The sequence below is a fragment of the Oryx dammah genome, unplaced genomic scaffold (assembly GCF_014754425.2).
Source record: "Oryx dammah isolate SB20612 unplaced genomic scaffold, SCBI_Odam_1.1 HiC_scaffold_18, whole genome shotgun sequence".
Lineage (NCBI taxonomy): Eukaryota > Metazoa > Chordata > Mammalia > Artiodactyla > Bovidae > Oryx > Oryx dammah.
This window is the reverse complement of record NW_024070202.1, coordinates 77,079,468-77,220,625: the sequence shown is the minus strand read 5'-3', so window position 1 is coordinate 77,220,625 and position 141,158 is coordinate 77,079,468. Positions and strand designations below refer to the sequence as shown.

Here is a 141,158-nt window from a genome sequence, read left to right as displayed (position 1 = left end):
GGGTTGACATCAGGCCCTGCAGAGCAACAGACACAGAGCAACACAGTCAGGGAGGCGACATGCTGGGTGCAGGATGCAGGCGTGTGTTGGAGCCTCAAATGGAAGTTCCAGAGAGGGAGGGCTAAGTCCTAAGCCCCCACCTCCCATCACTGCCCTTCACCCCAGCCCTCACTTCACCATACCCCCAAAAAACTGGTAACCGTCAATTGCCACCCATGCCCACCCTCTGGTCCCCCCTGCCTTCCAGTGCAGGTCCCTGCCATCCAGGGGTCTAGCAGGGGAAGCCCCAAGCCACCCATAGCCAGTGACTCCCTCCCCCTCCTCTCTTCCTTGGACACGCTGTGCAAGCATTCCTTGCTGAGAGAAACCATTCCTCACTGTCATCAGGCTCAGGTCAGAGAGGGGACCCGGATCCCTGCGCCTGCCACTCGCCTCTCTGTCAGGATCCCAGCCACTCTGCAGGGGGCGGGCCACTCAGAATCTCCAAGGGGTGGCCATGACCTGTGGGACCTGTGGCTCCCCAGCCAGGTAGCCTCTGGGGAGGTCCCCAACAACCACACTCTCCTCTTCCAAAGGGGGTCAGGAAGTTTCTACAAGACTGGGGTGCTGTGCGTAGGGGTGCCAGTGCTGTGTGGCCTCCAAACACACTGCATGTGACCAGCTCTATTACTGGGGTGGAGGGGTCTCGGGTTCCTCATCTGTGAAATGGGGATGAAAACATCACCTACCTCCAGGGATGATAAGAGGATTAATATATATTTATTAGCACACAAACACACTCTTCTATTAATATAAATGTTCCATCTAAAATTACCATTATTATTATTCCTGGTGTCAGGGAACAGTGCAAAATTGAACTCTCAGCTTGCCCGCCCTATGGGGGAACGCTTCATCCAGGGGTCCCGTTTAAATCTCTGTGGAGGCATGGGGTGTGTAAACAACTGTGCTCAGAAGGGACTTTTCCAGTGGTCCACTAGTTGGGAGTCAGCCTGCTCATGCTGGGGACACAGGTTTGACCTGGTCTAGGAACTAAGATCCCACATGTCTTGGGGTAACTAAGCTCATGCAGCACAACCACTGAAGCCCATGTGCTCCAGAGCCTGTGCTCCGCAACAAGAGAAGACCATGCACCACAACTAGAGAGTAATCCCTGCTCACTGCACCCAGAGAAAGCCCACAGCAACAAAGACCCAGAGCAGCCAATAAATAAACAATTCTTTTAAAAAGAATAACTGAAAAAATAAATAAAAAAGAATAACTGTGCTCTACAGTAAGCTCCGGGAGTTGGTGATGGACAGGGAAGCCTGGCATACTGCAGACCATGGGGTCGCAAAGCATCAGACATGACTGAGCAACTAAACTGATCTGATCTGAATGCTCTACAGTGAGGAAACAGAAATGTACATGTTGCTAGTAGGAGTTTAAATGGTAAAACTTCTTGGAGGGTGTTATCAGTTGGAATGAACAATCAGTATTCATGGACTGAACTTCCTCTAGGATATATTGGAGAATGAGGTCAAAGATTCAGCCACAAAGGATAGTCATTGCAGCACTGGCAATAACATGCAAAGTCAGAAATAGTCTAGTTCTAGTTCGGTCGCTCAGTAGTGTCCAACTCTTTGCGACCCCATGGACTGCAGCACACCAGGCTTCCCTGTCCGTCACTAACTCCCAGAGCTTGCTCAAAGTCATGTCCGTCAAGTCGGTGATGCCAAAAAGAGTCTAATGTCCAGCAACTGGGAGCTGGCTAAATGGACTGTGGCCAATCCATACAAAAGGATATGTTTTTCAACTGCAAGTTGTCACCCATGAGTGAGTCATGAAATCAATTTCTCAGATAACATCGGAATTTTTTTAAAAATCAATGATAGAATAGAACAGAAAATACCTGAAGCTTCTTAGGCAGTGTTATTTTGAGAAAGGCCTGTTCTACTCTGCATGTCCATGTCCATACCTGTACATATCACCTCTCAATGTGAAAATCTATTTTTTGCTCAAGGTCATGATCAAAAGTTCAGAGGCATGCAGCAGAGAACCATATGGCCACTGAATGTGTTTGAAACGCACATCTGACCCAAAAAAGATGTTTTCATATGCTAAATGAAAAACTGTAGCTTCTAAACCAGGAGGAACTGTGTGCCTACAATTTGGGGCAGTACCTGTCCCAGGTGAGGGGGGGCTGTGAGTGTTCCTGCCATTTTGCCTGTGGCTTGGAGTCTTGTGGGAGGGGCCTGGCACTCACCCAGGTAGCTGAGGATGACAGGCAGGAAGACCAGGCCATGCAGCAGGCCCAGCAGGGTGATGAGGAGGTTGAGACGGAAGAAGAAGATCTGGATGAGCTGCGCCTTGGCCAGGCCCAGGACAAGGATGCCAGGCAGGTTGGTCATGGCCACTCCTGCAAACACCTGGGGGTCACAAGCAGGTGTCAGACTGGGCACGGGGTGGCTGGCCAAGGACCACGCAAGGCAGCCCATCTACTCACCGCACTGCCCATGGAGATGGTGGCCTCCTTAGCCCTCTCCAGCCGGGTAGGTTTGGTGCTGATGGCAAAGGAGCGGGTGATGTGGGACACAAACTCCACAGAGATGCCCACCGCCTGAGGGAAGAAAGGGGGCTTCAGCTACCCAAGGGCAGGGGCAGGGGTCTCCACCCAGGCCAGCAGGCAGCACCTAGACTCTAGAAAGAACTGGGAGCCTCGTTTCCCACACTAAAGCCCTGACACTCTGGCCGGCTGGTTACCGTGACCAGGTTGATGAGGGACACGGCATTGTAGCTGATGTCCCAGAGCGCCATGAAGCCCACAGTGTCCACCAGGATCATGATGATGGAGAAGAGGTTGAGGAGGCCGGAGCGGACGTCCATGCCCAGCAGGAAGCAGCAGACAACAAAGGTGGGCACCAGGCAGATGGTGAGCATAAAGAGCCCCTCGGGGACTATGGTCAGGTACTGCTCATAGAACACGTTGGTGACCCTGTGGAGCGCAGAGCACAGTCACTGCTCCGCAGCTTCCTGTGCCCACTTCAGGATGAACACTGGGCCCAGGTGCAGCAGAAGCCTCCATGCTGGAGCCCACCCCCACCTTGCGGCCACCCTCACCAACCCAGCACCCTCACCCCCACCCCCCTCTGGAGCACATGCACTCACGAGTAAGGGAAGACCTCAAAATCTGGATCGGTGCCTGGCACCTTCCGCAGGTCAGCGGTGATGTTGGCTGCCAGTGCCCGAGTTGCCCGCAGAGCCTCTGTGAAATCCTGCGAGTTCTTCAGTGGCTTGTTGTAGGCCATGAACCGCGAGGCTGTGAAAGCCAGAGCCTGTGTCAGATATCCTCAGAACCCCCAAGAGGCAGTGCCCAGCTAAGTTCAGGGCTCTGCTGCCACCATTTGGGAACTCTTACTGCATGTTGAGCAAAGGGCCCTGCATTTCGGTTTTCCCCCAGCCCTGCAAGCTCTGTAGCTGGTCCTACCGCTGTGCCAGACTCAAGTCCTGGCCCTGCCTCTGATGGATGGAACTTAAAGAGTTCTCCTGAGGGACTTCACTGGTGGTCCGGTGGCTAAGACTCCAGGCTCCCAATGCAGGGGGCCTGGGTTCGATTCCCAGTTGGGGAACTAGATCCCACATGCCACAACTAAGAGCTCACATGCCATAACTAAGACCCAATGCAGCCAAATAAATAAATACATTTTTTAAAGAAAGAGAGAGATCTCTTGGATGAACCCAAACACTGCTCTGTATGGTTTCAAAACATGCACTGGGTTCTTAACATTAATTTCATTATTTTTCCAATGCATGTTTTCCTGTAAGAAAGGACCAGAAAGGGAGACAAAAAATACAACAGTTGACTTAACAGAGCTGTGGGTTGGGGGACCCCCTGGGTAAGTAGAATAGTCATTCATTGAACCAGCTGCCCACTGCCCACATCTGGGTGTGACTTGCACCTGAGAAAAGAGGGAGTAGGTGGCTCCCAAGTGCAGCATCAGCCACTGAGAATTCCATAAATTTCACACTGACTATGAATTGAGGGAATGGGGAGATGGAAACAGGCAGACACGGGGTAGAGTCCAAGGACGTGGAACTGGGTGACATGACTTCTGAGGACAGGACCAGGGCAGTTAGAAGCCCCCAAGAAGGAAGAAGGAGGGAAGGTTCAAGATGGAGAATCTGTCTCCTGGGACTTGTGGGGCCCCCGGGGCAGCTGACTCTGGTCTTCCCCTCCAGTCGAGGGCAGGCTTACCTAAAATCTGGCCATCTGAGTTCATATTCACTGAGGTGCTGTATGCTGCCAGGCCACTGCATGAGGAGGACCAGAACAGGTTAGCCAAGGATCCGTCCCCTCTGTGAGCTTGGCCTATGGCTACCCGCAGAGGCCGCACACTGCCTCCTACCCACTGTGACCCTGCCATGGGCACCCACACAGCTGTCCTCCTCAGTGGCACCCCCCAACCACCACCCACCGCCTACCCTTTCGGACATTTGATGTTGGGCTCGTCACTCAGAAACCAGGGAAGATATTTGTGGAACTGCTCCACTGATGGCCGGGCAGAGCCTGTTGTGGGACTCACACAGGTCTTCAAGCAGGCCAGGGAGTCTACAAAGAGAGTGGGGGGCTCTGTTCAGCAGCACCCCCCAAGGCCAGGCAGACGATGCCCTGCCCACCTTGTGCTCCTTTCCCATCAGGATCCCCATGCACTCCCACTGTTGTAACAAGCGTGGTTACTCTGGAGGGATATGTGTTTGCCTCTACAGATGGGAGGAGTGCCCCTCTCATATACGGAAAGTGCTGGTACCTTCAAGCAGGGGAGGAAGCAAAGTTCGGGGCAGAGAAACAGCCTCCACGGGGACTCCCCACGCCACCTACAAGTGCAGCTGCTGAGGCAGGATCATGCAGCAACCTCAGCTCTCACTCCACTCCTGTGGCGCTTGAGCACCAGCCTGCTCAGTGGGTATGGGCACAACTCAGCAGGGCCAGGAGGGTGCGATTGCCTGGCAATCCAGCTGGACGTCTACATACATAGGTGTAGCACCCCAACCTGTGCTCCTAGGCAGGGCCCCCGCCCCAAACTGACCCTGGAGGAGGGCAGGAAGGGTTAAGAGATCTTCCACTGGTCCTGTCCTCTCTCTAGTCTCAGTTTTCCCAAGCTATGGTGGGCCCTGAACTCCCAGAGGCCCCATACTCACTGACAGTCGAGGGGCAGAACTCATCTTTATTGGGACCATAGATATAAAGGCGGCAGCAGGAAGATGAAGTCAGCCAGTCAATGAAGTCGTCCACCCAGGAGGAGGCAGGGATGGCCAGGTAAGACCTGAATGTCAGGAAATGTCAGGGGACAGGACCGGATAGGCAGGCTGTGGTGGGTCCTTCCTACAGTCCAGCCTCCATGCTGGCTCCCCTCAGGCGCATGGCAGCAAGTGGGCAGCAGGGCAGGAGGAAGAGAGACACACAGAGGTGGGCTGGGACACTCACACATCAGGGAAGTCGGTGGCGTACTGGATCTTCTGGGTTAAGGAGAAGTTGTTGCAGCCTGCACTGGAGCAGATAGCATCCATTCCTTTCTCACTGGAGAAGTTGTAGCCCCCAGTGGTGACAAAATAGACCGGGGCCCCCACCTCAAAGTAGCGGTTCATAAAGAGGAAATAGTCGATCAGGTATGAGTCCTGCAGTGGAAGAGAGTCAGTGAGCCCATGGCCAGATGCACTTCCAGCATATGCTCAAGAGATACACACACAGTGATATACACAGAGGTACAGGCTCACAGAGTCATGTGTACAGTTCCACTACAAAGGTACATGGTCATAAGTATACCCACAGAGGCACACACACACTCCAAGGTACACATATCTAGGTATAATCACAGGAACCTACACAGAACACACTCAATGGAGGTACAAGTACAGGGCATCACATACCCCCTGCGTGAACATGCTCTCTGACACACACATACAAACACATATGCGTAATTTTACCCCTTCCTATATCATCCCCGGTTTGGCACAGCCACAGTCTAGCAAGTTAGCCTATGACCACAGCCCACATGGATGCACACATATAAACACCCTCGTGCACACCCTCAAGGCTGTATGCTAGGCATCTTCATGGCTCACTCCCTTCTCCTGCAACACAAAACTTCAAAGTGACATCAGGAATGATGGTGGAGTAGGAAGTACCAGGATTCCGCCTCCCCATCTAGACAATAACTGCATAACTGCGCTGGCAGAATCTGACTGATGTAACTATTTTGGTACTCTGGGGTCTATTGAGGGCTTCAAGTTTCCAGAGAAAGGCCTGGATGGTAGATTGTGGTTAATTTGATCTACTTCAGCTCTTAGTATGGTACTAGCTAGTCATCGTTTATCCTCCCGGACCTGTGGCAGGCAGCCAGGAATGCATTCCAGGAACAGTCTGCACACAGCTTGCATACCCACCTCTTAAATATCAAGGATCTGTGTTCTCATCACTCATTGCTGCTTCTAATCTCAGTAGAGCAGAAACAAAGTCAGGTGCCATTAGAACCTTCACCTCAAACTGAAGTGACTGCCAAGATATTTAAAGATTATCTTTACTTGCCCAAGATATTAAAGGGCAAGTGCTAAATTTGTCTTCCCCCTTCATATTTCCCTTTTTCTCCTTTTGAGAGCCAGACATTTAAGAAACATGACACTCAAAAGCAACCACAAATACAGGGAAAAGTAGATGGTCACTGCACATGCCCAGGGAAAAGCGGAGACTCAGAAAAGATCTGTAAAGATTTTACATCTCAAGCTGATCTCCAGGACAGAGACATCTGCAACAATTAACTTTTTAAAATAAATGAATAGATAAGCAAATTCTGGGGAAGGGAGAGAATCTGATTTCTGGAGTTATTTCAGACTCAAATGTTCATTTTCCAAAAATAACAACAAAATCATAAAACATGCAATGACTCAGAAAGATATGGCCCATACCTGGGGACAAAAATTAATCAACACTATCCTTGAGAAAGACCAGCCAATGGATATATTAGAGACTTTAAAACGACTATCTTAGAGATGCTCAAAGAGCCAAAATAACATTGTTTTCTGGACATAGTCAAGAAAACAACGCGCGAACAAAATGGAGGGACTTCCCTGGTGATCTAGTGGTTAAGAATCTGCCTTCCAATGCAGGGGACACAGGTTCAGCCCCTGGTCAGGGAAGTAAGATTCCACATGCCTTGGGGCAACTAAGCCTGTGCACCACAATGAAGACCCAGCACAGCCAAAGCACTTAACACACACACAATGGAATCAATGAAGAGAAAATATAAACCAGAACCAAAAAAGACGTTCTGGAGCTGAAATGTACAAGAAATAAAGAAATAACTAGAGGGATTCAAAGACATATTTGAGCAGTCAGAAGAAGAATGGCCACACATGAAGACAGGACAATTGAAATTATCAAATGAAGAACAGAAAGAAAAAAGAAAAAGGAAAATGAACAGAGACTAAGGGATTGTGCAGCATCATCAAGCAGAACAACACACACATCATAAGAATCCCAGAAAGAAAAGAGAGAGAGGAAAAGAGATCATTTGAAGAAACAATGGTCAACATTTCATAAATTTGATAAAAGATATGAGTATAAAAATCCATAGAACTTTAGCAAACTCTTAGTAGGAAAACTCAAAGAGACCCAGAACCAAGGCACATTACAATTCAAGTGTTGAACGATAAAGACAAAAAGAGAATTCTGAAAGCAACGAGAAAGAAGAGGCTTATTATATATAAAGATTATAAGCATAGTTCCTATCAGAAAACTTGGAGGCCAGAAGGCAGTGGATTTGTATATTTAAAGAACTTAAGTGCAAAAAAACTCTCAACCAGGAGTCCTATTTTTGGCAAAACTGTCCTTCAAAAATGAGGGAAAAAATTAAAGCATTCCCATATGAATAACTACAGAAGAAGTCTGTTGCCACAGGACCTGTCCTGCAAAAGGCTTCAAGTTGAAGTGAAATGATGCTAAAGTATACCTCAAAGTCATGTAATTAAATAAAGATCACCAGTAAAAGTAAATACATGGGAAATTATAAAAGCTAGTTTTATTACAACTTTGGTTTGTAATTCCATTTTTTTATTTCTACATATCTTAAGAGATTAACACATAAAAAAGTATTATTCTATGTTTTTGAATACACGATGTATAAAGATGTGATTTTATGATAGCAATAACTGAAAGGAAATGGAAAGGAGCAATATAGGAATAGATTTTTTTGTATGCAATCCATGTTAACCTAGGATAAATTCAACACATTGTAAGATATTTAATGTAATTTCCCTGGTAGCCACAAAGGAAATAGTCATATAACATACCCAAAAGGAAATGAAAAAAGAATTTAAACATTTCACTATCAACTAAACACAAAAGAAGATGGCAATGCAGGAAATGAGAAACAAAAAAGCTATAAAGTACACAGAAAACAAATAGCACAATAACAATTCTCTCCTCATCAGTAATTGCTTTACATGTAAATAGACTACTCTCTCTAATAAGAAGTCAGAAGTTGACCGAATGGGTTAGAGAAATAGGATCCAACAATATGATGTCTATAAGAGTCAGCTGAGATTCAGAGACACCCACAGGTTGAAAGTGAAAGTATAGAAAAAGATATTCCATGCAAATAGTACACAGTTTGCAAAGATTGCAAAGATATTCCATGCAATAGGAGGCTATCCCACTGCCAGGTAAAATAGGCTTTAAATCAAAAAAGTTTACAAAGGACAAAGAAGAACATTATATATTATTAAAAGATTCAGTACAGCAAAGGTAAGTGTGTATAAACAGTTCCACATCTAATGAATGACCATCAAAATCTATGAAGCGAAACTTGACAGAACTGAAGGGAGAAATAGGAAGTTCTACAATGAGTTCAATACTCCACTGTCAGTAACGGGTAGGACACCCAGACAGAAGACAAGTAAGGAAATGGAGGACTTGAACCACACTAAACCAACTGAATCCAGCAAGCTTATACAGAAACTCTGCCCAACAACAACAACATGCATATTCCTCTCAAATACACATGGAACATTCGGCAAGATAAACTGGGTGTTTGGCCACATATTAAATCTCAACATTTAAAAAGATAGATGTCATATTATGTATATACCCTGACCATGACTGCATGGTTAGAAATCACTAACAGAAGGAGAATTGAAAAATTCACAAAGTCGTAGAAATTATACATCCCAGCAATGATTTATCTTGACTATGACACCAAAGGCACAGTTAACAACAACAACAAAAATAGACAAATTAGACCTAATGAAGATTAAAAACTTAAGTACATCAAAAGATACTACCAGAAGAGTAAAAAAAGCAACCAACAGAAATGAAGAAAATATTTACAAATCACATATTTGATGTCTGATATTAATTAATCAGATATTAAGCCCACATATCTGATAAGGGATTAATTATCCAAGATATCTAAAGAACTCTTTAAACTTAGCAACAATAAAATCCAGCCCAGTTCAAAAATAGACATTTCTCCAAACGAAATATACAAATGGCCAATAAGTAAATGCTTAACATCACTAATTATTAGGGAAACACAAATCAAAACCACAGTGAGATACCATCTCATATCTATTATGATGGCTGTTGTCAAAAAACAAACAAACAAAACCCAAAAAATAAGGGTTGGTGAAGATATGGAGAAATTGGAACCCTGTGCACTCTTGGTAGGAATGTCAAATGGTACAGCTATATAGAAATCAGTATGAAGGCTCCTCAAAAAATTAAAAATAGAATTGCCATATGATTTAACAATTCCACTTCTGGGTATATACCCAAAATAATTGAAAGCAGGGTTTCAAAGAGATATTTGTAAACCCATGTGCATAGCAGGATTATTTCACAATAGCCAAAACATGGAAGCAACCCATATCCATCAACAGAAAAATGGTTAAGCAAAATGTGATATATATGCATTCATACATACAGGAATATCATTCAGCCATAAAAGGAAGGAATTCTGATACATGTTACAACATGACCAAACCTTGAGGACATCGTGCTAAATGAAATAAGCCCATCACTAAAGGACAAATGTATGATTCCACATGTGTAAGGGACCTGGAATAGACAAATGTAGAGACACAAAGGAGAATGGGGCGGTGGGGAGCGCCAGGGACTTGGGGGGAGGAATGGGGAGTTAGTGTTTAATAGGGACAGAGTCCCAGCTTTGCAGGATGAAAGAGCTATGGAGATAGGTGGTGGTGAGGATTGTACAACGTCCTTAATGCCACTTAAAAAATGGTTAAAATGGCAAATTTTATGTTATATTTTACGAGAAAAAAATTGAAAAAAATACATTTCATATAGTCATAAGAAACAAATCTCCCTCAAAGAAAAATAAACAAAGAGCATAAACAAAACCTCAGCTGGGGGACTTCCCTAGTGGTCCAGTGGCTGACTCCCCACTCCCAGTACACGAGGCCTGGGTTTGATCACTGGTCAGGGAACTAGATCCCACACGCCACAACTAAAGATTTCACATGCTATGACCAAAGGTTCCGAGTGCCCCAACTAAGAGCCAACACAACCCCCCAGAAAAATCCCTCAGCTGGTCTTACAGCCCAGTACCACCTTCCTTCTCACTGGTCTGGCCTACCAGGCCACTTATACCCATGCTGGGGCACTGGGGACCCTGTTCTCTTCAGCCGTGTGAGCAGTCCCCAGGGCCACCATGAGTGGCAGAGTCATTCTGGACCCTTGCTGGCTTTGCAGCCTCTTCTTGCTCCCTATGGTAGCTCGAAGGTGCCGTCCTGCCTGTCTGCTCTGCTCCCGCCTCATCTTGCTTCCAAGACCAGCACCACCAGCAGATGACTACCAGGCCACTGGAACCAAGATTCCTGCCCATGCCCAGACCCCCGTCGCCACCTCTACAGTGCCCTTGGATGTCCAAGCCATCATGATGCTCTCTCTCCCATAGAGCCCAGGTATGCAGACTTGCTTCCCCCAGCCACCAGCCCACCTCTGGTTGCATGTCCAGACAAACCTCAGGTCCCTGGCCTCTTCGATGTGTGATTCCTGTCAACTTCATATGCTTGCTGGTCCTGGTCAGCACATTTTCTCACCCCCTCACCTGCAGCGCCTCCAGCTCTCGGCCTTACTGCCTCTCCCCCACACACCTACAGTCACCCCTGCACACAGTAAATGAGCCTTGGTGCGCCCAAACTCCCATGGGTCAGTGCTGTGACCCTTGCCTCCTTCCTCTGCAAATCCCACTCATGCTCAGACACCCCTCAAGCCTCTCCTCCATCCAGAGCCCTCAACACCATCGAGGTCTTTTCTTCCCCAGAGCCCCCAACCCTCCCTGTCTCTCTGAGGACAGTCCAGGGACATTTCCTGCTACAGAACCCAGGCCTGAGGACACAGAGTGCTTGGCACTAGGCAGGCATTCACTGAGGTGTTGGTCATTCTGCCCGGATGGTCGGCTCCCACGGCCAGTCCCTCGGCTGCCTGGTCGTCTCCTTCTGGTGGCCTGGGGTTGGAGCCGAACTCAGGCACTTTCCATGCAGAATGTGGCTTCTCTTCCCAACTCCACATGATGCATGGTCCCCCACCCCTACCACACCCCAGGTTCAGGCCAACCCATCCACTCTGCGCTGCTGATTGCCCTCACAGCCTTGGGGACCGAGAAGAGGGGAGGGAGGCACCGACCTTGGGCAGAGCCAGCTGCTGGTCCAGCCCCACATTAATGTAGCACATGAAATAGAGACTTGCTCCGAACAGGGCCAGGAACAGCAGCACCTGGGAAGGGAAGCGTCACGTGAAGGCCTCCCGCCCAGCAGCTCCCCAGTCTGGGTCTGGACGGGGTCTTTTAGGAAACCTTCTGGAGTTGGGCCAACTTGAATCTCAGCAACCCCTCCCCGCCCCAGCTTCAGCCCCTGGACCGGGGCAAGCTCCAGACCCCTCTGATGACCACGGGCAAGGATCAAGGCTAAGCAGACCCTCCCGCCCCAGACACTGCCAGGCACCCCCAACCCTGGGTGGCATGAGGTCCCCCTGCTGCCCCTCTCGCCCGCTCACCACGACCACGCGGGTGAGCCAGTGCAACAGGAATGGGACGTAGAGCTTGCGGAAAAATCGGAGCAGGAGCCCCTCATCCTGGCTTGGCGGGGGCAGCTTCCGGGCTGTCTTGCAACAGCAGATGTCCATCCGGGAGGCCTAGAAGGAGGAAGGCACTCAAGACGACCCCAAAACAGACCCTGGGGACCACTTCTGTCCCGTGGAGTGGGAGAGTCACCTTCCACGGGTGGACTGTGCCAGCACCACATGGTGGGGACATACCAGTGTGCTCTTTTCTTTATCTTCATTTTCTGCTTTGATAAAATACCTTTGAACTTTGCACCATTACCGAAACAAGAGCTCCCTCCCTGTCAGTCTCTCGCTTATATTTTATTTCACGACTCAAGGTACTTTTAGCAGGTTTGATCATATTCCCCCAAATGACCAAAACAAAGTTAATTTTCCATGGGACATCAGGGACTTCGTGGCCTAAACATTCCAGCACGCTGTTCCCACACTCAGTCCCCATGCTCTGAGCCTTCTGTGCAAAGTGAAGCCACTCCATCCCTGGCCAAGATGGGGACCAAGGGTGAGTCCCTGGGCCTTGCCTCCACCCTTACCTCTTGCCTCCTGCTGTCGAGGGAGAGCAAGGCCACGAAGGCTGACATCTGTAGCAGGAAGTCAAGAAGCACTGCAAAGCCGGAGGTCAGGGCAAAGGTCCGTACAGCTGGCATGGGGGTCAGGGCTCCTGGGGGATGGGGAGGGGGGTCAAGAGTGAATCTCAGGGCCTGGCACCTGCTCAGATGGGAAAGACTTCATGAACTCCCAGTGCCTCGTGGGGAGGGGTTGCTCAGGCTCACCTAAGAAGAAGCAGATGGCCTCAGAGAGGCTGCAGAGAAGCATGCTGGGGGCCACTCTGCCCAGGGCTCGGCCAATGTGGGCCTCCCGTTCTTCCTCAGGCCTCCGAGGCAGCCTCTGCGTGGGGACAGCAGGGACAGGGTCAAGATCTGACCAAGGGCTCTGTCCCTCACAGGCCAGCTGGGAGCTGCCACATGCCCTCACTCCCCAAGGCATGGGCATTGCCTGGAGATGCAGCCAGGCCCAAGGAACTGCCCCCACCTTCCCCAGTGGGGAGAGTGGGGCAGTGACACTCTGCCCTGCTACATCTTCCACTTCTCAGGGTCTGGCCCAGAGAAACACATGGTGTATTTTGGGATGTCCATAGCATCCTTCCTCTGACTCATCACTGGAACCCTAAATGTTCACTAACAAGAGAGGCCAAAGACTCTACTTGTCTTTCCGTGGAGTGCAATCTAGCACTAAAAAGACAGAAGTGGCTCTATGTAGAACAGAGATGAACAAACATGACTCCATATTGGACCTCTAACCTTTGTGCTCTGTTGCCTGTGCTTAGTCTTATTGTCTCTGGATCTTTTGTAAAAGGATGTTGCCCAGAGCCTGGAATATACATGACAGCCCATTGCCAAGACTCTGACCTTTAAAGGTATAACACTTTTCCATTCACATAGAGATTAAGAGGTTGCAGAACAAAATCTAACATTTGCCTTGTTGGAGGGGTTTGGGACCTACCTTGACAGCTGCAAGAACAAAAGATTCTGGCACCAAAAGGTTTGCAACACCCAGCCACACCACTTCCCCTTTTAGTATAAAAGAAGTCTAAATTCTAACTCAGGTGAGGTGGTTCTTTGGGACACGAGTCCACCATCTTCTCAGTCTGCTGACTTTTCAAATAAAGTCACTATTCCTTTCCCCAGCACCTCATCTCTCAATTTATTGGACTGCCATGCAGTAAGCAGTATGAGTTTGGGCTCAGTAACATATGTGCTGTGTGACACTCTTACCAGACAATGTGGGGCTAACTGAGAGCAAGTTCAGGAGACATGTGATGTATGAATGCATTCATGTGGAAGACAAACACAGAGCCCTGTTTTCTACAGGAATTGTACACATGGACATCGGTGCTTAGGAAGAGGCTGAAATAAACCCAGCAAACCCACGGGGCCATGCCTGGGTGAGTAGGGGCAGTTGAGGGTGTGCAGAACTCCTGTCCTCTTACCTGGTACTCAAGAACGAAGATGAAGATGTTGTCGGCCCCCACGGCAAGCACCAGGAAGGGCACCACTTGAAGTATCACCAGTGAGGAAGGGACACCCAGGTAGGAGAAGAAGCCCATGGAGGCCAAGACTGCTCCCAGCACCACGGCCACCCCGCCCAGGCCCAGAGTGGCCTTGGAGTCCACCTGCAATGGGACCAGGCTCAGCCTCCTGGCTGCAGGGCTGCCCAATGTGCCCCCAACCCCAGTTAGAGGAGAGCTGCATGCTCTGAGCTTCTGCACTTTGTCCACTCTGCAGCGCCGTCCTCCCAAGAGCAGGCCCTGTGAGCCTGACCACTTCTTCCTCGAGCGTGCATTGTAAGACAATGTAAATATCAACTTTGCATTTGCACAAGTCAAGGGAGAGTTGTCATGAGCAGAGTGAAAACTTGCATGGCCTTTCGAAACAGGACACACTTCAAGAAGCATCACTCCTTGGAGGAGCCACCCTGGGTATGTCCACTTTGCTGTTTTGAAGTGCTCTAGAAAGTAGGTTGGGAAGGTTCTAGGCACCCTGATGGTGGGCCAGCTCACCCTCACAGCTCCCCTCTCACTTCTCACCGGTACCCGACGCCAGCTGGAGTAGCTGCCCAGGGCTAGGGAGATGTACAGGAAGATGACAAGGTAGCTAACAGCAAAGATGGGCAGGTCCTCGGCCGTGGTGCTGTTGATCTCATCCTCCAGGGAACGCTGTGGACACACACCCGACCAGACCCACTGACCCAAGAGCTCAGCCAGAGGGCACCGTGTATGGAGCCCGTGTGAGCTCTGACACGGCTGCAAGAACAGCTGTATCATCACCCCATCCTCCTGGGCAGGCACCAGTCAGTTCAGGGTCACTCGGGAGGGGTGAAGGCAGGATGGGGATACAGGACCCCACCAAAACCACCTGAACTGTCTGCCCCAGAGCCAGGGACCCTGCAGCCCCTACCTCCGCCATGAATGTGACCTGGAACACACCCGCCGTCCGACGCTGAAAGGCTCGCATCTCCTCCAAGAAGGCTCCCTCCCAGAGCTTAGCCTGGGCCAGCTTGGGGTCCCCAGGAGGGTAATTGTTGAGGGAGAAGGTCATGATCAGGGCCTCTGCCTCAGAATAGTCCTTTCCTGGAAGGAGAAATGCTCAGCTACCTCCAACCACATCTCTGCTTTCCTCCGCCTACTCCAGCCTCACCCCTACTTCCCCTCCCCCAACTGCAGCCACACTCCTGCCTCTCCTCCCCCACCCTCCTCATCCAAGTCATTGTGTAATTCTACATCCTACTTCCCTCTCTCAGTCAAAGGCAAAACCTGTGGTTCCAAGCACAGAGCCAGAGGACCTGAGCAGGGTTGGCGGAAGATGCAGTAAGTGACAGAGAAAGGATGAAGGATGGGCAGGTCTGCCGTCCCCATGAGCCCTCCACCGACCCGGCCACTCCCAGACAGCGGGAAGCCCCCATGGCCACCCCCATCCTTCTGTCCATGACTCCTGCCCCATCTGTCCACTCACTGGCCTCCTGGGAAGGTCAGAGCTTACCTTTGTAGCCCCCCACGGCGAGGAAGGGGAAGATGGGCGCCCCATAGTCAGCCATGCAGCTCAGGGCCAGGGCCGTGCCATCTTTGTAGGTGAGGGGGGCACTGGTGGGAGAGGAAAGGACCTTTCCTGACTCCACTCCAACCACCGTGGCCCCTGTGCCTCACTGCAGACCCCCAGCACCATCACCTGACCCCCGATCAGAACATTTCTTGGTCCAATCCAGACTGAACTAGAGCTCCCTGAGCAGGACCTCTAGTTCTCTCTCCCTTCACACCAGCCTCATGCTCCTGGCTCCACCATCATCTCCTTCCAGATTGGCAGGGGGATGCGCATCACACACACTCCCCTGGAGTGGCGGCTGGATTCTGGTACAAGCCCCTCCCTGAGTCCTAAGCACCAACAGAGACACACAGGCCTCACACTGCCCTCAGCGGTCTCCTCCCACCAGCCCAGAACCCTCCAGGCCCTGAGGTGGGAACTCCTTCTTTCCTCATTCAATGTTCCGGCCCTGTAACTGTGGTCAGGTCTCCATGCCCTCCACTGAGGCCTTTCTGTAAATGGGTCACAGGTGCCTGGACAAAGCACTCATTTTGAGTGTGTCTGTGAGTCACCAGCTGGCGGGGAGTGCCAGTTGCTGTGTGACCTTGAGCAGTTGACTATACCCTTCTGAGCCTCAGTTTCCCTGTCTCTGAAATGGGGATAATCAGGCCACCCAAGAGTTGTGAACATCCAAAATCAAAATAAAGGCAACTCAAGGACTGAAATGGATGAGATGGTTGGACGGCATCATCAACTCAATGGACATGAGTTTGAGCAACTCCGGGAGATATTGATGGACAGGAAAGCCTGGCGTGCTGCAGTCCATCAGGTCTCAAAGAGCCAGACACGACTGAGTGACTGAACAACAACAAAGGACTGGAAACCCGGAGCCAGAGCTTCTTCCCCTGACCTGCCAGTTCCGAGGGCCAGCCCTGGGGCTGAGGCACAGACTCTGGGAAGCAGCCCACACTTGGTTCGCCCGACGGTTGGGAGCCCTGACTCTAATCCAGAGGTATTCAGGGTGACCCAGGGTCTCAGGAGCCCTAGAGACCCTTTCAAGGTCTACAAAGTCAAAACTATTTCCATAATAACACTAAGATGCCATTCTGTTTTCACCCTTCTTTGATCTCAAGTCTGTGGCCTACAGACAGTTCACTGACATGACTTTCGTTTCATATTGCAGCTAACATTTAAGAAAGCATCACTTGCTGAGTTTGATGAAGTAGTAAAGAAAACCCACAATTCTCTGGAAAGGCTTTGACAACACACCTCCCTCTTCTAGCTACATGGATGGGTGTGCGGCCAAGCATTCTCACTGTGCTTCAACCAACAGGCCAAATGCAGAACCAGATGCCAGAATCCATCATCTTCTGCTAAGCCAAACCCCAGAGAGATTTGCAAAGATGTAAAACAATGTTACTGTGATCACTCCTGATATTTTCAGTACAGAAAATACAATTGTTTTAATAAAAATGTGTTATGGGACTTCCCTGGTGGTCCAGTGGTTGAGAGTATGCCTACTGGTGTGAGGGATGTGGGTTCGGTCCCTGGTCCATGAGGATCCAACATGCTGTAGAACGGCTGGACCCGTGCGTGCACCACAACTACTGAGTCCATGAACCACAGCTACTGAAGCCTGCATGCCTTTGAGCTGTGCTCCACAAGACAAACGACTGCAATGAGAAGCTTCAGCACCCAACAAAGAGCCTGTGTGCCGCAACAAGGACCCAGCACAGAAAAAAAAAAAAAAATTAATAATTTCCTTTAAAAATATAAATAAATAAAAAATGTTATTTGTGTCAGCATATAATGGGCCTATTATAGCTATTGTTACAGAATTAATTAACTATTTTGTCATTTCTCAGTTTTACTTTCTCACGTGGTGTCAGTGAATATAACCTTTACCCACACCCCAGCTCTCTGGGGTGCTTGGTCTTTCGTCAAGAGTGAAGGGACCCTGAGACCAAGCATTTGAAGACCTCTGCCCACTCCAACCCCAGGGGCCTCAGTGCTGCTAGCCAGCCTACTCCCTTCCAGGCTTGATAGCTCTCAAACCTCCACTCTTGGTCCCAAGACCCATAAGCTTCACTGGCTTCCTGCTTGCACCACGGCCAAGTGGATGCAGCTGGGGACCAACCCCCAAACAGCTTGAAGGAGTGTGGCTGCAACCTGCACAGGGCACCTAGCCCAGGCCCAGGCCCCTGCCCAGGCCTGGGGCACCTCATGGGCTGCCCATGGCCCTGCTGGCCTGCACCCAGGCCCAGCACAGATGCAAAGAAGGGAAACTACAAAGCACACCAGTGAGCAGGGCCTTCAGATTGCTCTGTGACCCTTAAACCAAGAACGTGCAAGGACGAGTCCAGCTACATCAGGAGTGCTACAGAAAGACCGCGTGGAGGCCAGGACAGTCAAGTGTGAATCAGCTATGGCGAGCGTGCACTGAGGATGGGGAGCCCAAGAAGGAAGTTGGAGAGACACGGCACATCACACCCCATGTGACCGAGATGCAGAGCACCTCGACCATATAAGATGTGTACCCTGCCTGGGCCCCACGAGGCCCACGTTGACTCCAGAACCTGGTCCCACGAGGACTCACTTGACACAGTAGAGGAAGTGGTCTCTCCAGTCCACCTGGGCGGTCTGCCCTGACAGCGTCTGGTTGGCTGTGAGCAGCAGCTGAGTGCGGTTGTTCTGGAAGTACTGCAGGAGGCTGTTGACGCAGCAGTCGGACAGACTGGCGTTATGTGGGTTGAGGGGGGCGTAGCAGGTGTCCCGCAGGGAGACGTTCCGCTGCTCCTCTGGCGACCACACCTGCAGATGCCGCAGCCTCTCCTGCAATTCCAGCACCTCCAGCAGCAGATCCAAGGACAGGATCCCGCTGAAGTTCTTGGGCCCCAGCAGCAGGGAGTCATACCTATAGCTGGGCTGGTGAGGTGCCGTCATGAACACCTGGCTAGTTCGGAAGAAGGGGCCGAAATACTTGTCGTGGAATGCCTTCTCGCGTCGGGCTAGGCTGTTGGGGGCTGACCACAGCTCCACGGGGTCCGTGGTCAGTTCTATAAAAGCCAGGCCCCCTGCCATGGCCACGACCACAACCACAGATACTGCCAGGATGGTTAGTGGCCACGAGGCCACCCAAGTGCCCCAGCACTGGAAGCAGCGGCTGAGGAGGGTGTGGGTGGAGAGGCTAAGCCTGTGGGCCAGGCTGATGCTTGCCTTGGGTTTGGGCGTCTTGCGCTTGCCCCTACACCACTCGGCCAGGCGGGATCGCAGGAGGAAGGCCGTGAGCAAGACAAAGAGAGAGCAGAGGATGATAATGAGGACCAGGCTCCCTTCCATCCGGCCCAGGCGGAAGGTGGGGTCCAGGGCCCGGGGCTGGGCAATCACAGGGCAGGAGGCGGCACAGTCCTGGCAGGAACAGGCCGCTGCACCATCCCCCTGGGACTGGTTGCAGGGCACGACCTCATCATTTAGAGGCTGTATCACGCTCCCCTCGGCCTGGCTAGGCTCCCACAGGTGGAAGGTGATGTCCAGGGGTGCCAGGCCATTGCTCGTGTCCCCCTGGAAATTGAGCCAGCGCTGAGCATTGCAGAGGGCAGAGCCATAGACGCCACACATGGAGCCCACGGCCAGTGTGGCAGCTGCGGGGATGCGCACGCGGCTGCAGGAGTTGTAGGTCTGCTCAGCGAAACTGCGCTGGTAGAAGGCCTCGTAGGCCACCACGGCCTGGGCCTGGCTGTCCCCCTGTGTGACCACTCGGGTCACGTTGATGAAGAGGCTCTGGTTGGCGCTGCAGGTGTTGTGGCAATGCAGGCTCACGAAGTTGTCCGAGCAGGCGGGACAGCGGGTGAGGAGGGCCTTGGTGACCCGCAGGCTCATGTCCAGGGCCACCAGCTGCTTGGAGGAGCAGCAGGCGAAGGTGGTGTTGGCACCAGTGTAGAGACGGGGACAGATGCTTTGTAGGAGGGCCAGGTGGTCACCTGTGATGTGGCGAGCAGGCGAGTTATCCAGGCAGGACACATTGGACAGCGAAGCCAGGCTTCCCGACAGCTCCGGGTTCTTCCCGCACTCATCATAGAAGGCGCAGTAGCCAGGCTGGTGTATGGGTGTGTACACCTCACTCTGGGCCTGTGGGACAAGGCAGTATCACCACGGGCCCCAGTGCTGGCTAGCTCCTCTGAGTAGCTGATGGAACAGTGGGCAGCCAGGGACGGCGTGGGGAATGATGCCAAACACGGCAGGTGAGGGGTGGACATTGGGCAGCTCCAGGATGCCAGGGGATCCAGGGGAGCACTGGGGGAGATGAGGTGCCCAAGTAGCACACTGGACTCTCGGCGGTGTCTAAGGATGGTGAGCGGATGGGTGAAGGCCTGGCTGACCCTGAGTGACAGGATCACTAAAGAAAGAGGTGACCTGACATATCTGGGAGAGAACAGGTCACCTAGGAGACCCCCTGGACCCCTGTGTGGTCCTCCTGAGAAACAGTGGCCCCTGGACAAGGCGAGGGGCTGACTCCCAGGGGCCATGTGGATGCAGGCCCTGTGTGCCTCAGGCATCTTTGCCACAGCAGTCAGCCACCACCATGCCCAAACTGCGGACCACACCCAGAGGCCGGGGTCCCTCTTAGAGATTCTGAGCAGAGCTTCCCCTGCCTTCACCTGCTAGGGGCTGAAAACTTTCACCCACCTCAGACATGGAAATGAACAGGAAACTTGAGAGGTAAGAACCTCGGACCTCCTCCCTGGATGCCAAATCCTCCTGGGTGATTCTCCCCTTGAATCCACCTCATCAGCACCCCAGAACTAGATCTTCCTTTAACCTCCCACCAGCCGCCTTAGGCCAGGACACCCACAGCGGACCAGGGGAAGAAGAACTTGGTCACACCCAAGCCAGCTGTCCCATTCCCCATGCTTGTGTCCATCTGATCCCATGATCTGGAGACTTGAGCAGCCCAAGACCCCCGATCTGCACACCTTCTCTGGGGAGCCTGGCATCCCTCATCTATGTAGAAATTGCCCCCGTCTGCAGACCCCTGGCCCTCTCTCACAGTTGCCAAGCAGCCCTTGCCCAGAGTGGACACAGGGACTCACCGAGTGCAGGAGCAGGGCCCAGAGCAACCAGCCCTTCAGGCCAGTCTCCACCATCCTGGCTCTGGGCAGGGGTCAGAGGGTAAGTGAGGCCAGGCCTTGGGGACAGCCAAGGGCCGGCTCCTGACAATGCCAGAGCCCACTTCAGCCGTACATATACTGAAACTGGGGACGGACTACAGGGCAGCTTCCCTACCAGGGACAGTATCACCTGACTGGCTTGGGGACCAATGGGGCTGAGCCCTGTGCCTCCCAGGGCTCTCAGCTAGTTAATGATCGATGGATCACTTGTCCCTCCCACCTTTAGTCCCACCTTCTCAGATGATCCTCTCAGGGTCTCCCCTTTACCCACTTCCCAAAGTGACCAAAGCCGGAGGGCTGGGCCAGCCAGCGGCCTGCTGAGAGTTTCCCACACGGCCTTGGCTGCAGGACCTACCAGGCCCAGGAGAAGAGGGAGACTCAGGTGGGTCTGGACACCGGCCCTCCGAAACTCTACCGCCCTTACCTGCCACCCCCAGATCCCAAGCCTCAGACCCCTACTCTCCCCAGTGCCCTCTTGGGTCCAGGCCAGCTCTGGCTGGGGCACACCCTTGCACTGTCATCCTTAGCAACTGTTGTTAATTAATATTAACAATCCGATAACAGAGGGGCCAGTGGGGAGTGGAGTGACTCAGGGACAATAGTCTCCTCCTGCGGGTAGAAGGGACGGCCCAGCTCGCTGGCGTCTGACGGCGCACAGAGACTCCTGGGCTGAGAGCCACAGCCTCGCTCTTCAGCCCTGGCCTCCTCCCTTATGTCCCTTGCCTGGGTCTGTCCCCACCCACCATGGAGGGGGCTGAGTGTTGCTGGGAGACTCAGACGAGCAGCCCCACCCACCATGGGCCCAGGTACTCTGCACTCACCCCTGCTCCCTCCAGATAGGGATCTCTGAAGCCTTCCTTGGGCTCACTATCACCAGAATGGGCCAGACCTTGGCCCCCATGCCAAGGCTGAGCTGATAAGGGCAGCCTGTGGAGACTATCTCCCCTGTGGCCACCTGCCAGAGGCAGTTGCAGGAAGGAACCTGCTATCTCCCTGGTCTTGTGTTTGTTTCATGGACGCTGGCCTGACTCAGAGGGAGCTACCCAACACATACAGGGGAAGACAGACGCCAAGAGGAAGGGAACCAGACGCCAAGGGGGGATGCCGGGGCAGGAGCAGACAGATCCCTAAACCTGGAATCAGCCACAGGGGAGAGGAGAGTCAATGGCCCAGGGCTTGCCTGTGTGCAGTGACTTCCCTCCAGCATCTCCCTGGCCCTGCCCCAACACACCCTGACCGGCAGATGCTGAGGACTCCAGCCCACAGCTATGGGCTCTGTTCTCTTTCCTAGATGTCTTCCCTGAGAAGCAGATGCTGAGACAGGGATTCCAGTGTGAATAGTTGATTTGGAAGGTGATCCCAGAGGGCAGTACCAGATAGCAGGGATGAGCCAGGACATGGAAAGGATCGACCAGGGTGCATTGAAGAGTGGGCTCTTGAGACTTCCCTGGTGGTCCAGTGGTTAAGACTCTGCACGTCCATTGCAGGGGGCATAGGTTCAATCCCTAATCAGGGAATTAAGATCCTACAGTCAAAAAAAAAGAGTAGGCTCCCATGTGGGCATCTGTATGCCCACAGAGATCCACCCGGAAATGGTGGGGAGCCTGCCCCAGAGGGTGTGGGCTTGTCCATCATTTCCTTTGGTTGCTGGTTGAGGATGCTCCCTGCAGATTCAGTCTCAGGCCCCCCTGCCATGTGTGGAGCCCCCAGGCACACCCCCTTGATCTAGTGTGTGCCCAGGGGAGGCCCATAGCGATGGAGCCCAGATGTATGGTATCTGCGGTCTTCTCTGAGACACACACAGGGTGAGAGCAGAACCACCCAGTTCTGAGTTACAGAGGAAAACGCTCAGCCACAGATGTACCACCTGGCTGCCTGTGCATGTAGGGTCTCTGAGGTCACGCCCGAGGGCACAGACTTCAGCTGTGATACTGTACAGGAGTGTACAGAAACTGTACACTCGTGTGTCCTGCTTTATCTCCTGACTTTGAACACAGACTCAACGCTCCCTTTACTCTCTGACTAGCACATGTGTCACTGGGTTGTGTCCCACAAAGTGATGGGTCGTCTGCTTTCCTCTTGCCAAAGGTCAGGCTGCTTCCAATAAACAAGTTTTTGGTGACTATCTTCTTGCCTAAATCTGTTTCCTCTATTTCATGTTTACCTTTCTCAATCCGGGATTCTAGAGATGAGATTAGAGTGTTAAAGAGTACGAGGTTGACAACCCTAAGTGCGCACAGTTCATCAGCTCTCTCCTTGGGCTAATCTAATCTAGGATATATTGAGTAATTATCTTGATAATTACTGATCGGTGCTGATTGGTTCTGGTTGGTGTCTGGTGATGGTAGACACCCATGAATATCCCAAGGTCTGTGATTCTTCTCACTGACACCAGCAAAAATAAAAAATGCCAAATCACTACCTTCATCTTCACGGTGTGTTCGATCTGTTATCAAGATTTACAAATTTAAGAACTGTAAAATGATGCCTCATTTTCAATTTTCCTTTATTACTAATGGGATTGAATATGTCCGAGCAGTAGCAGAGAGAGAACTGGAACTGAACACCATCCCTAAGTTCAGAAGGTGGCAAGGAGGGCCCTCCTGCGGTCAGGGATGCCTGGCAGACTCAGCTCCCTGCCTGGCCGCTGTGCACCCCAGGAGCCTGCAGAGGGTCTGCAGTCTGGGCTGAGAGGTCAGGGTGTGACTGCAATGCTCTGCTGGTTACTGGTCCAGGCCGTGGCGCCTGGCTAGGTACGTGCGCTATGCTCTGACTAGCAGGGATGTGAACAGCCTCTGGTAATTTCTGACTCCTGTAGGGTAACCAGCCTGCAGATTAAGATTTCAAGCCTGGTCATCAAGTGGAGCTTTCATCTTTGCCATCAGATCCTGATTCTATGTGGTGAAGGGCTGTGTTTACAGTCAAGGTGAAAGATGCTCTTCCCTGCTCTCCCAGCCTCCTTTGCAACCAGCAGTGGTCCCGTGATCCTATTCCCCAACATGAAGACTTCTTAAAAAAAATAATAATGATTTTTGAGCAGTCTTATGTTTACAGAAAAACTGAGCAAACACAGCTTTGTAAATCTTTTAATTAAAAAAATGTATTTAACTGAGCAGAAGGTATCAGTTCCCAGATGCCCCTTTATCCCTTCAAAAATTTCATCTATTATCAACATCCGGCATTAATGTATGGCACATTTGTTGCGATCAATGAGCTAATATTGACATTATTATTCACTGAAGTCCATAGTTCACATTCTATGTGAATGTGAACATCCCTCTTGGTGTTGCACATTCTATGGGATTTGACAAATGTATAATGACATGTATCCACCATCATAATATTATACAGAATAGTGTCTTGGCCTAAAAATCCCCTTGGTGTGCTCCACCTATTCATCCTTCCCCCTCCCCAAATCCAAACTGCTGAAAACCACAGCTCTTTGTGCATACATTTTTCTTACTGAAGTATAGTTGATTTGCAATGTTGTGACAATCTCTGCTGTATAGCAAAGTGACTCAGTTATACACACACACACATATATATATTCTTTTCCATTATGGCTCATCACAGGAGGTTAGATATAGTTCCCTGCGCTATACATTAGAACCTTGTTCATCCATTCTAAATGTCATAGTTTGCATCTGCTAACCCCGAACTCCCAGTCCAGCCCTCCGCCTCTCCCCCTTGGCAACCACAAGTCTGTTCTCTGTTCTCTGTGAATCTGTTTCTATTTTGTACATGGGTTCATGTGTGCCATCATTTCAGATTCCACATTTAAGTAATATCATATGATATTTGTCTTTCTGACTTCACTTAGTGTGATAATCTCTAGTTGCATCCATGTTGCTGCAAATGGCATGATTTCCTTCTTTTTCACGGCCAAGTAGTGTGTATACCTTTTTTATGTTCATAAAACACACATAACAAAATTTACCATCAAATCATTTTTAAGTGTACAGTTCGGAGGTATTAAATACATTAAATATAAATACGTGCTACCATCAACATCATTTATCCTCTTAACTCATTTCACCCTGTAAAATTGAACTTTGATATCATGAAACATTGGCTCCCAATCTTCCCCTCCTCCCAAGCCTCTGACAACCACCATTCTTTCTGCCTCTATAAATCTATCTACTCTAACTGCCTTATATAAGTAGAATCATACAGTGGTTGTCTGTTACTGGTCTATTTTACTTAACATAGTGTCCTCAAGATTTACCTATCTTATAACATATTGCAAAATTTCCTTCTTTATTAAGACTGAATAATAGTCCTTGTATGTATAAACCCATATTTTGCTTATCCATCCATCAAAGGACACTTGCTTCCACTTTTGGACGATTGTGAATAATGCTACTATGAACACGGATATACAAAATCTCTTCCAGACTCTGCTTCAATTCTTTGGAGAATATACCTAGACATGGAATTATGGGACCATATGGCAGTTCTATTTTTAATTTTTTGAGGAACTACCATATCTTTTTCCACAGCAGCTATACCATTTTATGTTACTACCAATAGTACACAAGTGTTCTAATTTCTCCATTTCTTTGCCAACACATGTGATTTTCTGGTGTTTTGATGGTACCCATCCTAATGGGTGTGAGGTGGTATCCCATTATAGTTTTGATTTTCAGTTCCCTAATAAGCATCTTTTCATATGCTAATTAGTCCTTCATATATTCTCTTTGGAGAAACGTCTATTCAAGTCCTTCACCAATTTTTTAAATAGGTTGGTTTTTTGTTTCATTTTTTGATGTTGAGTTTTAAGAGCTCTTTCTATATTCTGCATATCAATCTTTTGTCAGATATACCATTTGCAAATGTTTTCTCCCATCCTGTGGGTTGTATTTTTACTATGTTGACAGTGACTTTTGATGAAAAAGGTAATTTTCATGAAGTCAACTTTGTTTCCTTTTCCTTTTGCGAAGTGTGCTGCTAGTGTCACACCCAAGGAGTCACTGCCAAGTCCAATGTTATAAAACCTTTGTCCTATATTTTACCTAAGAGTTTTGTAGTTTTTCAGCTCTTAAGTTTAGGTCTTTGGTCTCTTGCGTATATGGTATTAGTATGGGTCTGACGTCTTTCTTTTGTAAGGGGATATCTAATTTTCCCAGCCTGTGTTGAAAAGACTGCCCATTCCCCCATTGAATGGTCTTGGTATTCTTATCAAAAAATCATTTGACATACATGCAGGTGTTTATTTCTGAGCTTTCTTATTCTATTCTCTGGCTTTATGCCAATACTATGTTGTTTTGCTTACATAGTTTTGTGATAATTCTTTAAATCAGGAAATGTGAGTGCTCTGTCTTTGTTCTTTGTCAAAATTGTTTTAGCTATTGAGGTTCCAACATAAATTTCAGGGTGTATTTTTCTCTTTCCGTGAAAGCTATCATTGGGCTTTTGATACAAAGTGCACTGGATCTGCACACTGCTCTGGATAGCATCGACATCTTAACAACACTGTCTTCCAACCCATGAACACTGGAAGGTTTCCAATTTATTTACATCATCTTCAGTTTCTTTCAGTGATCTTTTGTTGTTTTTGGTGTATGAGTCTTTCACCTCCTTTTTACTAAGGAAGGTAATTCCTTGGTATTGCATTCTTTTTGATGCCATTATAGATGGCATTGTTTTCTGAATTGTGTGTACAGAACTGTGTCATGTATGAAGATGATGGGTTGACTTTGTATACTGCAACTTCACTGAATTCATCTCTTAAGTTCTAACAAGTATTTTTGTGGAATCTTTAGGGTTTTCTACATGTAAGATCATATTATCTGCAAACAGTGATCATTTTACTTCTTCCTTTCCAATTTGGATGCCTTTTATTTCTTTTTCTTGCCTAATTACTTTGACTAGAACTGCCAGAACTATGTTGAAAAGAAGTGATTAAAGTGGGTATCTTTGCCATGTTTCTGATCTTAGAGAAAAAGCTTTCAGTCTTTCATCACTGAGTACACTGTTGGCTGTGGGTTTTTCCATATATGACCTTTATTGTGATGAAGTATTCCTTCTAGTCCTCATTTACTGAGTGTTTTCTTTTTAAATCATGAAAACATATTGGATTTTTTTGTGAAATTCTTTTCTGCATCAATTGAGATGATACAACGGGTTTATTTCCCTTCATTTTGTTGATGTGGCATGTTAAATTGATTGATTTTAGTATGTTGTATCATTTTTCCATTTAACAAATAACTCTCATTTGGTCGTGCTATATAATTTTTTTAACATGCTGCTGAATTCTGTTTGCTCATATTTTGTTGATGATTTTTGCATCAGTTTTCATGAGGGATATTGTTCTGTAGTTTTATCTTGTACCTTGGTCTGGCTTTGATGTCAGGGCAATGCTGTTCTCATAGAATGAGTTGGAGTGTTCCTTCCTCTGATTTTTTGCAAGAATTTGGGGAATATTAGTGTTCATTCTTAAAATGCCTGGTAGAACTCACCAGTGAATCTGTCAGGCCCAGAACTTTTCCTTATTGGGAGATATTTTATTCTGTTTCAATCTGCTTACTAGTTTTAGGTCTATTCAGATTAACTGTTTCTTTATAATTTATTCTTGGTAAATTTTGTGTTTCTAGGAATTTGTTCATTTTATATTTATCTAATTTGTTGGCATGCAATTGTTCATTGTACTCTCTTACACTTTATTTCTGTAGAATTTGCAGTAATGTCCCCACTTCCATTTTTTAAATTTTATAATTGCAGCCTTCCCTCTTCCTTTTCTTGATTCTAACTAAGGTTTGTCAATTTTGTTGATGCTTTAAAAGAACCAATTTCTGATTTCATTAATTTTCTATACAGTTTTTCTATTCTTCATTTCATTTATCTCTGCTCTAATCTTCATTATTTCCTCCCTCGTGCTAGCTTTGGGTTTAGTTTGTTCCTCTTTCTCTAATTCTTTATGTTGTAAAGTTAGACTATCAATTTACAATCTTTCTTGTTTTTTAATGTTGTGTTTACAACTATAAATACCTTCTTAACACCACTTTCACTGCATCACATGGGTTTTAGTATATTGTATTTTCATTTTATTCATCTCTAATTATTTCCTAATTTCTCTTGTGATTTGTTTTCTGAGTGATTGATTGTTTAAGAGTTTAAAAATTAATGTATAGTTTCCACAAGTTTACAAATTTTCCAGTTTTCCTTCTATGATTGATTTCTTAATTCGTTCAGTTTTGATCAGAGGACATACATCACATCATATCTATCTTTTCAAATGTTGAGACTTTGTGACCTAATTCCATTATATTTGAAAAAAGCTGTGCATTTTCAAGCATGTGTACTGTGTTATTGTTGGGCAGAGTCTGCTGTATTTGTCTGCTGGATCTAGTTGTTTTAGTGTGGTGCTCAAGTCCTCTATTTCCTTGCTATTGAGAGTGAGGTATTGACCTCTCCTGCTATTAGTGTAGAGCTTTCTGTTTCTCACTTCAACTCTGTCAAGTTCTGCTTCATAGATTTTGAAGGTCTACCATCAGGTGCACAAATGTTTATATACAATTATTTTTCTTGTATTGAATCTTTTATTAATATACAAGGTTCTTCTTTGTCTCTTGTAAACTTTTTTATTTAAAGTCTATTTTGGGGAACTCCCTGGTAAACCTGTAGTTAAAACTCCATGCTCCCAATGCAGACAGCCTGGGTTCGATCTCTGGTCAAGAAACTAGGTCCCACATGTCATAACTAAGAATTCAAATGGTGCAACTAAACATTTTACATGCTGCAATAAAGATCAAAGGTCCTGCATCCTACAATTAAGATCCAGTGCAGCCAAATAATTAAATATTTTTAAACATTTAGCTTCTTAAAAAAATATACTCAAGAAGGCAATGGGGGACTGCTGGTGAAGGTACAAAGAACTAAAGGAAATTAGGAAAAAGTGTATTAACAAAATTACAATATCAACAGAGAGAAAATCTAAAAAGAAACCAAAAGGAAATTCTGGAGCTCGAAGTATAATAGCTGAAATGAAAAATCCATTCGAAGGATTCAACAGCAGATGTGAGTAGGCAGAAGAAATAACCAGTGAACTTGAATATAGAGCAGAAATAAAAAAGCATGAAACAAAAATGACGAGACTATGAGACTTTAGGACACTATCAAGCAAAGCAACATATACATTATGCGAGTCCAAGGAAGAGTAGAGACAGAAAAGGGAAGAAAGATTATTTGAAGAAATAATGGCCAAAACTTCCCAGATTTTCAAAAAGATATAAATCGTTGCTTCAAGTAGAATAAACACAAAGAGATCCACACCAGGGCACATTATATATAATCAACTGTCAAAGGCCAAAGACAAAGAGATAACCTTGAAAGCAGCAAGAGAGCAGTGACGCATCATGTATAAATTTGCTTCAGTAAGATTATAAAGTGATTTCTCATCAGAAACTTTGGAAGCCAGAGGCAGTAGGTATTACTTGTTTAAAGTCCTGAAAGAAAGTAACATCAATAATACTATATATATCATAATTACCCTTCAATAATAAGGAAGAAATTAAGAAATTCCTAAATAAACGAAAGCTCAGAGAGTTCATTACCACTAGATCTGCCCTACATGAAATACTAAAGGGAGTTCTTCAGGTTGAAATGAAAGGACACAGGATAGAAGTCAAAGATACTGAAAGAAATGTAGGTCTCTGGTAAAGTAAATATATGTGCAAATATAAAAGCCAGTATTATTGCAACTTTGGTTTGTAACTGTATTTTTAAATTTGCTACGTGATTTAAAAGACAAATTCATGAAAATTATAATTTGATTTTATTGGTGAAACAGTGTAAGAAGATGTTATTTGTGACATCAGTAATATAAAGTGAAGATAAAGTTGTATAGGAATAGAGTTTTATGTTCTTTGACATTGCTATCATCAATTCAGATTAGATAGTTGTATTTTAGGATTTATATGTAATGTCCATGGTATCTACCAAAAAAAACACAACTATACACTATAAACAAGAGAAAACAAGAACAGAATCAATATGTGTCATTACAAAAAAATCAACTCGAAAAGAATTTAAAGCAGGATAGTTGTACACCAATGTTCATTGCTGCACAACAGCCCAAAGGGGGAACAACCCAAGCGCCCATCAACAGATGAATGGATAAAATGTGGCATATACAGGCTTGGAATATTATTCAGCCACAAAAAAAGAATGAAATTCTGATACATGCTACTACATGGATGAAACTCAAAGATATTAAGCTAAATGAAATAAGCCAGACACAAAAGGACAAATACTGTATGATTCCACTTATATGAGAACCCTAGAGTAGTCAAACTCCTAGAGACAAAAAAAAAAAATGGTGGTTGCCAGGGGGTCCTAGAGTAGGTTGGAAGTTATCATTTAATGGGTATAGGGTTTCAGTTTGGGGAGGTGAAAAAGTTCTGGAGATGGATAGTAGTGAATCCACAACAATGTGAATTTACTTCATATACTTCACCTTTCAGCAATGTGGGTCATATACTTGAAATGATTAAAATGATCAAGTTTATGTTATGTATCCTTTACCACAATTTACAAAAAAGAAAAAAAGATGGCAGGGCAAGAAGATGGAAGAATCTGGATCCCTAATGATACTGCAGTGACGTTGCTCCAACCAAGTCCGCAGTCATGCAGTTATTCTGACCCCTATTCATTCATATCCTTATCATGGAGTTTCTCTTACTGCAGCTATATGCACTCCTGAGTAACCTGCCTGGAAGCCCCTGCTCTCTCCCACCTGGTTCTCAGCATGCCCTCCCCTATTGTTGCTTGTAGGACTCCACTGACGTTTTTAGCCTGATAACTCTTCAATGTGGGAGCTGCCCTGGGCACTGTAGGATTTAGCAGCATCCCTAGCTTCAACCCCCTAGATGCCAGGAGCATCCACCACTCCCACATGTGATGATTTAAACTGTCTCCACTCCTTGCCAGAGGCTCCGTTGGGGCAAATCACCCCAGCTGAGAACTACGGCCCTAAGCAGCCTTTGCTAAGTCAGCTAACCTGCTCACTGCTCTGCAAAGGTGCTGTGGGTCCCTTTCCCCCAGCTCAGCTGTGATGCTGCAAAACCCCCTCCAAGTCCTCCCCAAACCTGCCTGTCCTTCACAGCTCGCGTGGAATTCTCCATCACGGTGGGAACTTTGCCCACTACCCCCAGCCCATGCAAGCTGGCCATGCTCCAGCCATCACATTTGGCTTCTCTGTTGCCTTATGTCTGTGTTTTGCTCTTGGAAGCTGAGTTCCTGGTTCCTGGAAGATATTGCACATATAAAGGTCCAATCTATGCATTTCAGTAAACGTATGAGACTTTCTTTCCCTGGGACTCAGTCGCGGTCTGGATGCACTGGTGAGTCCTACAAGCAACAATAGGGGAGGGCATGCTGAGAACCAGGTGGGAGAGAGCAGGGGCTTCCAGGCAGGTTACTCAGGAGTGCATATAGCTGCAGTAAGAGAAACTCCACGATAAGGATATGAATGAACAGGGGTCAGAATAACTGCATGACTGCGGACTTGGTTGGAGCAACGTCACTGCAGTATCATTAGGGATCCAGCTCAAAGCTGTCTGGTCCTTTGTCCCCATCCCCTGTGGGGAAGCTATCAGCATCTTGGGAGCCTGCTCCCACAGCCCACTGCTGAGGCAGGGAAGGCCTGCAGGTTCACTCAAAGGATGGCCCAGGCCCACAGCCCAGTCACCACCTTGAGTCACAGAGGTGACTCGAAGGGAGTGTCCAGCCCTTCGGGTCGGGGAGCAGAGTCCAGCCTGCTTGGCACATCCTTCTTTTCACTTTTAAACGGAAATAGTGCTCAAGAGCCTCAGTTGGAGAGGAGAGAGGGTTATGAAAATGAATGACCCCTAGGGGACCAGGGACACTCTCAGGGGGAAAGCAGCTTTTATCAACAACTGTGAATCCCAGTTCCTCAGCCCAGGAACCCACTGACAACTCAGCATGGTGCCTGCCTCCAAGACCTCCCAGGCCAGGGTGGAGACAAGGGGTCGGAGACAAGGGGTCAGAAACAAGCCTAATGAGGTCAAGGGAAGTATTAGAGACATACTGAGAAAAAAATGCCCAGCCCAGGCCAGAAGTCAGTCTTCCTGGAGGAGGCTATGTCCAGGCCAGAAAGGTTTCACACTCCAGGGCTATTAAATTTAGTAAATATGGAGGAAGACACTCAGGGAGATTTTTTTTTTTTCCCCTTTGACCAGGCCACACAGCATGTGGGATCTTGGTTCCCCAACCAGGGATAGAACCCAAGCCCCCTGCATCCCTGCATTGGAAGCATGGGGTCTTAATAGCTGGACCCCCAGGGAAGTCCTGGCCAGTGAGATTTAAATTTCAAAGAGGCAGCTAATAATGTTTTAGTATGTCATAAACATTGCATGGGATATACTTAGGTTAGAAAGTTATAGGTTTCATCACTGCACCTCAGAGATCAAGGTCAGACTCGGAGAAGGGAGAGGGCAGGGCTGAGCCTTGGGTTCCAGAGTAGAGCCCACTGACCTGAGTACCCTCCTACTCTGCCACTTAACTGGGCAGCCCTAGGCTGCCTACTTATTCTCTCTGAACCTGTTTTCCAATCTGTAAAATGGGATGGGTGTGTCGACATTAAAGCTTGCCTCTTAAGGGCTGGTCTGGGATCCCACTGCATCAGGCTCCCTCAAGAGGGAGATTGTTAGAAATACAGAATCTCTGGCCCTGCCCCAAGCCGGCTGGATGAAACCTGCCTTCTAAGACTCTGTGATCCAGGTGTGCATTTGAGGGTGCTGTGGGCAGAGCCCCCCCACGGGACCCAGGGGCTGACACAAAGCCAGGCGCAGTGGTGTGGGGAGGGCTCCTAGGCTGCCTGGCCTCCTTGGCACATCTCACATACACAGACACTCAGAGCGGGTACTTTTTACCTGCACTTACAGCTGAGACTCCAGAAGAGGCCAAGAAAGGCGAGATGCCTCCCTGGAGGTCAGGCTGGCCCAGCTCAGGTGCCACAAAGGCAGTTCTTAGGGTTGAAAGCCTTCAGTGTGCCCACGCTTTCCAGCTCAGCCATGCCATGTTAATCTCGCTGCTTCTCAGTGGCCTTGTGAATGGACTCATGGACGGTTGCTCAAGCTCTGAAGAAGTTCTGAGGTTCAGTGAGGTTAAGTCTGCCCAGTGAGGTGCCTGGCACACCATGGGAGGCTGGGCAGAGGCACCTTTCTTGCCCAGAAGGATCACTTCCTTTTCCACATAAAAATCACTGTGGCAAACAAACAAGAAGCAGCTCCCAGCCCCACTGGCAGCCAGGACACCCCAAGGCTTTTGTCTGAGGGAAAGAGGATGGCATTTGGCAGGGGTACCTCCTGGTACAAATTCAACTTAATTGGCATTGCCTCCAGGAGAAACTGCCCCTACAGACCAAAGTCCCGAGACCAACTAACTCCCCAAATGCTGAGTCACTGATCCTCAACAGATGGGGAAGAGAATTAGCTGAAATAGGAAATGCACTTGAATTGGCTTGTGCTCTGGGTCCAGAGGTTTCTAGGGACACTCTGTTGTCCATGCGTTATCACCATGGCTACTCAGCTATCTGATCAGGGTGCTCCCCTGCTTCAAATCTAACAGCACCTTTTGAATGCTTAATATGTAGCTGTATTGTTCTTTAAAAATAATTCAGGAACTTTCCTAGTGGTCTAGTGATTAAGACTCCACACTTTCAATGCAAGCGATGTGGGTTCGATTCCTGGCCAGGAAACTAAGATCCCATGTGCTGCGTGGCACAGCCAAAACATAAAAAAATCTTAAATAGAAGATATAAGTTTAGTTTTTCAGTTTTTCCCCGTTTCAGTGATGATCTCTTTTTTTTTTTTAATCCTCAAATGTGCCCAGGCACCCTCCCCCCTGGAGCACTTTCATTCTGTCCCCAACCCCCCTTCCAGTCTCACCTGACTCCTCCAATAGAGTGAGGCCCCAGGTAACCCTTCTGGCACCTGGGCATCCCAGAAAGGAGATGATCTAGCCACCAGTGCACCCAGTCGGAGGGTACTACCCGATCCCTCCCGCCTCCAGCCCAGCGCCTACACCTGGCAGCCCCAAGTGATGGGGGAGCAGACAGATGCTTCGTGGAGTCTGCAGCTTGCGGAAGTTGGGATGCACTGAAAGTTTGGTTTTCAACCCCTCTAAAGCTCCTCGCATGCAGGGACTGAGCTCTGTCCATCTCCCCTAGGTCCGAGCACAGAGCCAGAAACACAAGGGCACCCATTCAAGCCTATGCGTGGGTGGGATGGTGCCAGCCAGAGGTGTGGACTTTCCCTGTACTCAGCTGACCCCTTTGCCATGAGCCCTGTACGTCAGCCAGCCTGGAACCTGCTGGAAACCTGCCGAGCTTATCTGTTGTTCAGTGACCTTTCCTTCCAAACTCAGCTCACTTATCACGTGCCTGCCCATGTCCCAGGGCCTGTTCCGTTCTATTTTGGACACACTTATAAAGGGCAGAGGTTTTGGTATCAGATAGACAAGTTCAACCCGAGAGCCCATCTCCCTGTAAGTGGAGAGCAGAGCCTCCACCCAGGGCTGTGTGATTGTATGAGATGTCTACACATCTTCCCTCTGCAGTTCCAGGCCACAGGAACACACCACTCTCTTGACCCCGCCCAATTCAGATTCCACCAAGTGCCAGGGCCTGTTCCAGCCAAGTGTGGGTTATACAAGCACAGCGCAGGGTTATGTAAAGTGCCTAGGATGGCACCTGCTCCCAAGCTCGTGAGAGCAGGCTACTCCTTCATGGGGGTGGACAGTGGGCCAGCCTGGGACACAAGAGCAGGCCTGTGCTGATGTCCAAATCCTGTCCTCTTCACCCATTCTGTGACCTGTTGCCAGGTGAGTTCTAAGCCTCAGCCCCCCACCCGGAACTTGGGAGTAGCCCCGATTTGGCAGAACGCTCAGCGCAGGTCTCAGCACACAGCTTGCATTCCCAGACAGGAATGCGCCCCGCCAGCAGAGGCCCCTCTGAAAAGAAACATCACTGGAGAAACTCAAGGCGCCCACTCTCCTGCGTCTGCGCAGACTCAACGTTAAGTTCATTGGCTGGGAAGCCTGGAGGTGGCAGGCTCAGAGGAACAAGGTTGGTACACCATTTGAGCAGACCGCTGCCTCAATGTCCCAGGCTCTTTGGGTCCCCAGGGCTAGGCCTGCCTCACACAGCAGGTGGGGAGGTCTGCAGCCAGCAGCCAGGCAGGGGTACAGGAAGCTCTCCAAGCTTGGCCCCTTCAACAAGGCAGTGACACCCATGAGGCTCTTGGTGCAGTTCTGGGACCCCACAAATGCTAAGTTGCAATCTTTGTTCAGCTCCATTAGCTATCTCCTTAAGGTGCCCGAGCCATGGCAGGCCTCAGGAACCTGGTGGCAATGTACCGGCTGCTGTTTCACTCACTGATAATCCCACCTGAGCAGCAATCCCCACCACATGCACCTTGACTCCCTAGAAATCCTCAGAATGGCAGAAACGTGGAGACCCTAAACCTGAGGGCCCACCATCCCCTAACAGCAGCCAGAGACCCAGGCTTCCCTCACTGTGCAGACCAGCTTGTGCTGGTACCACTACCTGGTTCTGTCAGAATGAAATACTCAAGCACTTTCAACTTTCTTCCCAATTTTTTCCTAGCTCCCCTGCCAACCCTGCTGACCCTCTTCCACCAAGTATTCTCACCAGCTGGGCCTTGTGAGGCCTGGTAAGTGGGTGATGGTGACACTGTGATAAGCGGGAACAATAAAGGGCACAGGCATCAGCAGCATCCCCCTCCTCCAGACAGCAGCTGGGAGGCCCAGATAAGAGCTGGGACCCTCCCCTGTCAGAACCTTGCAGGTGGACTGAAAGCAAACAGACAGGGCATGTGCGTGTCACACTGTCACTCATACACTTAAAACACACCCAGGTGGGACTTTTCTGGTGGTCCAGTGGCTAAGACTCCACGCTCCCAATGCAGGGGGTCCAGGTTTGATGCCTGGTCAGGAAGAACTAGGTCTCACATGCCACAGTGAAAAAAGATCACACGTGCCGCAACTAAGACTCACTGCAGCCAAATTAATTAATTAATTAAACACACACACAGAGACAAGTGGGCCAAACAGAGCAGAGCAGTTCAGGAGCAGAGACAGCTGTCCCTGGCTGCCTGAGGGAGTAGAAGGCTGAATTTACAATATGCCCTGGAGAAAGAGGTGTCATCAGCCAGGCCCATCTTTCCAGGAGGCAAAAAGTCGTTCCCAAGCTTCAGAGAAAGGAGGCGTCAGCCTGATCCCAGAGAGAAAGGCCACAGGAGCAGCTTGTAAGGCCAGAGAGCCAGATGCCGGCTCTCCGGGCCTGAGGGCTCCAGGCTGCAGCAATGCAAGGCTGGCCTCTTCTGGCCAAGGAGGCATTGCGCACAGCAGGCAAAGAGCCAGGTGCTACTTCCTGGAAGTGGTTTCTGATTCCCAAGGTTTCGATGGCTCCTTCCTACAGGCAGGAGGCACAAACTAGGGCAGCTAGAATCTTTATTCTGTTGTTATGGGCAAAGCACCATCCTGGCCATCCATCTGGAGGGCCACAGTTCTGCCTGCCCCGAATCCAGTCCATCCAGTCTGAGAATCAAGCTTCCTCCAGCAGGGAGGCCTGCTCCACACTCCAGCCCCGGGAGAGGCTGGGAAGGCAGCCAAGGCTGCCTGAACAACCTCAGGAGGGTGCTGCTGTGGGTCTGGGTTTCTCTCCTCTGTGCTTGAAGCTTCGCAGTGGGTTCTGTGTCTTTGCCTTCTGCGGGGGCAAAGTTACCGATTAACTGTGGGGAGCAGACGTCTGTCTGCACATGAGACAGACTCAAGAGAAGTGGGTGGTACTGCTACTTGGCAGGCCTTGCAGGCCACGAGCCAAGGACAGGAGCTGCTTCCGGCACCGCAGGCGCCCACCTTCCTCCTCCTGCAGCATGGAGGATGAGGAGGGCGGTGGGGACGGGACAGCAGGTCCTCCTTTGCTCTGGAAGCTGCTCGTGGTGGCCAAGGGAAAGCCCCGGCCCCCACAACTCTGGCCAGCGGCCGGGGGTCTGGGGCTGGTTCTCTTTCCTCCCTCCTGAGGACAAGGGGCAAGCACACCCTGGTGACAAGGGAACCAGATTGGGGAGGGGGGAGCCCTGCAGCTGTCACCAAGGCCCCAGGGGACATACCTTGGCCTTCTTAAAGGTGGGGGGCTTCTTCCGCTTCTTGTGAGGGTGGACGAGGCCGCGCAGAGCAGGAGGAACTGGAAGAGACGGCCGGCTCAGCGGCTGCCCCCGCCACCCTGTGTGCCTACTCCCACCACCTCCCCGCCGGCTCCACCTCCAGTGGCTCCCAGCGCGCTCTCCCCTGCTGACCCAGGGCCTGGCACTCCAATCCTCACTGCAATCCTAAGGACACACGACTATCTAGGTTCACACTGCTGTCCCCAGGGATGGCCACTAAAACATGTGGTACAGTCTGTGCCACAGTAAGTGTGAAACAAAAGGAGAAAAATTAAGAAAGAAAATGCTGCTAAAATAGAAAAGTAGCCTTCACGTAATTCCTTCCTCCGTGGCCCTTCCTCCCACACCCTTCCTCACCTATCAGGTGCCCCCCCCCACTGCTCGGGGCCTGCTACATGAGCCCTGGCCTCTGTCCTCTCACGGACCAAGGGCACAGCTCAGGGTCCCCTCCGGCCAGGCCACACAGGTCCTGACAGGCCTCTGAGCGCCACACCACCACACCCTCCCACGTCACCCTGACCCCTAAAGGCCAAAGGTTTTGGGCAATGACTCTGCTCCTGTGTGACACAGAGGATGGGATTCCCTTCTGAGGCAGGAGACAGATGGGCCCCAGGTTAAACATTTACAACTAGCTTCCTGTTTACACTTTGAAAATAAAAGTAAGAGGAACAGTCTAAGTAGCTGGACTTTGTCTCCAGTGGACACTTCAAGATAATGGGAACAGCAGTACCAGAAAGGAGCCAAGTAAGCCCTACCTAGGTGAAAAATTAAGGAGACCATGTATTCTTCATTCATGGGGTCAAGGAGGCCTCCCAGACTATGCAAGCACAAAAAGGTTCCTCACGGGAGGGGGCACTAGACCTTAAGGTCTGCCAACCTCCAAAAAGCCTGGCACTGGAATTCATCTTGTCTAAAAGATGCGCTTGCGCATCCAGGAGGGCCCTGAGTCAGACCTGATACAGACTTGGGGCCACATAATGCAAGGTGACTGGCCAGATGAAAATCAGAAAACTGCCTCCATATGAAGTGGTCTAAACCATCCCAAAAGCGACTTCCCTGGTGGTCCAGTGGTTAAGAATCCACCCGCCAATACAGGGGACACAGGTTCGATCCCTGGTTCTGAAAGAGCCCATGGACCATGAGGCAACTAAGTCCACGTGCCAAAACTAAGTCCATGGTGCTCCGCAACAAGAGAAGCCATGGCAACGAGAAGCCACAGGCTGAAACGAAGAGTCGGCCCCACTCGCCGCAACTAGAGAAGCCCAAGAAAACGCAGTGAGGACTCAGAGCAACCAAGAATGAAGTAATTCAAAAAAAAAGCTCACGGCTATTTCTTTCTCAGTCTACCCATCCCTTCTCCACATCTCTCTTCTCTCCTAATAAACACTTCACTTGCTTTTTTGTTTGTTTGTTTAACTTTTTCCCAAATTCTTTCTTCAAACCAGACAAGAGCCAGGACCCTGCTCCCAGCCACAAGTCTCTGGGTAGTCTAATACGGTTAGGATACAGCACCCTCACCGCTGTGGTCTAAGTTCAATTCCCACTCAGGGAACTGGGATCCCGCTTCAAGCTGCCACACAGACCACCCAAAAGCCACCCAAGGTCACACCCACTCCCCCTCTCCCCCTCCTCACTCCTCAGACCACGACCTTGGTTGGTATCCCTTACAGCTCACTTCCTGGGGAACCTGGCCCCATCTCTCTGGCATTTTCCCATCTCTCCTGCTTCCCATCCACTTGCTTGGGGTTCTCCTTGCCATATCCACCAGCTTACGCTAATCCACAGGGGTACCAGGAAAACGGGTCTGCACTCACCTCTCTGCTTCCTTAATCCACTAAACATCTTCAGCACAGAAGCCACACATACCCGTTACCAAACACACAAGGAGTATCATTACCAGGTGCAAAGGGAGCAAGGCTCCTGAACACAGCAGCTGGGTTTTGGCCTCATATACACCATAGAAACCACTCTGGGGATCCATTCTTTTCTTGACTGTACCATGCAGCATGTGGGATGTAGGATCTTAGTTCCCTGGCTAGTGATTAAACATCAAACCCATGTTCCCTGTGCAGAGTCTTAACCACTAGACCACCAGGGAAGTCCCTCTTAGGGTCCATCCTTGACCTCATAACTGTGATCCCAATATCCCTCATCCCCACAAGGCTCAGGCAGGTCTGTTCTCTATTTCCCACCCCTGCATCCCCGGTCAAATGTTCTGGACTCAGACACCCAAGCCCAGCTTGGCCTGGTCACTAACCCCAAGTCTCCTCCAGCACAAGTAGCACTGTCTCCTACCCGCGACTCCCACACCACACCTGGTCATTCCCTTCTACACACAGGAGGCTGCTTGGCCAGGTACTGACTCGCTCTTTTATAGGACCGGGCTCTAGATGTGAGACCCCTGGCCTTGAAGGCAGAGTGCCGCCCTGGTTTCCTGTCTCCCCGACAGAGAGAGCAACGCCTACCCAGGGGGACTGTGCAGAGTTATGTCTGTGTACATGCTCGCTGCCCAGATCCCATGGTTGTGTCACCCAGTGCACAGCAGCCCAGGGATGAATGTGCAGCCTGCCCCCAGACCTGCTCACCCAGGTAGTCAGGAACGTTGCCCAGGTGAGGCTTCACCACAGCAGGGTGTAAGGGCAGGTCATGCCGCAGCAACTGGAGGTCCCTGGGATTGTCTTCAAAGTATGTCTGGCACAGGAGAAAAACAGACACTGCATGGTCAGTCCTCCTTTTGTAATTTCATGTTTTTTTTTTTTTTTAAACAAGGGAGTTTTTGAACAGGCAGTCCGTGTTCCAATTGTTAAGACTGAGATTTCCCACTGCCTTGTCACTGGGGCCCCCTCCCAGAGGTAGCTCAGGGATGCGTCCCTGTTCTCACTCCCTATTCGGTGGGGGCAGTTAGGAGCATGCCACATCCTCCTCACCGGGAAGCACTCCATGGCCATGCACCTTCTAAGTGACACATAAACAGCTGCCTCCTCCTTTTCTGTGTAATGCACATTGCGTGAATGCACCTGACTTGGTTTACTGCATCCCCAGGGTGGACTCCCTGGTGTTTCCACCTTGGGAATCATAACAGAATGCACCTACCCATACAGTTGTGAGCTCACACAACTCTTAACTATTGTGTCAAGAGAATAAACCTCAGAAGCTGTGCTTCTGATGGAAACAGCCACTGTCCACCTCAGAAACTCGGCCGATTCACCTCCCAGCAGGACAGCTGACATCCTTACTCACTCTTGGCCTGTTTCGTCCGCGTGACCTGCTAAAGGCACGGTCTGCTGCCCAGTTCACTGACTCTCACACTCACAGCTTTGCCGCTGGCCTCCAGAAGCCTCCCCTTTGCCCCTACCCGCCCCACAGCCCCTTACTTTGAGCTTCTCTGAGTGCAGGAGCTCCTCTTTGATCTCCTTCAGCCTTGCCTCGCGGATGGCTTGTTTAGTCACTGAGCGCATGGCATCCTGGGGGCAGATATCAGGGGACAGACATCAAACGTCAACATGGTAGGGCTGCCTGAGCCTGCTCTCCTGCCAGGGTGCTGAGCAACAAGGGCCTGACTCTGGGTCCTAGAGGAGCCCCAAGTACCCACATCCCCACAGGGCCCCACTCACCCTGCAGCGGTAGCGGAAGCCCTCGATCTCCTCCATGTGGAACTGGTAAGGAAGCAGGACAGGGGCCCCACTGTCTGCGGATAAGACTGCAGTGAGGGTCCTGCAGACTGAAGGCTTGGGCAGGGTCTATGCAGGCCTTCTGCTCAGAAGCTCCCACGTCCGCTCTCTGGGGTAAGGCAGCTGGGGATCCAGCCCACTCTTTCCCCACACGCAAACGTGCAGCAAAAACCCTGGGTCTCATGGACAGTTCACGACAGGGGATCCACCCTGCTGCAGCCAGGGAAGTTTCCTGTCCCCACGTCCCGGGTCCTGTCACATCTCTCAGCCTTAGGACCTGCCCACTCGCCCACTCTCCTACTCTGAGGCCACTCTAGCCACTAATGACGTATGTGCAATGACAGCCACGGAGCACTAAGGAGCACCAGATCTTGAAGTTTAAAGTGTCACCACAGAAGCCTGGCCCTTTCTCAGGTCAATGAGGACGGGGCTCTTACCTCCAGTGAGAAGCTCCTCGATCTTGCCCAGCTGAGACTGCTCTGTGGGCAGCACGAAGGTCAAGACTATGCCGGGGTTGTTGGCACGTGCCGTCCTGCAAGGAGAGACAACCCAGCCCGTGTCTCTGGCTGTGTGTCCCACAGTGTGCCCAGAGTCCAGGTGCCAGTCGGCTACGCCTCAGTTCTCCTACCTGCCGGCCCTATGTATATAGGCCTCGGGGGTCGGGGGGAGATCAAAGTTGAGCACAGCACATACGTGGTGGAAGTCTATGCCCCGGGCCACACCTGCCTCTGGATCAGAAGCCCTGTAAGAAAACATGGCAACATCAAACTGAGCCCTCCTCTCCTCGGAGGCCATGTTCTCAAACTTATTTAATCAGCATGATCACTAAACAAAGCCTGGTATGGAATTACATGACACTGCTATGAGTAAGATTCTTAAACATCATAACTGGAGCTAGGGTAGTACGGGCAGCCACACCTTGGAACTCATTGCCCAGAGGGCAACCCGAGAACCACTCCAAGCCAGCCCACCCAAGAGGCAGACAGAGACTGGTGGCTCCCTTTCCCCCGAAGAAAGATCCTTCCTGCAAGTCACAGATAGTGGAGGCTGAGCCACCTTCCTCACGGGATGACAGTGTGCCATGGAGCATAGGCCTGTGTGCCCTGCACTCCCTGGCCCACATGCTAGTTTCCCAGTCTCCTGAAGTTGGGTCTCCCTGGCAAGGGCTGAGAGGAGACAAACGTGGACTCACTTGTCCCGCTTGGGTCCTTTGCCCCGATGCTTGCCCTTGACTGCAGGCCCCAGGACTTCAGCATCTGTTGCTATGACGCAGTCGTAGAAGCCTTGGTTGAACTGCGAGATGATGTGGCACCTGTGGCCCAAGAGCAGACGAAAGTCAGACCTAAGAGCACCGGAGGCCTCTCCTCCGCCCTCTGCCTCGTCATGACGGTCATCCTTTCTGACTCTTCCCCTTCTTCAGTTCTTCCCCAACTTAATCTTTGTGCCTCAACCTCGTCAAGTGAAGATGGAATTATAGTTGGTATTGCAGAATTGTGAGAGATAATCATTGAAGATCAGTCAAGCCCGGAGCCCTCAATCCACTAAGCACTTAAGAAACAGGAAGAGCGACTGTGTCTCCCCTTTTCCATCCTCATCTTCAACCTAGACATGGGAGTCGGCACACCTGGAGCGTAGTGGAAGCTCTCCATTGAGCACACAGGCGGGGATGCTGAATTGCTCCAGGAATAGGCGCAGCCGGTAACTCCGCTCCAGCGTGTTGACAAAGAGCAGAGACTTTCCCCGAATCAACGACAGCTTGAGCAGGGCATACAGCAACAGAAATTTGTCTTCCTCAGTCTCACAGACCACCTGAAACTGCTGTAACTGGTCTGGCCCTGGTAGCTGGGACTCCTGTAACTTGAGGGTAACCTAGGGGAGGACAGGCCTGTGGTCAGGAAAAAAAAGAAGACAGAAATGCTACTGCAAGCCGCTGGCTCGCCAACCACAGCGCTGATGTGTTAGTGGAGGGTGCCCTGGGTACCCTTCCAACTGTGTAATGTCAGAATTCAAAGTATACTAACTACTGCAGTTTACAAAGGACATAAAATTACACACAATTTGGGGCACAAATCAAAGTGAAACCCACTATAAATGACTATAGTGAGAAGAAAACCCCTACAATAGCAACTGTTCTGCCCTTTGGGGGTCCCTGATCAGGCCTTTAGGCAGAGCATGGTTTGAAGCCAGCAGATACCTGGGACTACATAGTGACTTTAGGTTGGAGGATACAGGAGTGCCTAACAACATCGGACTTCTAGTGCCTCAGAACCAGGAACGCTAAATGAGGAATTTCCGACCCCAAATAACAAAGGGTTCCTTTGAGAAGACAGGAGCAAGTCCTCTGAGTCTCCCGATGCTCCCACAGGGCCCTTACCGGGTTATGTAGTACCAGCTCCTTAAGTGCTTGCACATCCTCATTAAAAGTAGCTGACATCAGAAAAGCCTGGTAAATCCGGGGCAAGTGACTAAAATGAAACAGAGCCCCATCAGACTCCAATTCTAAGGCCTCTAACGGGGGCAGCTGAACTGGCCCCCTCGCTCCAGGCCCTACTGTGTATTCACACCCCCTCTCCTTACCAGAGAAGACTCTTAAGTTCCTCCTCAAAGCCAAAGGAGAAAAGAAGATCAGCCTCATCAACCACCAGCAGCTCCATGGAGTCTCGAAGCTTCAAGTTGTCTTGCTGCAAGTGGTTTAATATGCGGGATGGGGTCCCCACCACCACATCGGGCTTCTCCATCAGCACAGCTCTGTAGACAGGCGACACCTCAATATTAAGTAGAAGATAGCAGCTGGGACCTCACCCCAAATCAGCCCTCGTTTTTGCTGCACACAAACCCCATCCCACATCCCAGTGTAGATTCATTCCGTCATAGCCCTACTGTTCTAACCCACCTCTGAGAGGCTAAGTCTTCAGCGGCTGAGACGTTGGCCACCCGGATGTCTCGAGCACAGTAGGCAGCCAGTTGCTGAATCATGGATTGGGCCTGCCTCGCCAGCTCCTTTGTCGGCACAAGGACAAGGGCTCTCACAGCCTGCTCCACCACGGGGCCTGTCTGCAAGACACGAATTAAAGACTTCAGCCAGTCAGTTATCATCATGGCCACTGGATGCTTTTCTCTACCTCTTCCAGGCAATCTGATCACGTACTATGACTTCAACACAACAATCCAGTTGTGTTTTGATCACCTCTTCACTTACTTTACCCACCTCTAAATGTAGATCAGAAGGCCCTTTCCCCAGGCACTGAACTCAAAAAGGATAACTTACTTTATTGTTACAAAGTTACTTAAAATGTGCCAGTTACTGGTGAACCACTAGTTACTTCTCTGGTGGTCCAGTAGCTAAGACTCTGTGCTCCCTGGTCAGGGAACTAGATGCTGCCTGCCACAACTAAGAGTTTATATGGCACTACTAAAGATTCCCACATGCCATAAGGAAGAAAGAAGATGCCTCAACTAGGATCTGGAACAGCCAGACAGGAGATCAAACTAGTCAATCCTAAAGGAAATCAGTCCTGAATGTTCACTGGAAGGACTGATGCTGAAGCTGAAACTCCAATACTTCGGCCACCTGATGTGAAGAACTGACTCACTGGAAAAGACCCTAATGTCAGGAAAGATTGAAGGTGTGAGAAGGGGATGACAGAGGATGAGATGGTTGAATGGTATCACCGACTCCATGGACATCTGTTTGAATAAGCTCCGGGAGTTGGTGATGGACAGGGAAGCCTGCCTTGCTGCAGTCCAGGTGTCGCAGAGTCAGACACGACTGAACGACTGAACTGAACTGAGTACAAAGAATAACGGTCCCAAGTAACCTGAATCCCAGCCCAGAGCGTTTACCAGAAAATAATCAGATTCTCTTAGACCAGCCTTCATATGTAAGAGATCCAAAGAAAACCCGGTTCTTGGAAAAGACGGGTGCGTGAGGATGGCCGGCACAGCTTTCCGAGAGGGCACAACGGAACTCAAACGCCTGCATCTCCCTTTCTCGGCCTTTGGGGCCCCTCCCCCGACTCACCGCCTTTCTGTGGAGCAGCAGCTGTAGCATAGGAATGGCATAAGCGGCGGTCTTCCCGGAACCCGTGCGGGCGCGAGCCAGGAGGTCCTTTCCCTCCAGCGCCAGCGGGATGGCCTTCTCCTGGATCAACGTGGGTCGCGACCAGCCCAGATCGGTGACGGCCTAGGAGAGACAAGGGACGGCTCAGACGGCGTGCTGCTCTGCCACCGCTCCCATCCACCGTCGGTTCGGCTCCTCAGCCCTCCCCTGTACCTGTAGGAGCCGGTGGTCCAGGCCCATGTGTTCGAAGCCCAACGATTCTGGATCCTCCATGCTGCTGCTCTGTAGTAAGAGCGCGCAGGCGCGACAGGAAGAGCACGACACGACGCGTGAGCCGGTCAAAGCAGCAGCCAATCAGTTTCAAAGGAGTTGGCCATGGCTTCCGGTGTTCCGGCTGGGCTCTGCGGCTGCTGCTGCGCTCTAGCTGTGGGGTCTTGGGAGAGGTGGCGGGCGGCGGAGAGCTCACGGGTCCTTGCCCGTCCCCCGACACTACCTCTAGATGGCGTTTTGGGTTAGGGTTACCTGCGGCAGAGGAGGGGCTCCGTGGAGGTGGGTGAGGTCCCCTCCGTGCCCCCCTCCGCCCACCGACACCGGCCACACAATCCTCCAGTTTCTCCACCAGGTTGCATGTTTATGGCTTTACTTTCATCTAGCCCTTGATTTTTAACAGCCTCGCCCTAGCAATTATGCCAGTATTAGTTGTAGTTACATTGGCAAATACATCAATGTTTAGAATGCTCGCCTGTGTACTACGTAAGAAAAGGGATGCCGCGGGTGGTACCTTACCACGTTTGGGAAATACTGGTGAGTCCTGCGCCCTTTCCTGCCATTATGCATCTGGGGGATCTCTGTCAGGTTTATGTGCAAGCATTAATTGCTCTGCCACCGACTATGCTTAGGAAAAGTGCACCAGCATATGTGTTCCAGGGTTGTTTGCCTGTAGCAGTGGTGGGATTCTGAAACGCGGCAATGGCTTTCAGAGTAAAAAGCAAGTGACACTGGGTGTACCAGCATGTAATAGAGTCCACCGGGGCTGGGCTAAGGTTTAGGATCACAGGCAGAACAAGGACAGGCTATAACAATTAAAACTGTCCAAGAATGAAGTTTGGAAGAATGAGTAACATAAGAAAAGAGGAAGGTAGGTTGCTCTGGGGTTCCCAAAGGTAGCAACCTGTGTTGCCTGCACAGCTTGGTTAAAAATAATAATTCTTAGGCGTTCCCTGCAGGTCTGGTGGTTAGGATTCCAGGCTTTTCACTGCTGTGGCCTGGATTCATTTCCTTTTCAGGAACTGAGATTCCCCAAGCAATAAGACTCAGCCAAAAAAAAGGGGGGGGGGGGCGGATTTTTGGTCCCCACTTATATCCGTTTGCTACTGCTCGGGTAACAAATCATCATAAATTTGGTGGCTTAACACAGACTTACTATTTTACAGTTCTGTAGGTCATAAGTGTGACAAAGCCTCTCTAAGTTTAAATCAGGTTGGTGGGGCTCCACTCCCTTCTGGAGATTCTAAAGGAATCTTTTTTTTACCTTTCGCAGCTTCACTTGTGGCCCCGTTGGTCTATTTTCAAAGCTGTTAATGGAGGGTTGAGTCCTTGGGTCACATCATTACAACCTTCTTTTGCTTCCCTCTTGCATTTTTCAAGAACCTTTGTTATGACATTGGGCCCTCCCAGATAATCCAAGATAATCTCCCTATTTTAAAAGCAGATGATAGCAACCTTAATTTCTCTTTGCCACATTTGGTAACATATTCACAAGTTTCAGGAATTAGTACATCTAGCTGGACATTATCGGGAAGTTATTAGTCTGCCTACCATGTATGTTAACAGGGATGCAGGATGTCCATCTCTTCGTGACCACATGGACTGTAGCCTGCCAGGCTCCTCTGTCCATGGAATTCTCCAGGCAAGAATACTGGCGTGGGTTGCCATTCCCCTCTCCAGGGGATCTTCCCGACCCAGGGATTGAACCTGGTTCTCCTGCATTGCTGGCAGATTCTTTACCGTCTGAGCCACCAGGGATGCCCATTCTGCCTACCACACCACACCAAACATAGTCAGACTGGACGTAAATGTTGCTCAGGAATCTATATGGCTGAGTTTCCCAGGTGACCCTATGCATCTATTCTGACATGGGCACAGCATGAGATCCAGAAGTCAGGCTCTGGGTGTTATTAGGGTGAGAACTGAGAGCACCACAGGTAAAGTGAGGCTCCAAAACATGGAGATGGGGACTGGGCCAGGGATAATGGGGTGAGTAGAAAGACTCCTGTGCCCCCACAGCCTGTTTATGTAAGGATAGAAGGCTGTTTGGTAAGGATGTTTTATAACCTAAGAAAGCAAGAACTTCAGAATGGAATCAGGGTAGTATTGGGGGAAAAGGTCCCCAGAATTCCTTGGATGTAGTTTGAATTCTTTTTTAAAAAATTTCCTAGGCTCTATGGTGTCTGTGAATACCACACACCAATGTGGAAACTCTTTTCCTCACATCTACCACCAATTAGCCTATTCTCTGGCAATCAAGATTCCAACTTCCCCATCAGTGTAAAGGTGTGATATACTCCCACCTCTGTCTTCACTCCATTCCCCTATCAAAAATTCGCAAGAGGAGAAACCGAGTACGTACTGACCCATCAGCATAATTGAGATGCACAGATGGACAGACTACTTCCTGTATTCCTACAGCCTAGACACCAGTGTGCTTTGCTGGGTAGATTCCTAGTAACAGGCACAAAGCAGACGTGTGTTCCCTTCCTGACATGTCCCATGCTCCTAAAGAGCCTCAGGCCAGAGGTCTACACATGAACTAGTTTGGCCACCTCATTTTCTATTAATTCTAACATGAAGAATATTATGGTAAGTATACAAATAATTTTGGGTGAGTCATTTATGGTGTTTCACCACACTGAACCATTAACATAGTCACCCCAAATTGGAATTTCTTAAATATCTACAAAAATATTAAGTGAAAAGGTCTAGAAAACTAAATTGCTTATACTTTTGTAAGGAAAAATAGATACACATGTAGAATAGTATGGAAGATAAAAACAAGAAGGGAAGAATTTAGTTTTGTATGTCAGATAAATAATGTATTTTAAATAAATAAAACCATGAAAATGTCAAGAATGGGCAACTAATGGTATTGAAGTTTTATATGGCAGAAAGGCATGAGGGAAGTATGCTAAGATGTGTTTACACTTATGATTCCAGGGAGCTAAGAAACAGACACTTAATCTCTTCACAGGATTCCTTGCTGACAGGCATCCGTGGCTGCCCTCTGTGCATGGCTGAGCCACCACTGTCTGCTCCCGCACCCTAGTCTCACAAGCCCACATGCAGAGGCCCACTCCCGGTCAGCTGCAGAAGCACCCAGACCAAAAGCTTTTCTTCCATCTCCTTTTGTGCCTCCCCTCTGCCCACGGCCTCTTTATTTCATTTCAAACACAGCTACTACAACACGTTTTATTTCACTGGAAAAATCTGTATAAAGAACCAAATCCGGTTCCCGCGACGAAAACATTTACCACAGCTTAAATAAAAGTTAAGGAAAACGGGAGGGTAAGAGTGTTCTGCCTTGTGTGAGCGGTCACTGCCTCACTCTTGAATTCAGGCCCTGTGTGATGGAAACCACAGGTGTCCTGGAGAATTCCCTGCCTGGCCCTCTGATTAGGCCTTGGGAGCAGCTGTGACATCTGCTCTCTGGCCCTGAGAGCTGAAGTCCTGGGAGCTGCCATGGCAGTTAGTTATCAAGGTTGTGTGCATAAACAATGCAGAAGGGACTGCACTGGTGTCTCAGCTAGTCACACAAAGGCAGTAACACTTCAACTAGGAAGGAAAATATATAATTTTATCAAAAAATAGTTCTAATATATAGAAAAACTTTTCAATCCTCTGGGGCCGTTGCCCCTATTTACATTCACAAAGCTGCTGAGTGAACCCAGGACTGACAGCGGAGCAGTGAGGCAGGCCTCCTCGGTGGAGCATTTTGGTTGCCTACTTTGTAAGTAGACGAAAGGTTAAGGGAGTAGGAGGGTTTTTCATTTGCTCATTTTATGAGAAAGAGGGGAATCACTGGAGGCAAAAGAAGCAAGACTTAGTCCTGGGTCAGTTCCAACTCTGCACAAACCCTAAGACAGATCTTTGAAAGCCTGGACCAGTGTCCTGTGTCCTTGAAAACCAGTGTTAACAAGTGGCTGATCTGAATGCTTTGTTGCTATGGAACCAACGTGGCTTATATTCTTTTTTCACTTTTTTTCCCTCAGAATCCAGGTGGATAAGATATTGGGTTGGGAAAGTACCAAATAACTGAGGCGACAGCAAAGGGGCATGTGGTGAGGACACTACACCAGCTTCTTGGCCTCAAAGAAGCTCTTGAGGTGACGCATCTGCCAGATGCCCGTGAGGATGAGGATGACGGTCTGCGCGATGGACCACCACAGGACCCTCTGGTTGGTGCTCTCACTGATCAGACGGAAGCGCTCTTCACGATACTGCATGGGACAATGGACCCAGGATTAAATGTGCAGGAGAGACAGTCTCAGCTGTTGTGAGGTCCTTCCCTCCCATGCCACTGCTCAACTATGGGACCAAACACCTTTTGAAATACTGCCTCTGATTCCCCTGGGAGTGCCCCAAGGAAGTAACATGCTGCCCCTCCATGAGCTTCTCTGCTAGGACAGAAATCACACTCTTAAACCATTTCAAGCAAGAACCCAAAATAAGGAGGCAGGCAACGGCTATTGCTAGAGTATGAACTGTCCTCTCTACATTTTATTTACAGAGCTGAAAAATGGCTATCTGCACTGATACCCTCCATTCCAGTCTTTGAACAGCATACTTCCCAAGTAGGGAAAGCCCCAAGAAAAAACTTCCAGGAGGTCTAATGGGTATAAAGGTCAACTGCCATGGCCAAGTACAGTGACATGCCCTTACCCTTTGGTAATCCTGCTCCTTCTGGATCTGCTCCACTTGATCAAGCAGCTGGCGGGCTCGGAGCTGCAGCTCCGTCAGCTTATCCTTGGCAGCAATCTCGGGGTAGTTGTTGGCATGCTCCCCAACCTGGATATCTAGGTGCACACGCTAGGAGGAAATAAGGTTGGACCCCAAAGTCAGAGCCATTGTGAGGTTATGATGTCTAAGTGATGCAACCTCTGATGATCTGTTGCAGGCTATGGAACATACTCTTGTCCCTGTGGGACAGAAGGGCAACGTCTATTTCTTACTTGTAACTGTGCCACAAAGAGTATAAATGATGTGCACGCTTGCTAAGTCGCTTCAGTTATGTCCCACTCTTTGTGACCTTATGGACCGCAGCCAGCTGGGCTCCTCTGTCCATGGGTTCTCCAGGCAAGAATACTGGAGTGGGTTGCCCTGCCCTTCTCCAGAGGATCTTCCCGATTCAGGGATGGAACCTGCATCTCATGGTCTCGTGCATTGGCAGGCAGGTTCTTTAATAAATCAAAACTTTGGAACCAAGTGACAGATTCTGAGCTATGGCCAAGAGAAAACTGTTACCAGTCTGCCGCCAGCAAAGAGAGCCATCCTGGTAGAGTTGGAGTGCAGGCAGATCTGATGGTCACCAGGAGTGTGGGAAGTGAAGGTGAAGCGGCCCTCTGAGCCGTACTGCCGGGAGAGCACCACCTGCAACAGAGTAGTCAGTGAAAGCCCACACCTTTAACCTCGCCAAGTGCAAGCTCGTGTCTTATGAGCTCTGTCCACCCCAAGAGCTCTAGTGAAGATGGCCCTACCTTGCCTTCAGGGTCCTTCACCTCCACATGCATGCCCAGGCCGGGGGTCGAGGGCAGGAAGACCTCCTTCTGCTTATCCCACATCTGGGTGCGGTAGTTCCCTGCGGAACAGACAGAGCAGTCACAACCCGCCTAGTCCGTCCAGCTCCCACACTCCGCGGCTCCCGGGACGTCAGACGAGGGCACTGCTCGCCCGGTCACCGTCCGGCGTCCTCAGAGTGCCGCTGCGAGCGGAGAGCCCGACGACGTCTTGGGGACAACTCAGGGCCCGATCCACCCTCGCCCCGCCTGACCGATGACCATGGTCTCGTCGGGGATTTCTTCGATGAAGCAGCGCTTTTCGGTCTCGCCGATGTGGAAATAAAGCCCCCGGGCGCTTGCCGCGCACAGCGCAAGGAGCAGCAACGCCGGCAACCCCATTGCCCGCCGACGCCCAGCCCAGACACCTGCCAACGCGCGCCCTCTGCCCACTGCGCATGCGCGCACCTGCGCCCCGCTCCCTGACGACGCAGAAACACCAGGCGCAGGACGCGCTTGCGCGGTGACTCCCGTTCTGCGTCCGCTCCGCCCCGCCCCTCCCGCGTCTTTTAGGGCAAGTTACAGGGCCGAGGGGAGGGTGCGCACACGCAGGCTGGCTGGTCCCTCCCGCTCTCTGGAGGCTCAGTGGGCTCCGTCAACTGCCAAGAGGCTTCTGCTCGGTGCGCATGCGCGCACCTGCGCCCTGCTCCCAGCAAACGCGGCGTGGCAGAGCAAGAGTACGGAAACGTTGACACCTCCTTCGCCCGTGCTGCTTACCCGTCAGCCTGCGCCGAGGCTTGGGTCCCGTATCCGGAAGACTGGGTTGACGTAGGCTTCCGAACTGGAGGTCCACCGAGGAAAGGAAAGTCGGAGTCCGGGGACCCACAGACCATTCCCAAGACCCCGACTAGGTGGATACCGGTGTGAGAAATCGTGTAGGAGCCTCAGGCGTCACCTAGCCTCTGGAAGCCATGACCCCAGGGTGGAAACCTCACCTGGGTGGGGCTCCAAACAGACCTACGGGAAACGGTTTTCCAAGCCCTGGGGCGCCAACAGGTTTAGGTGTTCCAGATTTTAGGAGTTTATCGGTTTTGTTGCTTGAAATGACGGTGTGGCAATGATTATTTTCTGAGACTCCTCTGCTAGGGTATACACCGAAGTGCTCACAGATTGTCACCCGGGGGTGCGTACCAGGAAGAGAAAGTGGAGATTGGGCTAAAGGTGAGAAATGTGTGGGAGGAGGGACGAATAGAGACGGTCCAGTGGTCACTAGACTGCACCCAAAGGGCGAGGTTTGGCGGCGCCTCCGCCTGTGTTTCCAGCCCTTATTGTTCTCTTTTAACTTGTCCAACTGCTCATTGTCTTCTAGGTGAAGATTTAGAACATACAGTCCCTTGGGGTGTGGGTCTGCTCCACTGTTTCACAGTGGTTTAGGGCTCAGAGTGGAGAGAGAGGTGAAGCAGAACAAAATCCAGCCTCGTGGGTCTGATGGGCCCGTGACAAGTACAGGTGGGGGCCCAGAGCTTGTTCTGCTGCTTCCCATCCTTCCTAAATACAAACTCTGTAAAAATCATTCTTATCGTGCTTAGTGTTGTGGTGGTTTAGTCACTAAGTCGTGCCCGGCTCTTGCGACCTCACGGACTGTAGCCTGCCAGCCTCTGTCCATGGGATTCTCCAGGCAAGAATACTGGAGTGAATTGCCATTTCCTTCTCCAGGGGTCTTCCCCACCCAGGAATCTGCATAGTGTTGGATATGTTCCTATTTATCTCTTAAAAAGTAGGATTGAACCAAGACAATTAAAGAAGTTTTACAAGGAAACCTTTCCTGAGCAGCAGCAGTTGTGCGGTGAGGATGGAAAATAAGATCTTTTTTTAGAAGCTGGAAATTTGAGTTTAAGTATGAAATCTGATTTTTAAATATTAGCATATGGCTCAGCTTTAATGAAATGGACAAGTCACAGTCTGGCCACAATCAACAGTCAGTCATGCGGACAACTTCTGGTCTCATCCAAATTCAGTAGGGGACAGTCTTGTTTAAGTGACGACCTCTGTGCAGGTTCCTCCCTTTTCCAAGGTTCTGTGCCCTTCGCTTTCTTTTCTTTGAACAAACTGGTGCAACTTGAGAATGAGTGTCTCGGCTAAGAAAATTGAGGGAAAGTCTTGAGGAAAACTTGGAATGAGGAGGTCTATGAGGCATGTTTACATCTCCTAATGAGAGCATTCCTCTTGTGGGACAGAGGAAGGCAAAAAAGAAGCCAGAAAGGTCCTTACTGGGTGTGGAATTAGAGCAAAGGAAGGTTGAAAATTTGTCTTAAAATTTTTATTAAGAGAATACAATGAGCTTTCATATACTAGCAACCAGTTTCAACAGCAATCAAAATTTTGCCTTATTTATCCATTTCTGCATTTTTTTCCTGAAGTGTGTTAAAGATTCCCTGGACATCATATAATTTTACCTATAAATATTTCAGTGTATTTCTAGCCAATAAGGACTGTTAAAAATAACATTATCACACCCAAAACAAAAATAATTCTTTAATAATTCTAGTACTTAGTGTATTTTCAGTTCCCCCCAACCCCATCTCAATAAACTTTGGATTGTTAAAAAGGTCTATTTACTTCATTCTTTTAAACCTTTTTTGATATATAATAGTCACACCTTATCTAAGGGGATATGGTCCAGGACTTCCAGTGACTGCCTGAAACCACAGATAGTGCCAAAATCTCTCTCTCTCTCTCTCTCTCTCTCCCCCCCTCCCCACCATGTGTTTTATTCTATACATACCCATGGTAATGTTTGTAAGTTAGGCACAGTGAGAAATTAACAATAACTAATAGCAAAATAGAACATTATACTGTAATAAGAGTTATGTGAATATGGTATCAGAATGTTTTGTTGTACAAATTTAATGCCTTTTCCATCTTAACTAAGCAGGAATCATGTTGTGGTTGTAACTTGCAGTTTGAGGTTCAACAGCAAAACCAGCAAGAATTTTTCTTTCTTTACAGTTTCACAGATTCACCCTTTAACATAGATCTTAACAACTCCAGCATAAGATTTTTTTTTCCTTAGTAAATTGAGAATTTTCACCTTTTCACTTAAAGGAAGCACTTTGCAGCTTCTCTCTGGCTTACCTGAATTGCCAACATCACTACTCTTGCACTTTGGGCTCATTGTTAATTAAACCTAAGCACTGTGATAGTGGTGCAGCCAGTCTGATAACTAAGAGGGCCGCTATAAACAGGCAGGATACGCCTGAACAAAGAGATGATTCTTGTCCCAGGCAGGACAGAGCAAGATTTACCATACTACTCAGAACAGTGAGCAATTTAAAATTTATGAGTTATTTCTGGAATTTTCTATTTAATATTTTCAGACTGCTGTGGACCACAGGAAGCCAAATCTGTGGATAAGCAATTCCCCTTCCCTTTCCATTGTTGATGATGGTGATGCCATCTACTTATTGAAGCAACTTGATCATTTGACCCGTAGAATTTTCCACATTCTGAATTTGGTTGTTTCTTCGTGTGATATTTAACATGTTTCTCTGCCCTTGGTATATATCCTTCAAACAAATCTAGAGCCAGTGAGGATTTACAGTGTGTTTCAGTGCATTAAACCCATTACCCTTTTTAATGCTCAAATTCTCCAATAAAACATTGTTTTGCTATACCCTTTTGACAGAATTGTAGTAGTCTTTAGGGTCTTCCTTGTTTTCTATTTTGTACATTTCCTGCCGTAGGCATAAAGTCAGCCATTTATCCAAGGAATTCTTAATCACTTTAGCAAAAAATGGTATCTGTATTTCTTTTATTCCTTAAAAAGAACCCTGGAATTTGTCCTAATTGATGGGTAATATTATTATTGGGACTTTCCCGGTGATCCAGTGTTTAAGACTCTGTGCTCCTGCTGTAGGGGGATTAGAGATCAATCACTAGTCGGGGAATTAAAATCCTGCATGGCACAGCCAACAAAAAAAAGATTGCATTCCCCACAGGAAGAAACCTGTTTTAGTAATCTAATTCCCCTGGTCCCAGACCTTTACCCTTCAAAGGTGGGAGGAAGAAATTCCTGCAAGCCTTGACCTAGGCTAGCTAGCCATTCATTCAACCAGTATCTGCTGAGTAGCCATTTGCACCAGACACTTTTAAACCCTGGGAACACAATGGTGAACAAAACAAAAATCCTTGTCCTTGCAGATTTATTTTGATTATTGTCTATCAATAAACAAGATAAATGAGTAAATATACAGGATGTCAGATGGTGGAAAGTATCAGGGAGGAGAATAAAGGGAGTATAATGAGTTGAATGGTGGTCCCCCAAAGACATGTCAATGTTTGAGTCCCCAGAACCTGTGAATGTCACCTTACTTGGAGAAAGGATCTTGCAAATATAATTAAGGATCTTGATGAGATAATCCTGGATTATCTATGTGGGCCCTAAGTCCAATGACAAGTGTCTTTATGAGAGACACAGATTAGGAAGACTACTATTAACAAATAATAACAAGGCTTCCCTAGTGGTTCAGTGGTAAAAAATCTGCCTGCCAATGCAGGAAACACAGGTTTGATCCCTAGTCTGGGAAGATCCCACATGGCACAGAGCAACTAAGCCTGTGTGCCACAACCACTGAGCCTGTGTTCTTCAACAAGAGAAGCCATCAAAATGAGAAGCCTGTACACTGCCATGAAGAGTAGCCCCTGCTTGCCACAACTAGAGAAAAGCCCACGCAGCAACAAAGACCCAGCACAGCCAAAAATAATAACAGAAAATAACAAGTGTTGATAATGTGGAGAAGCTGGAACCTTTGTGAACTATTGGTGGAAACATAAAATGGCTCAACCACTATGGAAAGTCGTATTGAGGTTCCTCAGAAAAATAAAATTAAATGCATGTATGCTCAGTCGCTTCAGTCATGTCCCACTGTTTGCAACCCTATGGACTGTAGCCCACCAGGCTCCTCTGTCTATGGGATACTACAGGCAAGAATACTGGAGTGGATTACCATTCCCTCCTCCAGGAGATCTTCCCAACCCAGGGATCAAACCCAAGCCTCCCACATTGCAGGCAGATTGTTCAGCGCTGAGCCACTGAGGAAGCCCCAAATTACCATATATCCCAGCAATGCCATTTCTGGATAGATCTGTAAAAGAACTGAAAGCAGGATTTTGGGAAGACATTTGTACATCCATATTCATAGCACTATTTACAATACCCAAGAGGTAGAAGCAACTCAAATGTTCATCAGTGGGTGGATAAAGGATAAACAAAATGTGATATATACATACTATGGAATAATATCCAGCCTTAGAAAGAAAATTCTGCAATATAACAATATGGATGAACCTTGAGAATATGTTAAGTGAAATAAGCCAAAGGACAAATATATATGACTCCATTTATATGAGGTATCTAGAGTAGTAAATTCAGAGACAGAATGGTCGTTACAAGCAGGGATGGGGAGAATGGGGAGTTGCCTATTGGGTGGTTCAGTTCAGTCACTTCCTGGGTCAGGAAGATCCCCTGGAGGAGGGCATGGCAACCCACTCCAGTATTCTTGACTGGAGAATCCCATGGGGACAGAGGAGCCTGGCAGGTTACAGTTCATAGGGTCTCAAAGAGTTGGACACGACTGAAGCAACTGAGCACAGCACAGCATACCATGTGGTAGAATGTCTACAAAGACCTTACCCAAACAATCCCTCTGATTCCCATGTCCACATGCACTTCCCACTGAGGGCTGGCATATATTTCCTCTCCCCTGGAATCTGGTTCTGGTCCCGTGACTTGCACTGACCCATTCAATACAATGGAAAAAAAGCTGTATGGCTCTGGTACCTGGGCCTTAAAAAGCCTTGTAGCTTCCCTTTTCACTTTCTGGAATCCAGCTGATAAAAGGTCCAGCCTGAGGCTCCAATTAATAGAATGAGGCCATTCAGTTCCAGAAGAACTGCCCCGGCCAATACAACATGGGACAAAGATGAACTATCAAATAACTGGAAAAAATGAACACAGTCTTTATGGACTGATATATAAACATTTCCAGGATACTTTGCTAAAGTTAAAAAAGCAAGGTACAGAAGAGAGTACCTAATATGCTATCTTTAGCATCTGTATTTGCATGTAAAATGCTAGAAGACTATATAAGACTGTCAGTGGTTATAGGTAACATGAATATTCAGCAAATATACACCAGCATGGTTGTGCCAATTAAAATATAGAAATACCCCTGTCCTAGTTGGTAAATGGCCACTCTCCAAGCCCCTGAATTCCCTCCACCTCTGCTCTCATCCTGGAATACTTGATTGCTCCATCATTCAACAAATAAAGAGTTACTTCTGGCAGGAATGGGGTTTGAGAGGCCAGCAGACTATGACATGGATGGTAACAGACGTGCAAGGGAGACTCTGCAAACTAGACCTTTTAATATTGTTCTGATTTCTGAACCAAGTGAATATGTTACCTATTTAATAAAATATATTTCAAAAACAAAAGCAATGCAACTGCCATTCTCTATCATAGTACCTTGTTTTACAGATTTCAAATTAATTGCTACCTTGCTGGTTTACCATAAAATGTTAGCACTATGATATTTTAGATATTGCCTGTGTTGTGTTCACTTCTATATTCCCAGCACCTAGAACCAACCCAGTAGAAATATTTGTTGAATGAATGCAGAATACGTATTTTGGTGAAAAAACATACTGAACAAAAGACATTGGCTATAGTGAAGACAGTGCTGAGAAGAAATATGCCAAAGCCTTTGACTGTGTGGATCACAATAAACTGTGGAAAATTCTGAAAGAGATGGGAATACCAGACCACCGAACCTGCCTCTTGAGAAATCTGTATGCAGGTCAGGAAGCAACAGTTAGAACTGGACATGGAACAACAGACTGGTTCCAAATAGGAAAAGGAGTATGTCAAGGCTGTATATTGTCACCCTGCTTATTTAACTTCTATGCAAAGTACATCATGAGAAACGCTGGACTGGAAGAAACAAACTGGAATCAAGATTGCCGGGAAAAATATCAACAACCTCAGATATGCAGATGGCACCACCCTTATGGCAGAAAGTGAAGAGGAGCTAAAAAGCCTCTTGATGAAAGTGAAAGAGGAGAGTGAAAAATTTGGCTTAAAGCTCAACATTCAGAAGATGAAGATCATGGCATCTGGTCCCATCACTTTACGGGAAATAGATGGGGAAACAGTAGAAACAGTGTCAGACTTTATTTTTTTAGGCTCCAAAATCACTGCAGATGGTGACTGCAGCCATGAAATTAAAAGACGCTTACTCCTTGGAAGAAAAATTATGACCAACCTAGATAGTATATTCAAAAGCAGAGACATTACTTTGCCGACTAAGTTCTGTCTAGTCAAGGCTATGGTTTTTCCTGTGGTCATGTATGGATGTGAGAGTTAGACTGTGAAGAAGGCTGAGCACCGAAAAACTGAGGCTTTTGAACTGTGGTGTTGGAGAAGACTCTTGACGGTCCCTTGGACCGCAAGGAGATCCAACCAGTCCATTCTGAAGGAGATCAGCCCTGGGATTTCTTTGGAAGGACTGATGCTAAAGCTGAAACTCCAGTACTTTGGCCACCTCATGGGAAGAGTTGACTCATTGGAAAAGACTCTGATGCTGGGAGGGATTGGGGGCAGGAGGAGAAGGGGACGACCCAGGATGAGATGGCTGGATGGCATCACGGACTCGATGGACGTGAGTCTGAGTGAACTCCGGGAGTTGGTGATGGACAGGGAGGCCTGGCATGCTGCGATTCATGGGGTCGCAAAGAGTCGGACACGACTGAGTGACTGAACTGAACTGAACTGAAAAGTGTGCATTAAACAAGAAGAAACGGAATTCCCTGGTTTAGTAGTTTAGACTCTGTGCTTCCAATGAAGGGGGCATGAATTTAATTACTGGTGAAGATCTTACATGCCATGTGGCAAAAACAAACAAACAATAATCAATAACCTAACTTTACACTTTAATGAACTAAAAAAGAGAGAGAAAGAAAAAAGAGCAAACTAAACCCAAAGCTAGCAGAAGAAAGGAAATAATATAGATTAGAGGCAACAGGGGAATTCCCTGGTGGGTCCAGTGGTTAGGATTCCATGTTTTCACTGGCAAGAGTATGGGTTCAATCTCTCCCTGGTCAGTCAGTTCAGCTGCTCAGTCATGTCTGACTCTTTGACTCTTTGAGACTCCATGGACTGCAGCACGCCAGGCCTCCCTGTCCCTCAAACTCACGTCCATTGAGTCGGTGATGCCATCCAACCATCTCATCCTCTGTCATCCCCTTCTCCTCCCGCCTTCAATCTTTCCCAGCATCAGGGTCTTTTGCAGTGAGTCAGTTCTTCACATCAGGTGGCCAAAGTATTGGATCTTAGTTTTATGAATGTTGAGCTTTAAGCCATGTGCAAAAAGATGATGTTGGATTCCTACTGCACATCCTATACAGTTCTTCAACATCAGTCCTTCCAAAGAATATTCAGGACTGATTTCCTTTAGAATGGACTGGTTTGATTTCCTTGTAGTCCAAAGGACTCTCAAGAGTCTTCTCCAACACCACAGTTCAAAAACATCAATTCTTCAGCTCTCAGCTTTCTTTCTTTATGGTCCAACTCTCACATCCATACATGACTACTGGAAAAACCGTAGCCTTGACTAGACGGACCTTTGATGGCAAAGTAATGCCTCTGCTTTTAAATATGCTGGCTAGGATGGTTATAACTTTCCTTCCAAAGAGTAAGCATCTTTTAACTTCATGGCTGCAATCACCATCTGCAGTGATTTTGGAGCCTAAAAAAATAAAGTCTGTCACTGTTTCTACTGTTTCCCCATCTATTTGCCATGAAGTGATGGGACCAGATGCCATGATCTTAGTTTTGTGAATGTTGAGCTAAGCCATGTGCAAAAAGATGATGTTGAATTCCTACTGCACATTATATACAAAAATTAACTCAAAACGCATAGACAACCTAAATATCACTTCACACATACTAATATGGCTATAATAATTTTTTTAAGAAATTAAGTACTGAAGGATATGCAGAAGAATTGAAATCATCATGCACTGCTAGTGGGAATGTAAAATGGTATAACCCCTGTGGGAAACAGTTTAGCACTTGCTCAGAAAGCTGGAGATAGAATTACCATATGACCAACCACTTATGGTCCTAGGAAATACCCAATAAAACTGTAAACAAGTACTTAAACACTTGTAAGCCAATGATCTTTGTAGTGAAACCAAGCAGGACCCTGTGGGACTTTCCAGGGACAGACTCCAGTATCCCAGTCTCTCTCTTTTTTTTAATGATTTTAATTTGATTTATTTAATTTTGGCTGTGCTGGGTCTTCATTGCTGTTCAGGCTTTTCTCTAGTTGTGGTGAGCAGGCTTTTCTATAGTTGTAGCACATGGATTTCTCATTGCAGTGGCTTCTTTTGTTAGGAGCATGGGCTCTGAGCCGTGCAGGCTTCAGTAGTTGTAGCATGCGGGCTCAGTAGCTGTGGCTCACAGGCTCTAGAGCACATGTTCAGTAGTTGTGGTACATGGGTTTAGTTGCTTCCAGGTGCCCATAGGCATGTGGGATATTAGTTGCTCATAGGCATGTGGATCTTCCTGGACCAGGAATCTAACCCATGTCTTCTGCATTGGCAGGTGGACTCTACCACTGAGCCACCAGGGAAGCCCTACCCTGTCTCTTGTTTGTAGAAAGCTTTAGCCCCTAGGCTTACCCTAAGTTCCAAAGAGCAAATTTAATCAGAGAAGTGAGAAAAAGCAAAAACAAAGGAAAACAGTCAAGGCAAATTAATAATAATTTAGCCATAAAACAAAGTCAAGGAACTTTATAGCTCCTCCTCAAGAGTTGTAGATAGTATTCTGAACCATATCCTTGAGTTGTTTTGCAGATACAAAAACCCCCACTAGGTGGAGGACGTTAACTGCATACTGTATACAAGCACATAGAGCCCAGGCCAGTTGGAACCAGAAGGCTGATATTGACTCCTGAAATAGCACCTAGTTACTTCACCACCAACCAATCAGAAGAATGGCCTCCAGACACCCTGTGACCCTCTCCCCTAATGTTGCCTTTCAAAACACTTCCCTGGGAATTCTCTGGCAGTCCAGTGATCAGGACTCTGTACTTTCATTACTGGGGTCATGGGTTCAATCCCTAGTCAGGGAACTAGGATCCTGCAAGCCACGTGGTACAGCCAAAAATAAAGAGTAAAAATTTAAAAAACAAACAAAACCTTTCCTGAAAGCCATTGAGGCGTTCTGATCTTTTGAACAAAAGCTGCCTTTTTTCCTTGCTTGGCCTTGCAATAAACACTGTATTTTCTTTCACCACAAACTGGTGTCAGTAGATTGGTCTTGCTGCCTTGTCAGGCAAGTAGACCCAAGTTTAGTTCAGTAACAGTAGCACTATTCACAAAAGCAGAAAGGTAGAAACAAACCAAATGTCCATCAACTGATGAATGGATAGACAAGACACAGTGTATCCATAAAACAGAATAATACTCAGCCATGAAAAAGAAAGAAATTTTGATCCATGCTATAGTATGGATGAACACTGAAAACATGCTAAGTGAAATAAGCAAGACATAAAAGGACAAATGCTATCTGTATGAGATATATACAGTACCTCATATGATACTGTATATGAGGTAGATAGAGTCATCAAGTTTATAGAGACAAAGTATAATAGAGGTTACTCAGTGAGAAGGAAGAAGGGAGGGCGGTGGGAAGTTATTGCTAAATGGTTCCAGAATTTCTCTATTTAATTTTTTTTTAATTGTAGCATAATTGCTTTACAATGTTGTGTTAGTTTCTGCCATACAATGACATGAATCAGCTATATGCATACGTATATCCCCTCCCTCTTGGACTTCCCCCCACTCCCCACCCACATCCCACCCATCTAGGCCATCACAGAGCACCAAGCTGAGCTTCCTGTGAATTTCTTTGGAATGGTAAAATAGATAGTGGTTATGGTTGCACAACATTGTAAAATGATTAATGCCACTAAACTGTACTTTAAAAGTATCATACTTGCCAGCAGGTGGCAAATTCTGTCTGAATTTCTGCCCAGATTCAGACACTTGTGTCCTCTATGGAGCTTTCAAGGTTAGATCCCTATGACCACATGACTGCCCTTTGTAAACTCCAGTATCCCCGGCTATGCCACATGACACATTTTTTCTTATATTTTACCACAATAAAAAGAGAAAGAAAAAAAATACTGGTTTGTTCCTTAGTTCCTTCACTTTCTCCTAGTCTTCAAATCCTCAGAATACCTATCAGCCTAACTTTGTTCTCACAAGCACTCATGTGCGTGTGTGTTCAGTCACTCAGTTGTATCCATCTCTTTGCAACCCTCTGGGATGCAGCCCGCCAGGTTTCTCTGTCTATGGGATTTTTCAGGCAAGAATCCTGGAGTGGGTTACCATTTCCTCCTCCAGGGGATCTTCCTGACCCAGGGATAGAACCAGAGGCTCCTGCACTGAAGGAGCAATAAGCTCATTCTTTACTAATGAGTCCCAGAGAAGCCCCTTACTTCCTACTTAAAAAACAAAAGAAGAAAAAAGAAAAAATCCCACCTCTACTTTGTCTTTGTATTTTAGAAATGTGGGCTTACCGGGTGGCTCAGCTGGTAAAGAATCGGCCTGCAATGTGGTAGACCTGGGTTTGATTCCTGGGTTGGGAGGATCCCCTGGAGAAGGGAAAGGCTACCCACTCCAGTATTCCGGGGTGGAGAATTCCATGGATTGTATAGTCCATGGGGTCCCAAAGAGAAACGACTGAGCAACTTTCACTTACTTCACTTAAGAAATTTTGCTACAAGTCTGTATCATACTTGCCAGCAGGTGGCAAATTCTGTCTGAATTTCCGCCCAGATTCAGACACTTGTGTCCTCTATGGAGCTTTCAAGGTCAGATCCCTATGACCACATGACTGCCCTTTGTAAACTCCAGTATCCCCGGCTATGCCACATGACACAGTCCTTGCCTTCAAGTTGAGGGGAATAAACACGGAGGAACAATTCAAGACAGTGTGGAACAGCCTTTCCCTACTGTCCGTCATTTGGATGTCACCTTCCCATACTAGTATCTAGTTACTATAGTTTTAAAATGGACATTTTTATTACAAAAGAAAACATTTCAGCATTACAGTAAATCAGAAAACCTATTACTTGCCATATATCTCAAGGATAACCTATCACAAATCAGGAAGACCAAGTAACTTCTAAGTATATTATTGTCCACCGAAAGTTGTGAGCCTAAGTTTTATCTTGGTCAGAAAAGGGAAAGAAGAAAAAGTGGAATTAAAGACACTTTAGCATTAAATGAGGGTTTTCCCTTGCTAATAAAGACTGAAGAACTGAAAGGACTTTCTCAGTATGTGATTTGCTTACAACTTAACATATTTCAACAAAATTGAGATTTTTGTCCTCCACATTTTGAAAATAGTGCTGTATCTACGATTGAGGTGAGGTTAAAGCGTCTGCCTGCAATGCGGGAGACCTGGATTCGATCCCTGGGTCGGGAAGATCCCCTGGAGAAGGAAATGGCAATCCACTCCAGTATTCTTGCCTGGAGAATCCCATGGGCGGAGGAGCCGGGTTGGCTACAGTCCACGGGGTCGCAAAGAGTCGGACACGACTGAGCGACTTCGCTCACTCAATAAGTGTTTTTTTTCCCCCTTTCTCAGCAGTAAGTAAAATAACCTCTAAAAGCGGATGACCACTTGGCATTTGATGAAATGGCATAATAAACCATCCATGCACCCAAGTGAAGGCTCCCGCGAGCCCGTTGCCTACTTTGGGAAAACCTAGTGTCAGCGTTAGGACTTCCTGGTTCTCATTCCGCGGGTCATTGCCTGCGGCGCCTCGAGCGCGAACTGCCGACCAAGGTTTGTTTCTGACATCACATACCAGGTCAGTTCTCCATTAAAGGACTCCTGACAACCTACTGCAGGAGACAATACTTAGCAACACGCAGACCCCCTTTCAGAACTGTCACGCAAGCTTGGTCAGGACCCGACGCGCCAAAAGCAACCCACAACCTCGGAGCTAACACTATTGCCCCAAGGCCGAGCCCCAGGAGATGTAGGCGCGACTCTGTGACGTCAAGACTCCGCTCACGAGGTAGGGGCGGCCCCTCTGGTCTCAGGGCGGGGCGGCGTGCTGACGCCACACGTTGAGGCGGGGCCGAGAGTTTGGTGCCCCGGAGTGGGGTGTCGGCGCCTCATTCGGGTGGAGCTGAGCCGGAGACAGGTAGGCTTGCGCGGCGGCCGGGTCCAGCCGGATTTGGGAGGTTCCGCTCCGGTCAGGCAGGCGGCGAAGGTCTTGGCATGGGGCAAGGCCGCCGCGCCCTCGTTGTCGCCGCCGCCCCGGTGACAGTGGAGCTGGCTGGAGCGGGGCTGACTGGGGGAGGTGGGTGGGACGAAGCCTGACAGACGGACGTGGCAGCCAATGGTGCGGGGGGCGCCTCCTGGCGGGCGGAGATTGGCGGGTGCGGGCGTGCGCAGAGGTCGCGCGGGGCGCGGAGCGGCAAGCCATTGGTTGTGATGGGCAGGGGGTGGGTTGCGCGGCGGATGTGAGGGAACGGGCGCAGCGGCCGGGGTGACCCCCAAGGTCGAGGAGGCGTCACGTGGGAGTCGTCTGGCTGTGTCCTCTCCCCGCCTGGACGGCTGGAAGGGTGGCGCGCCCTTGACGAACCGGCTGTGATTTGTGGGCATTCGTTTTTCCCAGAGCGCGAAGACGCTGGTCGGCTTCTGTCCGGACTGACCCTTCGCCCCTGGGACGACCCCTTGAGGAACAGATTACTCTGCAGTACCCCTCTGTCTTCAGTGCCCATCGTACTAATCCTTCCTCTGCTCCTTGGGGTGACGCCCTTGAGGAGCGGATTACCCCACAGTGTATCACCATGTACTGTGTATTCAGTACCCCCATACCCATTCTCCCTGCGCTCTTCTTGGGTGAACCCTTGAGTGAATTACCCTCCAGCACTAGTACCTCCACTATCCTCGGTTACCTTTACTGTACTCAGCACTCATCGTTTCCATTCTCTGTGCTCTTCTAATCCATTAACCCCTTAATGGATGGGTTACTCTGCTGCATGCCTGCTTAGTGCTCATATACTCAGGATCCCTCCGTGCTTAGTACCCACAGTACCCATCCTCCTGTGAACTCTTTGGAGGCAACACCCTTAATGGGTAGACTAGCTTGCACTAGCCTACTGTAATCAGTACGCTTCTTCCAGGGATATGGTAGTTCATGTTGAGATGAAGCGCGTTTCCTCGAGGAACACACTAGTGTACCTTTTCCCTTTCGCAAAGCTAGGTGATGTCAGTGTAAGTCGTGTACCGAAGCTTAGTAGAAAACTGGTGGCGAGACACTGAATACAGACGAGAACTTGCTCTCTGCCCTTCACCCGTAACAGAGGAGAGCTGACTCAGACCTGAGGTGTGAACTCTGTTTTGTCCTGGGGTGTGTCTGCTTTGTTTTACCTGTACTTTGAAGCGGGGACTAGAGGCTGTCTCCCAGGTTTACTGTTCTGAGCAGCTTTAGGATAAATGGCCTGGATGAAGTCTTGCTTGCACTGTGACAAGAGGTGCAGTAGTCAAACTGCAGTTTTTTTGTGCAAGACCCTCACGGTCTGAAAATGTATAGTACTATTCTAGCTTTGCAAATTAGCTGATCTTAGAAAGTTGAAGAAAGATTAGAGTATCCTGGTAAAATTTTGAAGAGCATTTTCCACATTTCAAGTACTTTTTTTTTTCCTTTTAACAGCTTTATTGAGATATAATTCATATACCATACTGTTCACTCTTTCAAGTATACAATTCACTAATTTGTGGTGTATTCATAGTATGCAGCCATCTCCAAAATTTAGTTACTTTTAAAGACTAATTTTAATTTCAGAAATACATTAATTTCTATTGATTTCATTTCAATTTGAACACACAGCTTATTAAAAGTGCAATATTTACCATGCTGTATGTGTATCTTGCATAATATATATGCAAGATATATAGATGTAGATATATATATCAGATATATAGCAGGTCTGCTTTTAATTAGTCTTACTCCTTACTGCCCCATTTGAGAAAAGTACTGTACCATCTTCTTTAAAATTTTTAGATAGTTTTATTTTGGAATAATTGTACAATTATTAAGAAATTTATTCTAGAATTTTGTAATTTTGAGAAATTGTACATGCAAATCTATTATATGCAATTACAACAAATAGTACAGAGAGATCCCAGTGTCCCTTTACCCATTTTCTCAAATAACATTTTTACAAAAACTTCAGTACTATATCACAACCAGGTATTGACACTGATTAACAGTCAAGATAGAGAACCTTTCCGTCATGCCAGGGGTCCCTCCTGATATCTTGTTATGGCTGTACCCACTTCCATCCTGCCTGCAGTTCCTCAGCTCCTGGCAACCACTAATCTGTTTTCCATTTCTATAATTTTGACATGTCAGGAATGTTACATAACGAGAATCGTACAGTATGTAACCTTTTAGGGTTGGCTTTTTTCGCTAAGCGTGATTCTCTGAAAATGCATGCAGGTTGTTGCCTATATCAGTAGTTTTGTTTTTATGCTTTTGATGCTATTGATGTACCAGGCTATTGGTGTACCACAGTTGATTTAAGTCTCCAGTCATTGAAGGACATCTGGGTGGTTTCCATTCTTTGACTGTTAAGCTGTTATAAACATTTATATACAGGTTTTTTGGGGTTTCTTTTTCCTTCAAACTCCTGGTTTAATAAGGACTTTTTTATTCTGAGAAAAAAAAAAAAATAAAAGGTCCCAAACATCAGACTGTTCACAAAAATAACCCACGGTATCAACTTTAGAAAACAAATCTTAATATTACACCAGTTATTTTTCTAGAGGATGCGTTTGACATGCCAACTCTCATTCACAAAAGTACATTATTATGTTTGTGTTGAACAGCCCCACATAGCACTCTTACATGGAGTATATATACAGGTTTTTATGTGAACAGAAGTTTTCATTTCTCTGAGAAAAATTCCCAGGAGTGTAATCACCAGGTCATAGGGTGGTTTCATGTTCAGTTTTTTCTAAAGTAGACTTTTCTGTTACATTCTATTACAGACTTTTCTTTTACATTCCCACCAATAATGTGTTTGTGACCCACTTACTCCATATTCTTGATAGCATTTAATACCATTAAAAATTTTTTAGCCTAATAGATGTGTAGTGATTGTGGTTTTAATTTGCATTTCCCTCCTGGCTAGTGATACTGAATGTGTTTATTTGCCTCTTCAGTGAAATACCTATTCATATCTTTTGCCCATTTTGTAATTGGATCATTTGCAGTTTTTAATGTTTCATTTTGAGAATTTCTTAAGCATTCTAGTCCTTTGTTGGATATGTGGTTTGCAGATATTTTCTCCTGTCTGTAGCTTGTCTTCATCTTCTTAATGGGATCTTTTGGAGAGCAAAAACTTTTAAAATTTTGGTCAAGTCCTGTTTATGAACTTTGTCTTTTCTGGGTTGTGCTTTTAGTAGCAAGTTAAAGACCACCTCGCTCTCGTTTCTCTTACATATTTCTCTATAAGTTTTATAGTTTTGTGTTGTACATTTAAATTTATAATCCACTTCAAGTTGATTTCTATATAAGGTGTGAATTCTAGCTTGAGTGATTCCTTTCTTTTCTTTTCCGTTTATTCTCTCTCTCTTTTTTTCTTTTTCCTTCCACTATAGATATCCAACTAGCAGCATTTGTTGAGAAGACTGTTCTTCCTCCATTGAATTGCTTTTACATTTTTGCCAGATATCAGTTGGTTGTGCTTGTGCGGATCTGTTTTAGAGTTCTCTGTTGTGTTTCGTCAGTCTTTTTGTCTGTCTCACCATCAGTACCATACAATATGATTATTGAAGCTACATAATAAATTTTGAAATTAAGTAAATTGGTTCTTCCCAATACTGTTGTTTCAGCTAATCTAATTCCTTTGCCTTCACCTAGAAATTTTTTAGCATAATCTTACCTCTATCTACAGAAATTCTTACTGAGATTTTGATAGAAATTGTGCTAGAGTTGTGTAACAATTTTGGAGATAATCTTCCAGTCCATGAACAAGGTATGTCTCTCATTTATTTAGGTTTTTTTATTCATTGGTATTTTGTAGTTTTTAGCATACAAGCCTTGTACATGTTTTGTTAGACTTACACTGTTCCCTTTTTTAAAATTCTTTTTCATGTGTCCTTTGATAGTTTGTAGAGATATAGTTGGTTTTTATATATTTATCTTGTATCCTATGAATCCCTGCAAATTCACTTATTCTATAAATGTTTTTGTAGGTTCCTTAAAGTTTTGTACATAGATAATCGATTATGTGATCTGCAAATAGTAGTAGTTTTATTTCTTACTTTCTGATCTGTATGCCTTTTAGTTCCTTTTTTTGGCTTATTGCACTGGCTACTAGTATGTTGAATAGTAGGAATGGAAGTAGACATCCTTACATTGCTCCCAGTTTTTAAAAGATGCAGTCACTCTTTCACCATTAAGTAGTATGTATTAGCTGTAGGCTTTTGTGGAGGCTTACTATCAAGTTAAATTTCCCTTCTATTCCTAGTTTTCTGAGAGGTTTTATCATGGTGGTTGAATTTTGTCAAGTGCCTCATCTGCATCTGTTGATATGAGTATGCAGGTTTTCTTTTCAAGCCTGTCAGTGTGGTGGACTGCATTGGTTTTTGTTTGTTTTGTTTTTGGCATTGCTTCATGTGGATCTAAGTTTCCAACCAGGGATTGAACCCATGCCCCCAGCAGTGGGAGTAAAGAGTCCTAACCACTGGAATGCCAGGAAATTTCCTGGAGTCTGCTTTCTCAGGAGCTTTTAAATTACACAAATTTCTTGAATAGCTATTTCAAACTGGATAAGTTGTAGTAGTTTGTACTTTTGAAGTTTCTTGGCTTCCTTGCTGACCTCATATCCAGCTTTTCTGTTTCTTGTTGAAAGAGTTGAAGTTTCCAACTATAATTTAAATTAGTTGTTTTCTCCACTCACTTTTATTAGTTTGATTCACGTATTTTGCAGTTATGTTGTTTGGTACATACATATTTAAGACTGCTATATTTTCTTGGTAGATTAATCTTTTGTCATTAGTATCTCTGGTAATTTTCTTTGCTCTGATGTCTATTTTGTCTGATAATAGTGTTATTATTAGATGATGAAATAAATTCCTGCTTTCGTTTGCTTAGATACATAATTTTTCATCCTTTCACTTCCAGCCTTCCTGCATTGTACATTTGAAATTTCTTATATTATCAGATCCTGTTGTTTTATCCATTCTACCTGTCTCTAACTGGTGTATTTAGATCACTTACATTTAGTGTAATAATTGATGTGTCAGGAGTTATGTCTGCCATTTTATTCTTTATTTTCTTTTTTGTTTTTTGTTCCTCTGCTTTCTTTTTCTTGCCCCCTTGTGGGTTACTTGAACACATTTTTCTTTTCTTTTTTTTAACTTGAACGCATTTTTAAATTCCACTTTTAATTATATGTAGTGTTTTTTAGTGTATCTGTGTAGCTTTTTTAGTGGATTTTTAGGTATTGCATTGTATGTACATAATTTATCACAGTCTATTAGTGTCATCATTTTATCATTTTGAGTGAAATATGGAAACCGTATCTCTGTTTACATCACTTTATCCTACTCCACTTAAAATTGTCTTAAATAATTCCTCTACAGACACAGCATTAGAACCACATCAGATGTGTTGTAATTTTTGCTTCATCCATCACACATCATTTACAAGATTCTAGAGGAAAGGAAATTATATTTACCTATATTTTGTTTTTGTTCTTTCTTTCTTCATGATATTACAAGTTTCCCTTTTATCATTTACTTTCTGTTTACAGGATTTCATTTAGCCATTCATTTAAGATAAATCTGCCCACAGATTTTTTTTAGTTTTTCTTCATCTAAGATCTTTATTTCCTGCCTTTTTCCTGAAGGATGTTTTTGCTGGATATAGGGCTCTGGATTAACAATTATTTCCTTTCAGCACTTGAAAAGTATTGTGCCATTTTCTCTTGGCCTCCATAGTTTCTGGTGAGAAATATACTATTTCAGTTGTTTGTAGTTTTCAAAAGCTTATGATGTATCGTGGAATGTATTTCTTTGGGTTTAATTTGTTTGGGGTTCTCTCAGCTTATTGAATCTGTAAGTTTATGTCTTCTGCTAAATTTGGAAAGCTTTCAGCATTATTTTTTTGAATACGTTTTCAGCTTCCCCTTTCTGCTCCTCCTGAGATTCTGATGACATTTATATGCAGCATTAGGTCTTTTATTATAGTCCCATGTCCCTGAGGCCCTGGTTTCTTTCCCCCAGTCTATTTCCTCTTGTTCAGAATGGGAAATTCCTTTTGTTCATGTTTGTTCATGTTCATTGTTTCTTCTTTCTTTAGTTTAACTTATTTATCAGGTTTTTTATGCTAGTTATTGTAATTTTCAGATCTGAAGTTTCCATTTGGTTCATCTCTATATCTTCTCTTTCCTTACTGAGGCTATTTTCATTTGTTTCAAGCATGTTCATAGTTGCTTGTGGAAGCATATTGATGCTGGCTCTTCTATAACTTTGCCACATAATTCTAATGTGTGTCATCTTAGTGTTGGTGAGCACAACAGAACAGGCTTCTGACACTGCTGTGGGGATAGGAGGTGCTGCCTGGTGGTTACTGGGTGGAGGTGGAGGCTTCTCACCTGGCCTCCTTGGTATCTGTGGGTAGGGATTCCTTGTCACTGCTGTGTGGGTGTAATTTCTCAGTTAGACCTTTGTGATTCCACCTTGCCTGGGAAAGGAGATTCCACCCTGCCTTGTGCTGCTGGGCAGTAAAATCCAGGCTCCCTCCTGGCCTCTACTAATATTGCTGGGGGGAGGGGGTCATTGTCACTGGTGGGGATGAAAGTAGCTGATCTCCTCTGATACTACCAAGTGGAGTGGGAGCAGGCCACCATGTTTTGTGTGGGTTTGGTTGCAGTAGAGTGGTTATTGTCTGAACATTCTGTCCTGCTAGATTGCCCCATTCTCAGTCCACTGGCCTGAGAGGGAAGACTTACATTGCAGCTTTTTTTGAGTCTACAGTAGTTGGCATTTCTGGGTTGCCAACTTCTTCAGCACCTAGGCTGGAATATGTGAGGCAAAAAGAAAAGGAGAACTCAATTCTGAGTCTTCTGGGCCCCAAGGTCCCTTCCCAAGTCTGTCTCGTCTCCACCTTTCAGAATTGTGTGTTTTGTTTTGTTTTGTTTTGTTTTTAATGAAACATCTCTTATTTTTAGCTGCATGTAGTGGGAAACAGAAGTTCTGTATATACTTTTTAAGTTTTTAATAAATATTGACAACTGCCCTTGCTTTTCATAAAATTTTAATAATTTGTACTTTAACCAACACCTTTAAAAGATGCCAGCTTACCTATACTATGCACGACCACAGTCAGGGCACCTCTGGTAACAGTGTCAGTCTAGGGAAGGACAGCTCAGTCTTCAGGCCTGTGCACTGAAGCTTGTTTAGGGTTCCTGGTTCAGAGGTGGAAGTCTTTCCTAACAGTCTGGTCAGTTACCCACTCCAAGTTTACTTCTGTTTAGGTTTACCTTGGAAACTTCAGCTTTTTTAAGAGAAAGGATTAGCTGTAGGGTTGCTTTTCTTGTTTTTTGTTTGTTTATTTGGCTGGTTGGTTGGTTTTTTGTTTTTCTGGTAAATTGTCCTTTAGTCATAAAAGTACTTTTAAAGTGTGTAAAATTCTTTCATTTTTGAGAAAGCAGGACTGATTATTCCCTTCACTTTATGGCAGAGGAAACTGACCATGGATCAGGTGACACATTTAAGGCTGGCATAGTAAGGGCCATTCTGCTTTGCTTGCCCTGCAGGCTCAGCCACCACTTTCATCTAATGATGGCAGAATACCTTTGCAGTTTAAGAGTAACCTGTACTACCTCCCTCTCTCAGTTTATGTTTGATGAGGCATCACAGGTGAAAGATGTTGAATTCTCCTTAGATTCTCAGCCAGTGAAAGAGAATTGGTATTTGTGCTCTCTCTGTACCTAATGTCTTTGTATTACTGCTAAAGCTAGATTATTGGAGTAACAGCCGTGGGTATGTAGCAAGCATTGTTTTCTTGACTTGTTGTGAGAATCTTGAGTCTGAAACGCCCCCCGCCCCCCCAAAAAAACACCTTTCAAGGTAAGTTGTTCTTTTAAAATGGTTCTCAGGCAACATAGAGTGGTAACAACCATTTAACTATGCATGTGCTTTTCCCTCAGAGACTCATGTCCTGAGAAACTGTCCAAGCTGTTTTTACCTCTAATTATTCCTCTGCCTAGCCAGCATGACGGTCATAGATGTCAGAAGTCAGTTTATCTCCCCATCCTGTGAATGGGGAGGTGACCTTGGGTAAAGTGTGTGCTGCCTAACTGGGGAATGTTCAGGCGCAGATAAAGTTCTGTTTTATTTTCCTAAAGGCAGAGCACTCAACCCTTAAAAACAAATTTTGCTTTAGTTTTTGCTTTTTTTTAAATGTTATTTTTCTCAACTGTATAGATGTATATACTTGTGTCTTGAAATTAATGGTTACAAAGAGTGTCACTTTGTGTACTTTATTGATATTGACAGATTCATGTTTCTTCTTAGACTTTTTAAAAAACAACTTTATTGAGGGGTTTCCCTGGTGGTCCAGCAGTTGGGGCTCCACACTTCTATTGCATGGAGCTGGAGAGGGGCACCAGGTTCAATCCCTGGTCAGGGAACTAGGATCTCACATGCCATTCAGTGTAGCCAAAAAAAGAATCAATGAAGTTTAGGGTTGGGCATATTTGTTGACAAAGATTTAAAAAAAAAAAAACTTTATTGAGGTATAATTCATATACCATATAATTCACCCATTTAAACTGTACAGTTTAATGTCTTACAGTATACCATAAGGTCGTGAAGCCATCAGCATAATCTAGTTTTAGTATATTTTCATCCCCTCCTTCCCCCAAAAAACCCATACCTGGGCTTCCCTGGTGGCTCAGTGGTAAAAAATCCACCTGTCAATGCAGAAGGCCCATACCCATTAGTAGTCCTGTCTGATCCTTACTGCCCCCAACCCTGGGCTTTATGTCTGTATTGATTTGCTTGTTCTGAACATTTCATATATATGAAGTCATACAATATTGTGGGTTTTTTTGTGTGAATGACTGTTTTCACTTAATATATTCAAAAGTCATCTGTGTTGCAGGGTGTATAGGTATTTCATTTCTTTTTATTGCTTAGTCCTATTACATAGTATGGCTCTATCACATTCTGAGTTTTTCCACTTTTTGGCTAGTATGAATAATGTTGCAGTGAACATCTGTGTACAAGGGCTTGTGTGGACATATGTTTTTGTTTTTCTTGGTTGTATACCTAGGAGTGGAGCTGCTGAGCCACATGGTAATTCTATGTTTAACTTTTCAAGAAACTGTTTTCCAAAGTGGCTGGACCAGTTTACACTCCCACCTGGATTCTATGAGGGTTCTAATTCTTCGTGTTTTCTCCAACACTTGCTTATATTGATTATATCCAGTCTAGTGGGCCTGAAGTCCTATCTTGTTGTGGATTTGATTTGCAAATTTTTTTGCCCTATGACTATGATTTTGGGTATGCTTTAACATTCTTACTGATCGTTTGTGTGTCTTCTTTGGAAAAATGTCTATATGTATCCTTTGGCAGTTTTTTTATTGGGTTACTTTTCATTATAGTTATATTTACACTTTTGAGTCATGAGTTCTTTATATTCTGCATGCATGTACCTTATTAGCTGTATAATTTGCATGTATTCCTTTTTAGACTGCCTTTTTTGATGGTGTCCTTTGAAGCACTAAGCACTTCCCTTCTGTCTCAGCTGGTAGAGAATCTGCCTGCAATGCGGGAGACCTGTGTTCGATCCCTGAGTTGGGAATATGTCCTGGAGAAGGAAAAGGCTACCCACTCCACTATTTGGCCTGGAGAATTCCATGGACTGTATAGTCCATGGGGTCACAAAGAGTTGTACATGACGGAGTGACTTTCACTTTGAAGCACTGAAGTTTTTATTTTGATGAAGTCCAATTTGTCGTTGTTGTTTGTACTTTTGGTGTCCTAAGACACATTGTTTGACTCAAGGTTCTGAAGATTTACTCCATTTTGGAAGTTAGAGTCTCACAGTGTCAGCTCTTGCATGTAGGTCTTTGATCCATTTTGAGTTAATTTTGTGTACAGTGTAAGACAGGGGTCCAAAATCATTTTTTCACATGTGGATTTCCAGTTGCCCTGGCACCATCTGTTGAAAAGACTGTTCTTTCCCCACTAAGAATATTTGGCACCCCTATCAAAGTAGAAATATTGTTCTCAACCACAAGTCAGAAGAACACTTGGGCTTTTTTAACAACCCAAAGCTTTCATGAAAGTGTTTGAACGGTTCAGCATTCCTACCAGAAATGAACTATTCTTAATGTTGACTCTGGAATTGGAAAGATGGAATCTGAACCTTCCAGAATCTGAAATGTATACCTGATGTCTGCTCTGTGGGTCTCTCAGATTGCGGATAGGGAACAGCTGTTCCTGGTCATCCTGGGGTGGAGGCAGGGGGATGTTGAGCTGTCTGCTGAAGGCAAAGTTTTCCTATGACTCATATGAGTCATCTTAAGGGAAGTTTGAAGATTGTTAGTAATTGTGCTGGGCAGCACTGAGCTGTTTGTCAGATTTTATGACTGTAGATAACTTGGTAACGTGGTTTGTTTACTGTATCATATTGGAAGGACTGCTTTAGGAAGAAGAGATGAACAGTTTTGTACTTGTCAGTGTGATGCCTGTTAATTGAGTATTGCAGCAACTGAATAATGACTGTTAATGGAGGTGATGATACTGCTGTGTTCTAGGAGAATACTCCAACTCAGAGTATTTCAAGCTGCCTAGATAATAATGACATTGGAGGAAAAAGATGAGTGTCGGCCTGAGTTGGTTTTTTTTTTAATTAATGTGGAAAGCAATGGTAACGGTATTTTTGCCATCAGTGTCTTTGATAGCTTTTTGTCTGCCTTAAACTTAATAGCTGAGAAAATTGGAATAGAGTTGGCAGTAAGAAGAACTACTGAAGTTACTTAAGGTTTTTTTTAAAAAAGGAGTTAAGATAGCATCCTAAAGATTGCATTTAATTTTTAAGGGGAAGTTTTTGTTCGTTGTTTAGCTTTTAAATTCTGCTTTTGCTGACCTGTCTTTTCCAAGCAGCCAAACAGGCCAGTGTCCTTTATGCATATCCTGATCATATTTGGGTCAAGAGAAGGGGTTCTTACAAACAGTGTAGAGGATAGTTTATGTAATATTTATTTCTGGGTAATTCTCAGCCTCTCTCAGAGCTTGGATTTCCTTCAGGCAGGAGTGGAGGTGGGGTGTGATTCCCACTTTACAGCCAGGGCACTTGCTTTAAGGCCAGCTGTTTGTTAGACCATCAGTCATCACTTCCCAGGCAGAGGGCTATGGTGAGCCTCACTTCTGCCCAGCGGCTCCCCTCCTCTTCCCCAGCCTCTTTTGCTAGGACTGGAAGAGACCGCTGGGCAGCTGGGATTTTTGTGGGAAGAGAAGCAGCGCAGTGTCCTTGTCCCCTTCCAGAGGCATCTGAATGCTTACACATGATAGGAAGTGGTTCAAGACCCTCTGCTCCAGCTGCTTAGTCACTTCATTCGTGTCCAACTCTGTGCGACCCTATGGACTGTAGCCCCTCCAGGCTCCTCTGCCCATGGGGATTCTCCAGGAAGAATACTGGAGTGGGTTCCATGTCCTCCTCCAGGGGATCTTCCCAACCCAGACAGTCTAAACTCTTTCATGGTCTAGTGGGTGCATTAGCTGCTTTTGTAAAGTGGATAGTGAAGTTAAAGTTATATATTAGATTTAGTAAAATTACAACCATCAAACTCAAGATCCATTCAACCTTGGGGAAAATGTAAACAAACTCAGAAAGGTGACCTATAAACCAGAAGAGCTAAGGCCTGCCTCGAGGGAGTTGGTGGGTTCGGAAGAGTCCTAACAGGTCAAGCTGCTGAGTGTAGAGTAGTGCGAGGTAGGTAGACTCTTCTGTGGTCGTTGCGTCCATGCCTTTGTCTTGCAGAGCCCCCTGCCTCCCTTGTTGGCCCTCTCCTGGCTCCAGTTTTAGGAAACGTGACTGTCCAGCTAGTCCATTCCTCCTGCCAGCCAAGACAGTTCTTGCTCCTCCCCTGTGTTCTTCAGACTTTTCCATCTGTCTGATCTTTCTTCCTACTGATTCTTAAAATCTCTGCCTTCCCCTCCTCTTCAGAGCGAAGTCCTCCCTATTGTCTGTGCCCTTCCCCAAACTTTCCTGGCTGCTGGAAAGGCACACTTAGGAGAAGTGGATTCTCCCAGGGAGTTTTGTTGGTATTTTCTGTGTCTCTCAGGTGCTCAGTGCTTTTGCTGTAATTATTTTTAATATATTTTTTTCTTCTGCTCAAAGATAAATTATTTGAGGGTGAGCAAAATATTTTCCCAGTGTCTCTGTGTTCTCCAGAATACCAAGAGTCCATCAGGGCTCGGTAATCTCCGGATAGATTAGAAAGTATTTCTCCTTTTGCAGTTAATACTAACCTAATCCTTAATTCATCCTGGTTGCCTTTTCCTATAGTTGTTTTACACAACATATAAACTTGCATGTGCTTAGTCATGTCTTAATTCTTTGCAACCCGCATGGACTGTAGGGATCTACCAGTCTCCTCTGTCCATGGGATTTCCCAGGCAAAAATACTAGAGTGGGTTGCCATTTCCTACTCCAGGGGATCTTCCTGACTCCAGGATCAAATCTGCATCTCCTACATTGCAGGCGGATTCTTTACTGCTGAGCCATCAGGGAAGCACCCCGTCATGATATATCATAGCCCTCAAACTAGATCAAAAGTTGCAAATGAAGACCATGACCTCTGCAGCTGTGCTCTTGCCTCCCCATATTGAGTGCAGGCCCTGTATGTAGAAGGTTGGTCCACTTGACTGCTTCATGCTCTGCCATGCTCTCTGAAGCAGAACACGCAGCCACACATGCATTTACAGACGCTTTCTCCTCCAGCCAGAGTCTGAGAGGTTTTCCCCCCAGTAGCCTTGTCTGCTAAAATGCACTTTCTAACTTCTCTTTCCTTTTTTTTGGTGCAGACAGTCGTGAGAGACTTCAGGACAAGAATGTTTCACTTAAGGACTTGTGCTGCTAAGTTGAGGCCATTAACGGCTTCCCAGACTGTGAAGACATTTTCACAAAACAGACCAGCAGCAGCTAGGACGTTTGGGCAGATACGGTGCTATACTGCCCCCGTTGCTGCAGAACCTTTCCTCAGCGGGACTAGTTCGAACTATGTGGAGGAAATGTACTATGCTTGGTTGGAAAACCCCAAAAGTGTACACAAGGTAAGGCTCAAAGGAGCAGGTGTCTTCGTGTTTGGAGTCTTGGCTGGTGGTGGCTGGCCGTCCAGGTAAGTGCATGTGTTCTGAGGACCCTCAAGAAGGAAGTTAGGCAGGCGGCTAGAAGCCCCACCGACTCGAGTTCTTTGCATCAGCCCAACTCAACCGTCAGCCCAGGCCCAGCAGGAACCACCTTCTCTGGAGGGGCATTTCCCTCTCTCCATGTGCAGCGCGCTCAAGGCCTTGCTCCATGGAACAGCCAACATGTTAAACCCCCACGGAGGTGACGAAGCACTTGCACCACTCCCAGGACATCACCAAGGCTGCTGCAGGATGGCGGAAGCACACGGAAGGAGGGACCTTCAGGAAGCTCGTCCATCCCACTGTCCTCGGAACACCTGAAAACCATCTCATGAGATTTCTCTACAAATGACATTTTAGATCGGCATGTTTATGTTCCTCTCCTGTATTTAAAAGTAAATTCTGTGAAGGCGGCTTCTAATTTCTCTGTGTTGACCTATGAGGCTGTTCCTTAGAACCTCTCCCTTCATGTGTTTACTTGATACAGAGCATGCTTGGTGGCAGAACTTCTTCAGAGCCTTTTGGCCAGTGATATTTATGAGTTTTGATAACTGTTTCTTGGCTTTCGGGTCAGGCAGCTGGCCCAGTGCAGGTGCTGGAGGGTAGGTCCCCAAGCTGCTTAGCTCCTTGTGGCCCATTTGCAGGGTGTGGGAAGATCTGAGGAGACCGTATATGCAAGGTGCTCAGGGTCTACACAGAGGAAGTGCCCATCAGAGGCTGGCTGCCATCTCTGTTGATCGGGCCTCTTCCTTCTTTGTGAGTTTTAGGGACTTGTCTTCAGAAAGCAGCCTGCTTCTGTCAGGCCTTTGAGTATAATCTTTACCCTTTACCCTGCAATGTTAGTGACATTTAGGATTGGATATGTTTGTGTGACTGCAGGAGCCCCCAGCCCTGTTTTATCAGGAATGCCACCTCTTGGTCTGAACCTCCTTGCCTGGCAAAAGAGGACATCTAGCCAGGTCTTTCCCTTCCCTGTTTTCATGGCAACGTGGAAGCTGCATTGCTCCATGAGCAAGATGAAACCTGGTTTCCTACAGGAGGAGATCTGGGGTGTGTCTCCCAAGACGGTAGACAAGTGGACTACCCAGAAAGAAGTGCCCGATAAAACTGGCCCTGCCGGTGATGGCAGATATTAGCAGTTTCTGAGGACAGTTGCTGCAAGGTTCTCTTTCAAATAAACTTAGCCCAGAGGTTTTAGAATCAGACTTTCATCTCGTGCCCAGGCTGTCCCTCACCTTCCTTTTCTCAGATATAACCTCTTTGTAGAACCAAACAAGTTTTCTTAAGTTCTATTCAGCTTAGAGGGGAATAGCACTGGAATGAGCTCTTACGAGATAATATGGATCTAGGCTTGGGGGTGTCCAAGTATGGATGCCCTGCGTCAAGGGAATGGGTTGCAGTGAAGAAGCACACCACTCTGCTGTGTAGAGCTCTGAAAAGTGGAGCTGAAACCATCATCGTGACTGTCACCATTATTAGTATTTGTATTAATATCATTATTGTTATTATTGCTTAATTTTTTTTTTTTAAGATTTACTCTTTAGAGGAGTTTTAGGTTTACAGCAAAATTTGGGGGTAGGTACAGAGATTTGCCATGTACTCACTCCTTGCCCCTATACATGGAACCTCCCACACCATCAACATTCCCCACCAGACTTAACGTTTGTTAAGAGTTGATGAGCCTGCACTGACATGTCATCATCACCGAAAGCCCATAGTCTACATTAGGGTTCACTCTTGGTGGTATGCATTTGTGGCTTTGAACAAATATGTAATGACATGTATCACCATTACAATATATCATACAGAGTATTTTCACCACCCTAAAAATGCTCTTTGCTCCACTAATTCTTTTTTTTTCCCCCCTACCAATTCTTGAAAAGTATTTTTATCACATAGCATCAAGAAAGGTAGCATGTGATGACTGGGAAGCACCTGGGGGCTCTCAGGCCAGGTGGAATGGTCACGGAGTCCATCTGTCCTGAGAGAGGACAGCACAGTGAGGGGACTACTGACAAAACTGAGGCAGCCTCCTGAGGAAGAGTCTAGAGCGAGGGTTGGTTCCCTGGGCTCCACGAGACTCTTCAAGGGTGTGGGGAAAGGATCTCCAAAAAGGACTTTGTAGTTTAATAAGAGAATACATGCAGGTTGGCATCTTTGGGCCAGATTTCATCTGCTGATTTCTGTTGTCAGGTTCTCCAGGGGACTCAGTGTATCCCTAGAGGGAGAGGGGCAGGATGGTGTAAATCAGTGGACATTCACAGTGGCAGTGCCCCTTCTTGGGCTTCCCAGCAAAGTGGACTTAATCACCTCTCCACATTGAATTAGGCCCAGTAACTGATGTGTGCTTACTTTTTGATGGAGACGTTCCAGAGCTTTGCTCAGATTTTCAGAGGCATCTATGACACACAAAAGATCTTGGAAATTGTTGACTTTGTTAAAAATGCTTTATTTTGGTCTGTGTTAGAAAAAAATAGGGAGATACAAAGAAAATTAGCTTTTAAGATTTGGATTGCTCATCTTTCTGACCTCTCATTTCTGCGTCAGATAGAGGCTATCAGACTCCCTGCCTGAGAGCTGGTTCAGTTGCTGTGCTCTTCCCTCCATTTGCAGAGGGCTCACGGGGAGCTGCTAGGACTGGACTTTTTTCAGCAGAAACAGAACACATTTAGCATCTCTGCCTCTCTGCTCGCCTGTTATTTCTTAAACTTTTTATGACCTTTTCAAACATGTAGTAGGAGTGTCAACTGCAAATTTGCACTTGCTGTCTACCTTTCCAAAGATCAAATTATGAGCCTTTGCAGCCGCTAACCTTCAACACCGCTTGAAAGGAATTCAAGGAGGAGGTCAGAAAGCAGGCGCTCTGGGCTCCGGAAAAAACTGGCAGGACAGGTCTTCAGGTAGTTAGATTATTTTCCAGGGAAGATTTTATGAACCCAGTTCTTTGATCTCCTCATATCTAGAAAAGCAGTAAATTCCTTCATAGTGATATCTCCTTGTGACTAGCAGTAACCTTCACAAGATTAGATCAGCCTTTTGCAAAAAATAAGTGCTTGGTTGCATATACTCTCCCTTCACCAAAATTGCAAATATACTGACCACCCCCCAACCCCCTTGGAGGAGTTTCTCAGAGCCATATGAAATGCTGACTCCCTGGCTCTAGTCCTCATTTTGCTCCAAATAAAATGTAACTCGTAACTCTAACATTGTGCTTTTTCCCCCCAGTTAACAGGAGTGTAAAATAAACCTCCACGAGGAGACCCAGTGCCCAACTTCAGTAGCTCTCAACAGTTTGCCAGTCCTTAAAAATCTATTCCTTCCCTACTTATTTTTCTGTTTGTTGGTTTGTTTTGTAAAATACTTCCCAATTGTGTTTATTAAGGGAAATCTCAAACCATTATTCTTTCTGTCGTAAATGTACCTGAGTGACTCTAACAAGGGAATGGTTTCTTAACCATACCTAACAAAACTAGCAAGGTAATTCTCTAATACTGTAGTCTGATTCCCAGTCTGTATTTCATTTTTGACTTTATAATTTACTTTATAGTTTTGTCATATCCCTATTTTTAAAGAAGACTTTTGTTTCTAGATATCTAATTATGAAATTTCTGTTTGTAGTAATCAAGCAGTTCAGGGGTGCAAAGCCCCCAGGCACTCCCTGCACCTCTGCGCCCGGTTACCTGATCGGCCCTGGATCTGCCTTTGTACTCTTGTCTTCCTATCCTTTGGTGTGGTCTTTTCCTGGACAGCCATCTCCTCCCCATCGTCTTCTCCAGTCCAGCCTCTGCGCTTCAGTATTAAACACCTTGTCAAGTGCAGCTCACTACATGACCCTTTTAGGAACCTTCAGCCAGGCTTGGTCTGTTAGCATCCAAAGCCCCCACTCATTAAGGTCTTGGCCGTGTTGGGGATAAGTCAGATTGTGACATCTTATTTTTAATTACATCTAAAATACAGAGTCAAAGCCATATTGTCCTTGTTAGTGTTTTAGACAAACAGGTAATTGAGAGCTGCTGAACCCTCAGAGGACCCCACCCACAGGCATCATGTGGTATCAGCCCTGCCTGGGAGGACCCAGGCTCAAGCCCTGTGCCTTCTCCTCCCCGTGGTGCCCTCCCTGCCCCTTCTGATTGTGCCGGCACGTTGTCCTTTGTTCATTAGAGCTTGCTTCCCCTGCCTGGCCTTCTGAGTGACCTCTGCCCACTTCCTGAAAGCCTGTCTTCCTCCTCTGCTAACTGAGTCTAGTTCCTCTCCTGCCTTTTGCCAGCCTGCTGCCGAGTGTAATAACAGCTCTCTTGTCAAGCATGGTCACAACAGGACCTCTGTAAGGACTCGAGGTGCGAATTCCAGACTCCCGGTCCCACCTCTTTGAGCTTTGCCACGCCGCCCTTCAGGCCCACGCTGTTCTCCTTCTTTCTTCCCGGCTTATGAAACACAATCCTGTAATTTTCTGTAATTGAACCAGACAAGCAAAGCAGAAACAGATATGCGTTGTCCCCAGTAGGCGGTGACACCATTCCTTTTCATCCTGCCGCTTGAAACTGCCTTGGCTGCACTTTAAAAACAGCCATGGTGCACTCTAGTTCTCTGCTGGCCTTGAAGGAAAACATGCACATGGTATGCTTAATGGGCTTTCAGTGAGCAAGGCTGTTCAATTGCATTTGGAAGTTTCTCTATACTGAGCTTCCTACATCAGGAGGAATCTCAACCCTGGTGACTTTTTGTGTTAAATCAACTTAGCCACTAAGAATATCTTCCCTAATTCCAGTATGGTATTTTACTCTTAAAGGATTTGTGTTTATGTGATCAGGGAAATAAAATTTGCACCTTTGAAAGGTGTAGGGGTCATGAAGCAGCGCCTTCACTTTACATGTGTGGCAGTTCGCAGCTCGTGACAGTGTTTTTTGGAGGACTGAGTTGCTGTCAGGAGGTGTGAGCATTCAGGGCCCTCTAGCTCGCAGGCCTGTAAAAATTCTGTAAGCAAAGCACAGTTAGAGCACAGGGTAAATCCCACCGGCTTCTGAAGGGAAGCACCAGTCATACTGAACTTTGAAGGGTAAGGAAGGGGCCTGACCAAGGACAGTGTGCCTGTGCCCAGGAAAGGCACTGCAGAGGGACAGAGGGTCGGGGGGCACTCTGAGCACTGGAGAGGGTCCTGCGGGGCTCGGTGCCTGGAGCCAAAGGCAGCATGTGAAAACCAAAAGTTTGAGCTGCGACATGCGTTGAGAGGCTCCAGGGGTCAAGCAGAGGACTGTTTGCTTATTTTGTGAAGCACTGTGGGGGCATGGACCCCTCGGCAGTTGGAAGAAGGTGAGGGCATCGGGCACTGACAGAGCTGAGCCTGTGGCGAGAAGAGGGCAGACTTGGAATAAAAGCATGCTGCATCTTTGGGAGCATGCCTTTTTAATGGTTACCCTTTTGTACTGTATGCTAAGCAAAAATAGTAGGTTTTTAAATGTCAGTGATAACTGCAGAGAGGGGTCCAGAGTGACCGCAAGGGGAAGGAGAACATCAGAAGCAAGAAAGGAGCGTCATCCTTAGGGCTGGGTCTGCTCTTGAGAAGGGAGCGGCGAGCTCCACCCCAGCCACTCTCCCAGCGCCTCCTTTCTGAGGAAGGAAGGAAGGAAACATTGTCAGAGGGAGGGATCCTTTGGGGATTTTCCCAGAAAGGAGCTGTGGTGGTTGGTGATCAACATCAGCTCAGAGCCTCTAGGCCACTGGCTCTTCCTGTTCCATCTGTGTCAGGCCCCACTGAGGGTCTGCCAGGCTCTGGGTTCTGTCTGCGAGCAGGTTGTAAGTTTAGGGCCTTCTCTCTAAGTGGTCACGGCTCTCAGACACACAGTTCTCCCTGGGCCCGAGGCGAGGCTTGGCTTGGCTGGCCTGGGTCCTCCAGGTCGGGTGCCCACTAGGCTCATGGGGGATCAGATGCACGTGTGGTCCTACATGGCTGCCCTTGGAAGTTGTAACACTGAGTTGACAGAACGCACTGTTGGCTGCAGACAGCCAGGCAGAGGGCATGGGCTCTCACTTGTTGAGGAATCCCAGGAAAACTGCTCATGAGAGTGGTCACAGATGTCCTGCATATAATATTTTCCTGCAATAAAAATCTGGTTCCTGTGAGTGTTCATGAAATAAATAACCCCAAAAGCTAACAACTCAGAACACCACCAGCAAAGTCTTTCTCTTCGTTCCCAGCTCCCTTGCAGCTGTGGTTCAGCTAGGCTGCAGCCCCACAAAGGACCTCCTCACATCTGGTGTTTGGTGCTAGCTATTTGCCAGGCCCTGCCGTCATCCAGGGACCTGAGTGACCGCGTCACAAGGCCTCAGCGTATCTCTGAGAGGAGAGGGGAGGGGAGGAGAGCCTCCTGGCCTTGGATGCCCCACCCAGAAGTTACACACTGCCACTCCCACCCATGGCTGAGGTCAAAACAAATCTCAGGTCAGTCCCCGGGGACATGCCTCCAATGAAGGAGCCTCACAACCACTGCAGGGGGCCTTTGTGTGGACCCGGGAGGACGTGTGGCCACTGGGCAGCTTACCACAGTGCTTTCTATAATGATATGATGGGGCCACCACCCTTAGTCTGGGGCGGAAACTCAGGAAGCATCATTCCCCTATCAGCAGTTAGGGCTAAGCCAGGACGGCTTTTCTTTGCTAATCCTGTGTGTTTATTGACATTTTACCCACACAGGATACAAAGAGAAGGTATTAGAACTTGTCTGGAGATGTTCTCTCGCCTGTGTAACACTGTGGTTTTAAAAAAAACACGGCGTTGCTCTAGTCAAGCACAGTTCACTTGGCTTCTGTGGTTGAGGAATCCCCAAGCAGAGCCCCTGGTTTTAACTATAGAAATAGTTCTGTGGTGACAGGTCTGGCAGGCCCAGATCCTGGTTCCTCCTAGACATGGTGGTAGGCAATGAGCTGGGTCGGGGCATGGCTCTGCCTGTCCTCAGCTGGGGATGGTTTGAACAAGGCCCTGCCTTGGTTGGAGGGGTCTGAAGCCCAGCATTGTGCATGGCTTTCAAGACTGCTTAGCTCTGAAGCACAAACCTTTGGTGAAGGTCCTGTGGCTGTCCACCAAGGGCCTCCTCTTCCCCTCACCCTGGGCATTGTCTCATCAGGACATTAGGACAGTCACACGTGGTGTTTTCAGAAAAGGCATGGAGCCCAGCAGTTAGCACAGATGGTGCACACCAAGAGGGTGGTAGACACTGCCCAGTGCAGAGACATGAATCATTTGGCTGCAAACAATAGCTGGGCTGGTGTGCACAGAAAGCTGGGTGCTTAGGAATTAATGTACACTTTCTAAGCTGGAGGAGCCCTGTGTGGGGTGATGAGGGAGACAGCCTCGGAGAGGTGCCCACTCTCTCCAGGGCACTGGGATCGTTGAGGAGCCATATCTGTTGGCCAGCAAGTCATGGGTGACCGTCTGTGGCTCCAGGAGCCACTCAGTTCAGTTCAGTCACTCATTCGTGTCGCAACTCTGTGACCCCATGGACTGCAGCACACCAGGCTTCCCTGTCCATCACCAACCCCCAGAGCTTACTCAAACTCATGTCCATCAAGTCAGTAATGCCATCCAACCATCTCCTCCTCTGTCATCCCCTTCTTCTGCCTTCAATCTTTCCCAGCATCAGGGTCTTTTCCAGTGAGTCAGGTCTTCGCATCAGGTGGCCAAAGTATTGGAGCCACTGCCTGTCCATTTATTTGACTGAATTAGCCTGAACCCGCCAAACCCTTGTTTGGCCATGCATGAGTTTTCCCTGGTCACTTGTTCCCCTGAATCTCATGTTTGTGGCAGTTAAAAAGCATTGTCAGCATCAGAACACAGTGAAACGGTTGTTTGTGACAGTGCTGGGGTCTGACGTCCAGACCTGGCAGTCATTCATTTATCAGTTGTGATGGCCTTTGAGCCTGGGGTTTGGTCGATCCAAGAGGTGGCCAGAAGCTCCTGCACCCACTGCCCTGGGGCGGTTTTACGTCAGGGTCCTTGGCAGAGAGCCCAGCACAGGGTGGTGGCGGCTATTAGGTGACATCATGTTCCGTACCAGGGTGCCTAGCGCAGGTGGGTGAGGATTGTTCCGTAGTGAGGGAGGGGACGGCAGGAGTGGCATCAGAAGGGGACTTTGGACAAGAGAAAGCAGTCTGGTAGGTCCAGAATGCGGAGTCACAGAATTGAGCAGCTAGAAGAAGCATTAGTAACACGGGTTAAGCTTTGATCATCAGTTTCTTGAACAAATATGAGTATACCTGCAGGTGCTTTTTTTTAGGGTGTAAAACACTACACAAATACAGGGCTGTCCTCCGAAGTAGTCTGTGCTCCGTACTTTTATAGGCAAGCAGTCAGGCACGGACAACTGAAGTGACTTGTACCCTCGCCCAGCCTGCAGGGGCAGGACTGAGGCTCCCAGTCCCCCATGAGTGGGCAGGCAGCAGGCAGGCCCCCTCTGGTGGGCTCAACGTGTGTGTGGCCCTGTGAGGTCACACACTCACGCTGGCCCACATATCTGACACACGTGGGAAGGCCTTTGAGGTGGGGGAAAGGGCCCGTGGTAGTGTGTTTGCGACCCCTCCGAAACCAAACCCTTCGTGAACAAGTCTCTATTGTGACCTTCACAGTCAGGAGCTTGACCCCGAGGCTCTTGCAATCTGCTGACAATCCACAGGGCAAAGTCTGCTTGCCCCACTGAACCGCTCCCGCGCGTGTCCCCTGGTCAGCACTGCCACCCTCACTGCGGTCAGCACCTTGTCTGAGATGAGGACTCTGGCCGCGCCATGTCCTGAGAGCTGCCGCCACGCCCAGCACCGCACCTGATACCCCGCTGAGCACAGCACTTAGCGTTACACCTGACACCATACCTAGTACCTCTCCAGTGTGCCGGGCATCCCAGGTAACTGCATCTGAAACCGCCCCAGCACCACAGCTGACACCCCCAGCACCATTTTTGATACCCCACTGAGCACAGCTCCTTGCATCACACCAGCCCTGCCAGTGCGCCTGACGTTGCATCTGATACCACACCTACCAGGACGTGAAGGGGCCTGGTCCTGTCTGACCTTAACTCGGCAGGATTTTGAGCACCTCCTACGTGCCAGGCGCTGGACCAACTTCCTTCGTTAGAGAAGTGTTTGGAGCTTTGACAAGCTCCACCTAATAGGGGAGAAGAGGACTGGTGACTTCAGGGGAAACCCATGAGGCCTGTGTAAGAAGTCTGGGAGGTTTTATGGAGCAGTATAAAACCTGCTCCATAAACCTGGAGTGAGGGCTTTTGAAAACAAAGCTTCATGTACTCCAATTAAATGCCTTTAGTTATCTAAAAGTAAACATAAGAATTCTGATTTCATTTCAACCAGAATGTTATCCTTATTTGTACTTGAAATCTATCATGTTTTGGTTTAAGTTGTTTCAGCAACAAGTTGGTGGCTTTGAACCCACTCACGGGAGGTGGGTGGCCAGCCCCACAGCTCCTCTGAGGGCCAGGACTGCTCACCTCCATGGTGTCAAGGCTGTGAAGCTCTAGGTGCAGGGGGCACGTGGGGCCACACAAGCATCCTCTTCTTGAAGCTTTTTCTTCATTTGGGAAGAGGACCCCACTGACCCGTCACTTCAGCCTTGTGGTCACCTGTCTCTTCATTTGGGAAGAGGCCCCCCACTGACCTGTCACTTCAGCCTCGTGGTCACCTGTTTCTTCATTTGGAAAGGGGCCTCGCACTAACCCATCACTTCAGCCTCATGGTCACCTGTCTGTGCAGCAGGTCTGCAGACACTTGGTTCTGGCAGGAGAGAAGCTGGCTGCTGCCAGGGAGAGAGAACTGGCACACAGGTAAATAAAGTGTCAAGCTGAGGTGTGTACACATGAAGGCTGTGATTATCCAAAGGGAAGTCCTCTCCAGATAGTGACAAAGCCACGTATCACATCTTGGGCATCACATCTCGGAGATGAGTGTCCTGGGCAGCAGGGGTGGGGGTGGGCTGGGGTGTGCAGACGACTGACCGAATGCAGAAGCCAGGTCAGGTGTGGGGGAGGTGGGTAGAAGGGGCACCTTGGGGAACAGTGCAGCAGGGAGAGGAAGCGTGGCTCAGAGTCCCAAGGCTGGTGAAATCTGCAAGCCAAAAAATGACCTTCACTGTCACAGCCTTTTTTTTTTAATTGGAGTATAATTGCTTTATAATGTTTCACAGCCTTTTTAAAATCAGCTTTTTTTGAGGTCTAACTTCATTAAACTTTACCTGCTTTAAGTTGTAATGCAAAGGTTTTGCAAACTGTGTGCAACCAACAATTTTCTGTCACCAAGTGATCAGATCTGGTGAAGGGGGCTTGCTGGTTGTTGGGGTGGCCTCCTTGGCTGGACAGTCACCTGAGTGCAGGTGCCCGCCCCTCCTGCCTGGAACTCGTAGGGGAGGGCCTGGCCAAGCTGCAGGGGAGCAGAACTGCGCACCAGCTGCTGTGTGCTGGTGGTGCGGGCGGTGGGGGTGAATTACAGGAAAGGAGGACGCTGCATTCCTGGCATATTCTTTCCCAATGGTTCCCAGCTCTCTGCAATACCGGTATGAACCAGTTTTTTCTGACTGCCTCCAGCTTGAGCAGAATTTCCGTCGTTGTTGTCCTCAGCCAATTGAAAATCACCTGGAGTTTTATCCCAAGCACAAAAGAAGGTCAGAGAGAGGAGGCCCGATAACTGCGATTTCCCCCCTCCACCTCCCTGGTCCTGGACTGGAAGGTCCAACAGCCTTTGTCTGCCTGGCCTGTGCCCTCCGGGTGTCAGCCCTAGAAATTCTTTGATTTTGTTGTTTGCTGGATTTGGCAAGGAAGGGTAAGCCAGCCTGAGAGATGCTGTTTATCCTTGGGTTGCCCTGCTCTGACTCACTTAACCTGATCAGCATCTCTGCCTGGTGGCCGCTCTGTGTCAGTTGTGCCTGCCTGCACCTTTCCCAGGAGGGTGTGGTTGGCATGCCAGGTACTCAGATCATCAGTGTGATAACTTGCCCCCCCACCCCACCCCTTGCAGCTGCCACCACTGTTCTTGTTAGTCAAAGCTGATTTTTCTGAAGAGAGAGAACTTGTGGTTTTTGCTGTGCCTTTTGGCTCTGGATCTTTCAGCAGCTGGTGCCCCTCAGGATGAGGGGTCAGCGTGCAGCCAGGGGACCCTCTCTATCCAAGGTCGTCTTGTTGGGCAATTGCCGCTGCATTTCAGACACGTCTTCATATATTCTGTGAGGCAGAAGATGGTGTTTAAGGCTTGAAGAAAGTGTGCTGCTCTCCAGAGGCTCCTTGGTTTCAGGGTCATGCCCTGCCCTCAAGGGCACGGCCCTACCCCCGCTTAGAGCCCCAGGGTGTATGTCCACAGCAGGACTTAGTGTGGACACAGGTAAGGGTAAGGATTCCAGTGCCAGAACCAGCTGGGGGCAAAGTAGAAACTAGATTGGGTTTTACAAAGCTATTGGTTCTTGGCGTGCAAGGCTGGGCTGACTCTTGCCCTATTGCCTGCTATGTCAGCAGGGCTCCTTGTAGTCCAGGCCCTCAGTTACTGGAGGCATAGGTGGGAGCCAGAGAGATCCCTGGGCCAGAGCTGCCCCCAGAGTGCGTGGAGCTTGCATGGCCTGCTGTTGAAGCTCCACAAAGTTAGAAATGTTGAGGGGTGTCCAGCATGTCTCCTCCTTAGGCCCTCATAAGGAACTAAGTGGATGCCGAGCTCGGGGCAGGCTTACCTTGCCCTAGGCTGCTGATCCTGAGACATCCTCTCTTTTTTTCTCTCATAGGAGTAAGTCAGTTGCTTTCTCTGGTGGACATACTGCTTTTACACCTGTTAGAGACCTCAGAGGGAGAGATTGGTCTTGGGGTTCCATGCCCCAGATGAAGAATGTCCTTGGTTGTCAGGTTGCATGATGTGAGGTTCTCTACAGTCAGTGTTACGGCTGGTGCCACAAGAGAACCCCAGATCTCCCTTCTACCATCAACTGACAAACTAAAAAGTAGCCAGAATGGTAAAAACAATAAAACTTTGAATAGTGAGATTTGGTAAAGCATTTTAAAATTGTTACTGAGAAAGAATTCACATAAAAAGTATACAGTTCTGGTTTTTCATGTATTTACCATGTTGTAGAATCGTCTCCCTAATAGTTGGATTTTTTTTTTAATTTTTCTGAATACAAAAGGAATATGTTCTTATTGTAGAATGATATACATGTTCTGGAGCACTCCCCTCAGAAACACTTTTAGTGAGAGGCCAGGCTGCCCTGTGTGATGTTCCAGGCCTGTGCCCATCCCAAGAGGGTTGTGACTGGTGGTGACATGCAGCCGTCTCTTGGACCATCCAAGTCATCTGTCTACGCGTCATAAAGAACCTGCCTGAAAAAGCCAGACCTTCAGGACCAATTTCCAGGTTTCTGCCCAGACACAGACCCATTTGGTACCTGTGCAAGCTCCCAGACAAGTTCATCTGAACAACATCTTGGTCTCACTCACTAGGAAGGTGCACACAAATCTAGTGAAGTTTCTCCTCTCCAGATTTTTCAAGGAGTCTCACCAGAGTTCACTGACAGAAGAATCTTAGAAACTGGAAAAACACATGGCAGAGAAGAAAGTGTTTGCACATTTCTAAACTGCTGCTTGTCATTTAGTCGCTAAATTGTGTCTGACTCTTTGCGACCCCATGGACTGCAGCCCACCAGGCTTCTCCATCCATGGGATCTTCCAGGCAGGAATATTGGAGTGGGTTGCCATTTCCTTCTCCAGGGTCTAAACTTTAGCTTGAGTTTTACTATATATTTTTTGCAATGAAGTTTTATTAAACCTTAGTTTTTCTGACCTCTACATTTTTTTTAAAAACCTCACATCTTCATCTGAGATAAACTATTACAGTTCACAGTATCTGTGCAAATTATAAATTGAGTCAGGGAGTTCCCTGGCATTCCAGTAGTTAGGACCCCGAACTTCCACTGCAGGGGGCACAGTTTCAATCCCTGGTCAGGAACTGAGATCCCACAAGCCACACAACATGGACCAAAAAAAAAAAAAAAAAGGAAACTGAAGCCTGTAGTATTATCAGTTGCTACCAGTAATATGAACTGCCTACCAGATTGTGTAGGCATTGTGAATGCCGTTAGTCTTTATTTTTAAAAAACTATGAAGAATAGAGATTTTTTTCCTGTTTGTCCTCATCTTACAGATGAAAAAAAAAACTGAGCACATAAATTTAGGTTATTAGCCAAGATCTCAGAGCTCAGAATTAAGATTCTGCCCCTGACAACACAACCTGAGCTCTTAACTCCCGAGCAACCTCCTTAAGTACAGAAATGGCTATTTCTCTAGAGGTCAGTGAGGGGCCCTTGCGGCTTCACACATTCTGTGAAGTGCTGATTCTGTTCTGTGTTCAGGGAGTGAGCATGAGCAGGTAGGCCTGGGTCCTGAAGGCTGTGCCAAGCCCTTGGGGTCTAGAAAGCAGCCCTAAATACTTTCTGTCCCCCTCAGGAGGTTCAGTGGGGGTTTGAGGATCTGGGGCAGTTGTAGCCCTTCAGGCAGGAGTGCCAAGAGCATTGGTCTGCTAGATTGCCAGGAGGGGACAGATGGGGCAAGAAGGCCTCCAGTTACCCACTCCCGGGCTGCCCGTGTGGAAGCAGTTGGCACACTCAAGTGGGACAGAGGTGCCTGGCCTTGGAGGTTTTGATGGGAGGGCATGTGCGTCATGGGGTTGGGGGGGTGAGGAGGCCCATCAGGAGGGAATGATGAAAGCAGGGACCCAGCCCCGGAGACCCACCCTTGGAGTGTAGAAGCAGGCTGTCCAGAGTATGAAGACGTTGACCCAACCAGCCTACTGGTAGATGGACATAGTCAAGACTTACCTGCCAAGAGAGGTTCTCTTTTTGACTAAAAATGCATCCTAGGCCTTTGGGGAACAGTGGAGTGACACGTGTATTCCTTCTTTGTCTTCAGTCATGGGACATTTTTTTCCGAAACACCAATGCCGGAGCGCCCCCAGGCACCGCCTACCAGAGCCCACTCCCCCTGAGCCCGGGCTCCCTGTCAGCTGTGGCCAGAGCGCGGCCCCTGGTGGAGGCCCAGCCCAACGTGGACAAGCTGGTGGAGGATCACCTGGCGGTGCAGTCGCTCATCAGGGCTTACCAGGTAAGGTGGCGGTGGGCGGCCATCTGTGACAGCACCCCGCCGACCCAGTGAAGGTGGTCGTTTAACTTTCACCCCCCACCAAACGCTAGGTACTCGCTCCCTGCTCTGGGGTGGAGGGAGGCAAAAATGAAATATGACAAGAGAAAAGGAGCCCAGACATCCTCTTGCCATGTGAGCAGATCCCCTGCCAGCCATGGCGCCTGTCCGTATTTCTTTCCATGAGTTGGCAGGAATGGTTTGTGGGCAGGGAAGCTCACTCCATGCCCATGTGGCCAGGGAACTGCTGATCCCCAGGAGGGAGCGGTGACCCCGAGGGTGTGCTGCTCCCTCAGGCACAGCCCCTTCTCAGTTGCTAACGCCCACATACAAAAAGAGAAGGTGAACCTGTAGGGTTTGGGGACAGAAGCAGAGCCCATGGAAGCAGGGAAAGGCAGCCAAGCCTGCAGAGGGGCCATCTCTCCACGAGCATTCCTATTGGAGGAGGGTTGGGCAGAACCAGTGGATCCCATGGCCTTGCTCAGAGCCCAGAAGCCCCTTCCAGGATATCTGCCTGGCGTGGAGAAGAGCCTGGGATTCAGATCTTATCATCTGCTCTGTGAGTAGTTCTCAGGAGGAGAAGAGGAACATTTGGGCCCAGAGCAGCCCTTCTGGGAGCCCCTAGAATCTGGGCTCCCCTGCTGCCACTCCTGGCATCGCTGCAACCTGGCAGGGAAGCCCACTGTGGAGTCCTCATCCCTCCACTGTTCTCTTTCCTGGAAACGGCCATATGGACTGTTCTCCTCTGCCCACCTGGTCAGTTGCCACAAGTGTCAGGACAGGCAGCACAGAGTGGATCTGTCCTCCTGGGGGAGCCTGGGAAGTCAGGCTTTATCTCCAGGGCAAGTGAGAATAGATAGCCGTGTGCTCTCAGGTGCTGTTCACAGCAGCTGTTTCTACAGAAAAGAAGCACAGCTGGAGTGTGCTGACCACCGCCTGACTCGTTCAGCCTCAGTCATTTCTGCGGTCTTTCAGTGACTTCATAACAGCTGTTCCTCTTCCCAAATTGCTAGCAGGAAACTGAATAAAATGTCCAAGACTTAAAGACACAAATTTGGAAGCTGGGAGGGGCTTTCCGTGTCCTTTTGTTTGCAAACGGTGCCGATCAGACACTGCAGTCCCTGGTGCTGCCGCCTGCTCTGGTGCCTACTGCCCTGACCCCACAGCGGTGCCACTGCACCTTCCTGAAGGACTTCAGGCTCTTCTCAGCTGAGCGGGTTTCACATTCAAGTCAGAGTCCCAAGCATTTTCCATTTCTGTTTATCCAGGAACAGGATCCCAGGAAATGGGTCCTTTTAGATTGCCAGGTTTATCATAACATGAGGAGTTTATCCCTTTTTTATAGAAGTGCTTTTATGCCCAATGCCTGCAAGCTAAGTTACGTCTGACTCTGCGACCCTATGGACTGTAACCCTCCAGGCTGCTCTGTCCGTGGGATTCTCCAGGCAGGAATACTGGAGTGGGTTGCTTGCCCTTCTCCAGGAGATCTTCCCTACCTAGGAATTGAACCTGTGTCTCTTATGTCTTCTGCACTGGCAGGCTGGTTTTTTTTTGCCACTGGAACCACCTGGGAAGCCTTAATGCCCAATAGTGCTTTAAAATAAACTATTCTAAGTCTTATTTTTGGGTTAATGGGTGCTCTCAGGGAAAGATTTGATCAAATGTAACTTTTAACCCCCTCACAGCCCACAGGACCTGCTTAATGACTGCTTGTATTATTGCTTCCAGGTCAGGGGTCACCACATTGCAAAACTTGATCCTCTCGGAATTAGTTGTGTAAATTTTGATGATGCTCCGGTAACTGTTTCTTCAAACGTGGGTGAGAATGAATCTGTAAACACTAATTTTAATGTAATTTTACTTTTTTTTTACCCCTTCCCTCTTTTTTTTCTCCTGTCCTTTTGTGTGTGTCCTTCCCTCTCCATCGCTGGCCCATTCGTAGATACGAGGGCACCATGTAGCACAGCTGGACCCCCTGGGAATTTTGGATGCTGATCTGGACTCCTCCGTGCCCGCTGATATTATCTCATCCACAGACAAACTTGGTGAGGGTCTGAGAGCGGCCAGTGCTGCGCTATTTGGCTCCTCTCTGTGTGTCCCAGCTCGTGGCAGCCAGGACGTCCACAGGCCAAAGGGAAAGACTCTTAAGTTTCCTTCGTTCTGATCACTTGACATTTATAAGTCATGCAGCCTTAGTGAGTTTTGGGCAAGTTATTTTTAATCTCAGCTTTCCAGCCAGATCATATGAGCTCAATTGTCTAAGCCTGAAAATTGGAAAGTGGAATTTGGGGGCAGAAAAGGTTAGTGGCATGGAAAAGACATGACCCACCCAGGCAGGCGGGTCCCCAAGATAGTCCAGGGACTCGCACATCTGGCTCCAGTTTCCAAATCTCAAGGCAGTGCAGCCTGTGCCCAGATGGGGTCTTGCTCAGAATCGTCACACGCCCTGAAGCACAGCGCAGCCTGCCTTTGACGGGGCGAATTCCAGAGCAAGGGGTGCAGTTGAGGTGTCTCGATTCTCAAATGCCGGTGATCACACTGAGGAAACTTTGGAAGGCATCCCGCGTGCAGGGAGACGCATGTGGCACACAGGCGGTTGTAGCCATGACCCCACACCCCCTCTGTTGTGAGCACAGGGGCCGGGCAGGGCTCACACCTGTGGTCGCTTTCAGAAGTTAACCTGCTCTAAGTCACCGTGCTGCTAACCTGTGCTACAGAAATGATGACGTGACTAATTTTTAAATGGCCAGGTTGTTTAGGAGGAACACTGTGCATGCTAATAAAACTGATGATTACCTACCTGCCTAACACTGCTCTGGGAGGGGACAGAATTTGCCTCCTCTGAATAATAGTTTCTAACGCCCCCCAGAGGCGGGTCTGGGTTGTGAGTTGAGAGGTCAGGCGCTAGTCAGGTAGTCAGTTCAGTTCAGTTCAGTCGCTCAATTGTGTCCGACTCTTTGTGATAATACTGGAGTTCAAATAGCATTGGCCCCAGGATGGCTGTTAGAGGTTTGTCTCTGCTCTGTCTTCATTTCGGAAACAGTCCTAGGGGATACAGGGTTTCCTCTACTTTGTAACTGCACAAAGGTTTTGGAAGAAAGATTAGATCAACTCTTCTGAATATAAAATAGGGCCAGTCCAGATTGTTGGCAGGATGTGAGTTGAATAGTGGTGCTTTATTGAGTGGTGACAGCTTTGTGCACCCCAGAGGTGGGCTTTTCTCTCCACTGTCCCCCAGGATACTTGGAGCCTCTCTCCTTCTCCTTACCATGTAGCCCCCAAAGCACCCAGACCCCACCCAACCGGCACTCGCCTGTGCTGAAGCCCATCGGCACCACAAGTCCCCTCCAGGTGCTTGGGCCAGGGCAGACCTCCCACCCCCCACCCCACCTGGGAGGCCTATGAGCTCCCAAGCACTGGTTGCCTGAGGAATAGCTCAAGGTCCTGTTCCCTGGGGCTGTCTCTCCAGAGAAGGACTCTGACTATGGGGCCTGGCAGGGCGTGGGCCACAGAGGCTGGTGTTTCTGTGCACAGTCAAGCATTCAAACAAGAAAGGCATGGGAGGGGGGTGAAGGGTGTCCGACGCTGCATCTCCCCTGTTCTTGTGCCATCCGATTGCCAGGTTCTTGATATCTGATCAGACCTTTCCCAGTGGTTCCCAACTCACTGGAACTGCCTGGGGAGCCTAGAGCTCCTGTCTGTCCTGCCTAAGGCCGGTCAGGGTGGGATGCACCAGCTCTGGCAAGGGTTTCTTGGAGGCCCCCAGGCCATCCCAGCCCAGGAGTCTGTGAAGCCTGAGAGCCCCCAGCCCTGTTGGCTGCCCACCTCCTCAGTTCACAGCTCTCATAGGGCAGGCGCAGAGGTAGGGCCTCTGTCGTTCTTTCGGGTCCTTTCTAGGCCACTTGATCTCCCCTTACAGTCAGCTCTAAAACAGTGCCCCAAGTATCTGTGCTTCCGTTAAGGTGCAGAGTCAATACAGCAAGGGTGAACCAGCAGGATGGTATAAACCAGAGACACACAGAGGTGGCCCCAGAGCTTCCTGAGCTCATCCTCTGGCTGGGAGCCTGTCAGAAACGTCAGGAGAAAGTTGAGGAGCAGCCCCCTCCTTTGCAGGAGAAAAATGCATTTCATCCTGAGAATTCAAAATAGTGTGATAGAAAAGTCATGGAAATAGTGTAAACCCAGTATGTATTGATACCTTGATGTATGTAGGTCTTTCAGAAACAACTGGATCAACAGGAGCGCTCTGTTCAGGGACGCTGGACAGTCCCTAGAGTGCTTTCCTGTCCATCATCTCATCCAACCCTCAGGCTTGGGCTCAAGCCAGCTTCCTACGTGGAAAGCCGGGCTCTGCCAGGACTAGCTCTGTCTTCTCACCTGTAAGGTTGTTGCAGTATTAAATAAACTCCTTAAAATAGTGCCTGGAGCTTACTAAGTTCCATGAAGGTGTGAGCTACTGTGATTATTAACAGTCTTTTGAGATAAATAGCTGCTGATGTCTCTGGAAAAAATAGATATTTAGAAATAGAGCAGTGGAGCAAATAATCCAGAGTCGGTGCCATAGTTAGTAGTAAGGACTGGGGTGAAGCCTGAGTGACAGCAAAGCAGGCTAGCTCACGCGGCATGGTGAGCGTGGCCCGCATGTTGGTCTGCGTGAGTAAGTGACTGCAGGGGTGTGCTGTGCCACACAGCACTGTCCTCAAGCTTGCATCCTTCTCACGACACTTCCAGCTGTCTTTCCTCTCTCTGGTAGATGCAGCACAATCTCTCCAATCACTTGTGGGGAAACCAAGGCCCAGGCGGTGACTACTCCCCATCCCTCTATGAGCACTTCGTAGTATGACTGGGGCAGCGCAGGGGTAGAGGACCAGCTTCCAGCCCCGGCTGAAGGCAGGAAACCATTCCCGAGGGCAGTGCTGGCCAGCACAGATATGCAGGGCGAGCGGGGCTGATGGCCCCTCAGAACTTTTTAAATTAAGTGGAAAATGTGAAAAGTTTCTACTGAGTTCTTGCCCAGATACTCACAACCCTTGCAGTGACAGGTGGAGAGAAGAAAGAATTAACAGGTAGCAGGTAGACAGCAGACTCGGCGCCATGCAGAGCTCCAAGGTGGTCCCAGCCTGTCAGGGTTACCGTCAGACGTGTGCACACAGACTGTACTGTGAATGCAGCACAGATAGAGTCGAGATGGTGGGGTTAGTGATTATTTGTTACGAAAATTTAAAAATTAACGTTAGAACAGTTTGGGTTTTTTAGGTGTGGGTTATACTCTAGAATTGTGCGGTGACTTTTAGGAGCAGGAGCCCTTTTGCCAGGATGTGTTATGTTAGGGGCTGGGTTCCAGGTCCCCAGAAGTGCATCTTAACTGAGCCAGGCTGAGTCGACCACACATCCAGTCGAGGAGGGTTGGGAGCTCCAACCTGAGATGCCTGGTCACATGATCCACATTCCTCCCTAGGGAGGTGCTGGCAGTCTCCAGCCTCTCCTGGTTGACCCTAAGGAAGGATCAAGAGTGTGGCTTTTGACAGGGGTCCGAGCTGTTGCCATCTTAAGTAGAAACCAATCAATTGCAGGCAGCCTGTGCACTCTCACCTCCGGGCCTCCAGTCCTGTGCTGGCATCCAGTCCTTGCTTTGCTAGGGTGGGGAAGGGGCATCGGGAAGTCTTGTCTCTGGGCCAAGTGGGACTGCCCTGGGCAGGGTGAGGATGTGGAGAAAGTTCTTGTTAACTCTCACCCTCAATTTGCTCTCTTCCAAGTGCAGCATTTGAGTTAGATTCCAGCTTTAAAATGCCATGGAGTGGTTTCTCTTTGGATTCTATAGTATAACTATTCACAGTGAACCAAAAAAAAAAAAGATTGAAATGTACTTAAATGTCAGATTGAAACATATTTAAGGAGAACTCATAACAAATTCTATAAATAAAATTAAAGAAGGCATGAAACTTCTGTTTACCATTAGTGTTTGCAAATTGTCAATCTTAGGAAATGAACTTGAGTTACATAGTTAAAAGGTCAATTCAGAAGTCCAAATTATGGCAACATTTTTGCTACTGTAAGTGGATTAGTTCATCCCCAGCACAGCAGGACATGAAGTCTCCCCACCCTCTGACCTTCCACAGTGCTCTTTCTGGTTGAATGTTGTCTCCTTGATGGCTGGGAAGAATGAGCTAAAAATAGCGTTGAATTTTTATCTACTTTAGTAATTTCAGAGCTGTGGCGACCAATTTACATAGCATTTATTGGTTGCTGTATGTAACCTGTGGTGCCACCAGATCGCCAAGTGAAGAGTTGGGATCAGATCGCCCGAGTGACTCAGGTGGGCAGGCCAAGCTAAGGTCATGGTGGGCACATGCACGTCCGCCTGCAGGGGTGTCCTCCTTCCTGTATGCCCAGAAGCTGGCAGACCAAGACACACCCGGGCCTAGCATCACATCCCTGCTTCTTGCCAACTGTGTTTCCCTTGGAAACACTTGGCCAAGTCCCAGCCGCTCTGTCTCTCCAGTAGAGTGTCTTGTGCTCATCAAGAAGTAATTTTAAAAAATGTTTCAAAGTGCTCAGGTGCAGGGAATCCCATGTGCTGTCTGTAAGTGACAACCAGAATATTTACTGTTAACACTTTCCTTTGGTTTGTGTCTTTTGTTCACATTTTATTTTTAAAATACTCGAGAAGTACACATAAAACTACATGCCCAGTACCCAGAGTGAACAGTTATAAACTTTGGATCCTATTGCCTTTAGATTTCTTTAACAGATACGCATTCACATTTCCTTTTGAGGCTGGGGGGAGTCCTATAGGCAGCACTGATGGCTGCTTGGGATGGTCCTGTGTCTTGATTCTGAGGATTAAAAGGAATAAATGAAGAGTCTTCATCCTTGCCTTAAGCAGTGCATCCTTGCTTTTGTGCAGAACCCAGGTGTTCCATTGTCTTAAGAGCCATTGGCTCTGAGGTCTTTGGTGGTCTTTCACTTTCCTCAGGGGCGAGGAGAGCTTTACGCACTCAGAGCTGGCGTCCCTGCATCCTCTCTGAGTCGGAGTTCTTGCCATCAGCATCCAAGGATGCACTGGCTGGCCTTCTGCTGCACTGCCAAGGCGGGGAGCAGCCACATTGCTGGTGACCAGGCTCTGACCCCTCGGTCATCAGGCCCACGTCCCCAGGAAAGCAGAGTCAGCAAGTGTATTGCGTGTCCAGATCAACAGCTTGAGTTTAACCAGTGCAGGCAAGCCTCCAGGTGTGGGCAGGAGTGTGTGCAGCTGTGCAGGCCTGTGGCTCTCATCCTGCGTTCTCAGCAGCCGAGTTCGTCCATCCTGGTTCTGCCTTCTCAAGAAGGGAGTCCAAGGTCCCATCTTCCACTCTTTGGAATCCAGAAGGAGCTTGAGCTTTAGGGTCTAGTCTGCCACCTGATGCTCCAGCTCTGAGGAATGGGCCTTAAAAACTAGGCTTCTCCATTTTCTTTTCCCCAGTTTTTTCATCTCGAATCAGCCTAGACTGGGTGGATTCAACTTCCCAGGAGAGCTCTGTGTCAGCCACTTGTTCAGGATGGGGACGTGAGGAGGTCTCAGCCCCCACCACGCAGTGGCTTCTCAGTTTCAGGAAGCAGCCTCTCCTTCCTTCAGATTCACCTTATTCCAGCTGTTCATGAAGCATTTCCGTGTTTACCAAAGTCACTCTCAGACCATACCCAGCCACCCCTCTGTTCTCCTTCAGTGTCTGTGTCTGTGACAGTGTTTGTGCTACCCGTTACTGCAGTGGTGTAGGGTTTGGGTGTTTGGGTTTTTTGTTTTTGTTTTTATCAAAACTAACTCTTACCTGTCTTTTTCCCTCTGCGCTCACCCATGCTATCCCACTCTGCCTCTCAGATCTTGCAGTTTTCAAGGAACGACTTCGAATGCTAACAGTAGGAGGTATGAAAATAATGAGCCTTTCACTTTTCTGGAGCTGAGGACTTCATTTGAACAGGACATGCAACTTTCCCCAGCATGCAATTTGGGGAAAGTTGCCACAACTCTGTCGAGTGCTTTGAAGTTTGTTCATTATTTTGAGATATGTTTTTCCTATCATTTAGCTGTTACCCAGCAGGTAGAGCTACTTACCGTGTCATTTTTGCTTCTGTCCATTTGTGTTCTGAAGAGCATTTTCACCTTCACATGTGTCTCACCGTCGCTTTGCTGAGCTTCCATCTCTAGCGTAGGCTGTCTCTAGCTCCTGCTGTAGCCAGCGGGGACCTGAGGCCGCGCTACATTCTGCATGTTGGCACATCCTTTCCTCCACGTTCTGCGCTGTGCCTTTGACTGGACTCTGGATTCTTTCAGATTCTGCTTCCTGGGCATTTTTGACAGTTTCTCTTTTGATCTTCCCATGTTTAAAGAGCTGATAAAAAGTTACTTAATGAAGTAAGGAATTCTTAATGACCCTTGGTTCTGGGCAGAGCACCTTTGAAGAATCCAGAGTGGGGTGCCCAGGGGTCCTCTGCCTGCTGTCACTCACCCCAGTGGCCAGTCTTCCTTCCATGCCACGTGTCACTCAGAAGTTCTCGTTTCTTCCATCTTACTGATAATATTTGTGAGACTCCATTTTTAATTAGACTCTTCATTTTGAGATAATCGTAGATACATATACAGATATGAAAAATAAGAGAGACATTCTCACGTGCCTTTCAGCCACTTCTCCCACTGGTACCATCTTGTACCTCACACCAGGATGCTGACATAGACAGCAGTCAAGCCACGAATGTCTGCATCACCTCACTGCCCCTGCAGCCACACTCACTCTCCTTCCATCCCCTCCCCACCATGTCTGACCCCTGGCAACCACTGTCCTGTTTTCCATTGCTATAGTTTTGTCATTTCAAGAATGTTTTACGAATCACAATATGTAACATTTTGGAATTGGTATTTTTCAATCAGCATGACTTTCTAACACTAGTTTTTTCTTATTTGCTGAGTAACATTCCTTGCCATAGGTGTCCCACAGTTGTTTTAACCAGTTTCTCACTGAAGGACCTTTGTGTCGTTTCTGTTCTTTGGCTAATAGGGTCTTTTACAGAGCAAAAGTTTTAAACTCTGAAGTCCAGTGTATCAATGTTTCCTTTGGTGGATCCTGCTTTTTGTATCAAGTTTAAGAACCCTTTTCTTAGTTCTAGATCCTGAAGATGTTCTCCTTTGTATTTTTCTAAAGGTTTTATAGTTTCGCATTTAGCATTTAAGTCTGTGGTCCATTTTGAGTTCATTTCTTGAATGAGATAAGAAATTTAGATCAAGGTTGGTTTGTTTTTGGCCTGTGAATGTCAACTGCTCTGGCACCATTAACTGAAAAGTTTGTCTTTCTTATCATTGAATTGCTTTCACACTTTTGTCAAAAATCAGTTGGACTTATTTGGTAAGTCTGTTTCTGGGTTCTCTATTCTTTCCCTTAATAAGTGTCAGAATTTCTCCACAAGTGCCACATCATCTTAATTACTGTAGCTGCTGAACTTTATTTTCCTTTTTTTCAGAATTGCCTTGGCTGCTCTAAGGCCTGTCTCCTTGTAGATTTTAGAAAAAGCTTGTCTATGTTTATGAAAGCCCTTACTGACATTTTGATAAGAATTGTGTTAACCTATAGATCAATTTTAGAGAGAATTAGCATCTTTACTATGTTGTGTTCCAATCCATGAACATAGTATGTCTTATTTATTTAGATCATCTTTGATTTCTTTCGTCAATTTTTGGTAGTTTTCAGCATACAGGTTCTGTACATGTTTTATTAGATTCACCTGTCAGTATTTCCCTTTTAAAAGAAAATTTTAATGTCCACCTGTTCATTACTAATATCTTGAAATGCTATTGATTGTGTTTATGTAGTATCCTATGACCTTGCTAAGCTCACTTATTCTAGGACTTTCATTTTTTTTGGTAGATTCTTTAGGATTTTCTGGATAGATGATCATATCATTTTTATTTCCTTTTCTTGCCTAATGCCTGGTTGGATCTTCCAGTACTATGTTGAACAAGAGTCATGGGAATGAATATCCTTGCTTTGTTCCTGATCAGTGGTAGATTATATTGTTTTTTCAAATGTTGAACCAAACTCTGCTGGAATAAACCTCAATTGGTCATAGTATATAATTCTTTTTGCATATTGCTGTATCTGTGTGTACAGACATATACACACAGATATATATATATATATGCATCTATATTCATAAGGGATATTGGTCTATAATTTTTTTTTTTTTTCTGACTGTCTTTGGTCTTAGTATCAGGGTAATTCTAACTTCATTAAGTTGAGAAGTTTTCTTCCTACACTCTTTTCTGAAAGAAATTGTGTAGAATTGGTATTAATTCTTCTTTAAACATAGAGTAGAATTCCCCAGCAAAACCATCTGGGTTTAGAGCTTTCTTTTTCAGAAGCTTTTTATATTTATGAATTCAGTTTCTTTAATAATTACAGAGCCATTCAAATTGTCTGTTTCATACTGAGTGGATAACAGCACTTTGTGCTGTTCTAAGAGTGGTTTGTTTATATCTGAGTTGTCAAATGTGTCTGTTGTTCATAGTATTCCCTTAGTATCTTTTTTTGTATCTGGAGGGTCTATAGTGATATCCTGTTTTACTTCTGATGTTGGTAATTTGTGTCTTCTCTCTCTGTTAGTCCTGTTACAAGTTTGTCAATGTTACTGATCTTTCCAAAGAACCAATCACCTGTTTCATTGATTTTCCTGTTTTGCTGTTTTCAGTTTCATTGATTTCTGCTCTTACCTTGATTATTTCTTTACTTCTGCTTTCTTTGTGTTGGTTTTCTTTCTTTTTTTTTTCTTTTTTCTCTAAGTCCTTATGGTAAGACTTTATAGATTAAGATTAAGACCTTATAGATTACTGATGAAAGAGAAGGCAGTTTCTTGTAGGCAAGCATATGCTTTTTTAATTCACTCTGTCAATCTTTGTCATCTAAGTAGGGTATTTAGATCATTTATATTTAACTGTTGACATGTTAGGGCTTAAGTCTGCCATTTTATCCTTCATTTTGTTTGTCCCTTTACGTTTCTTTGTTTTCTTTTTCCTGACTTCCTCTGGGTTTTTAAACCTATACCTTAAAATTCCATTTTTATTTGTATAAAGTCCTTTTGATCATATTTCTTTGTGTTTTTAGTGTCTTTTAGCCTTTTTAGTGGTTGTGTTCAGTGCAGTTCAGTTCAGTCACTCAGTCGTATCCGACTCTTTGCGACCCCGTGAATCGCAGCACGCCAGGCCTCCCTGTCCATCACCAACTCCCAGAGTTCACTCAGACTCACGTCCATCGAGTCCGTGATGCCATCCAGCCATCTCATCCTCGGTCGTCCCCTTCTCCTCCTGCCCCCAATCCCTCCCAGCATCAGAGTCTTTTCCAATGAGTCAACTCTTCCCATGAGGTGGCCAAAGTACTGGAGTTTCAGCTTTAGCATCATTCCTTCCAAAGAAATCCCAGGGCTGATCTTCAGAATGGACTGGTTGGATCTCCTTGCAGTCCAAGGGACTCTCAAGAGTCTTCAACACCACAGTTCAAAAGCATCAATTCTTCGGTGCTCAGCCTTCTTCACAGTCCAACTCTTACATCCATACATGACCACAGGAAAAACCATAGCCTTGACTAGATGGACCTTAGTTGGCAAAGTAATGTCTTTACTTTTGAATATGCTATCTAGGTTGGTCATAACTTTTCTTCCAAGGAGTAAGCGTCTTTTTAATTTCATGGCTGCAGTCACCATCTGCAGTGATTTTGGAGCCCCAAAAAATAAAGTCTGACACTGTTTCCACTGTTTTCCCCATCTACTTCCCATGAAGTGATGGGACCGGATGCCATGATCTTCATTTTCTGAATGTTGAGCTTTAAGCCAACTTTTTCGCTCTCCTCTTTCACTTTCATCAAGAGGCTTTTTAGCTCCTCTTCACTTTCTGCCATAAGGGTGGTGTCATCTGCATATCTGAGGTTGTGTAGGTATATGATATTTCATATACATAACGTCACAATTTAATGATGTCATCATTTTACCAGTTCATGTAAAGTGTACTTGCCTCCCTTTATATCCCTTCATTCTCTCCACATATAATATGTAATTGTCTTAAATATTTCCTCTACATGTGTTCAGAACAGCATCAGATAGTATTACAAATTTTGCTTCAATCATCAAACATAATTAAGAAGACCCAGGAGGAGAAGGAAGGTCTTGTTTTGTTTACTGTACTTTTTAGTTCCGCATTCTTTCTTCCTTCCTCCTGTCTCATTCCTTCATTTTTATTTATTTATTTGGCTATGTTGGGTCTTAGTTGTGACACTTGGAATCTTTAGTTGCAGCACATGGGATCTAGTTCCCTGACCAGGGATCAAACCCAGGCCCCCTGCACTGGGAGCACAGTCTTAGCCACTAGACCACCAGGGAAGTCCCCTGTCTCATTCCTTCTGATAATCATTTCCTTTCTGTTTACAACTTATTTTAGCCATTCATTTAGGATGACAGATTCTCTTAGTTTTTTTTTTTCATTTGAAAATGTTTTGATTTCTCCTTCACTTCTATAGGATATTATCACTATATATAGGATTCTGGGGAACCAGTTCTTTTTTTCAGCTCTTTATGTGTGGTGCCACTTCCTTCTGGCTTCCATGACTTCTGTAGAGAAATCCAGTGTTATTTCAGTTGTTTTGCCCTCTAGGCAAAGTGTCCCTATATTCTGGCTGCTTTCAAGATTTTTTCTATCTTTAAATTCAGAGGTTTAATTGTAACACATTTCAACATGGATTTCGTTGGCTTTATTCTGAGTTCACTGAGCCTCTTGAGTCTGTGGATTAAGTCTTCTGCCATATTTGAAAAGTTTTCAGCCTCCTTCTTTTTCTTCTCCTTCTGGGATTCATCAACACAACTTTGAAATCTTTTGTCACAGCATCACATGTCCCCAGGACTTTGTTCCCTTTTTTCTTCCTGGTCAGTTTTCTCTGTATTCTTCAGATTGATTAATTTCTGTTGTTCTGCCTTTAAGTTCACTGATCCTCTGTCCCTTGCTAATGCCATACTGAGTTTTCATTTGGTTTATTATATTTTGCAATTTCAGAATTTCCCATTTGGTTCTTCTTTGTATCTTCAATTATTGAAGAGACTTTCTTCACTTTATTGAAGAGACTTTCTTCACTGAGACTTAATTTTTTTCATGTCTGTCATGTTTTAATTGCTTACTGAAATAATTTGATGACTCCTTGAAAGTGAAAGGGAAGTCGTTCAGTTGTGTCCGACTCTTTGCGACCCCATGGACTGTAGCCCACCAGGCTCCTCCATCCATGGAATTTTCCAGGCAAGAGTACTGGAGTGGGGTGCCATTGCCTTCTCCAGGGGATCTTCCTGACCCAGGGATTGAACTGGGTCTCCTGCATTGTAGGCAGCCGCTTTTACCGTCTGAGCCACCAGGGAAGCCCAGTGACTCCTTGAGAAGGAGATAATTCTAATTAGATAATTGTAACATCTGTGTCATTTTGGTGCTAGTGCCTGTCGATTATTTTTTCTAGTTCAATCTGATCTACTCCTGGTCCTTGTTATAAGTGGTTTTTTAAAATATTGAAACCAGGACATTTGGGTATTACGAGACTTGGGATCATGTTTAAATGTCTGTTATAGCAGGGCTCCTCCGAACACTGCTGTGGTAGGGCGGGGCCCAGCTAGTTACTCCCCAGTGGGAATGGATGTTTTGGGCTGCAAAGTCTCTGTTGACTTTGGGGTAGGGGAATAGATTAGTGCATTCCCTCCCAGGGGGAATGAAAATGTGGGCTTCCTCTTGGGCCTTCTTTGAGAGCTTTAAGTAGGGTCAGAGGTCAGAGTACGTTGTAGCCGGGCATGGGTGTCGATGGGGCTACAGTGTGATATGTATGCTTGGGTGGAATAGAGCAATTATGATCTAGAAGTTTTCTGTTCTGCTAGGCTGCCCTTCTCTTGGTTCTTTAAAGAGAGCAGCTTTTGTTGGGGCTTTTTAAAATCTACACTGGTAGAAGTTTCCATGTTCTTTGCTCCAGGTCTGGGATATGGGAGCCCAAAAGGGAACCCAAAGGACCTTCTTGGCTGGTTGGCCTTTTACTCCACCCTTTGGAATCCATCTTATATTTGTTTTGTACGTGATATCTGCGGTTTTTAGTTACACTTAGTGGGAGAGTAGGTAGGAATATGTCTATGCTACCTTTCCAGAAGCCGACATCTGTAGATTTAAGTTATCAAATGACTGAGGAACTCAGAAGCAGGGCTAGCAGCTTTGAAGTTCAGTAATGATCCAAGTAACTGAGTCTAAGAATGATCAGTGCAGGGTGGGGGAAGTGAAGCATCACACATACGGTGAGGCTGAGGGCTCCACAAGCCCACGTTCTTCTCTGGGACACACAGGTCACCTGGTTAACTCCACAGTCGAAGTGTTCCCAACAGAGTATGCTCTCTTTGGATGCTCTGGTTCCCTGAGCCCCCACTGCTGAGTGTTTCTACCAGCTAGGAAAAGTGCCTCCCCCAAGTAACTCTGGTTTTCCTCCTAAACGCTGAGAGCTGGGCTATGAATGGCCAGGGCCACGCTTTATCAGACCCCTGTGATGGCCCATCCTCATTCTCGATAGAATAACAGCAGGAAACAGGTGCATAGCGTAACCAAGCCCCTCAACCATCACCGCCACCACCCCAAGGTGAAAAGGCCAGGTTGTTTTTGTTTTAATTTTTAAAAGGGGGAGGAGCAATTGAAAAACAAAATTTTCTTTTGCTTTTAAAATTAAAAAAAAAAAAGGATCCTAGGGCATTAGATGAATCAAGGTAGTCATTCCCAAGAGCATTAGATGAATAAAGGTTGTCATTCCCAAGCCAGCTTGGGAAAGGGAACTTCATGGCCCACCCATGACCAGTTGAGTCAAGGTCTGGCATTAGAGCCTGGACATGTGCATTTTTACAACTCTCCCAGATTCCCCAGAGATTTGGATACACAGCTGTGTTTACAAGCAACTGCTTGAGTCCCTTACTGGGCCCTGTGTGTTATTTACACTTAATTAGGTCAAGAAATGGGAGAATGTCTGATCTGGCACAGTCAGGTTTGGAGACCGTGGGTGCTTGCTTAGAGTTTCTTGTTTCATGAAGTCTGGGGCTGTGAACTGCAGCTTCTCTCGTTCCAGCCAGTATTCTGGGAGTGGGGCGCCTAACGTAGTGTCCCCTGACAGTTTTCCTGCATGTCTCTTCCCCTTTGATAATTACTGCAACATGAAACAAGCATGTGATGCCTAGGAAAAAGCCCCTGCACCGCGTGTTTATCAGCTTGAAATATGCTTTCAGATGGAGAGGCACCATGCTCATGGTGCTCAGCAGAGAGCAATGACGATTCGGTGGTAGTGATGCAGTAAATTTCTTCGCGATTAGTCAGTAAATATGTGTCAGTATTTGACTGGGGAGAGCAAGCGTCAGATCTGTGAATGCCAAGTGCTGTTTGGAGGATGGTTCTGTATGTGCAGTTGGGAGTTCTTCCAGGAGAAGGCGCCATCCTTCATCAGATGGCTGTGGCAGCCTCTGCCCTGCTGCCCGGCAGCTCTCCCTGCAGGCCCCTTGGCTGTCCCTCACTTCTCAGTCTCCTAGCTTCCTGTCACTCACCACCAACAAAAGTTGTTGCCATTAAGACATAGGTGACCTAGTTCTAATCCAGTTCCTCATTTTCTACTTGAATTTTCTCCTTAACTATTTTTCTGATTGACTTACCTAATGCCTTTTCAAACCTAAACTGCTTTGTGTCTTTGGGACCTTGAAATACATTTTTTTCTAAATTATGAATAATTGGTGCACTGGACTAATATATGTGTAATATGAATTTTATTCTCATTTTCCTATGATGCCAGTAATATACTCAGCTTGGTTTGTTGCTAAAGTTCATGTCTCTGGCTATAAGATAGTATTTATTTTCACATATAACAGAGGTTTTATGATTTTTCTATTCTCTTTTCTCTCCTCTGGGGAGTCCCTTCCCCTTTTCCTAAACTGTGGCCCCCGTGTGGTTGTGCCCCTCTCTCCTCCCCCCGGCAGGATTCTACGGTCTGGACGAGTCTGACCTGGACAAGGTCTTCCACCTGCCCACCACCACATTCATTGGAGGGCAGGAGTCGGCTCTTCCTCTGCGGGAGATCATCCGCCGCCTGGAGGTGAGAAAGCTGGGCTGTTTCCCGAAAGCTCCAGGGAACTTGAGAAAACTTACAGAAGCCTCCAGACTAGGTGGTTTTCTTTCCCTTGATCCTATATATTTTTTTAATGTAAGGGAAGAAAAAATTTTTTTTGGCTGTTTTATTGATAAAAATCCGTGTTTTTGTATTTATACAATCAACCATAAAAAAAAAAAAGGCAGAATTTCCTTCTAAGACTTAAAAAAAAAATGTATCCTAAAGCATTAGGTAAACAAAGATTGCTGTCTGCAAATCTGCTTGAATAGGAACACCTGGGGAAAGCCCTGGCCCACCCACAACCGACTCAGTTCCGGTTTTGGAGCCTGGAACTATCCATTTTTACAAATCTCCTAGAGATTGGGATACATAACTGTGTTTGCAGGCGACTGCTTGAGTCCCCATTTGTCCTGATCCCAGCATCTGAAAGGGGCAGAGAGCCCTGTGCGGCTCTCATTTCAGTCAGTGCCAGAGCCCAGGAGTTGGGCTCTTGTGGGACAGTTGGGCCTGTACTCCAGGGGTCGCAGCCATAGTGCCCCTGTCCCCAGGGCGCCCCACATCCAGGGTTCTTCCAAGAGAGCCTCCCATTCCAACTTGTCCTAGCATGGAGTACCCATTCTCATGGTTTACAGATACTGTGTAAAGCTACCTGACGATGCTGCGTTAGGTATATGTTTAAACGTGATAACGTGCGTACACTAGGCTGCTATGTGACCTGACAGAACTTAGTGTGCTCTTGGTCCCGTGACATAATAGTCAACTTGTAGCTCTTTGAAAATTTAGAACAAGTGCAATTTCTTCTCTTCCTAACGTAGAGAACCTAAGAGTCAGCACCTAAAACTCCCTGCCCTTCCCTTCTGGGGACTGAGCCAAGACAAGAAAGACAGAACATGATCCAGGGGCCCAGTAACTATGTGTTCCAAGTTAATAGCTGAATTCATGTTAGTAATGATGGAAACATACTGGTTTTGACCTAATAGTTCCTTTGAGCTTTTAATTGTTCAGTAATGGAAATATTGCCCCATCAGGTGTAAGTCAAGCATAAGGAGCATGGGCCGGGTTCTCCTGCCTGGGTGTGTAAAGATGAGGAGGGAGCCCCTGTTCCCTCTGCCTTTCCCTTCCTTCTCCCTCTTCCCCTCCCCTCTCCTCTCCTTCCACCCTTTCCTTTCCTCTCTACTAGGCTTGCAGCTCAAACTTGGATCCCAAGAAAGACTCATCCATTTTAAGCTCATGGAGGAAGGTTCCAGGTTCATGTTTACAAACTTTGTGTCTGGGCTGTGTTTTTTCAAGTGTGTTTGTGCAGAAATATGCCATCTTCTGCAGCTCAGTAGATCAGGGAGCTGTACAGCTCAGGTGGAAGTGGTGACCCTCCCTGGCTCTGAAGTCAGGGTAGGCAGGCCCTCACACCCCATCCCTTGGCTTCTTGTACATCCACTTTAGAAGTTCCCAGTTTATCATGTGAAGAATCATCAGGGAAATAGGGCTTGGGGTTAGTGAAAATACCTTAAACATCAAGGTCTTTCCAAGCTCCATTTCCTCTTTTCATCTCTTGGCTAGGGTAACAGGGAGAGTATTGTGGTTGGCCTTTATTTGAGTCCAGGCAAATGTCTCTTTGTTTCATTATCACAGAGCTAATGTGCAGAGGTGCTCAGCCCTGCTCTGGAAGCGGGAGTAAGAGAGCAGGGGCCTGGTGCCAGGTCTGGGCCCACCAGTGGGATCCCAGGTGCATCTTTGCCCTACACTGTGCCAGCCAGTTTCCGTGTTAGTTGTGAAAACCAAAGAGGGTCACAGACAGAACCACCAAGCAGAACCCAGCACGCTTGGTCGGCATGGCTGCTGCAAAGGCGTGTAAGGGCATTTGTGGGCCCTAAAACTCACTGTTGGGAGTTTCCTGGTGGCTTAGTGGTTAGGCTTCAGCATTGCCACTACCGTGGCCATGGTTTGATCCCTGGTTGGAGAACTGAGATACCACAAGCTGTGTGGCATGGCCAAAATATTAATTAATTAAGATTTAGTGGCTCACCAGGGCATATCTTCTTTAATTCCAGCACTGACTAGGGTTTGCTGTTGGCCCCTCATTCTGACCCCAGGACAGCCAGCAGGTGATGAGGGGAGAGAAGTGCTGATCACTTGGCTGAGGAAGGCTGTGTGGGCCCCTGCAGATGGCTCCCCAGCAGGCGCCTTTGTCTGGTCAGTGTCAGGAGGGACGAGAGAGGGTCCCCAGTTCAGCCCAGTACCCTGCCAGAGGCTGCTCAGCACAGTTGCCATGACGGATTCCAGAGGGCTGCCTCTCTGACACTCGGTTCTCCTGTGCCTTTCCTGTTTTCTCTCACTCTGATTGCCTGGCAAGCATACTGCCCAGGTCACCCTAGGCTTTCAACAGGACGCACGGCCTCCTTCCCAGCTGTGACACGTGAGTGGTGTCACGAAGTGCCTGCTCTGTTCAGGACCCTTCCTTTTGTATATGTGCAGTCATGCTTCTGTAGAACCTGATATCCCCAAGCGGAGTCAGTTGTTCAAAGAAGAATGTAGAATTTGAAAGCCTGCTACAGTTAAGTGGCCTTTGAGCTATGATATCTACCAGTGGCACAGAGCCTTTTTTTCTCACAGTGCTAGGCATAGTCTGACCTTGAGGTCAGAGAAGCTGTCTTGCCCAGCAGCTTCCTTGTCCCCAGACTGGTGATTCTGTCCTCCTGCCATGAAAGGAGAATACCTTGACCCAGGGGTTCTCACTCTCCCTCCCTGCCCACTAGGCTCCGTGCTACATGGAGGAACCATTTCATGGCCAAGTTCAGAGTGAGAGGAGGTCGCGGGGCCAGGCCTGGTGCCCTAGGTCACAGCTAGCTCTGTTGCATCTGAAGTGGAGGCCACCTGTTCCTCCCAGCCTTCTAGCTAAGTGGGCAGTCAACATACCTGGGTGAACATCCCTTTGATTGTGTGTTTGTGTGTGTGTGCATTAAATACAGATGGCCTACTGCCAGCACATTGGGGTAGAATTCATGTTCATCAATGACCTGGAGCAGTGCCAGTGGATCCGGCAGAAATTTGAGACGCCCGGGGTCATGCAGTTCACCAACGAGGAGAAGCGGACCCTGCTGGCCCGGCTCGTGCGCTCCACCAGGTACAGGGCTGCACTGGCCCCGTCTGTGTGGTACAGTCTGTTGACAGGGTTGGGTGGGTTTGGGGCGTGGCCACAGCTCTGTGAGAGCAAGGTTGTCCCTGCTGACATGCCTCTTCAGGGTGGCTTAGTTTCTGTCCAGGTTTGAGGAGTTCCTGCAGCGGAAATGGTCATCTGAGAAGCGCTTTGGTCTGGAAGGCTGCGAGGTACTGATTCCTGCCCTCAAGACCATCATTGACAAGTCCAGTGAGAACGGAGTGGACTACGTGATCATGGGAATGCCACACAGGTACCTGGCCACCCTGTGAGTGTCCGGAGCACAGAGGCAGGGCACTGGGCAAGCCTAGTATACAGTAACCCTAATCCCTGCCCCCAGATGACCATCGTCACAGCAATCCCTCACTGGGCAGTCACTGTCACACTCGAGGCCACAGGTGATTGTAGACAGACATCTTGGCCTCGTGACCATGTGGGGTCATAGGTGAGGGAGGTTAACCTAGAGGGAAGGTGGCTTGGTACATGAAGCAGAGACCTCAGCTTGAGGAGGCAGAGGAGGCCAAGGATGGAGCGTTCACTGCAGGCTGGCAGCATTCTCTGTTTTCTGCTTTTCTTCCTCCTACCTCGTCATGGCCTTGGATGCCAGGCAAGCAGAGGCCGAGTGTCCCCTATCAATTCTGGTCTCAGCTCCTCTTGGGCTGCAAACTGAGGCACTGCCTGTCCCTCAGGGGAGAAAGGGGATAAAACAGCATTGTCTGCTGCCCAGGCCCCAGCTCAGACCCTGCTCACTCCCATGTGTCCAGGGGGAGACTGAATGTGCTTGCGAACGTCATCAGGAAGGAGCTGGAGCAGATTTTCTGTCAGTTCGACTCAAAGCTGGAGGCAGCTGATGAGGTAAGACACCTGATTTCTTTTAGAAACTAGCATAGCTCCAACCCATGCCAGACCCTGACTTCATTTATTTCTCCAGAAGGACGTATGGGGTCTGGGATCCTCTGTACCACTCACAAAAAAAGGAAGTGGCTGACCTCCCAGAGAAAAGAGAGATGAGAGGCCTGGCAGCCCCCACAGTTCTCCCCGCCGTGAGTGGGGATGTGGCCCTCTAGTTGAGGGACCTCCTCCTTGTACCCTGTGTGGAACCATTCTGGAAAAAGCCTTTCCGTCCTTCTAGGAATGAGAGTTCTGGGTGTAGAAATAACACAGGACAGGGCTGTCACAGAGAGTAAGCGTCTCCCTGCCTAGGTAAAAGCCTCACTGTTTGTGCCGGCAGGGTTCTGGAGATGTGAAGTACCACCTGGGCATGTATCACCGGCGGATCAACCGTGTGACCGACAGGAATATCACCCTGTCACTGGTGGCAAACCCTTCCCACCTGGAGGCTGCCGATCCCGTGGTGATGGGCAAGACCAAAGCTGAGCAGTTTTACTGCGGGGACACTGAGGGGAAGAAGGTGAGACCATGTGGACTGGCCGGGGCAGTCCTGAGTCCAGACAGTCCAGGACAGGCTCACAGCCACAGGCACGCCCCAGACCTCACATTTCCAGAACTGAACAAAATGTTCTGAGTGGAATTCCAAAGAGTAGCAATAGTAAACCAGTCCCAGTTACAGATACGCTTCCTCCCAAGTTGTGACCACCAGGGCTAGGTGGGGAGTAGTTTGCTTTCATTACCACAGCTGTGGAAAAGCTAGTCTTGCAAGATAATCATGATGGTCAAAGAGGTTTTGTCATTGAACAAGAGGACAGGGTCTTAAGGAAGAGATGTGGGTGAGCCTAAAGGAGGAATTGTGAAGCTGACAGATAGGAGGAGAGATGGCCCAGTCAATATTAGAGTGGCACCGTTTAGAGATGGAGAACAGCTCGAGGTCTGGATTGTCCTAGTACAGAGGTGGAGAACAGCTCAAGGTCTGGCTGGCCCTTCAGTTCAGTTCAGTCGCTCAGTCGTGTCCGACTCTTTGCGACCCCATGAATCGCAGCACGCCAGGCCTCCCTGTCCATCACCAACTCCCGGAGTTCACTCAGACTCACATCCATCGAGTCCGTGATGCCATCCAGCCATCTCATCCTGGGTCGTCCCCTTCTCCTCCTGCCCCCAATCCCTCCCAGCATCAGAGTCTTTTCCAATGAGTCAACTCTTCCCATGAGGTGGCCAAAGTACTGGAGTTTCAGCTTTAGCATCATTCCTTCCAAAGAAATCCCAGGGCTGATCTCCTTCAGAATGGACTGGTTGGATCTCCTTGCAGTCCAAGGGACTCTCAAGAGTCTTCTCCAACACCACAGTTCAAAAGCATCAATTCTTCGGTGCTCAGCCTTCTTCACAGTCCAACTCTCACATCCATACATGACCACAGGAAAAACCATAGCCTTGACTAGACAGAACTTAGTCGGCAAAGTAATGTCTCTGCTTTTGAATATACTATCTAGGTTGGTCATAACTTTTCTTCCAAGGAGCAAGCGTCTTTTAATTTCATGGCTGCAATCACCATCTGCAGTGATTTTGGAACCTAAAAAAATAAAGTCTGACACTGTTTCCACTGTTTCCCCCATCTGTTTCCCATGAAGTGATGGGATTGGATGCCATGATCTTAGTTTTCTGAATGTTGAGCTTTAAGCCAACTTTTTCGCTCTCCTTTTTCACTTTCATCAAGAGGCTTTTTAGCTCCTCTTCACTTTCTGCCATAAGGGTGGTGTCATCTGCATATCTGAGATTATTGATACTTCTCCTGGCAATCTTGATTCCAGCTTGTGTTTCTTCCAGTCCAGCGTTGGCCCTAGTACCAGCAGTTTCCAGATATGTGATGGTGAATGCTTAATGTTGATTAGCCAGCCTGCTGGTATATAGAAATCCTCAGTGGATTGTAACTGTTTGTCCTTGTTTGATCTCAAAGTGTAATTCTGTCTTTTACAAATTATATAGTTCTTACTAATGACAACCTCAAAGCCAAGCAATCAGGAAAATCAACTTTTTGTAGTGTCTGTGTGAGCATTCTGGGGCGTGTTTGAAGTCAACATCACCACCATGCTCTCAAGCATCTCTTCTTCCTAGAAACAGGGTCACATGTGAGAAAGCTAATAGAACATACACATTGTGACGTAAAGCTGCAGGTTAACGGGTAAAGAACTTCAGAAGAGGGATACATGGGTAAGGAAGGAAGTGGAATGAAAGGCAGTCGACTCTTCTCATTGGTAGAGGAGATAGTTGTCATATTTAATTAAAGAAACAGCAAGACTTAGGTAGATGGGAAGAAAAGAATGTTCCCTGGAGGTGAAAGATGGACAAAGATGGCGGCGGGTGGGGGAGGTGCTACGGGCCACACAAGGATGAAGTAGGTGGGAGGCAGCCTGGCTGAAGGATACCCTGGTGAGCCTCAGATTTTTGAGAGGTGGAGCCAGTTGTTAGTTTACTAGGTTCTTTAATTCAAGACTCTATTCATACTGTGTTTGGATGGTTTGAGAGTAATGGGGTCCCAGCTGGAGGTGGCATTGGGAATAGGAAGTGGTTCCTGCACCACAGAGAAAGAGTATAGCCCGTGGGGAGGATGTTAGGACATGAGAGTTACTCCCCTGGGCTTGGGAGCCTAGACGGTGCCACAGAAACTCCAAACAGGCAGAAAGTGGCTTCCTGTGCAGCCCCCGAGGCCACCAGTGACACTGTGGCAGGGGAGGGATGGGGAGGAGAGCAGCAGCAGTGACTGCTACCTCCAGCATTTCTGCTGTCCGTGGCTAGCACACTTGCCCAGGCATTTGTGGCCAGGGAGGGGAACAAGATTGCAGAAAACATTATGTGATATTCACATTCATAAATTATAGACACACAGCCATTCAGGCATCGCTTGCTCAGAATGCTGGAAACACCCTGAAAAGTAATGAAATAACTAGGGAAAAGTGATGGAGCATATCTAACATGCTTCAGATGATCACAGCAATCAATCCTGTGAGGCCAGGAGAGTCTGGTTAGCCCCATGTGGTCGCCAGGTACTTGTCTGAGGGAGTGCCCGGTCCACGGGTGTGCCTTGCCCAGTGTGAATGGCCTGTGCCCGCAGGCCCCCAGCCTTACCCCTCTCTCTGAGCCCACCCTTGCCCTGCTTAGTGGATGGGTCAGACCCCACCAGTCCTCCACACTTGCCGTCCTTGCTACTCATCCCAAACCTCTAGGCAATTGTCTGATTTCTGTTAAACCCAGAATCCAGGAAGCTGGATTATTTGTTACATAACCTTCAGTGTTTCAGAAAAAAAATATGTAATTTCTATAAATGTGGCCAAGGTTGTTCTGTAACCTGGTGCAAGATTGAGCCTGACCCAGCTTGGCTCAGGGTTGGCCTTTGGGATGTTCATGTGGGAAAACAGCTCCCCAGTGCTGCAGGCAGAAACCTACTCCTGCCAGGAGTAGGTAGGAGTATGATTGCAGCAGCTAGTGCACACTGGAGACTGCAGGGACAGCAGGTAGCCTGGCAAGTGGCCCAGTACAGCTTCACCAGACGATCAAGAGAAATAGCGAGAGGAGAGGGGAGGCTAGCCTGAAGTGCCCAAGGGCAGGAAGCCGAGGTTGTATAGAGAAGGCTCTGCAGAGAGGAAACTGGCATCCTGGTGATCAAGGAGAGGCGCTGGGTCCCCCGGTTGTTCGGGACCTGGCAAAGCTTCCCTCCTCTGAGGAGGTCCCTGTACAAACCCAACACTTGTGTCTATTTCTACCTGTTCTAGAGAGCACTCCTGCATCTACCATGGCAGGACACATGGGGTCTGCTACAAAAAGAATCTAGATTTTGTTTCTGAAGAGCACATGGACCTTCCCTTCCTAGCGTGAGGACCAGGGAGGTGAGAGGAGCTGAGGACACACGGCAAGAGGGCATCAATGAATAGGGCTGGCAGGGCCATGGAGGTAGCAAGCCAGCAGGTAATGTGTTGAGGACAGTGGGAATGGTGTCTGACAGTGCAAGAGGTATTTATAAATGTGGAAGGAGGGAGGCACAGAAAAAGGATTGGAACTGGAGGTGTTGTAGTTATGCAGTGTATAAATTGAGAAATCTCTGTATGTGAACTTGGTATCCATTTTTTTGGCTCTGGGCTGAAAGAGCCTAGAAGTGATGATGTTCTAGTAGTGATGAGCACACAAACAGTCTTAAAGGCAATCCTCCACTGAAGGAACCAGGCTCCTTAGAGAAATGTCCGATTCCAGGGCTAGGCAGGAGGCTGAGAGCTCTTGTGCCAGAAACCAGGGAGGCCCCCCCCGACACACACACACCATGAACCCCGGGGCCTGTTCAGACGGCATGGGGATCCCACACCAAGTCCATCCCGAGACAATGTGAGCATCAAAGTTACTACTGATATTAGTCAGTTACAGCCCATTGAATACAACAGGAATCCGTGAGCACATGTTAATACAAATAAAAGTCGAGGAGAGAACGCTGTTATGTAACATGAGTGCATAAAGGTAGGGGTGACACCTGGCAGCATCCAGGAGGTGCCACGGAGGCTGCTGGGTGGGTGGGGGTGTGGTGAGGAGCCGGATGTAAAGGTTCTCCTCACTGTGCTCCTTACCAAGGAGAAATGGTGAGTTTAAAGGGAGAAACCTGGACAACTACCTGTCTGCATTCACATGGGGCAGGCCACCTCGGGTGTCCCAGGTATGGCATGCACCATTCCTGAGTCGTCCACGAAGGACCACTGGAGCCCAAGCCCTGTCCAGAATGTGGAGACAGGAGAGACAAGGGGCTGCTCCGGGTCAGAGAAGCCGAAGAGGCGAGGCCCTGAGAGTGCGTCTGCATGGGATCTGGGGAGGATGGGCTCTGGGCCAGCATTGCTTTCCTTATGAAAGGGTCCTGCGTGGTGCGTTCAGGGGCAGTGGGCATTGGCTGTGCAGCAGATGGTGGTGGGGGGTGGCAGGTATGCAGACATGGAGCACACCGCCTGGAGCACATCACAGGGGAGAGGCTGGGAGGAGCCTGGGGGTCTGTGCTTTCCTGCCACTCACTTTCTGAGTTTTAAATGATCTCAAAATACATCATTTTGGGGCTTCCCTGGTGGCTCAGTGGTAAAGAATCCACTTGCGGTGCAGGAGACATGGGTTGGGTCCCTGGGCCGGGAATATCACACATGCCGCAGAACATTTAAGCCTGTGTGCCAGAGCTACTGAGCCTATGCTCTAGAGCCCAGGAGCTGCGACCGCTGAGCCCTTGGGCCATAGAATCCGTGTTTTGCAACAAGAGAAGCCACCGCAGTGAGAAGCCCATGCACCACAACCAGGAAGTAACTCCCACTCTCTGCAGCTAGAGAGAAGCGCATACAGCAGCAACAACCCAGCACGACCAAAAATAAATAAACACTACATCATTGTTTGAAAAGTGGGTCATGACGCACTCTCCCGCGTGCCCTGTGGACACGGTGGCCAGGACCGCGTCAGATCTGGGTTCTCCTTTGCCTGTCTGTAGGTCATGTCCATCCTTCTGCATGGGGACGCCGCATTTGCTGGCCAAGGCATCGTTTACGAGACCTTCCACCTGAGTGACCTGCCATCCTACACGACTCATGGCACTGTCCACGTGGTCGTCAACAACCAGGTAACCTGGGTGGCTCTGGGGTCTTTGCAGCAGAGAAGGCTAAGGAGGCCACATCAGCAATCAGACTTTGTCCTGAGGCTTCTATGCTCACATCAGTCTTACTTACAGGGACATGTTCTTATCATTTAGTACATTTGTTGTTTTCTGATTAATAAACTTGGACAAACAGGATACTTTCTTTAAAGTAGAGAGGTTTTAATTATGCTGTTTTAAGAGCATGATATTATTTTAGAATATTTTCTACTAGACTCAAAAGCATTTAGATGGCTTTTCTTTCTTAAAAAACTGGGGTTCTACATACACAGTTTTACATCCACTTCTTATTTACCACAGTGTTTTCTCATGTCATTATATATTCTTAAAATATTAATTTTGATGACAATATACATTATAGGTTGTTTCATAAAACATATTGCTGTGTTGTTAGACTTTTAACTAAGATTCTCATTTTTCAGTTTCAAATAACGCTTGTTGAACATTCTTATAAGTAAATATCTCTGCCCAACTCTAAAACATTTAACATGGTTATATCTGTTATTTTCCTGTGCCGTGCATCCAAGAGTTCATCTCACCAACTTGTGTGAGCTTTCATGTAATAGATATTTGAGTTCCTCTAAGTACTGGTGCTGTGTCAGGTAACAAGCAGAGAAAGGGCACATTGCCTGTCATTATAGAGCTTATAGTTCTGGGTGAGGGGAGCAGGGGGCCTTCCAGGCATTGGGTTAGCCTGAAGATGTTTCTCTGAGGATTTGACCTTTAGGTGGAAATGTAGGCAAATGTTAGGGGGCAGCGGAGCAAGTCAGGGAAGGGTCCCCTCTGTCCAAGGGAGGTGATGAAGCTGTCACATCTAAGGTTTGAAGCTTTTTTTGAGAGAAAGCAGCCATCAGCTGCTTCCGCATGGCCCCCAAGAAACAAGGTCTTACTCCAGTTGTGTTGAGAGGCCCTCAGAGGACTGAAGCCAGGAAGTGACGAGACAGTTTGATTTATGAAGATGGTTTGTTGATACATGTGGAATGAGTTAGAGGAAGATAAACAGTTGCAACTGTCCCAGCAAGAAATAGAGAGGAAGAAGGAAAAATTTAAACATAAAAGTAAATGTGTAGTCAGTACATAGTGAATGCCCAAGAACTTAAAATGTACAATATCAAACACAAACAAGATAAGGAGCATTAAGGATGAATGTAACATACAATATAACAGCTACTGCTTATTGAGTGCCTCCTGTGTGCCAGACTAAATTAGTGACTTCACATCCTCTAACTTAAAGCATGATCCCTGTCTTACCCATGTGGTAGGTACTATCATTTCCATTTTACACAGGAGAAAATTGAGCAGAGAGTTGAATAGCTTGCTTGAGAGTTGATATTTGAATTGCTTCTTTTAAAAAACATTATTAGAAAAACGCCAAAGAAAGAGAAAGGTCTAAAAAACAATGCATCACTGAATGATGTTTTATACAGGTGACCAAGCACAGATAGTCTTTAGTGCTTGTTGGATAGGAGCTGAGTTGCCAGCAGCATGGTCTTCAGTCTGGAAACAGTACAGCAAAGATCATTCAAAGGGATTGGAAGCTGAAGTTGCAGGGAGGTTTTATTTTGTTTTGTTTTTAAGAAAAGTTTTTCTATACGTCGTCTCCAGAGTCAGATGAATTTCATCCCTGGAGATTTTTTTTTTAATATATTCTGATGGCAGAATCTATTTGATAATCTCTTATGGATCCTCGCAAGCAGGAGAGGTGCCAAAGTCTTTTAAAATTTTGTTTAGGGGATTTCCCTGGCAATCCAGTGGTTGTGACCCCATGCTTCCACTCCAGGGGGGGCACGAGTTCAGTCCCTGGTTGGGGAACTAAGATCCCATAAGCCATACAGTTCAGTCACAATGTGTGTGTGTGTGTGTGTGTGTGTTTATCACTGCTGCACAATTAATATCGTAATGAAACTGGAAGAAAAACGTAAATATATAGAGCTGAAATATATAATCGTATGGAGGGGCATTATGGGGATGCCCCACAATGCTGCAGCAAGACTGGAAACCAAAACTTGTACCACTGCATCAGTAGGGAGCTGGTAAGTAACTTATGATAGATCTATACATGTGTTACAAAGCTTTAATGAATTAATACATACAAATCAATATACATACACATAGAGTGTTTAGAATAGAGCCTGGTGGCGCTAGTGGTAATGGACCCACCTGCCAGTGCAGGAGACATAAGAGACCACAGGTTCCATCCTTGGGTCGGGAAGATCCCCTGGAGGAGGGCGTGGCAACCCACTTCAGTATTCTTGCCTGGAGAATCCCATAGATAGAGGAGCTTGGTGGGCCACAGTCCATGGGGTCGCAAAGAGTCAGACGTGACTGAAGTGACTTAGCGCACATGCGTAAATAAGCACTAATGTAAGTTAACAGCAACCACAGTGTAATAAAACCATGTGAAAGAATGGATCTATATATACTGTTGAAATCATCTGTAAGATACATTAAATGGGGGGAAAAGTAGAGCAGAATGTGGAGAACAGCTCTGTCTGTGTGTGTATGTGTGAGTGAGTGAGTGGGTCAGTGAGTGTGTGTGTCAGTGGTGCACATACCCACCATATGTGCTTAAAGATACAGAAGTCAGTAACAGTGGCAGATATTGGGGAGGGCGTCTGGGGGACCTGAGACCTCAAAACTTCGAAGCAGTTCACTTTCTGTGAGGTTCTAGCTGTAACGTGCATGTTATGATTCCTGTCTTACCTGGTGCCTGCCCACATCTCCCTTTTGGGGGTCCCAGATAGACCATGGGATTGTAAGTGTTCATCAGAATTCTCGCTGGTACATCATTTTTTAATGTTCTCATCAGTGTCTGACTAGTTCTAATCTTTTCTTTAGTCAGTGTGATAAAGGAGTTTATGTAAAAGCAATTCATCATAAATAAAGAACTCTCAGACTTCTGTAAAAACCTACAGTTTTACTAATGTTTTTTTCAGTCTTTCTGCTGGTTTTGGTACCAACTGTCATGATGTGGGGTCAGTTAAGAAGATCTGTAGCAGGAAAAGAGAGGCCTGCTTGGCTGAGGCTCTCGTTTCTCTAAGAACACACCTAGGATTTCCCCTTCTACATTTTTCTCCTAAGGAAGCCATCAGATGCAAACTATTTTTGTATAAGAATGTTTATCAAAACCAACGAGTCTTTGTATAAATTTTGGCAAAACTGTAGGAAACAGTATTATATAATCATTAAAATATTTAATATCCTGGTGAAACAGTCACAGTATGGTGAGTGAAAATGCAAGGCATCCTTGCTGCTGGGGAAGGGTGCGTGGCCCAGCCACTTCGGAGAGCGCTTGGGGGTATTCAAGTGTAGAGCTCAGACCCTGTGGCTTAGTTTTCCCTTCCTAAGAGGACTGCAGATAACTCAAGTGTTTGCTGGAGAAAACCAGTGTAGAAATGTGTACAGTAACAGTGTATTAATCATAAGTTGGAGACAACATCCACAGACAGGAAAATAGATAAATGAACTGTGGTACCATTTAGTACTTAGATTTCACCAAGTTCTGCTAGGAAAGTAGAGGTCCATGTTTCAACCTGGATGAACCATGAATATAAATTTGAACAGAAAGCAAGTTGAAAAGAATCTGTACAGCATATAGAGTATGCTACCATATGTAAAGTACATAGGATGTATATCTCTATAGTTTAAAAGACATGGAAATACTCTTCCAAAATGTTAATGTTACAAAAACCAAAAACAGTAAGGAGCCTTCCAGATTAAGGGCGACCACAGAGAGGTGGTAACTAATGCACAATGAAGTGCTGGATTGAGTACTGGGCTGAGGCAGGAAAGGCTGGATGTCATTAGGACTGTTGATGAAATGTGTATACTGAGGGGTCTTATAACAATATTCTATAATATTAAACTGAGTGAACTGAGAACTGCACTATGGCTGGTAAGGCTGTGTCCATGTTTTGAGGACTAGGGACAGTCTTGGTCTGCAACTTACCTGAAAATGATTCAGAAAAAATGTGCATGTGTGTAACAGAAAGAGCCTGTATAATAAAAGGGGCAAAATGGGAACCGTTGTTGAATCTGAATAAAGAATCTGGGAGTTCTCTGTAGCTTCCAACTTTTTTGTGAGCCTGAAATGATACCAGTAAGCCTTTTTAATGTTAATAATCAGGACTTCCCTGGTGGCTCAGACAGTAAAGCATCTGCCTACAATGCGGGAGACCTGGTTTCAATCCCTGGGTGGGGAAGATCCCCTGGAGAAGGAAATGGCAACCCACTCTAGTATTGTTGCCTGGAAAATCCCGTGGACAGAGGAGCCTGGTAGGCTACAGTCCATGGGGTCTCAAAGAGTCGGACACGACTGAGCGACTTCACTAAGCCTAAGAAGGGGCTTCCCTGGTGACTCAGTGGTAAAGAATCCGCCTGCAATGCAGGAAACTCAAGTTACAGTCCTGGGTCGGGAAGATCCCCTGGAGAAGGAAATGGCAATCCACTTGTTATTCTTACCTGGAGAATTCCATGGACAAAGGAGCCTAGCGGGCTACTGTCCCTGGGGTTGCGAAGAGTTGGACACGACTTAGCAACTAAACAGCAACAACAAACCTAAGCTATCTATATATTGTTTATGGACATATGGATGCGTACAACAACGTGTGGAGACTATGTCCTCTACTTTCAGGGCCATGTAGTATCATACTTTCTGGATGTTTGAAGTAGTTCATAAAAATAAATTTTAAATGCAGATTATAAAATTACAAATATATGATTAAGTTTTAATGTAGCCAAGTGATGAGACCTTTAAATTTTCTTTTCAAAGAAAAAATACTCATGTTAGTGAACAGAGTGCAAAATTATAAAAATAGTAGGATCTGAAATTTTGTATTTATATTGGCATGTGTATGCATGCAAAGAAAATCAATCTAGAAAGGAAAGCATCAAGATATTTACACCAAAACCGGTAGAATATAGATGATTTTAATTTTTCATACTCTCTTCCAAACTCTGTTCAACATGTATGAATTTTGTTACCAGAATAGGAAAAAAAAATTTTTTTTTTAAATAGCCCTTTAGGGACTGTCTCAAGGGTAGGCCACACGCAGCCAAGTGACCTCCAGCAGGTGGCCTTTGGCTCTGCCCTGCCTGCCATTAGCCCCACCCTCACCCTCAGACATATCCACTCTCGCCCCAGCCCTGTCTCCACCGTGCCATTGGCCTGGGGGTAGGCTTGCCCTGGCCTACCCTCCTTCTGTCCCGCTCATGCTTATCAGTGTGCCCAAGCCCCCTGGCCAAGCTGTCTGTCCCTTGCAGATCGGCTTCACCACAGACCCGCGCATGGCCCGCTCCTCGCCCTACCCCACTGATGTGGCCCGAGTGGTGAATGCCCCTATCTTCCATGTGAACTCGGATGACCCAGAGGCAGTCATGTATGTGTGCAAAGTTGCAGCCGAGTGGAGGAGCACCTTCCACAAGGATGTGGTGGTGGACCTGGTGAGTGACCTTAGCCGGTGTCCTGGAGAGAGGGGTTAGGGCTCCCTAGGGCCAGGGTACACCTCCCTTCCCCTCCCAAGAGCTCCTGTGTCTTTGGTTTGGGTGACCCAACCTGGGCAAGAAGGTAATTGGGGTCCTTTCCCAAGATAGTCCCAGGTCACTCTTGTTTCATCTCGGGGTACAGTCAAAGCAATTCTACTGTGTGAAGGAGAGGGAGAGAGGACCCTACTTCTAGAGGTGACACTTCTAGAAGTGTCAACTAGGAGAAATGGGATAGGTCCTCATAGGTCCTGGGTCCCGACCAACATGGGCCCTGATGCTGGGGTCTCCCGGCGTGCCCAGGTGTGTTACCGGCGCAACGGCCACAACGAGATGGATGAGCCCATGTTCACCCAGCCGCTGATGTACAAGCAGATCCGTAAACAGAAGCCTGTGCTGCAGAAGTACGCAGAGTTGCTGGTGTCACAGGGCGTGGTCAACCAGCCTGAGTACGAGGTGCGTCCCTCGCTCTGTCCTGGTGGGTCTTTCCAGAGCCAAGGAGGGATAGAGAAGACCCGCCACAGGGCCAGTGCTCACTTCTGCAGAGCACTTAGGATCCAAGTGAGAACATGTGAAATATTTACAACTACAGCATTTCAGCACATAACCTGGAAGGTCCAGGCTACTGAGGAGTTAGTTACATGAGGGAGGTGGTACCTGAGAAGACTTCACCTTGGCCTCTGAGGCCTATGGAGCCCAGTGCAGAGGAGTGAGGGGGTGAGAGGGTGGTGAGGGACCCAGCTGTGAGCTGGTCTCTCTGGCTGGTCATGAGAGGGAAGGCCCATGCAGGGTGATGGAGAGAGACAAGCGGTGTGGGTCATGAGCAAGCAGAGTCAGGGGCCTGTGGATGAGGGTGGTGCTGGGATCAGGGGCAGGTGCCGAGATGGCACTCAGATTCAGTCCTCCTGGGGCTGTGCTTGGAGCCCGAGAACTGGACCAGTTCATCAGGAAGACTGGAGGGAAGGTGAGTAGGACCCACAGCCTGCAGTGGAGAAGAAGCTGCTGGGACGGAAGCACTGTACTAGGCTTCCCACAGATCTCCCAGAAGTGATGCGTGTTGGGAGGAGAACCCGGTGGTCCGTGGGGTCTGAGGGACTCTGCACCGGGAAAGTGCCAGTGTGTGCTGGCTCGATGTGTGCTGGCTGGGTGCCCGGCATGCCCTGTGCAGAGCAGCCCTGACGGCTGCGTTGTGCCCAATCCTCTAGGAGGAGATCTCCAAGTATGACAAGATCTGTGAGGAGGCCTTCACCAGGTCCAAGGACGAAAAGATCTTACACATCAAGCACTGGCTGGACTCCCCCTGGCCTGGTGAGTGAGGCATGCCGCCGGTGAACCCCTTCCGCTTACACCCCATGGGTCCCAGAATCGGACCCCCAACTGCCACTCTCAAGGGAAGAAGATCTCTACCACCTCTTGGCAGCATTTCACATGTCCGCAGTTCCTATGTCAGCCTGCCCTTTCTGTCCCAGGCTTCTTCACCCTGGACGGGCAGCCGAGGAGCATGACCTGCCCCTCCACAGGCCTGACGGAGGACATTCTCACTCACATTGGGAACGTGGCCAGCTCCGTGCCTGTGGAGGATTTCACCATTCACGGAGGTGAGAGTGCCCTGCGCCCCCTCTGCCACCACCCGGGCCTTCGGAAGTAGTGCCGACTCCCCTCTGGCCTGAGACTGGTCCTCACCTGGCTCAGCGTCCTGCCTCATTCAAGGCCGAGCAAGGGTGGTTGGATGAGGGTAGCCCTGTCGCCTCACCCCTGCCCTGGCGTGGTCCTCGGCCAGCAGAGCAGTGGATGAAGGCACAGGATGTCACAGCCTCCCTGGTCTGGACACCCCTCTTGTGGCAACTCTGGACCCCAGAAGCTGGGGCCGCAGGGAGCTCTTGTCCTAAGAGGGTGTTCGGGGCGGCTGGTGAACACCGTCTGCCTCTGCAGGGCTGAGCCGGATCCTGAAGACCCGTGGGGAGCTGGTGAAGAACAGGACTGTGGACTGGGCTCTGGCAGAGTACATGGCTTTTGGCTCCCTACTGAAGGAGGGCATCCATATCCGGCTGAGTGGCCAGGATGTGGAGCGGGGCACTTTTAGGTAATGGCCTTGGTGTTCTTGTGGGCCCTTCAGAGCGGAGGAGACGCGAAAGAAGGGCTGTGGTGTTTGTCTTCCAGAAGAAAATCACTGCTAGGAAGCAGTCATTAGATCCCATTGTCTCAGGCCCAGAAACACCCTATTCCTGCTCTGATTAGATGCTTCTGTTAAAAACCAGGCTCTGTGTCCTCAGTGGTGGCTGTGCATGGGGTCTAGTCCGAGCCGTGTGCAGGGCCAGCTCCTGCTTGCTAATCTGTGCTGTTCTGCCGCAGCCATCGCCACCACGTCCTGCATGACCAGAACGTGGACAAGAGAACCTGCATCCCCATGAACCACCTCTGGCCCAACCAGGCCCCCTACACCGTGTGCAACAGCTCACTGTCCGAGTACGGGGTCCTGGGTGAGCACTGGGGCCCGCAAGGCCCTCCTCCCTTTCCTTCCCACCCACCCTCTCCCCAGTGCTTCCCCGACCACCCCTTCTTCCCTTTTCACCCCCTCCTCCCCACCTCCCCTTCCCACCCACCAGCTGACTGCTGTCTGGTCTCCTCCCTTCCTCCTGCTCTGCAGGCTTTGAGCTGGGTTTTGCCATGGCCAGTCCTAACGCCCTGGTCCTCTGGGAGGCCCAGTTTGGTGACTTCCATAACACGGCCCAGTGCATCATCGACCAGTTCATCTGCCCAGGACAAGCCAAGTGGGTGCGGCAGAACGGCATCGTGCTGCTGCTGCCCCACGGCATGGAGGGCATGGTGAGCCCCTACCCCTTCCCTGGCAGACCTAGGGAGGGCCTGTCTGGGACCCTGGGCCCAAGACTGGACAGTGCAGGCTCTGCTGGTGTCCTCACCTCCTTTGGAGGCAAGAGGCAGGCCCTTCTCTGTTCTGGATAAGAAGTGGGGGTGTTGCTGGGGCCCTCTCAGGTTCAGGCAGTCCCTGTGCTCTCCCTCCCTCCTCCCCCAGGCCCTGTGAGGGGTTTTCTTAACACTCTGATTTGGAAGCTATGAGGAGCCAGGAGTACTGGGCCCTGTCCTGATGTGGAAACTTTCCCTCCACTCCATAGGCAGGAGAAGAAGGAAGAATTAAACTATTGGCAGGAAAGAGATAACTTGGTGTTTTTTAGACCAGAAATGAGCAAGTTGGTTAAGGAAGAGAAGTACTGAATGCAGCTGTCAGAATGGGGGAAGCTCCTGATTTGTAACTTGTGTGTCTGGTTCCAGGGCCCAGAACATTCCTCCGCCAGGCCAGAGAGGTTCCTGCAGATGTGCAATGATGATCCAGACGTCCTGCCGGTAAGCGGCCCCCACCTGGGCGTCTGTGGGCACCTCTGAAGGTACCAGTGCTCTGTCCCTCTCAGGAGTCACAGGTGGGCCCAAGCCTGCTTGTGTCCTGGAGAGGCCTCTTCAGAGCATAGAAGACAGCACCAGGCTGCTTCCTGCAGCAGAAGCTTTTAGGAGTAGTACTGTCTGTGTTTTGATTCAGGCAAGTTATTTATTGCAGCTTTCAGGATCTTAGTTCCCTGGCCGAGGATTGAACCGGCGCACTCGGGAGTGACAGCTGAGTCCTAACCACTGGACCGCCAGGGAGTTCCGCAGGCAAACATTTTAGAGGAAAGAACTCTGGGGTGATTTTAGTGAAACTTCAAGAGCTCAGAGGAAATTACTGGGAGTCAGTTTCTAAGGAAAGTCTGAATTGGTTTTAGCTAGACCCTGTGTCTGTCCTAGGCCAGGCAGTAGTCTTCAGAGACAGGGATAAATGTGGGACTGAGAATCCCATTCAGAGCTTAGAGCTGTCTGGCTGAGCTCCGTCACTGTCCCCTTTGTGTGCATTTCAGAGGGAGCTGAGGCGCCTGAGGCTGGGACCCGGGGCCTTCTGAAGCTGTCTGCCTCGGTGCCTCCCACAGCAGGGTGCTTAGAGCCTTTGGGCCTCTGGCCTTTTCCCTCTTTGCTCTAGGACCTTAAGGAAGCCAACTTTGACATAAATCAGCTGTATGATTGCAACTGGGTTGTCGTCAACTGCTCCACCCCTGGCAACTTCTTCCATGTGCTACGTCGCCAGATTCTCCTGCCCTTCCGGAAGCCGGTCAGTTGGGGGTGTCCCTGCTCAGAGAGGCCTGGCCTGAGGACTCCAGGGCCCCAGCCCAATGGGAGGATGGACATGTGAGCAGGGGGTTGTAGGTGGTACGTTGAGCTTGGAGGAGACATGAGCCCCCTCAGGGGCCGAAGGAACAGAGGGTCCTCAGGAAGCAGGCTCCTGGGCAGGGTGTTGAAGGGTGAGTGGGAGTGTGTGTGAAGGGTCCAAGGAGAGAATGCTTCCTGCTGCTGCCGGTCACCATGCAGGGCAGGCAGGCCCATGGAGCAGGGCAGCCCTGGCCACAGGCAGGGACGCCCAGGAAAGTCTCAGGTGTCTTTCCCAGGTATAGGGTAGTGGTGCCAAGGTTCTGAGCAGACTAGGGCGGGCCCTGGAAGAGAGGGTGGCTAGCTGAGCAGAGCCCAGCATCTCAGAGCAGAGGAAGAGAGCCCAGGGGCAAACACCATCATCCTGCTTCCTCTTTTCACCTCAGACCTGTGCTCCTCCTGACTGTAGAGCCAGGAGGGCAGCAGGAGGGTCTCTTCTGAAGACAGGCCTGGGCAGCCCCTTGCTGCCCTCCTTCTGGAACACTTAGAACCTGGTCTGTCATGAGCCTGTGCTTCTGTGTTTCAGTTAATCATCTTCACCCCGAAGTCCCTGCTGCGGCACCCTGAGGCCAGGTCCAACTTTGACGAGATGCTTCCAGGTAGGCGTGAGGGGGCTGGGCATTTGGAGGGGGTCTTAACTGCTGCTGTGTAGGGGGCTTGTCAGTCTCACTGTGGTCCTTGCCACATTTTTGGTTACTGGGTAAAGACCACTGAACACGACAGCCAGGGTGTCAGAGCTTGTGTGCAGACTGGTCCAACAGCGTGTCTTCTCTTTTCCTGTCAGGGTCCACAGCCTCTGCTGGGTGCACCCCTAGGTCTCTCTTAGAGGCAGTGAAATGAGTCCGAGGTTAGAGTGCACCCTGCTGCCCAAGCACTGCTCCTGGGGGCTGACAGCAGCCAGGGACAGAGGAAAGGCACTGGGTGGGTAGGGCCTGCCCCATAACACCCAGCTCAGTGGTGTGAGGTGAGACCCACAGCATTGCAATTTCACCCGGACAGCAGACGGAGGCGGCTGGCAGCACGCAGCAGCCCTGCACATCCCCACTTGCTGCCAGCCCTGGAGCCCCCTTTAGTTTTCTATCACGGCAAATCCTGTCTTTGGTTTTCTTCCCTTTTGTTATTATTATGGTGAAATATGCATTATATAAAGTTTACCATCTTAGCCACTTTCACGTGTACAGTTCAGTGGCATTAATAAACACACTCACCGGACTTCTTGGTAGTCCAATGGTTAAGATGCAGCACTTCCACCGCATGAGGCACGGGTTTGATCCCTGGTTGAAGAAAAGCAGCTCCGCCATCACCCCTTCTCCCCCAGCCCCTGGCGCCCACCATCCTGCCTTCTGTCTCTACAGGGGTGACTCCTCTGGGAACTGCATATAAGTGGAATTGTGTAATACTTGTCTTTATGTGACTAGCTTATGATATCCTCAGAGTTCATCCATGTTGTAGCATGTGTCAGAATTTCCTTCTTTTTTAAAGCTGAATGGTATTCTATTGTATGTATACGGTATACACACTTTTCGTTTGTTCATCTGTCAGTGGACACTTGGGTTGCCTCCACATTTTAGCCAGTGGGAATAATGCTGCTATGAACGGTGTTCCAGTTTTTCTTCAAGACCTTGCTTTTGATCCCTTTGGCTAGATGCCAAGAAGCAGAATTGCTGGGTCATATGGTGGCTCTTGTAGTGTACGCACTGTTTTCCGTGGTGGTCCCCAAGAGCGCACAAGGTTCCAGTCTCTCCACACGGCTTGCCAACAGTAGTACTGTTTTCTGTTTCTTTCTTTGTTTTGCAATAGCCATCCTCGTGACCATGAAGTAGTATCCTACTGCAATTTTGATTTTCATCTCCCTGATTAGTGATGTTGAGCATCTTTTCATGTGCTTACTGGCCATCTGTATGTTGTCTTTGGAGAAATGTCATACGTCCTTGCCCATTTTTTAATTGGGTTGCTTATTTTGTTGTTGAGTTGTGCGATTTCTCTCCATTTATTGGATATAGATGCCTTATCAGATATATGACTTGCAACTATTTTCTTCCATCTGTGTTGTCTTCTGATGTACAAAATTTTTTAATTTTCATAAAGTCCGCTTTTTCTACTTTTTTCTTATGCTGCCTGTGCCTTTGAAGTCACATGTAAGAAATCGTTGTCAAATTCATATAAGTTTTATAATTTCAGCTCTAGGTCTGCCTTTAATCCATTTTGAGTCAGTGTTTGTGTGTGGTGTAAGGGCCTAGCTTCATTTGCATATGGGTATCCAGTTTTCCCAGCACCATTTGTTGAAGAGACTGTCCTTTCCCCATTGGATGTTATTGGTTCTCTTGTCAGAATCATCTGACCACATACGTGAAGCTTTACTTCTGAACTCTGTTCTCTTCCATTGGTCTGTATATCTGTCTTTGTGCCAATACCATGCTCTGATATTCTAGCTTTGTAATAAGTTTTGAAATCGGGAAACGTGAGTCCTCCAACTTTGTTTTTCTTTTTCAAAATAGTTTTGACTATTTAGAATCCTTTGGGATACCACGAATCTTAGGATGGATTTTATTTCTGAAAAAAAAGTCCATGTCCTTGGGATTTTGATAAGGATTGCATTAAATCTATAGATTGCTTTGGTCGTATTAACATCGTGACAGTGTTAAGTCTCCCAGTCCATGAACACAGATGACTTTCCATTTATTGGTGTCTTTAATTTCTTTAATGTTCTGTAGTTTTCAGTGTACAAGTTTTTCATTTTCTTGGTTAAGTTTATTCCTAAGTGATTTTATTTATTTGATGCTGTTTCAAATAGGATTTTTTCTCTTTTTTTAACTTTCAGATTGTTCATAGAAATACAACTAAATTCTGAGTGTTAATTTTCTATCCTATAATTTTGCTGAATTCATTTATTAGTTTTAACAGGTTTGTGTGTGTGTGTGTGTGTGTGTGGAATCTTTAGGGGTTTCTACATAAAAAACAAACAGATGATTTTACTTATTCCTTTACAATTTAGATACCTTTTATTTCTTTTTCTTGCCTAATTGCCCTGGCTAGAATTCCAGTGTTAATGTTGAATAGAAGTGGTGAGAACGGATCTTGCCTTGTTTGTGATCTTGGAGCAAATGCTTTCAGTCTTTCACCAATGAGTATGATGTTCACAGTGGGTGTCTCATATCTGGCCTTTTTGTGTGTGAAGGTAGTTTCCTTCTAATCCTAGCATTTGCGTCTGTAGCCTGAGTGTAAGCATATCATGTGCTGCACGTGTGTCACTAAGTGAACCCCTCATTTCAGTGCAGCTTTCTGAAGTCAGCCTTGTTCCCAGAGGGATGGTTCAGGCCATGAGTATCTGAATATTTGCTCCAGTTTCCAGTGTGGAAAGTTTTGGTGTTTGTAAACTCAGGAGGAGTCTGAGCAGAGCGGTCATGGGATGCTCTACTAGTCCTAGCTGTCCCCCAAGTCTGAGGCTGATCGTTCTGAAGAATGAACTGATGTCACTTGCTCTCTAAGGCTCTTAGGCTCTCTCAGTGTGAATTAATTCAAGTACATCACAGGCTGGTGGGAGGGGTAGTGTCCTAACCCTCAGAAACCCTGTGTTCTGGTGTCAACCATGGTACAGCCCCACCTCACAGAGGGAAGGCCCTAGACACCCTCCGCCAAGTCCTGAGCAAACCCCCTGGCCATGGGGATTCTCTCATAGGAACCCACTTCCAGCGGGTGATCCCAGAAGATGGCCCTGCGGCACAGAACCCAGGAAACGTCAAGAGACTTCTCTTCTGTACTGGCAAAGTGTACTATGACCTCACCCGAGAGCGCAAAGCGCGGGACATGGTGGAGCAGGTGGCCATCACCAGGATCGAGCAGGTGAGGGAGTGTGGTTCCCAGACCAGTGCTGGCGGTCCTCCTCCAGGTGTCTGGGCCCTCGAGCTTTCCCAGAGTTTCTGGCATGGATGTCTTTTAGGGGTCACTGAGCTCCCTGCTGGGGACACCAGCCTCGCCCATCACTCTGAGCATCTTCTCCTGACAGTAGCTTCTCTCTCTCCCCGCAGCTGTCGCCTTTCCCCTTCGACCTCCTGCTGCAGGAGGTCCAGAAGTACCCCAACGCTGAGCTGGCCTGGTGCCAGGAGGAGCACAAGAACCAAGGCTACTACGACTACGTGAAGCCCAGGCTGCGAACCACCATCAGCCGCGCCAAGCCTGTGTGGTAAGGACGCGGGCAGTCAGCTGGGGCTGGGGAGGGTGACGAGCCCTGGTCCCCTCAGTGGCCCTCACCGCTCACTGTCGCCGCCCTCAGGTATGCTGGCCGGGACCCAGCAGCAGCTCCAGCCACCGGCAACAAGAAGACCCACCTCACGGAGCTGCAGCGCCTCCTGGACACAGCCTTCGACCTGGACGCCTTTAAGAACTTCTCGTAGATGCCGCCTGGGCTGCTTGGGCCGGCCTGCACCTCACGACTGCCCCTTGCTTCCAACTAAAGCATCGTGCCTCCGCACTGCCCGCACCTCTGCCCGTCCATACCGCACACGCCCCATGCTCACTTAGGAACTAGGCTGTTGCCCCATCCTGTGCTTGGCTGCCCCCCAAGCCAGATGCCCCCTCCGGGTTCTACAGCTTCTGTCCAGCTGAGCAGCCTTCCTGGAGACAGTGGGGAGCGGGAGGAGGAGAGGGAGCCCCCACAGGTGTCCTGGGAGGGACAGATCGGCCCCCACCCCATCCCCCCAGCTCACCCCACAGGACCGGCCTCATGCGGCATCCTCCTGTACCAGCAGTCCTAGTCACCCAGCAAGGGGTTCCCGCACCTGGACAAGGGTGGCCTCCTCCCCCCAAGCTGAGCCCCCAACCCCTCACAGGAGCCATCACTGAGGGTTTGTGGGGTGGGTGGGCTCTGGCCCACGCTGTAGACCAAGGGCACTACTGCGGGAGGGCTGCTGGAGATGGCCTGAGACTGGCCTGGCACAGAGCGGGAGGGTCCACTCTGCAGTGGCCACTTCCACTGCTCCAGAGGGTCCCGGCCATGTGCGGGCCGTGCACACTCCACCACCTGGGGCTGGATGTGGCCCGAAAGTGCCGCTCAGGGCCAGGGTGCCAGCTGCTCCTCTGGTCCTGCTCTCCCTTCACCTCCAAGCCACCTCCTTTCCTCTTCCCTTCAACGCAATGGAGACTCCGAAGCATTCTTCTCTCTGCTGTGCCAAAGCTGGTCAGAGGGGGAGAGGAGGGGCAGGAGTGAGGGGCAGCACAAGGCCAAGGGGCCAGCTCCCCTGACCCGTCACAGGGACAAATCTGATTTATTTATTTTGGTTAAAAAAAGTAACAAGAAAACTTTGCATTGCATTTGGCTTGACCCATAAAATCTGAGTTCTCCTTGAGCGTGTGTATGGTGTCATTCTTTCTGCTTTGCCGTCTCCTCTTCCGAGAAGGCTACCGCAGCATCTCTGCCCTGCCTGGGAAGCGGCTCTCCTCCCTGCTGGGCTCGGGTGGACCTCCCCGCTCCTGACCACCTCCCTCTGGTTGCCAGCAGCGCCAGATGATTGGCCACCGTCCTCCTCCTCACCTGGCCTCTCCATCCTTAGCGTTGCAGATTGTGTCTGATGCACCCTTATTTCTGAGTGTTCCCTGCTCCCAAGTCCCCCAGCACACTCCACCTGAAAAAGTACTCAGCCATCTGAGCCAGCATGCATGGTGGGCTCGCCCTAGGACACCATTAGCACCCTTCAGGAGCCCAAGCCACTCATTGGACCTCGGGAGGGGAGCCATCATACCAGCCGAGCCTTCACAAGGCCCTGTCCCCTCTTGACAACACACACTGGCCTTGAACCTACACCACACCGGCCTTGGTTCCCTGGAGGGTGGACAGGTCTCAGCACTGAAGGAGGGCTCAGGGAAAGGCCTGGGTGTGGACATGAGGGTAACTTCCATCATGGGGCCCCTGACATTCACCCCATCTTCTGGGCCACACCAGGGTACCTCGTCAATGAAGCCTTTTCAGAATGTCTTCATTTTGCCCAGGGGTTGCCCAAGGGTCCTCCCGACCTGCCATTGTCTCAGCCAGGTGGCAGGGAGGGAGTGGGAGATGGGACAACTGTCCCTGTGGGCTTCAAAACCAGCACCCCATCCATCTGATGTGGTCAGCCAGCCAGGTTAGAGCTAAAAGAGACAAATGGCTCAGGGGCCCCTTTCCTTTCCTGGAGAGACCCCCAGTGCTCTGAGGGGGCAGCTGTCCTGCACTCTGGGGAGTTACAGTACAGTCCAGAGCACATAGAGCTAAGACACAAGATGGAGCTGGGCCCTCATGTCACTGCTTCCAGTCTGGTCAGTGGGTGCAGGGGAGCCAAGAGCCCAAGGGGGTCTGGTTACTTCCAGTAGTGGGGCTTCTGAGGGAGCCACCACCATGGGCCCTTCTTTCAGGGCTGGGGCCACAGGAATGGGGCAAGGGACTCAGCAGGTCTCTCCCACTCCCACGGCTCCGCGGGGGTCTGCAGCCCTGCCCATATCCAGGGAGAGCAGACCTGAGGCTCTGGAAAGATGAGGCATAATCAGACCACACTGGGCCACACTCTGGGCAGAGACTACTCTGGTCAGCTCTGTTCCGCTTCAGTCATCAGTCGCCTCTTTCCTAAAATCAGAGCAAAGGTGGGAAGGAAGGAACCTCACAGTCTAGGAGAGCAGCCGTGACCTTAGATGGGATTTCGAGGGGACCTGGACCAGTGTGCATGTCAGTGTGTGCACACATGTATGTGTCTGACATGCCTCTCTGTGTGTGTGTGCATAAGCATGTGTGTGCCTGAGAGTGTGCCTGGGCCACTTGATGTAGATTCCTGGCCTTTCTGGATATAAAGGCCCATCTCCCATCTGCGCCTGTGAAAGTATCGGAAGAGGGTCAGCATGCTTGGCAGGAGGGACTGTCCCTGGGAGAGGCACCCAGGACAGGTGGGCCTGAGCCAAGGAGGAGCCAAGGGGTTCGAGTCCCAGCCATGTGGGTTAGAGTCCCAAGGTGAGGTGAATGGTTTCAGTGGGAGGTGCTGATGGACCTTTAGAGAACCAGAGAAGCAGTGCAGGAGCACCTGAGTTTCCAGTGACTGTTGTAACGACAAACCACAGCACCACAAACCGGAGGTGGGGGTGCGGGACCATAGGAACTCACACTCAGTCTGGAGGCCCGTGTCTGAAAGCGAGGTGTTGGCAGGGCCATGCCCCTCTGCAGGCTCCAGGGCAGGATCTTCCCATGCTTTCCCAGCTTCCCAGGCTGGTGGCGTCACGCTGCCGTCTCAGCTCTGTGCTCACATTGCTGCCTGTGTCTCTGTCTAAGCTCCCCCAGCCTTTCTCTAATGCTTCCAGGGTCCACCTGAAGAATGCAGGGTAAACTCATCCTCTCAGCTCACACCCTTTGCCATATGAGGTGACAGATGCTCAAGGGACTAGGATGTGGACGTGTTTGGAGGGACTTCCATTTTGCCTACTGTATGGAGCTACGTCCAAGGACAAGAAGCAGGTACTACTGTCAGCAGATAAGATAGAATGAACAGCAGATAAGAAAAAAATGAACCAGGCATGGGATTCTTGGCATAAGAGAAGCCATTTTTTTAAAACCGATTTTCTTTGGCTACCCCAGGTCTTAGTATTAGCACACAGATCTTTTAGTCACAGCATACTAGTTCTTAGTTCTAGCGTGTGGGATCTAGTTCCCTGACCAGGGATCGAATCCAGGCCCCCTGTATTGGGAGAGTGGAATGTTTGCCCCTGGAACACCAGAGAAATCCCTAAGAGAAGCCATTTTGTGATGTAAGCTTGGTCACAGTGCTTGCCCTTGAACAACCCACTCCAGTATTCTTGCCTGGAAAATCCCATGGACAGAAGAGCCTGGTAGGCTACAGTCCATGGGGTCGCAAAGAATCAGACACGACTGAGCGACTTCACTTCACTTCAAGGGGGAAAAGTTCGATGGTTATCAGGCAAGAGATAACAGGTCACTGGTAAAGACTTCCAGTTCTAGTTCTTTGGTAAAGACTGGAAAGCACTTTCCTGAGCTGTTTTGCAGAATGTAAGCCCGCCTCAGGCACTCAACCATCAGATCAAATGGAACCTGAGGTTGATGATAATGATAATGTTAACCTTTTCTGACTCCTGTGTGTGTGTTAATTGCTCCTGTCTGACTCTTTGTGACCTCATGGACTGTGTAGCCATGGGATTCTCCTGGAAAGAATAAAGGGAAGTCGCTCAGTCATGTCCGACTCTTTGGAACCCAATGGGTTGTAGCCTATCAGGCTACTCTGTCCATGGGATTTTCCAGGCAATAGTCCTGGAGTGGATTGCCATTCCCTTCTCCGGGGGATCTTTCCACCCAAGGATTGAATGGGCTCTGACCCCCATGCGTTCAACCAACTAAGGCCTGGACTCTGTCCACTGCCCAAGCCCTTTTATGGACATGCATGTTGTTGTTGTTCAGTTGCTTAGTGTCCAACTCTTTGCCACCCCATGGACTGCAGCACGCCAGGCTTCCCTGTCCATCACCAACTCCCGGAGCTTACTCAAACTCATGTCCATCGAGTTGGTGATGCCATCCAACAATCTCATCCTCTGTCATCCCCTTCTCTTCCCGCCTTCAATCTTTCCCAGCATCAGTCTTTTCTAATGAGTCAGCTCTTCGCATTAGATGGCCAAAGCTTTGGAGCTTTAACTTCAGCATCTGTCCTTCCAATGAATATCCAGGACTGATTTCCTTTCGGATTGACTGATTTGACCTCCTTGCAGTCCAAGGGATTCTCAAGAGTCTTCTCTAATACCACAGTACAAAAGCATCAATTCCTCAGCACTCAGCTTTCTTTATTGTCCATCTCTCACATCTATACATGACCACTGGAAAAACCATAGCTTTGACTAGATGGACCTTTGTTGGCAAAGTAATGCCTCTGCTTTTTAATATGCTGTCTAGGTTGGTCATAGCTTTTCTTCCAAGGAGTAAGCGTCTTTTAATCTTATGGCTGCAGTCAACATCGGCAGTGATTTTGGAGCCCCGCCAAAGTAAAGTCTGTCATGGTTTCCATTGGTTCTTCATCTATCTGCCATGAAGTGATGGGACCAGATGCCATGATCTTCATTTTTTGAATGTTGAATTTAAAAGCAGCTTTTTCACTCCCCTCTTTCACTTTGACAAAGAGGCTCTTTAGTTCTTCTTCATTTTCTGCCATAAGGGTGATGTCTTCTGCATATCTGAGGTTATTGATATTTCTCCCAGCAGTCTTGATTCCACCTTGTGCTTCATCCAGCCCAGTATTTCTTCTGATGTACTCTGCATAAAAATTAAGTAAGCAAGGTGACAATATACAGCCTTGACATACTCCTTTCCCAATTTGGAACCAATCTATTGTTCCATGTCTGGTTCTAACTGTGGCTTCATGACCTGCATACAGCTTTCTCAGGAGGCAGTTAAGGTGGTCTAGTATTCCCAACTCTTTAAGAATTTTCCAGTTTGTTGTTATCCACACAGTCAAAGGCCTTCATTTCAGTTCAGTTCAGTCACTCAGTCGTGTCCGACTCTTTACAACCCCAGGAATCACAGCACGCCAGGCCTCCCTGTCCATCACCATCTCCCGGAGTTCACTCAGACTCACGTCCATCAAGTCCGTGATGCCATCCAGCCATCTCATCCTCGGTCGTCCCCTTCTCCTCCTGCCCCCAATCCCTCCCAGCATCAGAGTCTTTTCCAATGAGTCAACTCTTCCCATGAGGTGGCCAAAGTACTGGAGTTTCAGCTTTAGCATCATTCCTTCCAAAGAAATCCTGGGGTTGATCTCCTTCAGAATGGACTGGTTGGATCTCCTTACAGTCCAAGGGACTCTCAAGAGTCTTCTCCAACACCACAGTTCAAAAGCATCAATTCTTCGGCACTCAGCCTTCTTCACAGTCCAACTCTCACATCCACACATGACCACTGGAAAAACCATAGCCTTGACTAGACAGACCTTAGTCGGCAAAGTAATGTCTCTGCTTTTGAATATACTATCTAGGTTGGTCATGACTTTTCTTCCAAGGAGTAAGCGTCTTTTAATTTCATGGCTACAGTCACCATCTGCAGTGATTTTGGAGCCCCCCAAAATAAAATCTGACACTGTTTCCACTGTTTCCCCATTTATTTCCCATGGAGTGATGGGACCGGATGCCATGATCTTCGTTTTCTGAATGTTGAGCTTTAAGCCAAATTTTTCACTCTCCTCTTTCACTTTCATCAAGAGGCTTTTTAGTTCCTCTTCACTTTCTGCCATAAAGGTGGTGTCATCTGCATATCTGAGGTTATTGATATTTCTCCTGGCAATCTTGATTCCAGCTTGTGTTTCTTCCAGTCCAGTGTTTCTCATGATGTACTCTGCATATAAGTTAAATAAGCAGGGTGACAATATACAGCCTTGACATACTCCTTTTCCTATTTGGAACCAGTCTGTTGTTCCATGTCCAGTTCTAACTGTTGCTTCCTGACCTGCATACAGATTTCTCAAGAGGCAGGTCATGTGGTCTGGTATTCCCATCTCTTTCAGAATTTCCACAGATTATTGTGCCTAGCCAATAAAACAGAAGTAGATGTTTTTCTGGAACTCTCTTGCTTTTTCAATGATCCAACGGATGTTGGCAATTTGATTTCTGCTTCCTCTGCCTTCTCTAAATCCAGCTTGAACATCTGGAAGTTCACGGTTCACGTTGAAGCCTGGCTTGGAGAATTTTGAGCATTACTTTGCTCAAGACCAGGAGAAAATTGAAATTGAAGAAACTAGGGGAAACCACTTCCTGTACAATGTTACAAACCTCCATCCATAGTTCTTCAAGCACTCTGTCAGATCTAATCCCTTGAATCTATTTGTCACTTTCACTGTATAATCATAAAGGATTTGATTTAGGTCATACCTGAATGGTCTAGTGGTTTTCCCCACTTTCTTCAATTTAAGTCTGAATTTGGCAATAAGGAATTCATGATCTGAGCCACAGTCAGCTCCCCATCTTGTTTTTGCTGACTGTATACAGCTTCTCCATCTTTGGCTGCAAAGAATATAATCAATCTGATTTCACTGTTGACCATCTGGTGATGTCCATGTGTAGAGTCTTCTCTTGTGTTGTTGGAACAGGGTGTTTGCTATGACCAGTGCATTCTGTTGACAAAACTCTGTTAACCTTTGCCCTGCTTCATTTTATACTCCAAGGCCAAATTTGCCTGTTATTCCAGGTATCTCTTGACTTCCTACTTTTGCATTCCAGTCTGCTATGATGAAGAGGACACCTTTTCTGGGTGTTAGTTCTAGAAGGTCTTGTAGGTCTTCATGGAACCGTTCAGCTTCTTCAGCATTAGTGGTTGAGGCATAGACTTCGATTACTGTGATATTGAATGGTTTGCCTTGGAAATGAACAGAGATCATTCTGTCATTTTTGAGATTGCATGCAAGTACTTCATTTCAAATGCTTTTGTTGACTATGAGGGCTACTCCATTTCTTCTAAGGGATTCTTGCCCACCGTAGTAGATATAATGGTCATCTGAACTGAATTTGCCCTTTCCTGTCCATTTTAGTTCACTGAATCCTAAAATGTTGATGTTCACTCTTGGCGTCTCTTGTTTGACCACTTCCAATTTACCTTGATTCGTGGACCTAACATTCCAGGTTCCTATGCAATATTGTTCTTTATAGCATTAGACTTTACTTCCATTGCCAGTCACATCCACAACTGGGCATTGTTTTTGCTTTGGCTCTGTCTCTTCACTCTTTCTGGAGTTATTTCTCCACTCTTCTCTGGTAGTATATTGGGCACCTACCAATCTGGGGAGTTCATATTTCAGTGTCATATCTTTTTGCCTTTTTATACTGTTCATGGGGTTCGCAAGGCAAGAATACTGAAGTGACCCTACAAGAGACTGACCCAGACTTGCCTGTGAGTGTCCAGGAGTCTCTGGTGAAGGCGTGGGTCAGCGGTCGCCCACTGCAGGGTCAGGAGTACTGAGTGTGGCAGTGTGTGCACGGGACCTTTTGAAGGAGGTCGCCTTATCTTCATTACCTCCACCATAGTTGGGTCTCAGGTCAAACAACAGGGAGGGAACACAGCCCCGCCCATCTACAGAAAATCTGATTAAAGATTTACTGAGGATGGCCCCGCCCATCAGAACAAGACCCAGTTTCCCCCACAGTCAGTCTCTTCCATCAGGAAGCTTCCATAAGCCTCTTATCCTTGTCCTTCAGAGGGCAGACAAAATGAAAACCACAATCACAGAAAACTAATCAAACTGATCACATGAACCACAGCCTTGTCTAATCAATGAAACTATGAGCCATGCTGTGTAAGGCCACCAAGACGGATGGGTCATGGTGGCGAGTTCTGACAAAACATGATCCAGTGGAGAAGGGAATGGCAAACCACTTAAGTATTCTTGCCTGGAGAACCCCATGAACAGTATGAAAAGGCAAAAAGATATAACACTGAAAGATGAACTCCCCAGTTTGGTAAGCTCCCAATAGGCAGTTCCAGTTTAGTTCAGTTCAGTTGCTCAGTTGAGTCCAACTCTTTGCAACCCCATGAACTGCAGCACGCCAGGCCTCCCTGTCCATCACCAACTCCTGGAGTTTACCCCAACTCATGTCCATTGAGTCGGTGATGCCATCCAACCATCTCATCCTCTGTCGTCCCCTTTTTCCTCCTTCCCTCAGTCTTTCCCAGCATCAGGGTCTTTTCAAATGAGTCAGCTCTTCACATCAGGTGGCCAAAGTATTGTAGTTTCAGCTTCAGCATCAGTCCTTCCAATGAACACCCAGGGCTGATTTCCTTTAGGATGGACTGGTTGGATCTCCTTGCAGTCCAAGGGACTCTCAAGAGTCTTCTCCAACACCACAGCTCAAAAGCATCAATTCTTCTTCACTCAGCTTTCTTTATAGTCCAACTCTCACATCCATACATGACTACTGGAAAAACCATAGCCTTGACTAGACGGCAGCTGTGTGGCACAGGAGCAGCCGAGAGGAGTTACCCCACATCCAAGGTCAGGAGCAGTACCTGTGCTTTGCTGGAGCAGCCATGAAGAGATACCCCATGTCCAAGGTAAGAGGAACCCAAGTAAGACGGTAGGCGCTTGGGGTGGGAGGGGGGCATCAGAGGGCAGACAGACTGAACCACAATCACAGACAACTAGCCAATCTGATCATATGGACCACAGCCTTGTTTAACTCAATGAAACGAAGCTATGCGGTGTGATGCCACCAGACAGACGGGTCATGGTGGAGAGGTCTGACAGAATGTGATCCACTGGAGAAGGGAATGGCAAACCACTACAGTATTCTTTCCTTGAGAACCCCATGAACAGTATGAAAAGGCAAAAAGATATGACACTGAAAGATGAACTCCCCAGGTCGGTAGGTGCCCAATATGCTACTGGAGATCAGTGGAGAAATAACTCCAGAAAGAATGAAAGAATGGAGCCAAAGCAAAAACAATGCCCAGTTGTGGATGTGACTGGTGATAGAAGCAGGGTCTGATGCTGTAAAGAGCAGTATTGCATAGGAATCTGGAATGTTAGGTCCATGAATCAAGGCAAACTGGAAGTGGTCAAACAGGAGATGGCAAGAGTGAATGTAAACATTCTAGGAATCAGTGAACTAAAATGAACTGGAATGGGTGAATTTAACTCAGATGACCATTATATCTACTACTGTGGGCAGGAATCCCTTAGAAGAAATGGAGTAGCCATCATGGTCAACAAGAGAGTCCAAAATGCAGTACTTGTATGCAGTCTCAAAAACAACAGAATAATCTCTGTTCGTTTCCAAGGCAAACCATTCAATATCATAGTAATCCAAGTATATGCCCCAACCAGTAATGTTGAAGAAGCTGAAGTTGAACAGTTCTATGAAGAACCTCAAGACCTTTTAGAACTAACACCCAAAAAAGATGTCCTTTTCATTATAGGGGACTGGAATGCAAAAGTAGGAAGTCAAGAAACACCTGGAGTAACAAGCAAATTTGGCCTTGGAGTACAGAATGAAGCAGGGCAAAGGCTAATAGAGTTTTGCCAAGAGAACGCACTGGTCATAGCAAATGCCCTCTTTCAACAACACAAGAGAAGACTCTACACATGGACATCACCAGATGGCCAACATCGAAATCAGATTGATTATATTCTTTGCAGCCAAAGATGGAGAAGCTGTATACAGTCAGCAAAAACAAGATGGGGAGCTGACTGTGGCTCAGATCATGAATTCCTTATTGCCAAATTCAGACTTAAATTGAAGAAAGTGGGGAAAACCACTAGACCATTCAGGTATGACCTAAATCATGGCAGTTCCAAGGCACTGTCAAAAGACCAAG

General features: G+C 47.7%; 4 protein-coding genes and 1 non-coding gene across 9 annotated transcripts in view; 2 read left to right on the top strand and 3 right to left on the bottom strand.

Moving 5' to 3' along the window:
* The window catches only part of NPC1L1 (NPC1 like intracellular cholesterol transporter 1), a 21,819-nt gene extending 871 nt beyond the window's left edge, over positions 1–20,948 (bottom strand). Inside the window, exons 1-20 of one of the 2 annotated variants that reach the window (XM_040259835.1) lie at positions 20,781–20,948; positions 18,287–19,818; positions 15,652–15,752; positions 15,070–15,242; positions 14,700–14,828; positions 14,103–14,285; positions 12,886–13,000; positions 12,646–12,773; positions 12,047–12,184; positions 11,678–11,767; positions 5,462–5,652; positions 5,176–5,300; positions 4,459–4,585; positions 4,205–4,287; positions 3,979–4,017; positions 3,145–3,295; positions 2,740–2,971; positions 2,483–2,596; positions 2,243–2,405; positions 1–16 (exon numbers count right to left, since the gene is read on the bottom strand). The exon at positions 1–16 is cut by the window's left edge and continues 871 nt beyond it. In XM_040259835.1, the coding sequence (XP_040115769.1) occupies positions 1–16; positions 2,243–2,405; positions 2,483–2,596; positions 2,740–2,971; positions 3,145–3,295; positions 3,979–4,017; positions 4,205–4,287; positions 4,459–4,585; positions 5,176–5,300; positions 5,462–5,652; positions 11,678–11,767; positions 12,047–12,184; positions 12,646–12,773; positions 12,886–13,000; positions 14,103–14,285; positions 14,700–14,828; positions 15,070–15,242; positions 15,652–15,752; positions 18,287–19,818; positions 20,781–20,834 (3,884 nt within the window). In that variant the 5' untranslated portion in view covers positions 20,835–20,948. The remainder of the gene's footprint in view (positions 17–2,242; positions 2,406–2,482; positions 2,597–2,739; positions 2,972–3,144; positions 3,296–3,978; positions 4,018–4,204; positions 4,288–4,458; positions 4,586–5,175; positions 5,301–5,461; positions 5,653–11,677; positions 11,768–12,046; positions 12,185–12,645; positions 12,774–12,885; positions 13,001–14,102; positions 14,286–14,699; positions 14,829–15,069; positions 15,243–15,651; positions 15,753–18,286; positions 19,819–20,780) is intronic. The other variant, XM_040259834.1, reaches the window with a different exon arrangement.
* A 1,354-nt stretch (positions 20,949–22,302) lies between these two features.
* TRNAG-UCC lies at positions 22,303–22,375 on the top strand. The gene has a single exon. It is a non-coding gene; the product is annotated as a tRNA-Gly (tRNA).
* An 11,844-nt stretch (positions 22,376–34,219) lies between these two features.
* On the bottom strand, positions 34,220–45,095 carry DDX56 (DEAD-box helicase 56). Its single transcript, XM_040259833.1, has 14 exons — positions 45,011–45,095; positions 44,759–44,920; positions 43,631–43,791; positions 43,315–43,485; positions 43,112–43,202; positions 42,362–42,606; positions 41,930–42,049; positions 41,366–41,479; positions 41,175–41,269; positions 40,681–40,754; positions 40,441–40,530; positions 39,652–39,757; positions 37,013–37,086; positions 34,220–36,606 (listed from the first exon to the last, which is right to left on the bottom strand). Exons 1-14 carry the CDS (start codon positions 45,068–45,070, stop codon positions 36,529–36,531), a joined length of 1,641 nt encoding a protein of 546 aa, XP_040115767.1. The 5' UTR covers positions 45,071–45,095; the 3' UTR covers positions 34,220–36,528.
* Positions 45,096–48,248: 3,153 nt separating this feature from the next.
* TMED4 (transmembrane p24 trafficking protein 4) lies at positions 48,249–51,057 on the bottom strand. Its single transcript, XM_040259832.1, has 5 exons — positions 50,841–51,057; positions 50,548–50,648; positions 50,315–50,440; positions 49,733–49,879; positions 48,249–49,290 (listed from the first exon to the last, which is right to left on the bottom strand). Exons 1-5 carry the CDS (start codon positions 50,965–50,967, stop codon positions 49,141–49,143), a joined length of 651 nt encoding a protein of 216 aa, XP_040115766.1. The 5' UTR covers positions 50,968–51,057; the 3' UTR covers positions 48,249–49,140.
* A 12,693-nt stretch (positions 51,058–63,750) lies between these two features.
* On the top strand, positions 63,751–132,195 carry OGDH (oxoglutarate dehydrogenase). Of its 4 annotated transcripts, none has more exons than XM_040259828.1 (24): positions 63,751–63,848; positions 76,766–77,014; positions 91,024–91,215; positions 93,194–93,296; positions 99,110–99,154; positions 107,284–107,399; positions 110,381–110,535; positions 110,675–110,821; positions 111,333–111,423; positions 111,800–111,979; positions 116,960–117,088; positions 122,384–122,563; positions 122,906–123,058; positions 123,808–123,910; positions 124,072–124,200; positions 124,535–124,685; positions 124,955–125,082; positions 125,250–125,428; positions 125,894–125,965; positions 126,627–126,755; positions 127,377–127,449; positions 130,530–130,693; positions 130,879–131,033; positions 131,124–132,195. In XM_040259828.1, exons 2-24 carry the CDS (start codon positions 76,793–76,795, stop codon positions 131,242–131,244), a joined length of 3,117 nt encoding a protein of 1,038 aa, XP_040115762.1. In that variant the 5' UTR covers positions 63,751–63,848; positions 76,766–76,792; the 3' UTR covers positions 131,245–132,195. The 4 variants fall into 4 exon arrangements, with proteins under 4 accessions (XP_040115762.1, XP_040115763.1, XP_040115764.1 ...); XM_040259829.1 differs by lacking the exon at positions 93,194–93,296 and adding an exon at positions 92,980–93,070; XM_040259830.1 differs by lacking the exon at positions 99,110–99,154.
* Positions 132,196–141,158: the final 8,963 nt, after the last annotated feature.

What these genes read in the sequence shown, in the direction of transcription:
- DDX56 (XM_040259833.1), bottom strand. Translation starts at nt 45,070, where the DNA reads ATGGAGGATCCAGAATCGTTGGGCTTCGAACACATGGGCCTGGACCAC. An exon ending in GAAGACTTAGCCTCTCAGAG is followed by an intron (nt 43,486 to 43,630) that starts GTGGGTTAGAAC and finishes GCCTGTCTACAG; the next exon opens with AGCTGTGCTGATGGAGAAGC. An exon ending in AGCTGGTACTACATAACCCG is followed by an intron (nt 42,607 to 43,111) that starts GTAAGGGCCCTG and finishes GTCCTCCCCTAG; the next exon opens with GTTACCCTCAAGTTACAGGA.
- TMED4 (XM_040259832.1), bottom strand. Translation starts at nt 50,967, where the DNA reads ATGGGGTTGCCGGCGTTGCTGCTCCTTGCGCTGTGCGCGGCAAGCGCC. An exon ending in TGAAGGACCCTGAAGGCAAG is followed by an intron (nt 50,441 to 50,547) that starts GTAGGGCCATCT and finishes ACTCTGTTGCAG; the next exon opens with GTGGTGCTCTCCCGGCAGTA. An exon ending in TCTTTGCTGGCGGCAGACTG is followed by an intron (nt 49,880 to 50,314) that starts GTAACAGTTTTC and finishes ATTTCCTCCTAG; the next exon opens with CGTGTGCACCTAGATATCCA.
- OGDH (XM_040259828.1), top strand. Translation starts at nt 76,793, where the DNA reads ATGTTTCACTTAAGGACTTGTGCTGCTAAGTTGAGGCCATTAACGGCT. An exon ending in TCGAATGCTAACAGTAGGAG is followed by an intron (nt 99,155 to 107,283) that starts GTATGAAAATAA and finishes TCCCCCCGGCAG; the next exon opens with GATTCTACGGTCTGGACGAG. An exon ending in CCATCACCAGGATCGAGCAG is followed by an intron (nt 130,694 to 130,878) that starts GTGAGGGAGTGT and finishes CTCTCCCCGCAG; the next exon opens with CTGTCGCCTTTCCCCTTCGA.